The sequence below is a fragment of the Ammospiza caudacuta genome, chromosome 9 (assembly GCF_027887145.1).
Source record: "Ammospiza caudacuta isolate bAmmCau1 chromosome 9, bAmmCau1.pri, whole genome shotgun sequence".
Classification (NCBI taxonomy): Eukaryota; Metazoa; Chordata; class Aves; order Passeriformes; family Passerellidae; genus Ammospiza; species Ammospiza caudacuta.
In genome coordinates this window covers 35,356,503-35,500,681 of record NC_080601.1, presented here as the reverse complement: position 1 = coordinate 35,500,681, position 144,179 = coordinate 35,356,503, and the positions used below count along the sequence as shown (strand labels likewise).

Here is a 144,179-nt window from a genome sequence, read left to right as displayed (position 1 = left end):
GTCCCCTTGTTGGGCAGCCGGGTATTTGCATGCATATCCAAAATAAAAATAAAATTAAAATTAAAATTAAAATTAAAATTAAAATTAAAATTAAAATTAAAATTAAAATTAAAAATAAAAATAAAAATAAAAATAAAAATCCCCTTTGTGTGGCTCCTCAGAAGGAGTTAACGTGTTTAGGATGGAGCCATCCATTCTGTGAGACCAGGGACAGTTGCATTAAGTGACAGGGATGCTGGAACATCCACAATGGACTTTCACTGCCACGCTGACACAGGGAAAGAGTCACAGAGCAGGGACAATAAGGTGACACTATCAGTATAAAGCCAGCTTTACCATCATCATCCCCAGTGATTTAATTCAAGGCTATGAGATCATTCACTTTGAGTTAATGCAGAAATACAGCCTGTGCTGGAAGGTCTGAGCATTTCCATAGAGATAAAAATACCACTCACTCACAAATTGTTCAAATTTGTTTGAACGAATTTGCGTTTTGGAGCTGGATTGGCATGAAGCAATCTTTCAATGCTCTCCTGAACTCTGCAGGAATTTACCTGCCCTGCACTGTGAAATGGAGCTGGGACAGCATCAAATGGGATGGAAGGAGTGGGAAAGGGCCACCCCAATATCCCTCAGCCTCCAAAAAATGTTCACCTGTGCCCTGAATGGTGGAGCCCAGCTTCAGAGTGGTCCACAGGCAGTGGATCCCTGACATGGCCCAGCAGCTGATGCCTCCCCAGCCTCTTCCATCCTCCTGCATCTCCTTGCTACCCTTCTTAAGAACAGTTTTAAAAGGACAGAAATAAAGCAAACACATTTAGGGTTTGTCATTTCACAGGCAAGACAAAAATCTATAAAAAGAAAACCAAACAAGGAATCATAGGAAAATCTTACCAACAAATGAGAGGCCCCAGAGTGTTTTGATCGCTAAAGCCGTCCAGAGGTGCTGCCAGATTTTTGTCCCAGCATGCTGGAAAAACTCTTCCCTGGGATAGATCTGCTTTGTCAAGTGCTGGGAGAATTGGTCTGGCCTTGCTGAAGCTGAGGGTGGGGTTGGGAATGCAGCCTGGCTCTTGGTTGAACCCTGGCTTTGAAGTGGACTGCAGGGACAGGAGCACCTCTCACCATAGTTTAGGTACCGTCACAAACATTTAAGCTTCAGACATTTCTTCTCCTCTGCCTTTTTCCAAGCTTTAGGTTTCTTCCTTCCCCTCTTGGACTCTAATAATTGTGGGAGCTTGACCTGTGAGCAATGCTGGCAGCTGTGCCTGCCAGTGGTGACATCCCAGCCCTGCACAGCTGCGCAGCCCGCAAACCTCCGTGGGCAGGAGGTCACAGCACCCCTGGAAACAAAATTAAACTGAGAACCAATGATTGGCCTATCCCCACACCTTCAGCCTGAAAATCTGAGTGCATTTAGGAACACAACTGGCACCTTTCTGAATGCATTTATTTCTGAAAATCTGAATGCATTTATGAACACAACTGGCACTGCTACCTCTCCCTCAGAGTGGGCAGACTAGGAGGGACAAAGTCTTGGCTTAACCCCCCAGAATCCCAACCAGCTTCCTAAAACATACCAAGGCAAGGGAGCTGGCTCAGCCTGATTCCTGTTTGGACCAAGAAGTCATGCAAATCCGAGTCAGATCCTCGTTCTTGCCTTGTGTAGGATGTTGTACAGCTGTGTGCTTGGTGAGGGGACAGCCAGGCCTTGGTGAACTTCAAAGCACAGTCAAATGTGCTCCTACTGAATCGCCTCCAGGGCTGTAAGGAAAATATTCAGCATCTACAGGAAATAATTTTAGTATTAAACACAGGAAAGGACTTTCTACCCTCTTTTTTTCCCCCCCACTTGGAAATTAATATATTGTCCCTAGTTTTTAGTTAAGTGATATTGATGAAAGAGAGGCGATTTTTATCAGATCCCAAATATCTTTATTTCTTTTAGGCTGTCCCACAAGAATATGAGGGTACAGGACAGGACAGCAGAGCAATCTGCAGCATGATATTAAAAAACTGGATAATTTCACCAGCACTCAGTACTAATAATTACAGTTTTCACTACATTCCTATTCCAGCAGCACATTTCAGTGCCTCCTTTTCAACTCAGCCAGAGACTTGTGCAGGAATTCCTGTGCCTACTCCTTCAGCCTCAGTGCACTTTGAGCATGAGAAGCTGCCCCAAGGAGAAGCCATGTGAATTGTGTCCTCAGCACAGCTGATGTGCAGCTCCACGTGTGACAAGGAGCAGATGCGCCGGGCTGGGCTCTGTGGCACTGCTGTGAGGTGACCTCCCCTGAACTTTATGCTGGTGGGAACCAAGCAGCTCCAAATGTTTTTGCAAATTGACCCTCCTGCCCAGAAAAAACCAAAGGCAAATTTAATTTAGGGTTAAGCGGAGAGGTCAGATGTTCTCATTGTAATGTGAAGGACTGAAAAGAAACCTGGGCTTTTCAAGGTTCAAACTTGGGCTGCTGCAATGTAGGACAGGCCTCTGCTTCTTGGATCCATCCCAGGGAAAACTCTTGTTTATGTTGGTGTCAAGGATAGAGCATCTGGCCCAAGACAAGGGGCTCATCCACTCAAGCCCTCTAATAACATCAGACATGGTGCTTATCACTTCTCATTAAAACATTAAAGGGAGCCAAAAAGGAAGAGCACAGTTTGTTCCATTTCTACTCCAATTAGATGCACTTTGTTACTTTCTAGATCATTTACCCCTGGCTCAGTTTAATTTTGTTTTATGGAAAATCAGCTTTTTAACCAGAGAATCCTTGGCCTCCCACTGCTCTCCTGAGTGGAGCCTAATCAGGTGGAAGGAACATTTCTGCTTTGTGTAAAGGCTGACGCTGACCTGAAGAAGTGGCCAGTCAGTAAATCACCACTGAGGGCTGCCACGATGCTCTCAGTGTGGCATAAATAAATGAGACATTGTATGTCCAAGAAAGAGGCAAAGAACCTGGAAATGTGTGAGTAAAAGAGTAGGCTACATCCACATCCTTCTTACATTTCTCACATTTCATTCTTTTCAAGCAAGGACCAAAGGAAACTTCTCCTATGACCAAATGTAGGCTGAAAATAGGCCTTGAACAATTTCATTTTTCCTCAGTTTTTCAACAAAGTAGAATACATGTGGTACATGTGGAAGAGGGAAGGCTAAGCACACATGGATGTTCCCATGCAGGCAATACAAATTTTAAACACAATATTAATATTAAACACCATAGTGCTTAATACTGTTTAATAGTGTTAATAATCCCATCAAGTGAGTCACCTGTGTCTTATTCCACATGAACTTGGTGGAAAAATGATGAGCACAGATAAATATTATTTAGCTTGATGTGATGAAACCCACTCTTGGATTAAATTAAATAACCCCTCATTTCTGTCCTGGTGCTCCATTTGCTTCTCATCTGGGCATGTAGAGCATAGAGGAAAGCAGGGTAAAAAAAAAAGAAGAAGAAATGGGATCATGAATAGCAAAATCAATAACTTGTCCAATTTGCAAACATCAAAGAAATCTCCTAAGAAGTCCACTTAGAGAGGACAAGATAACAGACTCTCTTTTACTGTCTATTATCACAATCCATTTGCATCATGAGCACAAGGGCTCTCCAGGTAACCAAAGCCTTTGCTCTTGATCTTTACTTCCCAGTTTTTATGAAGTGGTGATGGAAATGGAGATGAGGCAGAGATGGTGGTGGCTGGGACTCTGCACTGGAGCAGGAGGAGAGAGGGAAATTCTTTGCATGTTTAACTCTGCTGACTTCACCAGGGATGGTGTTGGGCTATTGTCTTGGTACAAGATGTTTTTATATTTTTATGAATGGGCTATTTAAGCAGCCTCTATGGAAGATCTTAATCTGGTGGGAAACAATGGGGAGTGATGAGGATCTGCCTTGCAGGGTTGCAGATCTGACATTCGAGGGCCCCAGTGAGCCCAGTGAAGATAAAGTCCATTGTGTTCACATTTGAATAGAAGGAATGTTCAAACTTGAAGCATTGTTTGATACCCTGAAGAAGCTTTCCCAGTGCCTTGGTTCTGGGTGAGAGGAAGACAGGTAGCTCCAGTTTCTCCTTTCTGTGAGAAATGGAATTTGAGGCAAACATCTTCCTCAAACTCTTCTTGCAGGGCTGTGCCTGAGCTTGGCTCACTGCTCATAGTGGGACTGTCTCTACTGCAGCAGGACCTTAATTCCCACCTTTTCCACCTCTCTGCTGACAAATTTCTAAGTACTGCAATGGTAATTTGCTTCTGAGTGGAAACATTAACAGCATGAATATGTTTATACACTCACCAGGAGATCTGGCATGGAATAAACTATGCATAGTATTCTTACATAATTACTCTCAAACAAATTTCACACTTGGAAAGCTGACAGGTTTTTTCTCCTATTATTGCCATTTTTTCTCTGTGTAACTTTTTTATTTTTTCCTACCATCTTTGTGACTTCTTGGGTGGCAGACACTGGTTATTTATGTTGGACTTGTGACACTGGTGTTGGTCAGGTTCCTAGAATACAATTGCAAACACCTTCTTTGATCTCCTGCACAACTCAGGCTAGAGGAACCAAGTCAATAATTCTGTCTTCAGCTCATAAAGCACACTTGAAGTATAGCCTATCTCTCAGGGAGTTATTGTCTTGATGCATTGGAACACAGACCTCAAAAAAATGGAGGCTCCACCACATTTTCCTTTCTCATAGACTTCAAATAAAAAACTGGTGAGCCACCATCCCCTAGGCCTAATTTGCTCTGCACACAGCACTGACATAGACAACAAGTGGGAAAATAACTTCAATGTGCTACAAAAAGAATTGCTTTTAAATTGAGACATCTCTGTCTGATGTAGCATGGTAAACTCACCCTGTACACTTACCCAGCCTCTCTGCCTGAGCCCAGCAGCCAGAGCTCTGTCCTCACACCACCTTTGGGACTTGGTGACATCTCTGGTTTCCCCTGGGCTGGGCTGGGAGACCTCACAGCAGGAGGAGCCGTGGTGGCCTGGTCCCTTTCTGTGTGGTGACAGCGTGTGACAGCGCAGCCCTGCGCCGGGACACGGGGCAGCAGAGAGAATGGAAATACAGCAATTAAAGCTTGGGGGAAAGCAACATTTTCCATGGCTGGGAAGTGCCATTCGTGAGCAGCTTCCCCTGCTGGCTGCAGGCTTTTGGCACTCCCTGTCCTCTGGCAGGAGCTGCGGCCTCTCCTCGAGCTCCCCAACCCTCTCAGGAGGGCAAAACAATGGGGTAACAACAAACCATGGTGAAAACATGAACTGGAACCAGGCCTCTCCTCTAACAAACGTGCTGGGCTCCATCCAGCACAGAATCTTGCAATGGTTTGGGTTGGAAGTGGTCTCAAAGACCACCTGGTTCCACCCCAGCCATGGCAGGGACACCTCCCACTGTCCCAGGGGCTGCAAGCCCTGTCCAGCCTGGCCTTGGACACTGCCAGGGATCCAGGGGCAGCCACAGCTGCTCTGGGCACCTTGTGCCAGGGCCTCCTACCCTCCCAAGGAACAATTCCATCCCAATATCCCATCTAAACCAAGTCTCTGTCAATGTGAAGCCATTCCCTTGTCCTTTCACTCCAGGCCCTTGTCCAAAGTCTCTCCATCTTTGCTGTCAACTCCTTCAGCTACTGAAAGGCCTCAATTAGGTCACCCTGAAGCTTCTCCTTTCCGGGCTGAGCAAACCCAATTTTCCCAGCTTTCCCCATGGCAGAGCAGTTCCATCCCTCTGATCTCCTGGTGGTTTCCACACTCTGGGCCCTCTCCAGCAGGTCCCTGTCCTTCCTGTGCTGGGGACCCCAGAGCTGGAGGCACAACCTCAGCTGGGATGGCAGGGGAGAGGGTCAGGCATGAGCCTCCCTGCATGGTTTGCTGGGAAAAGCCTCCCTGAGATTATCTATTCATGAATGCTGAGAACAAGAGCAGGCAAAACTGTGATTCCTGGGGTATAAAACAGCAGCACATCTCCATGTGATGCAGCAGGAATCCTCTTGTTCCTGACAGATTCACATTTCTTTTACAGCTCAGAGTACAGCATTGCTTCCTGACTCTTTTATTTTTAATAACCATAGATGTTTAGCTGTCTGTTAAGCTTAATGAGAATAATTAGAATGGATCTGGGGGAACAAAATAGACGCAGTGTTGGTTTAGCACCATGCTATTCCCTGGGGATGCTGTTCGGGTGGCTGAGAGACTGGAAGAAATCATCTTTAACAATGAAAAAAGACTTGGTGAGTCATTCCAGCTATGAAAGGGATTAAAATATTTTTAAACAGAAGAGCAGTTATTAATAAAGTGCAGGAAATGATAGGGAGTTACTGCACTTTGAGCAAAACGACAAACACGACTCCCTCCCACGTAGTACCCACTTTGATGAAACTCTCCCTCCCTCTTAAATCTTATTTTTATTCCTCTCAACTTTCTTTCAAAACTTGTTTACTGAAGTGGCCATGATGTTATCCTTTCTCTGGGCGGATACTCCTCTGCAGTAAATGGTTTCTACTTCTCAGTCTCTGAAACAGGGAAAAATATCTCCATTATTTGTTCAAAATGGCAAAACATCGGTAGCCAGTGCAAGTGTCCCAGACCTCCTGAGGCTCCTTTCTTCACAGATTTCTTACTAATGCAGGAAGTTTCACCTGTGCCATGCATCTACACAAACTGCCAGTAATTTTGGTCATACTACATAGGAATGGCTGCAGACCATGGTCCCAGTGCTGTTCTGACTGCAAAATTACAACAGGATGAAAAAAACCAGTGATAAATATATTTTCAATGTCTCCCACCAGCCAAAACTTACTCTCACATCCATGAAACACGCAGTATTCAGAGATGTCACCTGGCACCTAGGACACAACATTTTCTCCATTCTCTATTTAACCTTTGATTTCTTTTTCAAAGATAAATTTAAACCATTTGATAATTGCACGAGTCCTTTCACGTGCTGACATTTTCCTTCCCTGCAAATATCACAATGCACCTTATTTTTCTCTTGAGAAGTTGATGAATTTACTGTAACTTCTTGAAGTGTTTTGGCTGCTTCCCAGGGAGATTCAAAACAATCCACTCAACTTCAGCTGAAGTGCAAAGTCCTGTTAGTTTGAGTGGTTTCTGACAGGAAAATGTTTTCCCCAGAACCTTTGCATCAGCTCCCTTCTTAACCCAAAATGTTCAGGCTGTGTCCCACCTCATGCAGAAGGTTTTGCCCAGCTCTGGTTTCTGGCTGCAGGAATAACTTTGTTCTGATTTACTCTGCTGCCTTCCTTTCATCACCAGTAATTGGATCCCACCGCTGGAAACCAGCCCAAACCCCAAGTTTAATTTTAGTGCATGATGCTTTACTTTTGTGATAGCCACTTTGCAAAGCACAATTCCCCTCAGCTACCAGCTCATATTTATTGTTATAAATCCTGTGAAGCACGGGAACACAAGGGAAAAATGTCCTTCTTCATCTTGAAAACATAATACTCAGTGGCTGGAATGTGCCAGAATGGAAAAAACCAATTATTTTATGATGTATTTGATCCACATCTAGGGCTGTAGAGGGAAGACACGATCCAGAAAGTTACGAGCCACAAAATGGATGTTTCAAAGGAAATAAACAAAACCAAATTATTATTTCCCACCCCCTTTTTTTTTCCTTTTTAAATGGATGCTTCTATTGTCGTAACACCTCAAGCCCTTTATAAGAAAACCACAAGTTAAGGCTCATTCCCTCTCATTCTCTCCGAGTTGAAAGATGAGGCTCTGGGGCATTGAGTTTAATATCCCTATTTAATATCCCTTTAGTCTATCCTTGCTTCCCTGTTTTAACATTTGTGACCCAGGCTCATATTTCCTTTCTGGATGTCTTCTGAACAGTGAGATGAATCTTTGTTTAATTTTGGCTTTCTTCCCCACTGCTGAGATTGTTTTATTTCTCGATCAGCTGTTATAGCAATGATTTTCTGCAATGTTTCTCTTTTTTTTTCTTTTGGAAACTGTACATCTGCTCTTGGCATCTGTTCCATATCCTTTATGAACACTGAAGCAGGGAATTTATTTAATTTTTTTTTCTTGCATAGGCTGAGTCTATTGTCTAGAAATTATTCTCTTTGCCTTGAAAAGCTCACAGTCTCCTTCATCAACAATTTCATGTTGGAAACACTTCCTATTGCTCATCATCTGGTGGAATTACATTTTATTCCATGTCATTACTTTCCATGTTATTTCTTTAGAGTCTTCAGTTGCTTTCAGTAACCATTCCAGCCCTTCCCCCTTACCTAATTCTGCATTGTTCCTTGTTACTTCTCGCACACCCATATGTTCTCCTTTTTTTTAATGCTACCAGTGTATATTTAATGACTTCCACTCTCTCTGAACCTACTAAAAGCTGCCTTCAAAGTGTGGTTTTTCTACCTTGTGTCATTTTGACCTCTTTATTCCACAGAATTTCCTTGCATTTCCTCTGTTTGAATGCAAACATCTCTTTTTTAATAATTTTTCCTCCCTCTCAGTGTGAAGCAAACCACTTATGCTGAAGAGTTTTAGTCTCATTGAAATATTTTGCTTTTGATAGGTTCAGCTCAAGTGGAGGATCCCTCTCTGTGTAGTTTTTTCCATTGGATTTAGCATGAAAAAAAACCCTTCTGCACCTCAGCAAAGTGCTTGACTAATGCATTTATTGCTCCAACTTGTTTGTGTCCGTGAAGTTATCATCTTTCATCTTGAAGTATTGTTACGCACTGCTGGCCAGTAAAGTGAAAATGGACAAACACAGCTTGGTTTATAACAGATCTTTAAACAGATCTTTTAATGCTTCACTGAAAAATTACCAACAGAGGCTTTGCTCTCTGGAGAGTGCCAAGAACTCACAGGGCTCAACAATTACAAGGCAGGGGCACAGGGAATGTGAACCCAGCTCAGAGAAAGTGTTTCCAAGCTCCAGGGGCTGTTGGAGCTGCAAACTCCCTGCAGCTGAACCAGTGACCCTGCAAAGTTTAGGGTGAGGAAGGGGCTCAGAGGTCCTGGTGAGCAATTCCACCACCCCCAGACTGAAATATCAGGGCTCCAGCACAGCTTGTGCCTCTTCTTCTGGCTTTTCTGCAGGGAAGGGGGTGTCTGCCTCTCCCAGCACCCTCTCAAGACAAAACTCAGGCAGGGTAAAGTTTGTTTTCCCTCCTAGGTATAAGCAAGAAAATCCCTGGAGCAGGAGATCTGTACAATCTAAATGTGATACAAACACTCATCATCGTCAAACACATGAGGAATTCAAAGCCAGCCTAAAAAAGACACCCAAGATGCAAAACCAAAAAATAAATTAGAAATTCAGGAAAAGAAGCCAAGCCCAAAATGGATTTTCAAATCCTTACTAGCTAACTGAAAGCAGGACTCTTGTTTTTATTTTTTTTCCAATTTTCACACTAAGAATTCTGTTGCCATTAGGAAATATTTTCTCCTTAGATCACTCTGGAACTTGAGACCCCAGCCTACTCTTGAAATTAACTTCATAAGTTATATTTTGAGATGATTATTTAAAACCAAATAGTAGGATGTAACCATCTGCAAATACTTGCAGAGCCCAGTGGATCAAAGTTTTCCTGATTTGTGCCATAAGAGATTCACTTATTGTTCATGTTTTGGTAGATCATATAATCTCCCTTTGGAATATATTTAAAAATTGGAATGGCATCAGAGAACTCATGTTACAGAGAAAACTTTGCAAAATTGTCTAATGTTATTTCCCCTGAATTCCACATTTCCCATTATCCTTGGGGATAATGGAACAGATTCATCACACTGATGCTAAAAAGGTTTATTGCAGTGAATGGAAAGAGCTGGAACTCCTCATCCCACTGGCGTTTATGGCTGCTGGTGGAAAAGAAACACCTCCTTTGGGGGAAAGGCTGGAGGAGAGCTGTGCTGGGAAATCAGCCACGTGCAGACAAAGGGATTTCCATTGATATTTTAATGCAAAAAACGGCAAGAACGGCATCCGAACGTTCATTTGGACAACACAAACAATCCCAGGAAACCAAAGCAGAAAAGCAAAGACAGTTTGTTGGCAGATGGAAAAGGATTGGGAAGTTAATGGCTTTGGGGAGGGCTGCCCTGTGCTGGAGTACAGCACATCTGGTTGGACCCCTGTCCTAAAAGGAACAATGTAATAATTGTGAACTGAGCTGGCTTTGGATTCTCTCTCTGAAAAATCTTCAAATAAAAGCTATAGTCTAGATGAGATTAAACTGCACCATTTCTGTGGAGTAAGGAAATCCATGTCAAAACCAACTGCAGCCAAGTCTGACAACATGAGGTTGTATTTTATGAGCAGGAAAAAAAATCCCTGTAGTATTTTTGGGGTCCCCTGTCAGAGGAGGAAAGATGAATCTGACTCCATGTTCTCAGAAGGCTAATTTATTTTATGATATTATATTATATTATAATAAAGAATGCTATAATAAACTATACTAAAGAATAAAGAAAGGGTACAGACAGAAGGCTACAGAATGATAATGAAAACTCGTGACCCTCTCCAGAGCCTTAACACAGTTGGACTGTGATTGGTCATTAGGTTAAAACAGTTCACATGAAACCAATCAAACAATCACCTGTTGGATAAACAATCTCCCAACCACATTCCAAAGCAGCAAAACACAGGAGAAGCCAATCAGATAATTATTGTTTTCATTTTTCTTTGAGGCTTCTTAGCTTCCCAGGAGAGAAATCCTGGTGAAGGGATTTTTCCAGAAAATATGACCGTGACAAATCCCCATTCACATGTTCCAGAAATTAGTAGGAAAAGGGTTTTCTGTTCTAGAAAAACCTGCTGCAATGGCCACAACTCAGATCAGATCCGTTGCAGATTTGGACACTATAGTTCACCTCATTTTTAGCTTTTTATTTGTTCCAAATATAGATGTTCCATGCATCTATCATTTTAAACCTTTCACACTAGAATGCAAATTACTGAAACAGTACACTACACTCATATGTAATTTTTGGAGATATGCTGACAATGCATTAGGGTTTTGTCAATTATACCAATGAAAAGTTGGTTTTCAAAGCCTGGCTATTGAAATGAAATTTGCTGTTTATAATAAGTGTGATGTCACAAACTTGTTGAGGCAGCTGCAAATGAAAATTAATGATTAATCTGAGCACTTGATACAGAAGGCAATTCCCAAATTGTGCATGGGAATTATTGGTGACCCACCCAAAGTAACTCATTGCCATGTGGGAAAGTCTCTCAACTACACTGAGGAGGAATAAGGAGATTAAAGATGTCGCTGGTGGCGCACAAGTGAAAGACCCCTCTCCCTCTGCCTCACTCATCAGGTGACACCTGTGGGCAGCAAAAGCCACCTGTGATGGGGAGAGGTGGTGCAGGAAATCATCCAGGCTGCCCAAAGGCCTCAGTGGTGTCATTATTCTCATCTTCTTAAAGCTTCATTAGTGCTGAATTAAATTAAATTATCACACCTGGGCCAGGTTGCTCCTTATAAGTCAGCCACTGATTCAGTGCAAACAGAACCAGCAGAAAAACACTAAATACATTCATTTCTTGAGCTGCTGTCTGAATAAGTGTCCTAAAGCTTTCATCAAACAAGAGATTAATTTTCTCAAACGAGCAGCATCACACAACACAACCCATTTTTTTTCTAAAAGCAATGCATGCCACATATAAGTGCATTTGCTTTCTAAATTTGAAAAGCACTGGCTTTCTAAATTAAAAGTTTCCAGATTTCTCTGGTGCTGCAATGGAAGAAGAAGGGGGGATTTACACACAGCCTTTCTGTGTGTAATTTCCTTCTGACCTGCATTGAAGCTGAGGCTGTGGATCACACTGAAAAAACTGGTTTTATTTATAACATTCCAGTCTGCAGACTGCAGCACTCTTCAGCCACCAGGAAGATGAAGACAGCTCTGCTGATATTTAACTTTATCCCTCTGAGTTGTTAATTAACATAAGTAAACACTTTGCCTGCAGAGAACGGGATAATGTGGTGAAGAAGTTTGTAAAATGACTCACAAGAGCCATGAGGACGGAGCCATGAGTGCTGTGGGAAGCTTCTAGGAGCATCTCTACCTCCTTTGATTACATGTTTCTGGAGCAGGTGCTTTCTGTGATTCTGATTTCTAAAGAGATCATGTATTTTTTCATCTTGCTTACTGAAGTTCTGAGCATAAACAACCCTGAAATCATCAGCTATTTATTTGGCGTTTGGGGACTGTCAAGAGGAGTAAAATGATCTGCATACACAGTTCAAATCAGCATTATTCGCCATTTTGATGCACTCAGGGCACTTAGCCATGAAAAATCTTGCAGTGTTGAATAGACAATTTTACAGCTGGGAGACTTTTTAGACTTCTGTTTATAATTGAAGCTACAAGCCACAACCTATCCTAGCAAAAGGCTGGACTAGAGCCAAGGTTTTGAAGTTTCCTGAAGTGGGCCATAGCATTAAAAAAGGTGGCATGTTTTTATTATAGCCTTAGTTTTCATGAGGCAAAAAGAAGTGAGTGCTAAGTCTTCTCTCAGTCCCTACACTAGACTTAAAACACTTCTTTTCTGAAGCTTTACGATTAAGGGCCTTATACTTGTTACAGACTGCCCTGGTAGCAACTATTTCCTGAAACATCTAATGCTTGTCATTGTTTAAAGTTGTTTTAAATTGTAGGAATTAACAGAGACTTGATGGAAAAACCACCTGAGCCTGTAATTAGTGGCTGCCTACAACAAGCAGCCTCAAATCCTGACATTTTTTAGCTGTGCTATATGAAATGCACCCACTTCAGTCAGGGTTTCAGCTGCATCACAATTCCTGGGCTTCTCCAGGTTTTTAGGGTTAGGGCTTTGATCAGCAGAGAGGCCCTGGCTGATGGGACAGTGAAATGACTGGGCAGACAACAGCTGAGAGATGTGAAATTCCTTCAGCTGCCTGCCTGCAGGAGAAAAGCCAGGGTGTTTTTGTGTGGAAGTGGAGCTGACAGGAGTTATCTCACTCTGCCAGGCACCAGCTGGCTCTTGCTGCAGCTGGGATGGTGCCAGCAGCAGCTCTGGGCAGGCTGTGAGACACTGGGGGCATCCCTCACCCACCCCAGCACTGATGGGCAGGGAACAGGAGGAACTGATGGATCAGGGATGGGTGTGCAGGGAACAGGAGGAAATGATGGATCAGGGATGGGTGTGCAGGGAGCAGAAGGAACTGATGGATCAGGGATGGGTGTGCAGGGAACAGAAGGAACTGATGGATCAGGGATGGGTGTGCAGGGAAGAGGAGGAACTGATGGATCAGGGATGGCCTGGGCAGGGAACAACAGGAACTGATGGATCAGGGATGGTCTGGGCAGGGAACAACAGGAACTGATGGATCAGGGATGGGTGTGCAGGGAACAACAGGAACTGATGGATCAGGGATGGTCTGGGCAGGGAACAACAGGAACTGATGGATCAGGGATGGTCTGGGCAGGGAACAACAGGAACTGATGGATCAGGGATGGCCTGGGCAGGGAACAGGAGGAACTGATGGATCAGGGATGGTCTGGGCAGGGAACAACAGGAACTGATGGATCAGGGATGGTCTGGGCAGGGAACAACAGGAACTGATGGATCAGGGATGGCCTGGGCAGGGAACAGGAGGAACTGATGGATCAGGGATGGGTGTGCAGGGAACAGGAGGAACTGATGGATCAGGGATGGGTATGCAGGGAACAGGAGGAACTGATGGATCAGGGATGGCCTGGGCAGGGAACAAAGGGAACTGATGGATCAGGGATGGGTGTGCAGGGAACCAGAGGAACTGATGGATCAGGGATGGTCTGGGCAGGGAACAGGAGGAACTGATGGATCAGGGATGGGTGTGCAGGGAAGAGGAGGAACTGATGGATCAGGGATGGGCTGTGCAGGGAACAAAGGGAACTGATGGATCGGGGATGGGTGTGCAGGGAAGAGGAGGAACTGATGGATCAGGGATGGGTGTGCAGGGAAAGGAACTGGAGAACTCTGAGCTCACCCTCTGCAGGGAGACTCCGTGGAGAGGTAGCTTAAATACAATATGAAGGTGGCAGAGCATCTCAAAAATGGAATTCCCAGGCAAGATGGCCATTTGACCATACCTGTCCTTGCTGTGGTTGCATTAGCCAGCAGACATTGTCCCTGCTTACTGCAGGGGGATTGGAATTGTGATTTTTGGGGGTCCCTTCCCACCCAAGTTGTTCCATGAGCCTGGGTCAGCCCTGTGCATCACCAGGAGCAGCCTCACATCTCAGCTGGTGCTCCCTCATCTGATCTTCAGGGATTAACTCCTTCCCAGTGATTAACTATTCTTTTTATTGGACTTTTCTTGATGCTTAACTTGGCTCTTCTGTTGTATCCTTTATGTTTACTGCATCCTTTATGTTTATTGCTCTTTCTCCTCTAGGCATAAACATTTATTCCCTTCCTCTTTACTATTGCTTTTACCTATTTGCCAGCATCTGTCCCAACAGGCTTTTCTTGGCTGAGCAGACTCCTCAAATGCTCCCACTTTTTTTAGTGGTGTGATCATTCCCACTCCCTTCCCCTGCAGAGCAGGGCCAGGTGGGGCCATTCTCAGCACCCAAAACTTTGCTAGACCCACAGAAATAGAGAAGGACTCAATACCTGATGTGAACAGCCAGATAAAAATCTCAGCTCACTTTGATTCACCGTGCCCAAGGATCCTCTCCCCCAGGACTGGGAAATAATGGAGATCCCCTCTCTTGAAAGGTTTGACTCACCCTCCCCAGCACCTGGCACCGCTGCCCAGATTCCCTCTTCTCCACTTTTCATGACAACAATCATTTATCAACTTTCTCAAGCAAAACAGCTTAAGCTGGGCTTCTGCTGCTCATCCTAATGAGCCAAAGCCTCTTCATATCTTTAAAAGGATTTTGGCTGTGGGAAGGTCAGAGGTAAACAATCCACTGTGTCAGGCTAGATTAGATTTAATTCTAAAGTATGACACCTTTTTCTGTTATTAATGCAGCCAGGCACTGAGGAGTTTCATTAAGTGCCTACAGCAAAGCCAACATGAGGTTTTTTTTCTTTTTGTACAACAGAACAGCCAGTAACATGCAACAAATATTTGTGTTATAAAGGGAGGTTACCTTGAACTCTACAATAAATTTCAGGTTTTTTAGTTGTTGACTTGCTCCCACTGATTTTCTCTAGAGGTAGCCTACCTTACTTAGTGTCTTTCACAAATATTGATGCCTTTTTCCTATTAGGGCAGCTCTCAGTGTCCACTGTCATCTCAGGGGACTGAAGCAGCTCCACCAGACTCCAGGAGAAGATTTATTTCTTATTCTGTTCCTTGGTTATTCTTTAGGCCATCACAGTCCATTAATTTGCACCTTGTGCCTCCTTTCATTTGCAAAACCTTTTCTTGAGTGGATTTATCTGTGGCTTTTCTAAGACCCCCATAAAGCACCACCTGGTCCCATCTTGAATCTGGCCAGGGTTAAGGGGGTGTGACAAGCACTTCCTGGAGTTATGGATTATAATACTTAATTAAAATGTACTTCCACGTTCCTTCACTTGCTCTGAACAATAACTCACCTTTTTCAACAACCTGACCTCTGAAGATGAACAGCTTCCTTTAAGCATTGCCTCTGAATAAAGGCATTCTTGTGAAAACAGCAGAAGCACCCATTATGTAATTAAAACTTCCCTGTTTACATGGAAAATCACTGAGACTAATGCTGCAGGAAGATGAAGACTTTAAAGGGGAGAACCTTGACTTTCAAGTTCCGCTGAAGAACATGAGTCATCCTTGGGAATGGGATTAAAGTGAATTTCTGCTTCAGCAGCAGGCTGTACTTTGGGACACTCCTTTTCCCCTGCTTTTCTGGCTGCTTGATGTCTGTGCTCAGAGGAGTCAAGCTAGGGAGGGGAGAAAATTAATGCCACCAAGGTATTCCTGCAGCAGTCTCTGTGTTGAAATTGGGGATGAGAGATCTGCATCACCTCCAACAAGATTCCCTTGGCTTCTCCAGATCTCCAGACAACTTGTTTGAAGGATAGAGTTTCACACCTTAGCTAAAAGAGCTTTACAAAATAGGTTTATATGTATTGATTGTTATAGTGACAATGTTAGTGATAGTACCTTGTGTACTCCACTGTGCACAGCAAATGGTGAACAAGGCCATCAAAGAAGATTTTTCCATTCAAGAGAGAGAGGGAAATGTGGGAAATGGATTTGTAGAGAATTCTCAAAGCCTGACAGAAGGCTTGAATTGTGTGCATTTGTATGCAAACCTTGAGATAAGAAATGCTGACTTAGAAATGTCATGGAATAGGACAGAGATTGTTGAGAGAGAAATAGAACTAGAAATAAATTTCAAAGAATGGCCTTGCAAATAAGACTAGAGATTTTGAAGAAATAGAACTATGAAAGCTGCATTGTAGTAGGACCCATGAGGAGTAATTTTAGGTGATTGGCTTTAAGGTATCTACAGCATGGTGTAAGAAAAGCTGATAGAACAAGAAACACTTACAATGTATTGTAATTAAGAAATAATTAGCTTCTGATTGTGATGGCATGAATATAACATCTGTACTGTCTCACCCTTCACATGAGACAGAAAATGGAATAAAAGTTTTTAAAGCACCTCTCAGTTACCCCATCTCTGGTTCAGAAAAAGGCTTAACCCACTGTGCACTGAGCTGGTGTCACCAAAATCCTGTGGTGGTGATCCCAAACCCAGTCATGGTTTGGGACAGGATGTTCTCTGTTCTTGCTGGTGTGGATAGAGAAAAAGAAAGTTCATGAAGAGTCTTGACAGAGGAGGCTCTGCTGGAAGTTTTACTCTGTGCTGTTTTTCTGGTGTCACTTGTTTTCAAGGTGGTGTTTGAATTATCTATTCTTTTAAAGGTTATAGCCAATAAAAAAGGTAGTGCCAGCAGTTCACTGCCTAGGAGAAGATACTCTCAACAACACAGTTAAAATAGAAAGGAAATATGAGTTACTTTATTGATCCCTTAGGAGGAAGCAAAGCCAAACAGTGGAAAAAAAATTCTGCAGGCTTTGACCTTTATAATATAGGCAGCTATAGAGTAGGGACTTGATTGTTCATCTGTAGATGAACTTGTACATTTCATACCTCATTTAAGGCATTAAAAATGACATTTTTAAAAGCAGGCTGACCTTTGCTGTTTGACAGTGTGTTTAGAGTTTCCATCATCCCTAAAGGTGGAAGAGGCAACTTTTATTTGAGGGCTTGTTGAGGTGGCACTCCCTCCCTAGAAATCTCTGCAAGACCAGGGAGAAATTCCTTGGTAAAAGATGAAGTTATTCCAGAGAAAATGGAGGAGTAGGAGGGAAAAGGGATGGGAAAAGAAGTTGCAGACAACTTCTTAGAGAGTCCCTTTTGTGAAGTCTATGAGGGATCACAATTATCCCACTGCACCTGGGAGAACACTCAGGGCCAGGATTCCTCCTGAAACAGAAAGAACTTCTGCTCATCACATAAGTGATACAAAATAAAATGCAGCATTTTTAAGAAGCTGTTAGAACTGAGTTCATCTAGGAATTCCCACAGCTCCGTGTGAGCAGTTCTGTCACAGTGTGGGGACCCACTTGGCACATGGCAGTAAAATATCCTAGAAAAGGAATGTGGGGAGGACACAGGGCAGTAAAACATCCTGGAAATGATGTGTGGGGAGGACTTTCACAGCCTGCAGCAAATCCATATTGCCAGATGTGGTAGCCTACACTGGAGTGGGGGATTTGTGGGGATTTGGAAGACGTTAGCTGAGAAAATGAGACAAGAATCAGAAGAAACCAATTCCAGGAGCTGTGTGGACACAGAATGAGCCTTAAGGAATATGGTGAATATAAGAGACCTGAACCTAAAAGATTTTGATGAGCATCACTTTGAAAACAACATATTAATGTCTAGAGTTACTGAAGTCTGGTTTAATGTGAAATAGGGACACTTGGTGGAGAAGTATCAACACTTATCCAAGAAAGCTTCCAGCAGGATGCGTCCTTCAGGACACACCTGAGCTCTGAGAAACTCTTGCATGTATATTCCCCAAAGAGGTGGCACTGCTTTTGGAAAGGCTAAATTCCAATATCAATGAAATGCTGACAAATGTGGAAGACCAGGGAGTTGCAGTAAACCCCCTGTGTGGAGGTGCTGTTGTGGAATGTTATTGGAGTCCATGGATGGGATTTGAAAGCTGTTAAAGGAATAAATTCCCTGGCAATGTTGTGTCATCCCACTGACATCTTGGTGGTGTTTATGGGACTTGCCTGCTTTGTGCTGTAAATAGTGATTATTATTATTTTTTTAAGGCTGACCAGTTGGTAAACAATAAGTTTCTAGTTTCAGATTTCAACTGTACAACCAGTTATTTAAAAATATCAAAGGATTTACCTGTTCTTTCAGAGACTGATATCAGATGACCTTTGTTTTAGATGATCAAAAATGGTATTCTTGAGTTAGGGTTAGAATTGCTGGTGAAAATAAAACTGAAAAGAAGAAGGGTGTGGAATTGGTAAAATCTACGTTTTTGGGATGGAAGAAGTCTGAGGGCAAATCCCAAGAAGGGTTGTGGTGGTGCTAACAGTAAAAAGATGTGTTGTTATTTTCTTGGAGGCTTCATCCCTGGGTGAAGGGATGCTTGGTGTGTTATTCACAGAGAAAATGCCAGCTGGAGATGAGTTATGTTCCACTCAGCCCCGAAACTGTGCTGGAGAATGAATCAATTCTGAGCTACAAAGTGTAAGAAAAGCACATCATATTTATGTGGTGTCAAGTTTATGCCCTTGAAAGTGCAGCTCCCAGGACTGGGGGCTGAGGGGCGCCACAGATTTCAGGGAAGATCAATGGATGCAGCCCAGCTGAGCCACAGAAAATGCTCGTTCCCGGATGAAGTAAGTGCCATTTATCTTTCCAAAGTTACAATCAAATCTAGAGGAAACAGCCAAGAGAAAATAGGCAGGCTTAATTTTTTTTTTTAATCTTTTAACCCATTTTAGATTTTGTTAATAAAATATTTTTTGAGTCTGGCCTTGCATGGGTGTTGGGAAATCTATTTTTCTGTGCAGTGATTTAATACTTTTTGATGAGCCCTTATTGCACATGGGTGCTATAAATTTAAACTCCCCTTTTCAGCACAATTGACCTCCATCCTGATTATACAGAATGGACGATTTTAGGGCAACATTGCTGGAAAATGGCCTTCAGGGATAATTTTGGATTTTTTTTTCTCAAAATAGCCTGACAACACAACCTCTATGTTTGTATAGAACAGCTTTCCCATAATTTTCAAAGGTTGGGTAGGTTTCTGGAGCTGGATTTCAATGGAAATCAAAATAAATAAATATTTTACTTTAAGTGCAACACATTTACAAGTTTGTGCATGCCTGGGGAACTTAGATTTTCTTTTTGAGGTGTCACTGACACCTGAGGTTGGATGCCCACAAAGACATGACTGTGGGTTCTGCCATCCTTAATTCCTGTCCCACCCACCTGTGCTTGCCTTACTTCCTATGATGAAATTCTGCTTTATATCTAACTTTCTGTTGCTGAGCTTTATCACTATTGAACAGATTAGTGTGAGCCTGAAATCCAGGTGGGATTCAGGAGCTGGTGTGCTCCCACTTGTTCCTTCTGAAATATTTATCCAGATTCCTGGGTTTGTATAAGCCCTGAGGTTTATTTGTTTAGGGACCTGTGGGAGGTGGGGAATGAGGGATTCATGCCATGTTTCAGGTAGAAAAGGATTTGAAACCCACATGACCCCTGTGCTGATTAAAAGCTCAAGAAGACAAATCTGCTGCCTCTTCCTCCCAAAGCCCAACCACACCCTGCCCTGATGCCCTGTGAAGGATGCCCTAGAACAGAGGCAGAATAAAGCAGGGATTGATTCCAAGGATCTCCTCCATGGATCCACCTTGGGCAGCACCAGAGCCCAGCCAGGGCTGCACCCAGGATGAACCAAAATGGCCCCAAAATGCACGGCCGGGCACGGGCTCTGTCCCTGGGATCAGCACTGCTCCATTTGCACCTTGCAGTTCATTGTCCCATTCCAGCTTTAGCCCCTGCAGTCCCACCCTGCTTGTTTTTCTCTCTCCAGCCCACGGGGTTTGTGCTCCTGGGCTGAGATTTGGGTCATTTGTCCTTGGTGCCCAGCTGGAGCAGGAATTGTTTTGTGTCCCTGCTCTGTGCACAGAGCTCAGCATCCCTGATGTGAACCCAGACCCACACACTAAAGCAGCACAGAATGTGAAAAATAGAAAAGCTAAACCTGAGGCATCCCACCTACAGCTGGGAGCTGGCTCAGGGCCATGGATGCTGGGGCAGGCACAAGTCCAGCTGTTTGAAGGGAGTTTAATTCCTGCTCCCCAGCCTGCTGTTCAGCCAGCAATGTCAAACCTGTGTCAGCACTCCTGTTTGCATTGTGTTTTCCAGGCATTTAATTATTTCCATCTATTTTAGGAGTTGCCAGTGCACTCTTGCATGTCAGGCCCCTGAAGCTGATGTGTAACTGCCTCTTCTTTGGTAAATTTAAACAGATGCATTATCTGATGAAGTGCTTTTTGTGATTTAGAAGCAGCAGCGGCACTGAGCGTGGCGATCAATCAATATTGATTATCACAGTTTTTCCTGGGCTTGAGAAAAGTGTGCTGTAAGGAGGGACTGCAGGGTCTCAGTGCTGCTGAGGCCTTATCCCTGAGAGAAATCAAAGGGAGGGTAATTAATGCTGCTGGCATGAGCATTAATTCTGGGCTGGTGATGATATGGCCATTAAAAGGAGTGTGCAGCCTCTCCCATAATGTATTGCACTAAGAGGGTGAATGTATATTTGCCTGGATTGAGTTTGATGAATTATCTACCTCGGTCCTGCCACTGATATTTTTACTAAAGCTCGTTAAACACAAAGTGGTGGCAAAGCCCTGGGTTCTGCCTGCTGCTCCTGGGCCACTCAGAACACGTATTCCTAAACCAATGTGTGTTTTCTCTCCAGCTGTGCAGAAGGAGCAATTGAGGCTCCTAAGTACTGCATGCAATAAAGAGCTGTGTTAAAAAGAAATACTGTGTTAAAAAGAAATACCTCAGTCTTCCCAGGGAAAGCAGCTCTGGATGGGAGGGGGCTGCAGAGAGTGTGATTTTCTGAAATAGCCCTTTGCTTCTGTGTGTCCTTGAAGCCTTTCCCACCCCAGGGCTGGGGAATTGCTGGGTGTTCTGTGGCCCCTGGCCTGGGATGAACTCGCCTTTTCTGCTCTGTTTTGTGCAGGGTGCAGCCACAGAGGCAGGTACAGATCTCTGGTAAATCATCCTCTGAGCTCTGGTGGCTTTTGTGTGTAAAAGTCTCATGGCGCATCGTGGTGACAGTCTCCCTCTTCTCCATATCTCCCTTTTGAAACAGTAAAAGCTCGTTTGTGCCTTTAAAAATAATAACTTCCATAGAGTACAGCCCCAACTGCATGCCAGCCTGTGTGGCTGCAGTATCTGAACCCTCTTTTATTCCAGAGACTTAATATAACCTCTTCTGATTTGTTGTAAATGCCCTGGAAAAAATCCTGCTTTGAGTGGGTTTAAGGTGCCCCTATTGCTCTTTAATCCACTAATCCTTGTACCTGCAGCTTGCTGGGCAGAGCTCCTGGGATGCTGAATAAATGCAAGGAGAGCCTGGCACATCCCTGGGCTGGAACAAGCCTGGGGGAAGGTTCAGCTTTGCCTCTGGAATCAGGAGATCCTAAATCCAGAGAGCTGCCAGCTGTTCTGGGAACTGCTCTGCCTGGAGGGGTTGCAAGCTCCAGAGTGGAAGAAGGTTTAAAACTCTGGGGGTTCCCACTTTTGGGGCGCAAACTCTGCTCGTGGGTGGTGATGGGGATGCTTGGGGACAGCTCTGTGGGTCCCTGTGCCCGGCTCCAGCTGTGCCCTGCTGGTGCTCTGGATGGAGGTGTGCAGGATGAGGCATCCCTGGCACCAGCAGGCTGCAATTAGTTATTTGGAAGAGTACTCCAGCAATCTTGCTTTCATCCACGGCCAATGGTAATATTCCAAAGTGGAAATGCAGAAATAACTTGGAGCTCAAAGCAGCTTTTGTTCACTTACTGATAGAGAAACTTCCTTTTACTCCTGACATACTGCAGCCACTGAGCAGGAGTTAGATTTTAATTTTCCCTACAATAAATCCTCTTTGCTAAGTATCTACATCAGCTGGGCTCATGGTATTCTGTAGGTATCCTCCAGAAGGCCAAGAGGTTACAAAAAGGAAAGCTGTGCACGCTTGTCTCAAAACTTTCCCCCTGTTTAAGATGAAGCCCATGGAGTTGAGCTCTGTCCACTTACAAATAATGATAGTTCTACAACAACAAAGTTTGTTGCTGATATGAAAATAATCTCATCAGCTTCACCCTAACCCCCACATTTTCCTAAAGTAACATGTCTGGAGACAAAATACTGACTCACACAACTGCCGAGGCTTTCTGATCTGTGTTTGAATGAATTCCAAAGTTCTAAGTTGGAATTTATTTGTATTTTTAGTGATGCTTTATCAAAATGCTTGTCTCCAGCTAGCTAGTGGCTGCTCAATCTGCATTTGAAGCTGATTATTAGATTGATACTATCAAATTTATTTAAGGATTCTTTGTTTGCATATCAAAGACAAAGACTTCATGGCTTGCTTGCAGAGCTAATCTGATCTTGAATCTTGTGTTAATTCTTTGATCTGGGTGCTCACAGCTGGTGTAAAACAACAAACCACAGCACTCTCCTTAAGATACAACAGCGATACCATTTCCTGAGAAAATAAGATTTTATTGCCCCATCTTCTGCAGGGGCTGGAGAACACGAGGGCTGTTCCTGCAGTGCAGTGAAAGGTCAGAGACACCACAAGGCTGGGGTGAAAAGGAGCTTCATTATTAGCATTATTAGCATTATTCACCACATGAGAAAACAGCCAGGGAGCAGAGCAGCAGCCCCAGCCTCTGCCATGGGGACACAGGGGACAGAGGGGACACAGTGACCACACGGGGCAGTGACCTGGGGGGGCCACAGGTGAAAGGGAGGGGGAGGGAAGCATTTCCAACCCCATGAAATCCCATTTAAAAATCAGTTCAACCTGCTAAACTGCCCCCAGATCTTGTTTGTTGCACTACAGTGTTGATTAAGAATTAGGGTTTATAAATCCTCTTGGTTTGGTTCTCCCAATGAGGGGATCTGCACAAGGGGGGAATGGAAAGAGTGGAAGCAAAGCATGGGTGAAATCCAAGTTGTGCCTTGTGGTAATTTATTTGTGGGGAATTTTGGAAGGAATTTGAGATGGGACTTTTGAGCTTTTAGACGATGTGATTTATTTTTTTTATTTTTTGTGTAGGTAGGAGGGGTGAGTTTGGTTTAAATTGTTATAGTATGGTTTAGAAGGTTATAAGAATTTTAGTTATAAGATTATTTTAAGGAGGTCTTGATTAAGAAAATATTGCTAATAAGGATATTTATGGTTTCTAATTTAATTTTAAAATATTTTGTTTTATGGACTTGTAGTGTTTTTTTGTTAATTATGTTATGATATAATTTATACTAATTATATATGATATAATTTATGTCAATTATGGTACTCTATTTTAATTTTTTAATTTTTATAGTTACTTTAATTTTTTAATATTTTAAACTTTAAAACTCTAATTCTTAAATTTAGTTTAACATGTTTATGTTTTAAATTATAAATTTATATTTTTGCTTTTAGCACTTAAGTTTGGAAGCTTTTTCTAAGGCTTCAGATTAAATCTTGTGTTTAATTCTAAGCTTTGGTTTACAGGCTTAACCTTCTTTGCATTTTAGATTCCAACAGTGCCTCACAGCACAGAGCTTGTAGACAAGACTGTTCGCCTCTCCCTAAGAGAGGACTTGAGCAGGTATTGGATTTTCCCCAGCCATCAGCTTAACCATGCACAGCCATCCATGACCCTGCTCTGAGGGAGAAGTCTGCAAATGCTTTCAGCATCTGAAGAAAGGCCCATGATTACCCCAGAGCTGCTGTAATCCTTCTGCAATATCAAAAACATAAATATCCTTATTTGTACTGCTGGCAGAAGCCACAAATCCTCCACCTGTGCTGTTGTGCTTGTTCAGAGCCTCGTGGTACCCAATGTGGTGATTGGAATTCACAGAATTTACAGAATCACAGAATCACCAGGTTGGAAGAGACCTTCAAGATCATTGAGTCAACCCAGGCCCAACACCTCAACTCAACCCTGGCCCCCAGTGCCACATCCAGGCTCTGTTAAACACACCCAGGGATGGGGACTGCACCACCTCCCCGGGCAGCCATTCCACAACTTTATCACTCTATTTTCCCTGCTATCCAACCTGTATTTCCCTCGAGGCTATGTGCTCTGGTTGTGTCAGTGCTGCTGCAGACAGAGCCCAGCCCCAGCTGAGCACAGGCACCTTTCAGGAGCTGCAGAGTGATGGGGGCAGCCCTGAGTCTCCTTTTCTCCAGGCTGAAATTGATGGTGCCAGGTGACCAACACAGCACAGAGGAAGGAAACTCCAATTGCTGCTATCCTGTGCCCCCCCTGGAAGAGCAGCGAGGCAGGAGGAGCTGTTCAGAAGGATTTCTTTGAAGTTTTCAGTGAATGGCTGCAGACAAAGGGCAGGATGTGCCAGTGAGCTGCAGGGAGGGATGGCAGACCAGGAGGAAGCGGTGAAGACTGAAGGGTTCCTCACTGAGGGCTGAAAATCCCTCAGTGTAAATGTGATTACTTTTTATTTTGCTGCAGTAATGGCTGTGGATGGAGCCTGGAGGAGCAATAAAGGCCCTGTCCCTTGGGAGCCAGGGGGGATGGAGCTGCTGTGATGCATTTGCCTAATGGCACAAATGGGGTGGTGGAATTCCCTTCACTTCCCTCGGCCTTTGGGGCTGTTTCTGGTGCCTTTGGGGGTGATGGATCCTCCACAGGAACAGGGCACAGACTGCATTCACAGCCCAGGCTCCTTGCCCAGACCTTGGAGAGCCATTAAGGAGCTTTTCTCCTTCAAGGATGGGAAATGCCAGCAGTGGATGTGGATGTTGTTGCCCTGACTTTTGAGAGCCAGATTAATAATTGTTTCTTTCTTTTTCTTTCTCCCCTTAGTCTGAAGTTCACAATCAGTTCTGCCGTGCCTCAGCAAAAACTCTCATTCCAGAACCTTCAAAAAGGAAAATTAGATTGAAATTTTGGGACTAAGCTGAAATGTCTCTAGATATGCTGCAATTCTCTTCCATTTTTGTCAGACTATTGAGTCCTGCTTTTCCAAAAAGCCTATTTGTGACATAAAGCTGGTATTTCATGGGCTTAAAGTGCATTTGGCAAGGTTAGGGATGCTGCATTCATTGTAATTTCAGAGCCAGCAGAGGAAGGAGATGCCTGCATTACCAAGGGAGTGGGACAGTTTGACATTTGGGGCTTGCTCAAACTAATCAATGACATGGGATTATGAGCAAGATTTGCCCAAGGCTGAGGAGTTCATTGGAACACTTGCAAATGATATTAAAGTGAGACCTCCAACAATGCTCTTGATGAAATTTAACCTTTCTTAACTAAGGAGCTGTGATGCATTTCATCCCAGAAATCTCCTGCATACCAAGGAGCTGATTTCTGCAGCCTGGAGAGGAGATCCAGTCCCTGACATGCACCAGCATGGCTCTGATCACACAAACTGGGAGTTCTCATCTCTACTGCTCTGCTGATGTGATTTTTCTTGCAAGCATCTCTGAGTACTGAAAATCAGCCCTTCCTTTCCTTTAACACCAGTGAGCTTGGACAGGCATAAAGCATTCCTGTGCTCCACTGAGCACACTGCAGCAAAGATGTGCCTGCAACAACTGCTTGTGCTCTGGTTTTACTGTCAGGCTGCTGGTGGGAAGATGTCGAGGTGCTGATGAGAAAGGGAGGGACAAAAGGGAGCCATGGAAAAGCAGGAGAAAGTTACTTGCATCTCCATCACCCTGTGTGATGTCCTGTGTCACCTGGCAGTGACAGTGTCACCGCGGCCCTGTGTCACCCAGGGGTGGCTGAGCATTGGTGCTGTACAGCCACAGAGCTGGGAGCAGCTTCTAAGATCAATTCTTGTCCCAGAAATTTGTGTGGCATTTTTCCCCCCTATTATAAAATGTAATTCCTTTGGGAACAATTCCATACCCACAGAAAGGAGGCTGGCTCCCAGTTTAAAGCTGAGGTTGCCCGTAATAATAATTTCTCCAGTGAGATTTGAAGAGTTTTGAGAATACTAAAAACATAAACATGTCTTTTATTCCTGCCATTTTGCACTGAAATCCTTCTAAAATGATTAAAACACCTCTCTCAGAGTGCTATTTCATCTTTGCTTCTCTTTTGTGTCTCTTTCTTATTTATGGAAGCAGCTTTGCTTCCTCAATAAACAAGAGCTGCATTTTTTCTTGATTTCATCAGGCTTCCAGCATGAGCTGCTCAGGACTCAGCTCTGATTTGCTGCAGACTCCAGAAAAAGCAGTGATCAAGCAGAAAAGATCAAGTCTAAGGGATGAGGTGTAGATCCAATGGTAATGTGGGCGCAGGCATCTGGGATGAGATTTGCTATCAAATATTAAAAAAATGTTGAAATATGATAAACTATCTGGGATTAAAGTGAAATGACAGGAAGGATTTTTGACAAATATAGATATTTTTTAGCTCAGTCTCCCCAAATCCAGCTCTGATTTTCAGACAGCAATGTGCCTTCAAGCTCAGAGGTAAGGGCAGCCTGAAAGCCACTGGAATAGCTCCTGGCTTTGTAACAATAACCCCTGGAAGTATCCAAGGCCAAGGTGAAGGGGTTTGGAGCAATCTGGGATAGTGGAAGGTGTGGCAGGGGTTGGAATGGGATGAGATTTAAGGTCCATTCCAAACCAGATAATTTTAGGACCCATGCACTGAGCCCTGATGCCCAGGTGCAGATGGACTGCAGTCCCTTTACCTGGAATTTACCTGTGCTTCATCCCCATTTGAAACCTAAATCCAGCAGAAGACACTGGAGGAATGTGGGAAAATTTTAGTTCACCACAATGTAAGGGTTTTGGGTTTTTTTTTCCTGCATTTCTCTGTGCTCTGAGGAGGCAGCACAATCCACACACTGTGTCACTCTCCAGTCTGCCTTGTTGCCAAAGTGGGAATTTTTAGCAGCATAGAGCAAAAATTGTCCTCCAGAGAAACCAGGGAGCACCTAAGAGCTCTTTCCACATGAGATGTCCTGGCTGAGCACTTTGGCCAGGAAAGGATCTGTTGGGTCACCCATAAACACTGTGATTCTCTTTGAATTACCTCATGAATTTTACAAGGTTGAGAAACACCAAACCCACGATTTTTTATAGTATCTAACAGATTTTTTCCCCCTCTCCTTTCTAACACTGCTATGTCACATCAGCTTGTCTGTTGGCAGTCCTGCCCAGGTGCAGAGCCAGATCAGCAGAACTCCATTTACTCCAGTGGAAGGATGCCAGGTGATGCAGAGAGCCCTGGCTCTCTTATCTCAGCTCTAGCCATCATGCTTAGCTAAGCTCATTGGCAATTTTTGCCTGAAGATCCTGTGAGGATCAGTTTTCTCACACGATTCTGGTGTTGCTTGTTCCAGGATGATCTGGAAATACCCCACAACCCCACAGCAGATGTCCTGGTGGCTCAAATTACACTTGCATTCCAAGGCCTGACCTTGAAAGGGCCAAACATAAAATGATCAAATCACAGCATGGTTTGGGATGGAAGGGAACTTAAAGACCATCTCATTCCATCCTCTGCCATGGGCAGGGACACCTTCCACTGGACCAGGTTGCTCAGAGCTCCATCCAGCCTTGTTTTGGACACTTCCAGGGATGAGGCATTTACCATGTCTGCAGATAACATCAGTGCAGCTGACCATCAGCTTTAACAGCAGCAAAATCTACTTAAATGTTTCTCTGCTCTCATTTCCAATTTCTTTCATGTGGTATTAACTCCTATTAATGTATATATTTGGTGGTTTATATCCCCCTCCCACCATGGATGGTGGTCCTGAGTGAGCAGGGCTCCCCTGCCCTTTTTTCCCCTCCCATTCATGTCATGCTTTCTTGTGCTCAGTGATATCCCACGTGGATATCCTTGTTAGCCTTGCTAATTACTGATGCACTATTTAAAATCAGTTTATCCTTTTTTGTGGCCAGCCAGGACAGGCGTTTATCCTTGGGGCTGCCTAATTCCCATTGTGTGGGTTTGTGGGATTGCAGTGCAAGGCTCTGCCTGGCTGGGCTTGCCCAGAGTTCTGTAATCACCAGTGAAAAACCAGCACTGCTTGATCCTGGATTGTTAATGCCTGTTCCATAAAACACAGGGGGAGTGTTCCAAGCAAGGGCTCCTTAGCACAGCCATCATTTGGGGTTTGGAGAGGGGTGCTGGCTGTGGGAAGGGTTCCCTTTCCAGCTGTGATGTAAAGCATGTGTACATTGGGGTCTGCTCGTGTTTAACAATGTGTTTGCAATAAATGAAAAACACACGTGGCCAACTCACAGTCATGGTTAACTGCTGAAGCTGCAAGGCCTCATTTGTTCTCTATGCACAATTACCATTTTATAAGATTGAAAGCTTTGTTTTCCTTCCTCTTCTTTTTTGGTTTTTTTAACCTGTACTAGCAGAAAGTTCAGCTATTCCAAAAAAATCTGTTATTTTAATACTCAGGTATCTCACAGTACTTTTCATGGTTTTATTGGAGTTGTTATCACTCCCCTGTATAACATTTGTAGCATGTAAATGAGACAGACGATCTGGAATGACAATATGGTGATAAAATATTTACTTTTAATGTAGCGTATTTACTGTTAGATATCAAAACATTTTATTTAAGAAAAAACTTTTACTTTCAATATAGACAAACAAGCCAGAAAGTTTAAATTATTTATGCCAAGTCCATTACCAGCTTAGTGGCAGAATGAGAAACTGATGCTAGTTTTATTATGTTTGCCAGCCCTGTGCAATGCACAGAATATTTCAGTTAATGAAATATAAACCAATAAATAATAAACCATTAGTGAGTCCTGGGCCTGCCCTGGGATTTCAGTGGGAAGAGGCTCAGGCTGTTATTGTGAATTGTAGCAGCTGCTTCACAAACATGTGCTGTCCTTGAATACCTGGTTGGAGTTTGATGCCCCTTCCTTGTCACTGAGCACAATTTATTTAATCCATGAAATGCCATTTGCAAATAGTCCCTCAAACAGTTTTGCTCCTAAATTGTTGCATTTTCCTACATTTTTGATTGATTTGCTCTCCAGTTCTTCAGGTGATCTTGTGGGTGATCAAATAAACAATTGAAATCCCCTTTATCTTTAAACTCAGTTATGTTGTTCTGCTGAATCTAATCCAGATCATTCCAGTGCTTTTGTATTTGGGCTTTCTTGGATTGTACAATCGGGGAATGGTTTGGTTAGAAGGGAATTTAAAGATCATGCAGTTCCAACTCCCTGCCATTGCCAGGGACAAGCCCCAGTGTCCAGCCTGGCCTTGGGCACTGCCAGGGATCCAGCTGCTCTGGGCACCCGTGCCAGGGCCTTACAGGGAACAATTCCATTCCAATATCCCATCCCTCCCTGCCCTTTGTCAGTTTGAATCCATTCCCCCTTGTCCTGTCACTCCATCCCTTGTCCAAAGTCTCTCTCCATCTTTCTTGCCAGCTCCTCCAGGTATGGAAGCCCCTGATTTTATCACTCTCTAGCCAGGGTGACAAATCCTTCTCCAGGCTGAACAACCCCAATTCTCCCAGCCTTTCCTCAATGGAGAGGTTCTCCATCCCTCTGCTCAACATGGTGGCCTCCTCTGGACTTGTTCCCTTTCCCTTCCATCCCAGATTTGGGTGGGTGATGGAGCAGTGCCCAGCTGGGTGATCCTTCCCTGGGAACTGGGGGTGCCCTGCATATATATATATATACACATATATATAGACATATATATATAAAATATATATATAAAATATATATATAAAATATATATATAAAATATATATATAATATATATTTTATATATTTACACACACACATATATATGCATATATATAGTTTTAAAAAATAATTATATATATAACTGCATATATATAGTTTTAAAATGTATAACATATATTATATAAATGCATATCTACGTATAAATGCATATCTATATAATTTTTCTAAGATTTTTTAATATATAAAATAAATATCTAATATATACTATATAAATGCATATATATAATTTTAAAAAATAAATATAAAATAAATGTCTAATATATATTATATATATGCATATCGATATATAAATGCATATCTATATAATTTTTAAAGAAAATTATATATATATATATAAAAAAATATGATATATGACATATATATATATATATATGCATATCGATATATAAATGCATATATATAAAAATGCATATCTATATATAAATACTCTGGGGTTGTGCCAGCACGAAGGGCAGCAAAACCAAACCTGCTCCCACTCACATCTGCCAGCATCATCCCTCTCCTCCAGCTTTTATGGACCAAGAAATGCTGTGATCAGTCTGCCCTTGCAGCCTGGCAGTGAGTGAGCAGCAGATTTAATCCTTACATCTGCTCAGAAAAGCGCTTTATATGCTCCAGCAGCAGAGCAAATGCACCCATGGCATGCAGGGGCTGTGCCTGAGAGGATGTGTGCTCCAAGAAATGTGTCTTTTTAAGGCATGTTTGAAGGCATGTTTTCCATTTCTGCCATCCTGAGCTTTCCTTTACATTGTATGCAGCAGCTCTTAGCTCATAATTGCAGGTCAGCAGTTATTTAAGGCAGCCCAGTCTGTTTCTTCTTACCTAAAATAACTTCAAAACGTGCATTTATCCCCTCCAAATGGGTGGGATTGGATTACAAGTGTAGCTCTGAATAACTCCACTGAAACACACATGAGAGCCCTGCAGAGCCACTGCAATCGAAGAATAAACTCTCTGTAACCTTCCCAGAGCCACCTTCCTTGCAAAATGCTGGGAAAGGTCAAACCTGCTCTTTGCACAGAACCTCCCTAAAAAACAGGAAAAGATGTTTTGTGGCAGCCCCATGTAAGTGCAGTTGTGAAAGGGCAGCAAATTCCAAATCTTGGTCACTGTTCTTGCAACAAAACAATTTCCACCCCACCCTGGACTTTATTTTCTCAGTAGAAATTGGATTTGGATTTTATTTGCTTAGTAGAAAACCATTCCCTGGGTAATTCCAACCACATGTGAGATTTTTTTCCATGACAATTTCTGCAAACATCTCTTGAAACACCCACAGTAATTTTCAGTCCCGCTTCTGAATTGGGGCTTTACATCTTACAAAATGCCACTTGCGTTTGCTTTAATGCTTGGAATTCAATTTATGGCTGGAGCATGGATCTCACATTTTCCTGCCCAGCCTGAAAATTCTGCCAGGCTTTTATTCCTTGGGCTGCCCTTCAGAGACCACCATGGGAGGGGAGAAAGGAGAGGCAGCTTTTCCATGCTGCTCTCCTGCTCTTCCTTGTGACCGTGCTCACAGGGGTCCCAGGATGAGGGAAGAGATGAGGATCTGACTCCATGTTTCAGAAGGCTGATTTATTATTTTATGATATATATTACATTAAAACTATACTAAAAGAATAGAAGAAAGGATTTCATCAGAAGGCTAGCTAAGAATAAAAAGAGAAGGAATGAATAACAAAGGCTTGTGACTGACCAGACAGTCTGAGCCAGCTGACTGTGATTGGCCATTAATTAGAAACAACCACATGAGACCAATCCCAGATGCACCTGTTGCACTTCACAGCAGCAGATAATCAATGTTTACATTTTGTTCCTGAGGCCTCCCAGCTTCTCAGGAGGAAAAATCTTAAAGAAAAGATTTTTCATAAAAGATATCTGTGACACTTCCTAATTTCCCACCACAACTCTGTGGTGTCCTTATCTCCCACAAACCCACAAAAATGTTGATTTATGGCCTTTCATGTCTTCCCACAGAGAATGAAGTGCAAAGGATAAGAAAATGAGCTTAGATAGAAGGGAGAAGTCCATGAGGGCAGGATCAGTGCGGGGCTGGAGGATGTCTTGTGAAGTTGAAGCAATTCTGTGCCTTCGATGGACCTTGCTGAGTTCCACGGACAATTGTCACTGCCTTTCATTGCCTGGGTCAGGGATTTCTGGACAAGGGATGGAGTGACAGGACAAGGGGCAATGCATTCAAACTCCCTGAGGCCAGGGTTTGATGGGATTTTGGGCAGGAATTGTTCTCTGTAAGGGTGGCTGCCCCTGGATCCCTGGAAGTGTTCAGGCTGAACGAGGCTTGGAGCAGCCTGGGGCAGTGGAAGGCATCCCTGCCCATGGCAGGGGATGGAAGAAGATTCTTGAGTCCCTTCCAACCCAAACCATGCTGTGATTCTGTGATTCAGGCTTCCCAAGCAGAGATTTTCCAGCAGTGCTGCTCTCCTGGCTCAGCAGCAAATCCCAAAGGCAAACGTGAGGGCTGCCTTTCCCCCTCAGGATTTCACACCTTGCTGCAGCGTGGGCAGGAAGCACAAATTGGCCATTTCACGCTGTGCTGCTCTCCAAAGGCTGCTGAGCTGAGCCCCCTGTGTGCTGGCACAGCCTGGAATGCTGCTCTGCTCTGTACCAGCCCTGCTGGGCATGTCCTGCCTGTGCTCAGCCCTGGCTGCCCCGGGATGGAGGAGCCAGAGGGATGAAAAGTCCCTGAGAAGTCCTGGGAGAGCTGCAGGGCACAAATTAAATTAAAAAAAAAACACCAACAAATTACTTCTACCTTTGTGCTGTGCAGGCACTTGAAGTTGGTTTTAAAATCTTTCTAATAGAAGGTTGTTTTTTCCCCTCTAATTAACATTTTACACTTCTCTTAAGATTTGGTCATAGCCAGAAAGGAAACTTTATATTTTTGTTTCTTGGGTTGCAAAGGAGGGCATTAAATAAAAGAATTGCTTTCTCTTCTAAAAGCATTTACAGCACACAACACAGGGAAAAAGGCAAAAATCAATTGTAAAACCTTTTGAAATTATATTCATAATTCTGGAGGGATAAATAGCCTGGGACTCAGCGGATGTTTCTTTTCTTAGGAAGCAGAAAAGCACCGGAAAGGAAAACCAAACTCTTCAAAACTTTATTTTCATAACAAGGTAGTCTGACTACCATAAGAACCATCTGCTAAAACCAGGCTTTTCTGGTCTTTTTTTTGACAGAAACTAATATGAGACTGGATCTGGTTTTAACAATGCACAGCTTTAAAAATATCTTTGTCCTCAATAAAAGGAGAGTTATGACTCAAGACAACATGTTCCCACAAAACCCAAAGGCTGGGCCTTGCTAAATCCCAACTCTTTTGGTTTTAAATCACCTCCTTTGGTTTTAAATCACCTTGATGAGGATATAGCAATCTATCAATCTATTGGGCAACATTTCATGAGAGCTGACCTTGCAGGTGATGTGGTCAGAAGGAAAAGATGAGGGGACGGGAGCTGGCAGGGTGTTGTTAACCCTGAGAGTTCTCATGTGAATAGTCCCAGCGAACAATTAAAAACTGGGATTTGTAAGAGTGAGGATAAACCAGCCCCTCCTGTGCCCACATTTTGCTCCTATGAACTGTGAAGTGCTGTTCTTGCTGGAGTGGCCTCTTTGCCCCCTTCCTTCCTGCACTGCAGCTCTCACAGGGCTGCTCTGGGCTAAGAACACCCCAGATTGGGAGCATTTTATACCTTTAAGTAATTGAAGCAGTCTGCACAGCCAGGTACTCAATGAAATATGTAAATGCCAGTACTAAAATGAAATGGTTAATTGAATTTAATTTCCCTGTGCTGCTGCTTCTGCATTCTCCCCGTGTGCTGCCCTAGGACAGACAACCCTTTCAGGAAAAAAGAGGGGCTTTGCATCCAGTGGAATAGCATGAAGCCCGTTAAAATCCCTGGGAGTCTTTCCATGCTGTTTAACAGGTCTGGCTCATCCCATTTATGAGCTCTAGGGAAGAGTGTTGCTCTTGGCCCTTTCTGCAGAGGCCCCTCTCAGGGGTCAGCTCCTCATCCTATGCCTCTGACTTGGGGGGATGGACCCTTGGAAGGAATTACAGCTCAGGCAAGAGGCCAGAACACTTTTTCTCAGGTGATTTTATACCTCCTGAGAGGCATGTGCTGGGCAACTCTGATTTATTGCAGGAGGAGCTGGCACCTCACATAAAACCCCCAATGTTGTGCTAAAACAATTCTCACAACTGCTCTCCCTGAGGCAGCGCTCCTGTTTGCTGGCAGCTCGGGGTAATTCTGATGACAAATGAGTGTGAATTTGTGCATGCTGAAACCTCCCCAGGCCCCAGCACAGCCTGGGAGCAGCTCTGCAGAGTTCCAGTGGCCTGAGAGCAGAACCAGCTCTGTCAGAAGGGATTTGGAGATCCAGAGGTGGAGGAGACCTGCAGCTTTGAGACTTGAGGATCCTCAGCTTCTGATGCTTGTACCAACGCTTCCCAAGGGACACTCAGCATTATCCAGAGCTGCCCTGGGGACAGAGGTGGCCCTGATGCTGGTGGGGTCACAGCTGCGGGGGCTCTGGCATTAGGGCCTCCATTTGAGGCTTGTTGTGCACAGCCTTAAAAACTTTTTGTTCCTCTTGGACTTCAGATTTTTGGTAGTGGAGTTCTCCATCTGCCCAAAAGTAACACAAGTGTGATCTTTCCCTCCCCTTGCCTCCTCTGGAGCATCTTTGATGTGTTTGGGCAGGAACACATTGAATTGGAAGAGCAGCAAGGCCTGTCTTGGTTGTTGTTGATCTTTCCTGTCCTCAGCTGCTTTTTGTGGGGTCTGTGGCACTCCCACACAGTCCCTGCTCTGTTCCCAGTCCCTTTGATAATCCTCCCCTCCTGCTCACTCTCATTTTTGCTCCTTTTCCCATTCTCACTGGATATCCATGGCCCAAATCCTTCTCTCCCAGCAGTCAGGCTTTTAGGGGTTTACTGCTTTGCTCATCACTTCCCTTCTCTTCAAATGTGACATTTTAAAGTGGCCCATTGCATCAGACTTTTGGCCAAAAAATCTCTGATGACCTGGAGCTTTAGGGTCCATATGGCCACATTCAGCCCTAGATTTTGGTGATTCCCCAATCTGGGAGTGCTGAAGCTTTTCTTTACTCAGAGGATGTGAGGCCCAGAGCAGCTGTGGCTGCCCCTGGATCCCTGGCAGTGCCCAAGGCCAGGCTGGACAGGGCTTGGAGCAGCCTGGGACAGTGGAAAGTGTCCTTTCCCATGGCACGGGTGGCACTTTGAGTCCTTTCCAACACAAACCATTCCAGGATTCTTTAATCTTAAGGCTTTGCTGGGGTTCACTATAAAGATAGGCGCACCCTGCCAACCTCAGCCCGAGGGACAGAGCGTGCTGGGGACAATTAGGAGGTGGATTTTGGGGATCAGCCAGCTGGAATGCTTGGCTGTGGCTTGCTCAGGCTGCAAGGTGAGTGTGACTGAGCCCATCTGCAGGATTTTCACTGCCCCAGGCTGTCTTAGCTGTGCACAGAACCTCCCAGCAGCACAGAGCCATTCACAGCATGTCTCCAGCTCTGCATATTCCAAAATTCCCTGAGAAGCCACCTCCATCCCCACAGCTGCTCTTGGCAGCTCCTTCCAATTTATTTCAGGTTGTACCTGCTGGCTTCCCCTTCCAGAAAGGATGAGCTCTAATTGTTCCATCTCCTTCTGAGTCTCTCAAAAGGCTGAGCCACAACTTCTGCAGCTGCTGCAGCCCTGAGCTCCCCACGGCCATCAGGTATGCAAAATGCATTTCCTCCTGCCAGAGGCTTGGAGATTCCTGTGCACCTGTGAGGAGCTGGCTCTGGTGCACCTTTCATAGTGTTTCATGTCAGATCAGAGCTTTTCCACCCTGTGATATAATTCTGCCTGAATTATAGGAAGCTCAGTTCTCAGCTTTTTGTTAAACAAAATTGAAGTTGGTGACATTTCATGCTTTGAAAAGCTGCTCTGAAGAAGCTATTATTAGGAGTTATTTCAAAAGCATTTAAACTGTCTCAGCTCCATTTTTTTCCCTCAGACTGTTGGGATGAGAAGTTCTGGCATGGTGTTTAACCTGGAAAAGCCAAGGTCCTGCCTGCAGGACAGATGACCAGGGGTGGGCAGGGTCCTCTCCAGGCTTTCTTCTCTGGGAAATCCAACTGTGCTTGGTCTGCTTTGAGGTGGGATTATCAAAAAAGCACATTTGCAGGGAGCATTAGTAAAGGAAGCATTAAATTGTAGCCTCTGCCTGCAGCATGGAGGAACTTGCACTGCAGCTCCTTTATGTCTGGATCCATCAATATGGATCTTCCCCAGCCTGAATGCTTTGGCAAATTTGACACATTTCATCACTGATTTTTTATTTGCACAGTCATCTGATGATGGATACATTGTACCCTGGTGTTTCATTTATGCTTTTCTATTCCTGTGTAAAAATCCCACGGTTCTTGAGAATTAACCATATTTTTAAACCTACCTCTATCTCAATTTTTTTCCCCCAAACTCAACAATCTTCAAAGGTGCAATTTCAACTTTAACTTAATGTCTTAGGCTATAGAACCCTTTGGTAGTATTTTTTCCAATATAATATTTCTGCTTTACTGGCTTTTCTGGTTGATTTTTAACACTATTTTCTGCTATGACACTTGCCTGTGTACCAGTTTATGGCACACCTAAGTTGAATTGCTCTTTAATGAAGGATTTCATTCCTCTCTACAGGATTTTGTGAACAAGCTCTCAGTGTACAATTCCCCTCTCCACCAGTCTGAATGGCCTTTGCTGGATTCTCATTCACTTCTGCTCATTTGGCTGCTAATACTGGGGAAAATTGTTGCATTTCTTCCAGTACTTGAAGTCCTTTCCCTCAAAATTTGCCATCATGAGGCCTCTGCAGTCCATGTTTGCTGTTCAGCAAAGAAGGGAGGGAAGTTTCCATGTTATTGGCAGAACAGGCATCCATCACCTGCTTCCCATTGTGGAAATGTTTCCACCCATTTTTCACAGTGAAACGTGGATGGGAAACCCCTCCTGGGACTATTTTAAATGCCTTGTGCCTGGGTTAATGACTGACTTGCTCACTTCTTGGCTCTCCAGGTTTCTTGCGTCAGATGAAGAGCACGGGTGACACGAGAGCACAGCTCCTGTTTGCTGCAGAGTTTTATTTTTGTCTGCATTTTATACATTGTGGCCTCAGCCAGCCCGATCCTCAACACTGACTCTGGTTTTCAGCAGGATAAATCCTCCTTCCTGTGGCCTCTGGGGTGAATTAGAAGCCCTGACATCTCCTGGGCGTTTGGTTGGGCCTGGCTGAATTCTGCTGCTGTGGAACCAGAAATGGCAATGTGTTTTAAGGAAGAGCAATAAAATGTCAGGGTGAATAAAGTGTCAATAAAGTGCTGACAAAAGCTGGCCCCTGTGTGCTCAAAAAGCTTCAAGTCTCACATCCTGATGGCTCTCAAACCAGGCAGTCCAAGTTTTCTGCCTAAATTGCTGCTTGTGGCTGAAAAACCAGGCCAAGCTGCCTGGGCATCTCTGTTATCTCCCCCAGTGTCTGGGTCCTGCAAGCAATTTTCTGTGTTTTCACTTGTATTTCATGTTGCATCTTGCACAGAAATGTCTCTGTACTTTTATTTAAGCTGGGATTTACCATTCATTTCCCTGCTGAAATTAATTGAACTGTTTGCCTGGAAAGCTGCAGCATGCAGGAGCTCTTGCTCTGTAACACATCACAGATTTCCATGTGCTTTGGTTGAAAAATTGTCACTAAAAAAACATGCAAATAATTGAAGGTAGCTGGGGCTAAAACCCCAGGTTGTGATGAGTTTAAGACTGAAATTCTCATCTCCACTTGTGGCCCCTGTTTGCAATTCGTATTTTTTTTCTTATTTGTAATATGAAAGCAACATTTTTCTGCCCAGAGGTGGATGCAAGTGGAGTTGGTGGCTTTACTGGAGTGAAGGCAATATTCTCACCTTTTCTTGTTGATTCAAGCTGCAAGTCTTTTCCACTCTGAAGGATTACCACGAGTCTGGTTTTCCAGCCTTGCTAGGAAACGTTTTGTATCCTTTGAAAATAGGAACATTCGAGTTGCAATTGGCATGGACTGAGAAAGGCCTTATTAATGAACCATCCTGTTTTTTCTGCTGTAACTCCCATGCCCTTGGAGTAGGAGCAGGAGGTGACACTTGTGGACATCAGGCAGGGTGGGAGATCAGCTCAGCTCCTCTAATTAATCAGCTCTAATTCAAAATGTGGCCACAAATGAGGTGACCATCATGCCTGGTTGGGACCAAACTGGGAGTCAGGAGCTTCTACTGCTCTCTTTATTGATAGGAAGAATTGCTGTAAAGGTGCTTTGGAGTTGGTTTTTTTTTTTCTTAAATAAAAAATAAAGAGACATTTGTTCCAATAAGAAACACTTCATGCAGCTGAGCCATGAATAAAAGTAGAAAGGAATAGTGGAATTCAATGCATGATGTTATTTATAAAAATGGCCTTCACATTTCTGTGGTTTCTTCAACCTGGAAAAGCAAATTTGCCCAAGTTTTCTTTTCCTAAGAGGAGATAAGAGCCCCACTCCCTGGAAAAAGCTCAGTGAAAGGCTCAGCCTTGATGTGTGCTGGCTCATAAAGCTCTGCTATATGTAAACCACAGAAATGGAATGTAATTGCAAACTGCTGCTCCATCCTATATATACAGTGCCCAGACAGTCTGGTCAGCTCTGCCCAAAGCTGGGGTTTGTTCTGAGGGATCCAAAGCTGTCTGGGTGTCTGCTCACCTCCCGGTGCCCCTTCCCTGCCTCCTCCCTGTGCCTCCTTCCTCATCCTCCCCCATGACTGGGGAAGAGCTGGTGTCTTCAAAATAAACAAGAGCTGAGTGCAGGGAGGGTGATTTACTCACTTAGCAATGCTCAGCAGGGCTTTTTCTCAATCTAGCAGAAATCCTGCTGTAAACTGTGAATTGTGGCAGCCCTGGGTCTGCAGAGGGGTGTCAGAGAACCCACCCTACATCTTCCTTCCTTCCCCCACTAACACACCAGTTTTTCACATTTCTCCACTCTGAATCTGAGCCCTCCTCACCCCATTCAATATTTGATGTCTGAGTTGGAGATACAATTCTTTTTTTGGTTTGGAGTTTGGAGATCAATAGTCCCAAACGGGATCAATTGCCCCAAATGGGACAAATTGCTCCAAATGGGATCAATAGCCCCAAATGGGATTTAATAGCCCCAAATGAGACAAATTGCCTGCTGTTGCTCCAGCCCTCAGAGCTGGTGTTAGGAAGGGAGTTGCTGCCTGCTCAGCCCTCCTGTGTCCCCTCCAGCCACCTCCTCTGACCCCAGATCCCAATCCTTGCATCTCTCTCACTGGAAGGCAAATTCTGGTGCAATGCCACCAACCCAGGCCTTGGTGCCTAAACCCCTCACACAACCAGGTTGGAAAAACTCTCTAAGAGTTTTTCATCAAGTCCAGCTGTTCCCCCAGCACTGCCAGGGCCACCAGTGAACCATGTCCCAAGTGCCACATGGACATGGCTTTGGAGCATGTCCCGGGGTGGTAGTGGGCAGTCAATGTTTAATATTCATGCAGTGGGCAGTCAGTGTTTAATATTCATGCAATGGGCAGTCAGTGTTTAATATTCATGCATCACTTCACATTGCTCCTCCCATCCAGGGCCATTGCTTGGGTCTGTCTGTATTGCTTTCATTTGCAATTATTTGTGTCCTGGTTATCATCAGATAACTCTTTTTTTTTCTTTCTTTCTCTCTTTCTCTCTTTCTTTCTCTCTTTCCCAAGTGCAGATATAACTTTGCCCTTTTGTTGTCTTTGCTCCCAGCTGTCTGAAGCAGTGATTTGGACGAGCCATGACCTCTGCAGGACTGTGGCCTTCACCAGAGCTCAGCTGCAGCCTGTGGCAGTGCCAGACAGGCCAGAGGACGGGGCCACCACTGCCCCATTCCTGCGTTAAACCACATCCTCAGGGCTGTGTTTACTGAACTGTGCAAACAGCACCTCGAGCTAAATGTTGGGTACTCTAGGAATGGCTCATTCCCTGCAGGGCAGAGCACCTGGGGTGAATGGACAGGGCTCTAAACCATCCCTTCTCCCAGGAAAATGGTTTCTGGAGGAGGCTGTGCCCCAATCCCACTGGGTTTGCCTCTTGTGGGATTTCTGCAGCAAACCCCTGTGCTCTGTCCCCCCCAGCTCCTGATCCTGGTGCATCTCCAGGGCTGGGAGCTCCTACAGGGCACAGGAAAGCACCCAGCTTTTACCTGCTGATGGCTTGAATTGCATTGAAACTGGAGCAGATCTATAAATCAAAGACCCTCCCTATAAATCTATAAATAAAAGCCCTTCCAGTCCATTACCAGCCCTCTGCAGTTCAGGCCTGCCAGACTCACTGCATTTCCAGTGTAGCTGTAGAAATGAACCCTGTATTTTGTGGACATGGACACTTACATTTTCACCTCAGCCATTTAGGATCACATGAGCCTTTAAAAGCTTTCCCAGGCTTCAGTTGCCTGAGCTGATTATGCACAAATCTGATTTGGGTGCTGGCTCCTGTTCCTGTTATCATCCTATCCTATTTCAGCCACCCCTTCCATCTCTCCCAGAGTTATGGAATCCAGATTTAAGGGGATTTGCCAGAAGGTCCATGAAAACCTGTCTTGCTGAATCTGAAACTGATTCCAATAATAATTAATCTTTCCAGCAAATCTTTTGCAAAAGTTCTTCTCTCACTTTGCCCAGCTACCAACATCCATCCCAGTCACTTTATTCCTTCTTTGTTTTATGAGTGTTTTTCTAAGGAATAATTGTATTTTATAACACAAGAGTAAGCAGGGCTAGCTGTATTTCAATAAAAGAGACAAACAAAAGTTAATTTACACTTGGCAAGCACAGAGATAATCTGGGACTACAAAAATCAGGTACTGAATTTTAGGTTGCCAAGTAACAAATGTTTAATGGCAGAGGATTTTTTGATGGAAGGAAAATTGCATGTGATTCTCATATTCTCTGCTGGGGCTGTCAAAGTTTGGGGAAAAGTGCTACACAAGCACTTTTCCTTCTGAAGAACAAAAGAACTGCCTAATCTTTCATTTCATTCTAACTTTTGTTTAAATCTGTCTCATCCTCACCCTTGCCAGCTCCCTCTAGGATTATTTCTGAGTGGCATTTCTCTCTTCCTTTATTTTGCAGCACTAGCTGGAGCATCACCTGTGCTCCTGTTTTTGGGGGGTTTCACACAAGATGCATCAGCTTCTCCCAGACACGAGGGTGGGAGAGCTGCAGCCGTTCCCTACAGCACCACTGCTCAAGGTTGTCTTCTAAAACCTCCACATAAAGGATGTAAACTTCATTTTTTTCCTTTCTCTATAAGCCTGGGGAGATTTAAAAGTCATTGGGAAAATGTCCAAAAAAGAGATGGAAGTGTTTAATAATGCTATTTTTGTCCTGGACTCTGTGAATTCCTCACACCTTCCCCTCCTCCCCTCTGCTCTGATTTGCAGGCTGGGATTAATGAACTGATTCAAGTGCAGATTTTGAACCTCAGAGGTTGTTTCTTTCTTCTGCTGAGGTGTTTCCCCCTGGCAGCCCAGCCTGACCTTGGATTGCAGCTCTGCAGCACCCAGGGAGCTGCAGGGGGGATGCTGGGGTGCCAAAACCAGGCTGGATTCAAAGGGAACCCCGACCCACAGCACCCTGAATTTCTCCTCTGCTAATTCAGGATTGAATTAAACTCTTCAGGAGAGGGGACAGTCCCATTCACTGTGTCCTGACACAGACCAGGCCTCTCTGGTTCCCTTTCTCTCATCTTGCTTTTCCCTGTAAGCCTCCTCACAGCTTTGCCATGGCTGATGGAGAAAATTTTTTTCCTTCATTCATTTCTTCTCATCTGGAACATTTTTTTAGCTTTCCTGCTTCGCTGGTTCATACATTTCCAAATTCCGCCTGTTTTCTCCCTTGTGCCCATTAAATTCCCTCCCTTCCTCGGAGTATTAATTAAAAATATTAAAATTTTAAACCTGATTTGTGATAATCTTTCAGAATCAGTGAGGGCTTTGGGGATTCTCTGGGTGATCACGTGTTGGAGACAGAAAAATCTGCAGTTTGATGCTGAGAGTTGCCCTGGTTGCTGTGCACCTGAGTGACTCCAGCCTGAGGCTCTCCTTGGGCATTTGCTCTTTTTAGGCCAGGTGAGAAGGAAATGCAATAATTCTTTCAGTCCAGTCTTCGGCAGGATTAAGGGTGTATAAAATATTATAAATTAGCAGTACTTGTACTTCATATTCTGCTTAAAACTAATTTGAGCTAGAAAAAGACTTAAGTCTCCTGATTAAAGCTTAATGAAAAATTAGAAATTACAGAGTTAGGAGGAAGGAAATGAGCCTCTTGTCTTTGTGAATTAAGATGATGTAGAGTATACTTTATACAATTTTTACATTACTCTAACTGATGGATCTTCCAGCTTATTTAGAGGTAATTTTCCAGTCTCTGGCATTGTCACCACCTGGATAATTAGTAATTTGAGAGAGAAATAAATCTATTTTGTTTTCAAGGTAAAAACATCACTCTTAAATAAAGCAGATACTTTTTGCCAAACTTATTCCAAATTGCCTTAAGGAGCTGAATCTTCCTCTTTGAATATTGTTAGGAAAATAATTAATTCTCAGAGATGCAAGCAGTGGTATAAAACATGGAAACCATGTTGTGAGGTGCAGTTTTAACAGGAGTTGCACAGTGTATCACCATTCCAGCCCATCTTTGCCCCAGAAAGCATTTGCTCTTGATTTATCTTTGTTTGGCTTCAGTTTTGCGCTAGAAAACCCAAACAAAATGATTTCATGTTTGTGTAATATTTTAAAACTTACCTATCCAAAAACCACAAAACCCAAATAACTCTTCCCCCTCGTTTTTTGTTTTTATGATGTGGTGAAGCACAGACTTACCAGAGGAAACACAAACAGCACATCCTACAGAGAAGGCATTTGCCACGTTGTTTGCCCTAAACTAAAATGGATTTTGGGGGTTGAATGGGTTGAAACCATGGGAGAGGTGAGAGCAGCTGCACCCAGAGCTCCAAGAGGGATGGGAGAGGGATTTTTATCACCCCATTTAGGAATATAGGTGAATTAGAGGTCCCAGAGGGAGGGGAGAGGGGTTTTTTTTGCCCCAATTAGGAGTGTAGGGGGACTAGAGCTGCCAGAGGGATGGGAGAGGTTTTATTTCACCCCATTTAGGAGTATAGGTGAATTAGAGCTCCAGACAGATGGGAGAGGTTTGATTTCACCCCATTTAGGGGTATAGGGGGGCTCCAGTGTCTCTCCTTGGCTGTCACAGCCTCAGAGCCCCATCCTTTGACCCCTGCTAGCCAGGCCTGATGCTTTCCCAGATTGCCTGAGCTTTGCTCCCCTGTTTTTTGGGATCTGGAGCTCAGGGATGCAGGGACAGATCCTGCCAAGCCTTTGGGGCTGCCAGGACAGCCAGGGGAGCTGCTCCTTGTATTTGCTGTGCAATTATGATTGTTGAGCTTTGATTCCTTTCAATTCCATTCTGTGCTGGAGGAGGAAGGGCAGGGCCTGCTGGAGAGGAGCTTTCTGCTGTGTTTGAAGCAAGATCTGATCATTGGGATCAGCTCAAGGATTTCTTCTATGGTTTGGGATCAGGAATTCCTCTGTGGTTTGGGATCAGGAATTCCTCTCTAGTTTGGGATCAGGAATTCCTCTATGGTTTGGGATCAGGAATTCCTCTCTAGTTTGGGATCAGGAATTCCTCTGTGGTTTGGGATCAGGAATTCCTCTATGGTTTGGGATCAGGAATTCCTCTATGGTTTGGGATCAGGAATTCCTCTCTAGTTTGGGATCAGGAATTCCTCTCTAGTTTGGGATCAGGATTTCCTCTATAGTTTGGGATCAGGAATTCCTCTATGGTTTGGGATCAGGAATTCCTCTATGGTTTGGGATCAGGAATTCCTCTGTGGTTTGGGATCAGGATTTCCACTCTAGTTTGGGATCAAAGCTGCTTTGTGCAGTGCTGGCAGAGCAGAGCAGCCTAAGCCTGGCTTGGGCAGAGCTCTCAGCTCTGTGGGTGCTGCTCAGCACCCCAGGCCAGGGCCCAGCAGGGATCCCAGCACTGGGAGCACTGGGAGGGCTCCTGTAATCCCAAAACCAGGGAAATTTTGGTGTTTCCCTGAGCAAAACTTAGCACTGCTCCAGCAGAGCAGCCTGAGCATCCTTGTGAGGTGGCTTGGGATGGTTGGTGCCTTCTGAGCCTCCTGAAACACCCCAGGGGATGGAAAAATGGGTAAAAACCCATTTAAAATTTATTGTTGAGTGTTTAACTTCGAATGTGACTCCAGCACACAGCAGTAAAATGCCTCACATCAGCTCTGGGGTTTGTGTGTGAGCTCCCTGTTAATTCCAGAGGCAACAGCAGCATTTAGGTGGTCATCATCTACTTAAAAAAAAATCAATCCTAAGGATACTTGATACATTTTTCCTAGATTAAATCATAAATTTAAATCCATTTATTTCCCTTCCCCCAAACAAACAAATAAATAAATAAATATGACGTTTTTACTTTTAATGCTTTTAAGAAAAAAGCATTTCTCAAGAAGTTGCAAGTGGAGATTTGTTACGTTTCATTTCAGAAGATTTATGGCCTGAACTCGCTCCTGGTGAAAAATGAATCAGGTTTTTTCAGATCTCTGCTGAGGGTTTGGAGGAGTTTTTAATTATATAAATGAGATACAGAAAGAGAAAAGTACATGTGTGTTTTCAATGCTTGAGAAATATTTTCTGTGAGTTGCACACACACTGCTGGACTAGTCTGCTGAGCTTTTGCAGCAGCACAGGTTTGTAAAAGCCTCAGGAAAACAGTTGCATAATTGTATTTACTGAATTTTCCCATAAAGAGCAGTTTTCCTGCCTGAGAAAAACGTTTTCATTACAAAAGGTCTAAGTAAATACAGTCATGTTTCCAGAATTTATTACTTCTTGGGGAAAACATTTTATTGGGAGTTTAATTCCATTACAAATGTTGAATAGGAATTCTGGAGGGGTTGTGTTTGTTTTCTGAAGCGTGCTTAATTTCAGCTTCACCATTGGCCACGACTGCTTCATTACCATACTCAGTAATGGACTTGCATACATTAACATCCATTTCTATGTCCCTAAGAAGATTTTCAGGGGGAAAAAAATGAGCATTACATTAAATACCCCATTTTCTAGAAGAAGAAAAGTTATGGCCAATTAGGGATGCAAGATCCCAGCTCCCAGTGATGTCAGAGAGCTGAGAAAAGAGGAAGTTGTTTCCTATTTGACAAATTCCCTCAAGGAACTTGTCATTTCTCATCTTTGTTTCTCTCTGTGAGCAACCTGAAAGTGACTTAAGGTTTTGTTTTATTCGATTTGCAGTCAGCTAATTCCCTCTGATGAACAGAGAGGGGAAAGTTTGGAAGTCCCAAAAGTGGGAAAGTTCAGGGGTGGCTGATGGGCTCAGAAATAGGTGAGCAGAACTCCCAGCCCTCCTGTCTCCAGAAAGATGGGAGAACAAATGAGGCTCAGTGCCAAGCCAGCAGACACAGATTTGAGCTGTGGGAGGGAAAAGTGGGGTTTTTGTTTGAGGCTGGGTGGAGGAGCAGTCCCACACTCGAGTGGGGAGATGCACGTCCTGTGTCAGCTCATCCCTGTGCACACGAAGCCAAGGGACAGGGCTCAGGGGGTGGATTTGCTTCAGAATTATGTTATTCACTTGCAGCCTTCCCAGGCTCTTTAATTCTTATTGGCTGATTTGGTTTTTTTGTTTTTTTTTTTTTGTTTTTTTTTTTTAATTTTTATTTTTATTTTGTTTTTTACCTGGGATTACTGCAGCACAAGTGGACTGAGTCGAAGAATCTCATTAGCAAGGGAGGAAATTCTATCAGATATCAACAAAATAAACCAGAAGAGTCATCAGCCTTTAGAAAAAAAGCTTCAGGTGGTGGAGCCACCCTGAAGAAGCAGCTGGGAAATGTTTCAGATGAGGGAATCTGGTATTGGGAGGCAAATAAAAAAGGCACAACACTAAACACCAGGATGGAGCATTTCTATGAGCAGTTACAAGTGTATAATGGCCATACCTAAAAATAAGGCCTTTTGAATGAGCTGGGGGCTTCAGAAAGCTTGGAAAAGAGAGAAATAAAGCAAAAGTTTTGTGTGATGCAACACCTGGGCTTGGTGCTGAGTGAGGAGAATCAAGGTGAGGGCTGGCATGGGCTGATGCTGCCCAAGGTGGGGTGCAGGAGATGTGATAAGCTGTGCAAAGAATTGTTCAGGAGCAGGAGCAAGCACTTTTTGGCATAAAAACCACTGAAGGGTGCATGAGCAAGGGAGCTGCTTCCCACAGACATTCTCAACATCATTCAGTGTGGTGGGAGTTCTGAAAAATCTGCACAACCATAGAATTGTTTAGGTTGGGAAAGACCTCTGGGGTCACTGTGTCAATTCACCCAGCACTGCTACCACATCCTCACATCATTTAAATCCCTCCAGAGGCTCTGAAATCCCTGGCACTGCCTCATCTCAGGGGAGGGCAGGACTGCTCACACCCAGGTGCTGCCATCCTTGCCCTGTGCCAGTGCCACCCCCGTGGCACCACCAGGACCCACCTGCACCACTGCTTCTGGCAGCCACTGGCACTGATGACATCAAGGTGCTGAATTATTTCAGCAAAACCAGCCTCAAAAATCAACCTGGGCTCGAGTTTCTTGTGCAAAAAAGCAGATGATGAAGCCTGAAGTGCTAATGGAAGTTAATCTGTGGGTGTTGGTGCTGGAGCTGCTGGACACATCTGTGTGTGACAAGCAGGTCTAGAACAGACCACCAGACGAGGAAAATAACTTGCCAGCTCCTTTTTCCTCTGGGACAATCTATTTTAAAAAAACCACAATTTTCCCCCTGTAATTAAAGCTTTGCAGAGAGTTTTGGAAGTTCAGGACTAGCAGGGAGCACAGTCCTTTGCAGGATCACACAGGGGTTCCAGGAGGGATCCTGCAGCCAGCCATGGAGGTGCTGTGGAAGGAGCACACAAGGCTCTGCAGGCTGTGCCAGAGCATTTATGCACCTGGAGACCCCAAAATGCCATCAAGGAAGAAAGGCCCTGGGGCTCTGGGGGACCTGTTGCAAAGGAAGGTTGGTACTTGGTGGGATTTTGTGTCCCTTCCAACCCAAATTACTCCATGATTCTGTGATTCTATGAAAAAGTATGGACATGGGTGGGATGACCATGAACAAGATGGGATAGCTGGCTTGGCAACCTTGGATTGCACAGCATTTCTGGTTTGACAACAGCTCCTTCTCCCCAGAAACTGGGATGGATTAATCATGCCCTGCCACAGAGACAGCATCTTCAAACAAACATCTGGACCAAGGCTGCTATAAACAGCAGCAAAACCAAGAGGCTTCCAGCTTGCAATTACATTTTCTTTGCTAACCACTTCTGGATGGGGAATCCCAGCCCTTGCTCTGAGCCCTCAGGACCTTCTCCCTCTTCCCTGTGCTCGATTTCAGCAGGTCCCAATCCCAAACCTGACACACAGAGCCCTGGCCATGCTTGTCTGCTTGGAGCCCAGCCTTCCCCTGCCTTTCTGGGATGTGGGAAGGGAGAGACAAGGAGGCTGGAATGACTCACCGAGGAGACAAAAGGATTGTGCGTGTTTTTCACACTCACTTTGCATGGCAGCTGCTCACATCCCCCTGGCTGTCCCAAAGCAACAACCCAGAAAGAGGTGGGAGTCTCCACAAGCCAGACGTGTTGTCTTCAGAATAACACAGAATCGTGATTTATCTCGTTTTTTTAAACACCCAAATCTTCTAAACTAAAGTCTGTTCTTTTGAAAGACGTTTTCAACATTTAAATTTTGTCTGGACTGTAGCTACAGTGGGATTTAGATACAAATCTGCAACTGATAAATTAGAGGTATAAAAATCAGGCAGAAGAGAAAGGCTCCCAGCTTTACTTAACTGAAGTGGATTTATCTGGAAAGGAAGCCTTTTCTTCTCGGCTGAAAAATGAGATTATATAAAAATCCACCACCGGAATGTGGCAGGTATCACAAAATTGGCCTTCCATCTTTGAATCCGTGTATGCAGGGAAAGAATCTCCTCAGTCCCTGACTCCTCACCCACGCAGGTGCTGGGACCCATCCAGATTTTATAGTTTGAGGCAGCTACAGTGACACAAATCAGCAGCAGCTCCTGGCCTGGCCCCTGACGCTGTGACATGGAGCACTCGAGGCACTGATGGTGAAGCTGCATCTGCCCCTCTGACAAATTAAGTGTTAATTCTGCACTCATGCTCTTCTCCAGGTCATAAAATGCACCCACAAAGAGTTCTGCAGAGTTTAAACCAAAACACTGGGAGCTTTTGGGGATTTGATCTGTGAGCAGCTTTCACCTTTGTGGGTCGGTTCCCGCCCCTGTGTACCTGGCACTAATTCCATCCCAAAAACACTGACAGAAAGGAAGGTTGGTAGAAAATCTGTAGCTCTGCAGTACAAAATTTGGGGGAAAAAATGAATCTCTGATTTACATCTCAGCCAAAAGCTTTCCTCCTCTCTTTGCTGGTTTTTGTGGGCACAAAGTGTCTTGGTCAGGGATGTGCCTCATATTTAGTGTGTACCCACAGTCAAATCCAGGTGTGTAGGGCTCCCCCAGCATTGCCCTGTGTGTTTCTCTGTCCCTGGACACAGAAACAAAACTTCCCAGGCTTCTTGAACCACCAAATGATGGGAAAAAGTTGCATTTCACAAACCTTCAGCTGATTTGGCTCACCTCTGTGAATAGGATGGGTGTTTTCTGCCCCAGCAAGAACAGACCTGAGGACAAATCACTTCTTGTCTGCGTGGCAGGATCACCCACGCAAAAATAGTTCTAATCAAAAAAAAAAAAAAAAACAAAACAGGTTTGTTGCTTGCTAATTTTAAATCAAATTACCTACAGATTTGCTTGTTTGGAAACAAAGCTCGGCTGATTTCAAACCAAACATTTCAACAAAAATGTGTGTTGGTTTTTGCTCTGAAAGAATTTCCTGTATGAAAACCAGGCTGCATTGTTACTGGAAGTAAACAAGGCAAATGTTTACAAATGCCCATATGCAGTTTTGGTTTGGGCAGGACATTTTCATTCCACTCACCAAACAACTGCAAAATCCATTCTTCTTGCACTGCTCTCTTTTAAAGGCAGTGGAGTCAGGACAGCAGAACCCAGCCTGATAAATATAAAATAATACACAGCATAAAATTAGGTCCTGAAATACACACACACCACAGTGCTTGACTCCATCAGCATCTTGGAGTTTACATATAAATGAGAATATGATGAGTTAATATCCACTGATGTACGAGGGCAAGCTCTGACACACTGTAGAAGCAGAGAAATCTCTTAAATGCAGTTCACATACTTCATTTCAATCCCAAGAACAATGTGTTTAGGGAAGAAAGATCAATAGCTCCGTTGCTGCCAGCCCTCTCAAATGCAAACTGGGCTGCTTTCTCAAAAGAAAAATCTTGCTTCTTGAAAAATCAGTCATGGACAGGCTTGGGTTGGAAGGGACCCTAAAGATCATCCAATTCCAACCCCCCAGAATGACACCACGGTGATGGAATGCTGTGATCACCTCATTGCAGGATTCCTCTGGGCATTGCTGGAGTTAGTCCAAGCTGAACAACAGAGCAGCACTTCTCTAAAGGGGCCAGCAGATCCAAGGTGGGAATTAATGTCAGGTTTCCCAACGAGCCCACAGGTCCAGGGCTCCAGCTCCAGCCTGAATTTCACTCTGCCCCCAATGTGTGGGTTCATGCTGGGTTCAGAGGGAGCACAGCTCATCCCCAGGGGGGTTGATGTGCTGCCACTGGGTGATGCACATCCACTGATGCTGGACCCCTGTCACTCCTTAAAACAGCCTCTGCAGCAGGGCAGCATTCCCTGGGGAGGAATGGAATGAGAAGGGGACAGGAGGGAAGGAGGAGAGTGGAGATGAGAGAGAAAACCCTCCCACCTCTCCCCTCCAGCTGCACAGCCCATGGGAGGCTCTGACGCCTTCTCCACGTTTCCAATATTCCACTGCAGGCTGGGAGGCATGGAGGAGTTTTATGTCTGAGGCAAACACAGTGGAAGAAAAAGAAGTCTTGCCAATGTTTGTGTAGCCTTGCTGCCTGATGTCCTGCAACTCTAGTACTGGGATTTGCATCATGTGCCAGAACTTGATGAGAATGATATTTCAAGATCAGCTCAGAGCGTGGGTGGATTCTGCTCCAAGACATCATTTTTTCTGACTTGAACTAGCATTTACTTATTGGAGAGTCTATTTGCACTGCTGGTAGGCTTTTGTGTGCTAAGGACCAGGTTAAAATAAATGTTATAAGGAGTAGAGGCAAGCCAGGGCAATCAATTGAATAACTGTGACATTTCTGGGGCACCTCTGGAGTCGATCACATCAGAGCAGTAATTAACTCCCTGTTATTTATGATAGAGTCAAGCATTTGATGTGAGTGAAAGATGTAAAAGAGTTTTGACTGACAGCCTTCCATTAGCACAGGCTGCAAAGGAATTTGTAGAGCTGTCAAGCAGGAGATACCCGGCGTGTTGGATTTGTCAAGCAGATGTCATCATATCTTTCTGATTGCTGGGATTGTGGGGTTTACAACTCAGGAGCATTCCTCCACCACCAGGAGCACTGGAAGATGCCCTGAGGAGCCCCTCAGCCTGGGAGATGAGTTGGCACAAGGGCTGGTGGTTGGGGCCATGCCTGGATGCACCACAGCATCCCATGGGTCTGCTGAGCTCCCATCCCAAACAGGGAAGGATTGGAACCCACCAAACTGCTGCTCCCTTAAAAAAACCAGAGTGATTCACACTATTAATACCTTACTGACATTTTAATTAACTTCAGGATGTCCAGAGTGCAGAGAGCTTCCTGCTGCATCCCCATCATGCTGCTGTCCCCTGTGTGGTGAGTTAATGCCACGTGGTGCATCCCCAGCGCGCTCACTCAGAGTTTATTTCTGACTCTGACCAGGTCAGCCCACGATGCACAGGCTCGTTTGGGAAGCTGATTTGAGTCATCCCAAATATTTGCTGGGGAGCTGCTGCCTCCCCACCTGCGTGGGTGAGCCCTGCAGCTGCTCAGCAATCCTGGGAAGCACCCATGGCATGGGATCCCAATGGGATCGGGAAATCCCAGCTCTCAGTCATCCTACACTGGCTGCTGTCTCCTCAAGGCTCAGGGAAAAAAAAAACAAAAACTCACTCGGGCTTCTTTTTGTGTGCAAAATTAACAAATATGGCAGTGAGAACATTTTTTTTGAACTTGAGGTCTATGGAGAAGAGCTCTGGGAAAATGGGAACACACCCTGATAAACAACAGTTCTGGTATGAGTGTGATTGCTTTAAAAGCTGTGCACAACTGGTTTGTGCTTCCCAGGTAGTTCCTTTGGGATTAATTAGTGCAAAATTGTTTGTTAATCTTGTGTCAGGGAGGAAGTTTGGAAGAAACAGTTGCTACTGACCTCAAAGTTCTGGATTCTTGGAAAACCTGAAGCAAATATATTTAAAAGAAAGTGAACTTCTCTCTTTAATTCTCTTTAGACCAGTGCTGTTTCCCTGAGTTGGAAAGTGATATTTGAAAACTGCTGATGGAGATGAGAAATCTTGGAAAGAGTTTGTCATAGATATCACATGGAAACGGAGAGAAACTTCAGTATATTTATGCTAAAGCATTTCCATGGAGGGAGGACACAAACTGAATGGAGTGATATTTTCTGTGATTCCAGGCCTGATAAATAAGGAAAGCACAGGGATCACAGTGCAGCATCTCCCCACTAGAATCTGAGAAAAGCAGGCTAAAAATAAATGGTTTTGAGATAAATACTCTGTATTTATGTGCTGAGTGCTGGAGGCTGTTGCTGGCCCTTTGTAGCTGTTGGTTGCAGCAGTGAAAATCACACACTGAGGGAGTGTCTGAACACCACGAGGCTTCAGGACCAGCCCTGAAATTACCAAGTACTTTTTAGAAGGTATTTTGCACCACAGAGCACCCACTGGATGTCCATTGGGTTGCTCAGAGAGGCTGTGGGTGCCTCAAACCATGTCCAAGGCCAGGTTGGATGATCTGGGAGCAGCCTGGGACAGTGGAAGGTGTCCCTGCCATGGGTGAGGTGGCACTGGGTGGGATTTAAGGTCCCTTCGAGCCCAAACTATTCTGGGATCCTATGAAAATCAATCATTTCAATCAATCAATCATTAGGATCTTCCTATGATCCTACCACAGACAGCAGGGCTGGTCACATGAGATGTCATGGATTAAAATCAGCAATTCTCTAGAAAACATTCCATAAACCCCAGAATGCTGGACACCACAAAGGCAAGAAAACCCCACTGCTCCCACCATTCACAAGGACTTTCTGGTTGTTGCCTAAACTGGGAGGGTTTCTAACCAGGTTGCCATGGTTTGTGTTCACCACTCCAAATGATGAAGGCACATTATTAACCTGAAGATTTCAGCTGAAATCTCCTCCAGCGTCCAGAAATTCATGGAGAGAGCACCCAAGTGCTTTAGGAGGACCACAGGGGACAAAGACCACTGAGAAAACAACAAGGGAATATTAAAAATATTTGTTTTCCTCCATCAGTAATCACTTCTCTAAAAGTTACCACTAAAGAAAGCAATCCCAGAGCAGAGGATTTTGAACAGCAGCGGAACCATAACATCAGGAAATGTTATTTAATTACAGAGCCACAACAATGCCCAGCATTTCAGCAGCCTTGCAACATAAGTCTTACCTCAGTAACTTTTAGGGTTTGTTATTCTTTGCCTTACCATCCAGTTGTAACATCATCCAGGTGGTTATCTCCACAAGGTTTAAATTTCCAATCTATTAAAGCAATCTTAGCAATCTATTATTTCTAGGCCATTGAGGGAAGGTTAAAATGAAAATTACACTGGAGGGAGTAAGTTCTGTTCCAAGTACAGGTTGAAAACATCTCAGAAGTGGAAAGCAGTAAGGTTTCAGTGGAAGAAGGGAAATGAAATGACTGATAACAGTCATTTAAAGTGATTTAAAGTGATTAAAGCAGCTTGAGAGAGGTAATGTGAAAAGATTTTTCCCCCCACTAATGTAATGGGGAATTTCAAATGCATGATTTAGACAGCTCCTACCTCTGAGCTGTTTTTGTACAACTGAGTTAGGATTTAAGCACTGCATTACAGGAATGGAAAATCTCATTTTCAGGAGCACACAAGAGGAGCAGCATCCGTCTCCACACAGCCATCCACCCAATTTAAATAGAGCTGTGTGGCACAGGAGAAGCAGAAAATAATAGAAATATTTGGGAACAAGAGTGAACCCAGCTGAAGAAAGATTCTTTGACATTAAGACCTCATGGATCCCAGCTGGATAAATCACCTTTAGCTGTGATGGGCAGAATCACAGACTGGTTTAAGTTGGAAAAGGACCTCAAAACTCACCTCATTCCAACCCCTGCCACAATCAGGGACACCTTGCACACAAGCAGTTGTGCCACAGACATAGCAAAGCTCTGTTTTGGCCAGGCTGAGTGTCATTTATCAATTTCCCCCTGTTCCTGCCAGTGAGATAAATCCCAGGGAACAACACCCATGTGTACCTGTTGGTACAGCAACAGCAGCACAACACAACCTTGAATAAAAAACCCCTTAATACCAGCTCTGTTTATACCAGGTCTGTTTGTTTTTTGCTAGAATAGCAGCAGTTGATTTTATTAATTTTTATGGTGCTATTGGGAAATTTAATAGTCCTATAAAAGCCAGTTTAAAACTTTCTGATTGTCTTATCTCTTCAAACAAATGCATACTCTGGGAATTTAAAAATAAAAAAAAAGGAGAGCATCAACTGGATAGGGCCATTACTATGAATAATTTCCCTCTTGCTCAACTCCAGAGCCCTGACACAACAGACAAGAGCCTCCATGGGTATTTTTGGGGGGGGAATATGCCAAAGCTCACAAAAAGGGTGTTTTGTTCCCTGTCCCCTGCCTGCTGAGGGCTCCCTGGGAGCTGCCACGTGTGCAGAGCAAATGGCAAGGCAGCCAGGGCTCCTGGCAAACCAGGGATTGCACAGCCAGCTGTTTGAAAACAAACAATTCAGTCATTTAATGGATTTTCACACAGTGAAACTGGTGAGTTTTACTGCTGGGCATGAATGGCTCAGTGAGGGGAACAACCAGGCTGGGGCCCCTGCAGGTGAGGCTGCAGGAGGTGGAGGTGAGGGAAGGCCTTGGGGGTCCCAATTTAGGCAGAGGGAAGAGGTAAATGGACATTTCATGAGTGTGGGGTGTGAGGTGACTGCACCTCTGTGTGCCCTCAGAAATGTCACTGTGCTCATACAAAGCTTGATGCACTGTGATTTGTAAAAAATGAAGTCAGAAGTGAGCAGTAGAGATGTGTCTGTATCTACAATTTCCCTGTAAAACATGCCACAGACACACAAGAGGGTGTAAAAATTCCATTTTCTCCTTTTTACTTTTTATAACCACAAAGCTATATATTAGAGGTATCCCCTAAGTGAAAATTACTGCCAGGCCTGTTTTGCTGCAATTTTTGTGGCTTTCTGATCACTTCAAAAGAAAGCCAAGCCTTTCTAGCTCACCCCTTCTTACAACACACAGCGGGCAGAGTGGTCCACCTCCATCTCAGCACATCCCAGTCAATCCCAGCATGTCCCAGCTCCTTCCCAGGATGTCCCAGTCAATCCCAGGATGTCCCAGCTCCTTCCCAGGATGTCCCAGCTCCATCCAGCATATGCCATCTCCATCCCAGTATGTCCCAGCTCCATCCCAGCATGTCCCAACTCATCCCAGTATGTCCCAGCTCCATCCCAGCATGTCCTAGTGAATCCCACCATGTCCCAACTCATCCCAGCATGTCCCAACTCATCCCAGCATGTCCCACCTCCATCCCAGTATGTCCCAGCTCCATCCCAGCATGTCCTAGTGAATCCCAGCATGTCCCAACTCATCCCAGCATGTCCCACCTCCATCCCAGCATGTCCTAGTGAATCCCAGCATGTCCCAACTCATCCCAGCATGTCCCAACTCATCCCAGTATGTCCCAGCTCCTTCCCAGTATGTCCCAGCTCATCCCAGCTCCTTCTCAGCTCATCCCAGCTCCTTCCCAGTATATCCCAACTCGTCCCAGCATGTCCCAGCTCCCTCCCAGTATATCCCAGTAGCCACTCCAGCATTCTCAGGGCTCACCACCACCCTGAATGCCCAGTCTGCTGCAAACAGGGTTCATTCCCCAGCTTTTCAAGGCAGGGATTCTCACAGATCACGTTTCCATTGAGTTATTCTTGGTGCTGACAATGCCCTTCACGGCTGCAATTTTATCTGAGGTAAATGAGACTTTTGAAGCAGAGACTGTAATGAGGAGGTTTTGCCTCCTGGGATCACCTCTGCTGCTGACAGAAGCTCTAAGATGGATGTTTAATGCTCTCCTGTGCAAGAGAGAAAATGAGAATGAGAGCAGCAGATCCTGAATGAGGTTTCTGTCTTCCTCCACGAGCTCAAGCAGCTCCTCACAATTCCCTCAGGCTGGTGCCAGGGTGGCTCTGCTGTGGGCTGGAGATGGAGGGATGGGGAAGGCATGGGGCAAGGAGGTGACCAAGATTTGGAAGAGAGCATCCCAGGCTTGCTCTGCGTCCTCCAGATGTCCTGAAGTGCTCACAGATCACCTTCTCCCCATATACCTTTATTTTACTTTTTTTTTACTTTTTATTCTACTTTTAAGTTACTATGCTTCCACTTTTTAACCCAAAAGAGGATTGATTTAGGTTAGATAGAAGGAGGGGATTTTTCACAGTGAGATGAGGTGGCCCAGGGTGCCCAGAGCAGCTGTGGCTGCCCTGGATCCCTGGCAGTGCCCAAGGCCAGGCTGGACAGGGCTTGAAGCAATCTGGGACAGTGGGAGGTGTCCCTGCCATGTCAGGGGTGGCACTGGGTGAACTTTAAGGTCCCTTCCCACCCAAACCATTCTGGGATTCTCTGCTCTACCCAAAACCTCCACAGGACAGGAATAAATTGGTTTTGGCCCATTTGTGTAAATACTTAAGATGCTGTTCTCCCTTCTTCAGCCTGCTCTGCATGCTGAGCATGCAACAGGCAGATACAAGCTACATTTTTTTTAAATTTTTTTATTTTTTTCAGAATGAAAGACACCATCTGTGCCACATCCTCCTGTTTATGTCTGCTGCATCTCTGCAGGCTGGAGCCACTTGTGGCTGCCAAAACAGAGCCTCTCCAGCTGATGAACTTCTGGGTTTGGGTTTTGTATTTTCTTTCTTTCTCACATAATAGTGCAGAGAGAAAGAATTTCCAGTTGCAGGGCTATTCCTGAAAGTGTGCTTGGCACCTGAAATCTTGCTTGAAAGAGAAGGTGTAGAGTCCACAATACCCAAAGGCAGAGTCCTGATGGATTCCTGATGGATTCCTGACAGGGAGCGTTGAGTGGCAATTCATCCATCAACGTGGGGAAGACTCTGCACCTCTCTTCCAGATAATTGAACTTTAATTTATTTAAATTTAATGGAAAACCATATGGAGAGGAACAGAAAGCTAATTTAAAGCGCTGCTCAAAGCAATCAATATGTTAACAGATTCCTTCAACATTTCACACTCGGTTGCTGAAAAATGTTTAAAATGTATGTTTTTTTTAAATTAGTATTATGAAAACACAGGATTTCTGGCATGTTGTATTCAAAACTCAAGAGCCAAAATAAGCCTCTGTTGTGAAAATTGAAATATACACTGGAAGCACAAATAATTTTATTGGAAGTGGAAGCGACAACTGTTTAATATTTTACCAAAAAATGTACATCTCTGAAGACTTCTAGGAAGACACCTATAAATCCTGAGGGCTCACATCACTGGGTTTCATATGGCCCTGAAATAAAAGCAGTAAATTAGTTGTAGGAGTTGCATTGAGAGATTGAAGTTGGCAGGAAGAACACACGAAGGAGCAGTTCAGTGTAAATGGATTAAACACAGATTAAAGCAGATGAATGCAAAATTCCCAATTATGCACATCAAAATTTTAATTATTTTCATATTTTCCTGATTCCTTTGATGCTTCTCAAGGTCAGTTCTTTCCATTCTGGCTTTTGAAAACAAGATTTTTTCCAATGGCAGCATAATTAACACTCTCCTTCTACTCTTAAATGCTGATCTCCTACCATTGACCATACTCTGCCCTACCGCCAAATGCTTTTTTATTCAAGATACAACTTAATTTACTTTTATATTAAAAAACCCCAAATGTGTAGGCAATTTAAGGTCCTCGAAAAGAATAAATGTCCCAATTCTATTTTATCTTATAAAAATACAAGGGTTTAATGATGACAGTGATTCTTGTACCTGCAGTTTGTAATTTTCATTACGGTTTCATCTTTGTCAAGCTCGAAGAGTGCAAGCAGTAAAAATAAGTGAAAGGTTCTTTCAGAAGGTTTAATAACTTGGGGTTGTTAAGAAGGCTGGAATCTGAAAGGAGCAGCAACTCCCTGCCATGAAATTTCAGCAACCCGAACAAAGTCTTATGGAAATTCCATAAATAGATTTTAGTCAAACCTCACTGAGGGCAGGTCTGACTTTCCTGTGGCTTTTTTAAAGAGCAAATTATTTTAAGGACCCTTTTTAAAAAGTTTTTTTTTTCCTTTTTGGTAGGCAAATGATCCTGCAGCATTTTTCATGTCAGATTTGCCAAGTCCTCTTCCAGAAACTTATTAGCATGATGGCTCAGCTTTGCAGAGACTAATAGCTCCAATGGAAAAAGAGCAAATAATGGCTAAAATATCTTCTGGTATTTATTTTATTTTATTTTATTTTATTTTATTTTATTTTATTTTATTTTATTTTATTTTATTTTATTTTATTTTATTTTATTTTAATGTTATTTTACTTTATTTAATGTTATTTTATTTTATTATTTTATTGTTATTTTACTTTATTTTAATGTTATTTTATTTTATTTTATTTTATTTTATTTTTTACAATGCAATATTCATTCATTTTCTTTGTATCTTTTGCCCCTGGATTTTCAATCTCTTGGCATAGTCCTGACTACAGAAAAACAGACAATTAAAATGCTGAGGTCATGCAAACTCTGCTTATTTCTTGCAAGATCAGTGTAACAGTAAATGGGGGATGCCAAATAAAAACGAGGGGCTCTTTAAAATAAAATGCATCATAAAACTGGTCTAATTAAACAGAATTTGTCTTTCATTGGCCAGTCTCCTGGAAGGAAATTCCCTTACAGTGGAATGTAGAGGAGCTGGAAACTTTCTATGAGCATTTTAGGGCCATGTGAAATAAATCTGAATGATCAGCAGGAAAAAAACCGTATAGCCATTAAAATTGCAGCAACACCATAGGGAAGGGGACACAGCCAGGTTCCAGAATAGGTGGGAAGGGAGGTGTGAGCTGCCCCTTTGATGTTCAGGGTGGGAATCCCTCCCTCACTCCAGGTACAGCTGCAGGGATGCTCCTTCCTGGGCTTTCACACCTTTGGCCATCCTGGAAATGTTTATGAACCCACTTAAATAATATTTCTGGGGATGGCATCACGCTCCTCCAAGTACCCCAGCTCAGAGCGGGACCAGCCCCTGCTGATTTGGAGGAACACAACAAAACCTCTTCCCATCAAAAGCTTCTTGTGGTTCTTCAAGCAACCAGAGCTCAGAACAGAAATATTTGATAGCCTGAAAATGATTAAATCAAAATTCATTGACAACTACTCAGCAAATATCCTTTCATCTCCCTGTGGGCAAAACCATCTTTCAAAACCTTTAATTTCTGATTTAAGAACCTTTCTGTTCTGTTACCAAATCCCACCCAGAAAGCTGCCAAGATGCTTAAGTTCCTTCTCCCAGCATTATATTTGATGGAGGGTTTCTAAAATTCAGTGTAGTGATTAGAGACCTTCTAACCTTCTAATTTCACACTTAAATGTATTCAGGGCACATATATATATATTACATATATATATATATATATATATACATACCCATTTGATCTTATCCTACCCTTCCACTCAGATAATTCTTCTGGTTATCCTCAGATGATTTTTAGAGAAAATTATCATTTCCTTCTTGCTCTTTAATCTCCTGATTTCTCTGGGATATCTGAGGAGCTGAGCTGGGTAAGCCACAGGACTCAGCTGCAGCACGTGAGCCCCTGTGCTGATTTTCCTTTGCACCCATCCTGCAGTGCTGGTGGAGCAGTGCCCAATTTCACTGCCCTCCTCGAATTTTTGTGGAAAATCTGGGGCAGTGGCAGGGGGCAAACAGTGACAGAGCATTGCTCTGTTTGCTGAGCAGATCCTCTGTGGCAACAATGGTGATGGTTTTATGAAATTAGCAGTGTTGAGGGGCTTAAACGATGAAAGGAGCAGGCAATGAGATCTTGAGCAAGTATTTCACCTGGGATTTCAAGGGCTTGCTCGTGGGCTAGATTGGTGTTTGTATTTTTATGCAGTGAGCAGTGATTTATTTTATTGGCTTGAGTCCTCTCAGAGGCCTACACCCAAACTTTGAGTCCTCTAAGTTGGACACCTGGCTTTGGAAATTATTTAATGGCTGAAGGCTCAGTGACCATCAATTAGGGTGGACACTGAAGTGGTTTCAAACCCCACAGGTCTCCTGTTTGTTCTTCTTCAGCCCCCTCTGAGCTTGGCTGTCCAGACACGGAGCACAGAGCATCTGTGAGGTTTGGAATGGGGAAAGGACCATAGAAAAACAAAATTCCTGATGGTCAAAGGCCCCTGGAGGCTCTCCCTGCCTGTGGAGCAGCAGCAGTGTGCTGTTGCAGACTCCAGTGCAGGGCCAGGGAAGCAGATTCCAGCTGGGAATGGTGAGCTGGGCCCACAGGAGGAGCCTGGGGGAGGGATGGAGGAGCTGGGACCCCTGCTCCCAGGTGGGAACTGTGCCCCTGGAGATGTGGCACAGCCATCAAAGCTCACCTCAGCAGCTCCTGAGGAGTCCCCAGAATGCTCTGAGTTCATAAAAAACACTAAAAAATCTCTCCAGAGTCACTCAGAAAGTTTGGATGGCATCACACAACACTGCCAGGGACTTGCTGGGGTTACAAACTTGATGTGTGTGTGAGTGCACCCCAGGGCCATCCATCATGAGGAGAGCACATTCAGGGACAAGCTGAGGGCATCATGAGGCCTTGATGTGCTGGATGCCACCAGGAGCGTGTCCTCTCCCTCAGCCTGATGTGCTGGATGTCAACAGGAGCGTGTCCTCTCCCTCAGCCTGATGTACTGGATGTCACCAGGAGCGTGTCCTCTCCTCAGCCTGAGCCTGCTTTGCTCCTGTGAAGTGCTCCTGACTCAGGTCTTTCCATGTTTGCAAGAGCAATGGTGAGCATAAAGGGAACAGTACAGATCTAATAATTTCTGCTGTGGATCACATCTCTGCTGTGATGTCTGAGGGCATTTGCATAATTAAAACATGCAATTCAGCAAGAGAAGTTGCCTTAATGGATGACTCCCCTCACCCTCTTCAACCCAGCATTATCTGTCATTTACAAAGAAAACTGTACAACCAAGTTCTTTCTTCACTGGAATTCAGTATTTTTTATTTCCATGGCAGGAAGCCTTTTCTGGTTCCCAGGACACAATTTGGGATCTGTAAATCAAGAAGTGAAGGAAAATGATTGCTGCCTAGAGTGTGTCTGGCATGTGCCTGCGCCCAAGACATGGACTTATTTCTGGAAAACCTTGCTGAAATTGGGAAACTCCTGCTCTGACTGACCCTCACATTGTTTGGATGGCACACAGGGAACAAATCCTTTCCTCCTTCAGGACTTCCTTCCCATCATCTGTGCACTCCCTCCCACTGCTCCTCACCTTCACATCTGCACTCCTGTCTGAAAGCAGAAATAACATCAGCCTCTTCCATCAGGCTTTTCCAAGCTGGATGGAAAGATTGGTTGTTTTGCTGTGATTCATTGATGTTATTTCCCTTTCTTTCCTCCCTCAGAGTGGGAATTTGTGTTGGACACTACCTGGCAGAGAAAGCTGAAGGGAGAAGGAGAGGCTGGGTGTGGGTTTGATCCTGGGGCAGGGTGGGACTCTGTGGGTGCAAAGGAAGAATCTCAGATCCTTCAGCACTTCTGCTCCTTTTACGGGAGGAAAAAGTCTGGTCTCTCCCAAGCTGACATATTTTCAATTCATTCCCTTTGAATTTTCTGGGAGCAATCCTCAAAAAAAGGAAAAAAAGCCAGAAAGAAGCAACATTCCCCTAACAAATATCACAGCAGGCAAAAATGGAGATCCCAGAATTGTCCCCCAGTTGTGGTGGTGTTTGCAGGGGTCTCAGGATGAGGGAAGAGATGAGACTCTTGACTCCGTGTTTCTGAAAGCTGTTTTATTATTTTATAATATATATTAAAAATATATACAATATATATTATATATTACATATTAGTTATAATACATACATTATATATAAGTATAAGATATAATAATATATAATAGTACATCAATATAATATTATAGAAATTTATAATATATAACAATATATTATAATATAATATTTAATATATAATAGAATATATAACATGTAATATATAATTTTAATAACATAACATAACATAACATAACATAATATAATATAATATAATATAATATAATATAGTAAATTAATATCATATTATATAATATATATTATATTATATATAATATAATATGATTATAATATGTAATATAATATAATTATGTTATATTATATTATATTATATTATATTATATTATATTATATTATATTATATCATATCATATCATATCATATCATATCATATCATATCATATTATATTATATATTGAAATATAGTTATAATAATTATATTAAATATATTAAATATATTATATTAAAATATTATAATTATACTAAAAAATAAAAAGAAAAATCTCATCAGAAAACCAACAAAAAATAGAAAAGAAAAAGAATTAAATCTTACAATGAACTAGAGTCTAAAGCAACTAAACTGTAATTAACTGTCAATTAAAAACAACTACATGAAACTAATCAAAGATGCACTTGTCGCATTCCACAGCAGCAGGTAATTATGATTTACATTTTGTTTCTGAAGCCTGGGTTATCACCTCTCCCTGGGCTCTGTGCCCTGGCTCAGTGGAGTCTCCCCATGGCAGCAGCTTTCCCATTGCTGTTCCCAATTCCCAAGCCCCCCACAGTCCCTGATTTCTGCAGATTCTCTGCTCTTGTAGCACACACAAGAAATTCCTGTGGTGCTGTGTCCCAGTGCCAGCTGCTCCCTGGGTGCATATTTGTGCTCCTTCCATTTCAGCGTGATTTTAAGGCTGTGGGGAAAACACTTACAAAGGAGGGGAAAAACAAAACCAAACCCCAACCTCTCCCAAACTCACACTCACCAACCCAAGCTTCTCTGAGATAATTAGCCTCAAAAGTCAAAAGAAACAAGCCAGATGTTCCCAAACCTGTTCAGCAGAGATTCTGCCTTTGATTGTGACAGTTTAGCATATGAAATAAAAGTGTCTAGAGTTGGAACTGGAGTTTAATTTCTAAGATGGTTAAAAAAAAATCTGCTTCATAGGACAAAACTATCTCAGGAAGGAGCAAAGAGCTTCTGAAAACCAGCAGGATAAAAGGCACAGTTAAGTAAAATTTAATGAATTTTACCCTCTGTAGCGTATAAGTCCCAGCTAGAACAGGAATTGGAGTGTCTGAAAAGTGATTATGCACACAAAGATACAAGTAAAAATCCTGGTCCTTACGATCAGCATCTATAATAATAATAATTATGGGAAACAAGTGTACAGGCCATCCCTGCCCATCAAAGAATTTGAAAGGAAGCACATGGAAAAGCCATGATACTTACAACATTTCAGCTGAATTTTCAGTATTTTTCATTTACCTTCAGTATTAGACTGGATTAAGTCAGCAATGGCACCATGAGTTATCCCATCTGAAGAACTCACCCCATTTTATTTGTTGGGTTTTTTTGTGGATCTCAATTCTGGAAGCAACTGAAGGGACTGTAGGACAATTGAGAAGGGAAAAAAGAGAAATATGAGAGAAAGAGCTAATTAAGATTCTAGACTATTGGAAAATCCCAATGCCACAGAATGTGAAAGGTCAGGTAACTAAGAAACAGTCAAATTAAATTTACTTTCCCCTTTGGCTTTCCAAGAAAACCTCTGCAGCCACAGAATATTTCGCCCAAAGGAAAACTGCATGGAAATATTAGGTGAATTTCAGAGAAAGGGCTTATTGAAATGCTTTCTCAAGAGCCCTGGAACAGTGCAGTGGGCTCTGAGATAGCTGGGCAGTGCTGGGGCAGAAATCAGTGGCAAAGCAGTGCTCAGGGTGATTATCTGATTATCCCTCCTGATGAGGACACTCAGCCAAGCCTGAGCTGCTCAGAGCCCACTCTGTGTGTGACCTTTCCTGCTGCACTGCTCTAATCCAATCATTCCCAGTGCTTAATGTGAAACATGTGGTCACGGATAAAATCTCTCCGGAGCAGTCGGGAAGAGGAATGACTGCAGCTCTGCCAGAAGGAGAGAGGCTCCCAAGTTCAAGTTCTTTATTGTGTTTGACTGCTGGGGGAATCAGCTCCATCCTGCCCAGTGGCAGCCGGTGTCAGAGCTCACCCTCTGACCAGCCAGCGCTGATGGGGCTGATCTGTAAATCTGGGAGCTCTATTAATCACTTTCCAGCTGGAATCATTTACTGGGCTGACAGGATCTAATGGTTCACTGCAGTATCACAGACTGTGATATGATTTCCTTTCTGATAACGTTTTTAATTCACAGTCCATGCTGATTTTTTTTTTTTTTTAGATAAAATATCCTACTGAGTTTGCACATCTGCTCAAGGTTATCTACAGTAAGTTTGTCATAATTTTGGGTAGGATAGTTTTGTAACAGGAAGAGTGATTTTGTAATACACTGTTGTACAATAACAAACAAATCTCTTGCAGCTACAGCTACCCAGGATTGAGAGGAGACCTCAAGCAATTGTTCCAAATTTGTTCTCATTCTTCTGCTTCCCTTTTTAAAGACAACCTTATCTAGATTTCTGCAAACATGCTAGCAAAGCCCATATGAGAGCCATTCCTAAGAAAAACTGACTCAAATCTGAGTTTAGCTGAGCTTGGTATCATAGAATCAGAATGGTTTGTGTTGGGAGGACCTAAAGCTCATCTCATTCCAACCCCTGCCAAGGCCATCACACCCATCCCATTCCTTAAAAAAAAAAGTCAGTGTTTTATCAGGTGACACCAATGAGGATAGACCAAAGGACAAAAGCCTTAGACATAAATATATCTAATTTTCTAATATTGTCTTGTCTAATGACGAAGCCCCCAGATTCCCAGTAAAACTGGGCATTTCTCCTGCTGTATGAGAATGCAGGCAGCAACCCCCTGGATGGCTGCAGCTCCCACATCAAAGGTAGCTGGGGAAGATTGATGGCTGCTAAATATTTCTTCACATAAAGCTGAACAAAACCCTGCAAGTCGAACCAAGCTGATTTTCAATAGCAGTGAGAAGACCTTTAAAAATGTGACTTGTAGAGGAAAAAGCATCTGCAGAGGATGTTCTCTTTAGATCCCTGGAAAAAAGCCACTGCTGTTTCTTTGCTGCTTTTCAGGCTGATATCTACTCACTCTGCTTGGTTAAAGCTCATCTCTTCCCTGTGAAGGAGGAGAGAGTTACCTTCATTTCTCACAGAGCATGGCTGAGTTTCAGACACTGCCTTATCAGAGGCCACAGGATGACAAAAGTAGGCACAGAAGGACATCCAGACCACTTGAAGCTGAGCATGTTGAAGCTGCTGAACTTCTTCCCTGTGAGCAGGAACTGGACCCATAGCTGCATAATATCCTGTTTATTAGGGCCACTTGACAGAGAGAAATGTTTTCAGGGAAAATCCATGTTTAATGAATTAGTAAAAAGAAAAGCAGCTTTTGAAATAGCTTTTGCCTCTAATTATAGTAGGAGAGGAAGAAACGCTTCAGCTTCTTCTGCAAAATTCTATTTGCTTTAGTTTGAACCACAACAGAACTCAGATCCTGCAGGCATACAGTGGAAGATTACGTGTGTCTTATTTGTACAGTATTTATTGTCTTTTAAAAAAATATTTGGCCAAGAGTTTTCTTCACAACCACCTTCCTCCAAACAGAATGCAACTACAGTTATTTGGAGGAATATTTGTGCTTTTTAGCACTCACTGGTCTGACAGGTAAATATTAATTGGCTGAAAATGCCTCCCAATTTAATTAGGACAAAAAATAGTCTGTTACTGTTCTATTGATCAGAAGAACACACTGAAATATAGCTGAGCATCAGACACAAACAAGTGTCATTTCCAACAGCCCAAATCTTCCAGCAAATTAAAATACACTTTTATTTACTGCTTGGAATGCTGTGTAGAAATATGATCAATGGGGCTATGAGGGGGCAATTCTGGAGTTCAGAACTTAAGGGAAGAGATGAATTTTTAAAATACATTTTGAGGCTTTGGTGGGTGAGGAAAAAGCAAACGCAACAGGTCACAGTCCGAGCATGGGCTGTGAGAGCAGAGATCCCTTGGTGTCCCTTGGTCTCTGCCTCATTTCCTTGGGTCTGCCTCCAGGGAATTATTCCAGTCTGAGCTGCAGGGAGGCCTTTGGGAGGTTTCTCATGGCTCATCCCAAGCGTGTCCTCCCTGGTGGAGATGGATCTGGCACATGCCTTGCTCCAAACAGAGCTGGCAGCTTGGTTGGCTCATGGCAGACGGGGAAACAGGTCTGTGAGTCAGGGGGAAGTGGGAGCTACGTCATCTGTGAGCTCCCCAGGTCACATTTGTGACAGGATGGAGCCAGCTGGACATGGGCTGCTTCTCCATGGGCTGGAAAATAGGGTCTGGATTGTGCAATTGGTGAGGGGAATCCAGCTGTGACACAGGAAGGGTCACGCAAGAGAGGACTCATCCTGGGAAGTGTGTGCAATCAGCCGGGATCATCTCCTGTGGAATGTTGTTATCAAGAGAGACAAAACCCACACAAAGCCAACCCAAAGCTCCTGTGCTGCTGGGGATGTGCTCCTGGGTTTGGGAGGCAGCAGCAGCAGCAGCAGTGTTTCATTGCCCAGCACTCACCACCTTGCAGGTAAACAGGAGGGAAGGAGCCCCTCGAGCTGTGAGCACTTTCCTCCTCTGTGTCTTCCTCTTCTGACCTCTCTGGGTATTCCTATTTGGCTTTTACAACACTGATATCTTGATTTCTCCTCCTCCACTCCCAAGCACTCCTGCACAGAACCAAGACTTGGTGATCCTTGTGTGTCCCTTCCAACTCAGGATATTCTATGGTTCTGTGATCTCTGAGTTTTAAGCCCCTTTGTGTGTTCTTCCTCGACCCAAATTTGACCTCTTGCTGCAAGACAACAACTTGTTCATAAAATGTTTTCTGTCTAAGCCAGTTCTTTATTTAGGCAGCTGCTTTTCTCTTTCTGTCTGCATACCATGCTAAAAAAAAAAAAACCAAAAAAGAAAAGTTGAAGGTTTTGTGTATGGTGTAAACCTCCACAGTTCTGCTTTTTACTTTCAAGCCTTGCAGGGCCTTCCACAACAAAGATGCTCCCACCCTTGTGGGGTCTCCCCGTTTATCCAACAGATCTTTCCTGTGTTTTCATTTGGGGTGAAACCTGGAGATGGGTGACTCTTCAGGCAAGCAGGAAAGAGAACATGAAAACAGCCAACAGTAAATTCCCTGGAAAACAGCTCAGATTTTTAGATATTCCTAATTTGGTTCCTTAATTCCTTTTTCCAGGCTGAAAAATCCCCCAAGTGAGGACTGCTTTTCACACATCAAATAGCTCCCCACACCTCTGCTTTGCTGGGAGTCTTGGAGAAAGCTGGGCACTGTGGACACAGGAGCTATGACATGGCCAGGAATTACCTTCAGTCTCCTTCTAAACACCCTGTGCCACACTACTGATATCACAGATGGCCAAATTCCTGCAAAATCTACCCCTCATTTCACTAAAGAGTGCTATCAGCACAGGCCAAAGTGGAAAGGGAAGACATAAGGAAATGGGGCTGAGCTCTACAGCATCTTCCAAGGGTAATTGGATAACCAGAGCTCAGGCTTGGAGCTGGATCTTTAATTTTTAAAGTGGTGCAGGGAGAATTGAGCATTAACAGGAGAGGAAGTCCTCACGAAGCAAACCAAAAAGCCTGAAAATGTGAGTTTAAGCACAAGTGCCAGCAGAGAGATAATTGGGTGCACTCCTGGCCTTATCTGCAAACCCTGCTGTACACGGAGTCATTAAAAGCAATCTCCCGGTGAAGAAGAACGCCCGCCTCATATTGAGCTGTTTAAGTGGTTGCTGTAACAGTGCTTACAGATGTTTTAGGAATTCATCTGTAGGAAACTCCAGGTCTTTAATTATAGGTAGGCTGGCACAGGGTGCAGCCTGCTCCACTGCAAACAAGCCCGGGCTGACCCAGGAGTCACCTCCCAGTGTCTGTTTGGGAAGGCAGAGGCTGATTCCTTCTGCATCCCAAACCAGCTGCAGGGACAAGGAGCTGCTCTGAAAGGACTTCCCTGCTCCAGATCTCTGTGCTGATCCCTCCTGGGAATGTCACCATGGATGGATGGATGGATGGATGGATGGATGGATGATGGATGGATGGATGGACGATGGATGGATGGATGATGGATGGATGGATGGATGGATGGATGGATGGATGATGGATGGATGGATGATGGATGGATGGATGGATGGATGGATGGATGGATGGATGGATGATGGACGGATGGATGGATGATGGATGGATGGATGATGGATGGATGGATGGATGGATGGATGGATGATGGATGGATGGATGGATGGATGATGGATGGATGATGGATGGATGGATGGATGGATGATGGATGGATGGATGGATGGATGGATGGATGGATGATGGATGGATGGATGATGGATGGATGGATGGATGGATGGATGGATGATGGATGGATGGATGGATGGATGATGGATGGATGGATGGATGGATGGATGGATGATGGATGGATGGATGGATGGATGGATGATGGATGGATGGATGGATGGATGGATGATGGATGGATGGATGGATGGTTGGATGATGGATGGATGATGGATGAATGGATGGATGATGGATGGATGGTAGGATGGATGATGGATGGATGATGGATGGATGGATGGATGGATGGATGGATGGATGATGGATGGATGGATGGATGGATGGATGGATGGATGATGGATGGATGGATGGACGATGGATGGATGGATGATGGATGGATGGATGGATGGATGGATGGATGGATGGATGATGGATGGATGGATGGATGGATGGATGGATGGATGATGGATGGATGGATGATGGATGATGGATGGATGGATGGATGGATGGATGGATGGATGATGGACGGATGGATGGATGATGGATGGATGGATGATGGATGGATGGATGGATGGATGGATGATGGATGGATGGATGGATGATGGATGGATGGATGGATGGATGATGGATGGTTGGATGATGGATGGATGGATGGATGGATGGACGATGGATGGATGGATGATGGATGGATGGTAGGATGGATGATGGATGGATGATGGATGGATGGATGGATGGATGGATGATGGATGGATGGATGATGGATGGATGGATGGATGGATGGATGGATGGTTGGATGATGGATGGATGGATGATGGATGGATGATGGATGGATGATGGATGGATGGATGGATGGATGGATGGATGGATGGATGATGGATGGATGATGGATGAATGGCTGGATGATGGATGGATGGTAGGATGGATGATGGATGGATGATGGATGGATGGATGATGGATGGATGGATGGATGGATGGATGGATGGATGGTTGGATGATGGATGGATGGATGATGGATGGATGATGGATGGATGATGGATGAATGGCTGGATGATGGATGGATGGTAGGATGGATGATGGATGGATGATGGATGGATGGTAGGATGGATGGATGGATGGATGGATGGATAGATGGATGGATGGATGGATGGATGGATGATGGATGGATGGATGATGGATGGATGGATGGATGGATGGATGGATGGATGGATGATGGATGGATGATGGATGAATGGATGGATGATGGATGGATGGTAGGATGGATGATGGATGGATGGATGGATGGATGGATGGATGGATGGATGGATGGATGATGGATGGATGGATGGATGGATGGATGGATGATGGATGTATGGATGGATGGATGGATGGATGATGGATGGATGGATGGATGGATGGATGGATGGTGGATGGATGGATGGATGGATGGATGGACGGATGGATGGATGGATGGATGGATGGATGGAAGATGAAAGACAAACTTTTACTATTCACTTTCTTCTGATTTTCTAATTGTAAACCAATATACTCGGGGTGTAAAAAATTCCTGAAGAGGATTAAGCCCTTTTTAAAAATGAAAATTAATTATTTGAAGACAGTGAATACCACACAATTGTCAAGAACATATTGCTCATATTCTTTTTTTTAATTTGGAAAGCACTCTGAAAGAATATCTTTCCCCTCTCCCAGGCTATCTGTGATCCACAGGTGTGGTAGATCCACCTTTATTTTGCAGAGAAAGATTTTTACATCCAGGTACCTATTTTTGATTGCTGATTTCCCTTTGAACTGAGCAGCCCTGCAGGGAGAGAATGCTAAAGAGGACCCTAAAGAGGCTGAGCCTGGGGGAAATCCTCAAAGAGGTCTCCTCTTATTTTATTAATGGAAAAATACCCAATAAACAGGAAGGAAGTGCATGTGGAGAGACCACAGTAGATGGAAAGAAAAGGGAGAAAAGGTTAAAGGGTTGTTGACAAATTTAGATGTGAATGTTTCCAGACTCTCTTGGAACTTGATGAAAGGTGCTGATCTCCTCCAGGCTATTCTCAGTGCTTTGGTTCAGGACTGAGATTCTGCATTATGTAAAATATGCTTTCCTGCTACAGCTTCACCATTTCCCGACCTTAAAACCCAAAGTAATTTAACTGTTTCAATTGGTTTGCCACAGTGATGTCTACTGATAACTTGGAGTAAGGCCTTTCCCACATGTAAAACCTGCCATCTTTTTTTACTAAAATTGTACTAGTTTTTTAGCAAATGCCTTCAATGGCTAAGAACTGTGTAGAGCACACATAGAACCATCTGGGTGAAGAGAACTGCTGTCCTCATGTTGGGAGTTTGGTAGAGGAAGGTACACACATAAATGAAATTTTGAAAACAGCCCTAACATTAGTGAATAATCATACAGTAAAATTCCAGGAGGGTCTGGGCAGGAAAATACCTTAAATCCCATCCAGTGCCACCCCTGCCATGGGCAGGGACACCTCCCACTGTCCCAGGTGCTCCAAGCCCTGTCCAACCTGGCCTTGGGCACTGCCAGGGATCCAGGGGCAGCCACAGCTGCTCTGGGCACCCTGTGCCAGGGCCTTACACCCTCACAGGGAGGAATTCCTTCCTAATATCCCACCTAACCCTGCCCTATGGCAGTTTACACCCATTCTCTCTTATCCTGGCATCAGAGGAGCTGATTCTCCTATTCGGGAAAACAGTGGGTGGTTCTTTAGCCCTTCACCCTACATGTGGATTCATGAAATTTTGGCTGGAATGTAAGTGAGCACCATCTTGGACTGAAAGGTTTAGCCTGGACACTTCACCAAAATCAAGAAGCTCATCCTGTGGGGTTTTATAATTGAATTCCATTTCAGTGTACTTGAAATTGTAATTGTAATTTTTGTCTCCAAATCTGGTAGCTCATGGTGCTGGCATCAGCACCATAAAACGCCTGCAGGTTTGCAAGCTCCAGCCTGTGCTCCTGGAAACTTGGCTTTATTCTCTCATCACTGTCCATGAGAGTCAGTGGAACCCTCCAGTTTCCGGAGGCTCTGGGGGAAACCTTGTGCCTGAGGGGCAGCTTTTCCTATCAAATGAGGTATGGGAGACAGATATTCAATGGGGAGCTGAGGCACATCCTACAAACACCACTTCTGACTGGAGCTGCCCTCCCTTCCCCACTGAACTGCAGCGAGGAGCACAGCCAGATGATGCAAGAGGGCTGTGCCATTTCTGTGCATTCTGTACAAATCTCTTTAGATAAACAGATTCCCTTCTCCTTATCTCCATCAGCATCTCTGGAGCTGGCCATGGAATTTCAGCCACGATGGTCTAGGGTTTTAGTGGAGTAAAGGCTTTTAGGAGGAGAAAGTTTATCTTTTATTGGATTGCTCTGAAAGGACAGATAAGCGTCCAGGCATGCAAGTCTAAATGTTTGGAAAGGAATTCCTTGTTGGAGACCTTGGCCTTTCCCTCCAGCTTTTTCAGTTTGTCTAATAGAAGTGTTTTTCCTTGCAAAGCTTGCCATGGCTATTCCTGAAATGCTGCACAGAAGTCAGGGAACAGCAGCCTGGGCTCCCAGTCAGGAGAGGCTCAGAGGCAATTTTTGAAGGGCTGGAACACCAGGCACAAACATGGGTTACACACAGGTCTCATGGGCTCAGATAGGAGCAGGTCTGAATTTTTTTTTTTTGGTTGCAGACACTCAAGGCCATTCCTTGGCAGTGTTACAGGAGAAATATTTACACAAGGATGAAGGACAACTTTGTCAAGGCATTTGCACAAATTAAAAACGTTATTTTTCCTTGCTATTATTTATAATAGCAGACTGAAAAAAAAAAAAACTAACAAAAACCAAAACAAACCCAACCCAAAGCTGGTTTCCCTATGAAAGAATTTTAATTGGTTTTAATGATAGGATTGAGTGACACTGTGTTTTCAAAGCACAGGCAGCATCTTGAGTGAACTGTGAGGATGAAGAGGAAAAGGAAAGTATTTTTCATTCTTATTGGGATTTCTGTATTGATAATGAGGAGCAGAGGCTTTAACACAAGGGATCAATGCTGAGTGATCTGTGCTGAGCTGGAGAACAAACCATTTTTTCACTCATACTATGAAGAAAATTTAGTTTGGCTTCAGGCTGATTCCTGAATAGATGATAATGTAGATAAAAATTTATTGAATTTAGCTTCAACTTTAAAAGAATAAAATAAAAAGGAAAAGTCAGTATTTAAAATCTGTGACCACATATGGACCTTGGTAAGGTCTGTTGATGTTGAACACCCTGCTGGAGCTGCTCAATACACAGGAGATACACTCTGTGCACCAAAGAGCAGAAAAATAACAATGAACTACTGAGCTAACTCCCCTGATTGCTCTAGAATTGAACATAAGACATTACATAAGTTTCTGGAATGAATGATCCCATAGACCTTTCATACAAGAAATAAATCTGTATTATTATATAAATCTGAAATAACACCTGCATGGTTCATGGTGGCAGAAAATGGGACAGTGTCCTTGGTGGCTGATTAGAGCTATTTAGAAAACAGCAGTTCCATTCTGTAGGTGAATGCTGGAATTCCTTAATCCCTTCTCATTCGAAACTGGAATAAAAAGTTAACATTTACTGGTGCAATAATCACTGAGTTAGCAGTGTTTTAGTTTTATAGTTGGAAAAACCCAAACAAACCCAAAGAAAAACTGAAGGTAACATCTTACTGAAATGAAACATTGACAGATTCATCAGGAAACCAGAAAGTGGAGTCCAAATTCATTCGTCACCTCAAACCTGCTGCTGTAAAACCAGCCTGGTCCAAGTGCTGGCCCATGTCTGTCTTAGCAAGGATTTTTGGATACAGCCCCAGACATTCTCTGTTTCTGTCCAAGCAGCACCCAGAGGGTGTGAGACACAGAGAGCTTCATCCTGAAATGTTTTGGGGTGAAAAACCCAAATATTTGGGAATCTACAATATCTGTATTTCTACTCCCAGCCTCACTTCTTCTCTGAAGTGCAGATTTGATCTCACACTTCAGTTCTACCTCAGCCCTGCAATGAAGCAGTGCTGGAAATGGTGGGAAACTGGGAAACTTTATGGCTGGTGGGCACAAAGGGGGAAGCCAGTCCCAGAAAGTCCATTTTGCTCTGGAGCTCTTTAAAGTGAAAAGCCTCAAACATTTATTCTTGCTGACAGAGTCAGAAATGTATGAGGCTGTCAAAGCCCAACTCAGATGCAGTGTTGTGTCTGTCACGGTGTTGGTGGAGTTTAGATAGGAATGAGAAAAAGAATTTGTCTCCTCAGTAGCAGAAAATTGCTTATTTTACAAGGTGCCACGGAGAGTGTTATCTACTTCGGATTTATGGGGTGGAGGCTTTAATAATGCATTTCAGCAGGAAAGGAATATTTTGTTTTATGACATCCTTCCCAGGGTGGTGCTTGGCTTTTAGATGCACTGTGGCTTGGAAATTACCAATGCACCTATCAGGGAGGTGGGACACCACTTAACCCCGGGCAAGGCAGGATGTGCACAGGGGTGGGAGCTCCAGATTTTATTCCAAGAGTTGGGGGCAGCTGGGCTGCAGAGGCACCCTGGTGGGACAGAGTCAGGGACAGAGCATCGAGGCATTGAATGCAGCTCATTATTTTGGACAGCACCTCTTTGTGTGGAAGCAGCATTAGCTAGAGCGGTGGGGCTGGAGCTGTAAAAACCAATTCCTGCAGGGCAGCACCGGTGTGAAACACTGCCCGCTGGTATCTGATAACAGCAGCGAGATAGCACGAGCATTTTGAGCCAAATAAGGATAAAAATGATGCTGTTGCTTCTATATTGAAGCCAGGGGCTCTGCAAACAGGCTGTAATGTGAGTTTTTTTGGCCAGCAGCAGCTCTGTCGGCTGAATGGAACGGCCACAGCCGGCTGAGCAGGGGGGAAGCGCCGTGTGACAAACAGCCAACAGGAGGGCAATATCAAGGAGGTGCAGAGAGTTATTTGTTGCTTAATGAAGAGCCTCTCGAGGCTGAAAATTTACAGTGCTTTCACAGTTCAATTTGGTCGGAGGAGGGAATGAAAATAAGCCTTGAGTGGAGCGCGGTGAGGTCGCGGCGCGCAGAGGAAGCGGCACAGACCCCGCAGACCCCGGCCCAAAATTGAATTGACAAGGGAAAGGCAGGCTGAGAACACGAGCCAGCCAAGGGCAGCCAGGGCATTGTATGGGGCTCGTAATTAGGCCACTAATTAGATTCTCTAGGGCAGGCTGGGGAAGGAAGAATGCTTTACAGTAGGAAAAGGAAGAAACAAATTCCCGGCGCGCTGTCAGACGTGTCCCTTCAGACCAATCTGCCTCATGATGGCCATGGTGAGCCAAGTCCTGGGGGAAGTGAGGAGCATCCTGAGCAGCTGGGGGTGGGCTACAAGGACCTTGTGACAGGAATAAGTAGGTTTTCTTCAGCAAAGAAAGAGTGAAGTTCAGAGAAGGACCTGCTGTGAGGCCTCCACCATCACCAGAGGAAGTCCTTGGTCAAACAAGTGGGGTCAAAGCTGGGTTTGGTGAAGGAAGGGGAGGATTGGAGGAGGTCAAGACAGGAATCTTGAGATTTCTGGAGAATTGAGAGAGAATTGAGATTGGAGAGATCTCACTGTCTCTCCATAATGTGTAGGTAATGAGAGTGACGTGAATTAAAAAGGCTGAAAATATTCCCTGGAGAAAACCAGGTCCCCAATGGGTACAAGAAACTGAATTAGTGTCATACAAACACTGCAAGTTGATTTTCTGAGGTGAATTCTTTGCCGAATCACACTCCCCACTGACTTGTGCTCGGCTTCATCCTGATCCCCTCCTCCTGGTCAGATTTAAAAATCACATTTCATCTTATTTTTCATTTCCCGGGCTGTGAGATCAATAGTCTAGTCACATATAAACATAATCCAAATCTTCTTTTTGTACTGTTTTGTTGTTATCACAGAAAGGACTTGGACTGAAAAGAACATTTTACAAAAGATTGTTGACTCTGCTGGGATGGATCAAAGCTAGAGCTGTAACATTGAGGGAAGAGAATTCAAACAGAAAGGAAAAAAGTGAAGGCATCTGGGACATACAAGAAATGCATCACTTTAGCTATGATTTTTCACCTCTGTTTCACTTCCTGTTCATAGGAAGAAATTCTGTGAGGGTGGGCAGGCCCTGGCACAGGGTGCCCAGAGCAGCTGTGGCTGCCCCTGGATCCCTGGAATTGTCCAAGGCCAGGCTGGACAGGGCTTGGAGCAGCCTGGGACACTGGAAAGTGTCCCTGCCCATGGCAGGAGAGTTATAAATATGTGAACATATCTCCAATGTATCCACAAATAAAATCAGTGAACTGTGCTGGGCCTACCAGACAGGAGGGAAATTGAATCTAATTAACATTACACTCTACTCTTTGGGTGTTTCTTATCTCTGTACAACTTGAAAGTAAAATTTGGAGTCCAGGTACAGATTATGTTGAATGTACAGCATAGAAAATCCTCCCCACAGTCAATTATCCCCAACAATTACATCTGAGGGGGACCAATCTTTTTTGTGGATGGCCATTGGAAAGAACACAAAGCCTTCAACTCCACTGAAAAGAATTCCTACAGAAAAGTTGCACTCCAAAAGAAACTCCCAAACTTGGTTGTGGAACTTTTCTGGTTGTATCTTGTTGGAATTTGGATACTTTGGTCAGAATTACATCCAATTCAATTAAGACCATACATGTCAGCAACACTTGTGCTGTCACTTTTTTGGCCCGGCGCTGGGATGAAAAGAGGGAGACTTTGGATAAGGGAGAGGACTTTTGGAGCAGTTCAAAACCGAGCTGTGCTCCTTGGCTACAGTGAATATAAGAAGTCATTGGCCCAGAAAGTTAATCAGAGGTCACCTTTTCAGCTGCCCAGAGCAGAAAGCACCAGCAGCCTTCGCTCAGCTGGCGACCAGTTGAAAAGGAAAAAATAGATTGTCATTTTTTCGGGCAGCAGCCCTTGCCAGCCTCAGCTGCAGCCAGCGGTGAGATCCCTTGTTGCCTGAGGAAGTGTCCAGCAGAGCTGCAGGGAACACAGAGTACGGAGGAAGGGCTGGCTCTGTGTCCCTGGGGTTTGGGAATGCTCTCCCTCCACGGAGCTGCCAACGGCAGCGGCGGAGCATCAATCCAACCACAGCTTCTCCTGGCAGAGAGAGAGAAGAGACAAGGAGCGAGAATAAAGCTTGATTGTGGAATTGGAACTAGAGGGATGCGGCAGGAGGGAGAGGAGTGCCTGATTTGGCAGGGCAGAGGCGCAGGGGGTGAGTGGAATCAGAGTGGAGCATCCCACTGCACGCCCTGGCCAGGACAACAGGAAAGGCTCAGCTAACATGGAGCCTTGGGGACTAAAGCAAATATTACAGCTTGGGATGGAAGCATTGATTTTATTGTATGACACAAATTCAGTTTCTTGTACTCACTGGGGACCTGGTTTTCTCCAGGGAATATTTTCAGCCTTTTTAATTCACATTACTCCCATTATCTACACATTATGGAGTGACAGTGAGTGCACTCTGGCTTGCAAGGGAAGATTCCTGTCTTGAACACCTCCAATCCTCCCCTTCCTTCACCAAACCCAGCTTTGACCCCCCTTGTTTGACCAAGGACTTTTCTCTGGTGATGGTGGAGGACTCACAGTAGGTTTCAACCAGAGCAATGATGGGTTATTTTTATTTCCTTGAAGGAATGAACAGAAATGGGGAATTTTATCACCTCCCACCCTCAAAAGATGTGCAGGGAGTGCAGAGGGAGCTCACAACACCCCGGTGGCTGCTGAGAGCTTTCCCAAGTTCACTGGGCAATACTTTGTGTTATTTGCAGGCAGTAATTGACAGCAGCAGTTTAATTAAACAAAACCAGCAAGACAGTTTCTTGCTAAAAGGGCAGGCTACAATAATTTTCCAGAAATGGATCCTTCCAGCTTTCACTGAGGATAAACACTCAGAGCCCTTGCAAATCCTGATAAGTGACTTCAAGCTTGCCTTGTTATCTTGCTTTTTTTTTTTTCTTTAATACTCTGAAGTTGTTGGGAGGAATAAAAACAGCCAGAAATCTTTATTATTCTTCCTAAGGGATTCATTGCATTTTACTTTGCATTGCTTCATCTTATTACCAATTTTCACTGTACATGCTTTTAATAAATACTTATTGCTATAAAGATAATAACGTTGTTATCACATTAATGGCTTTGCAGTGGTGTAAATGAAAATTAATATTAATAACATTAACAGTAACCTTGATACAGTAGAGCACCAGTAAGTGGGAAATATTTGAGTGTTTTACAGTACAAGAAACCTTTCTTTTCTGGTTTTTCTATGCCAGCGCTGGAAGGGAAAGTAGGAGAGACAGAAATTTAGATATTTGTGGAAAAGGCTCGGTGATTATTTCCCATTATAGATCACTGCAGTCTGGTTTATTAAAAATATCTTCTCATCCCCAATTCTTCCCTGAGGTATTTCTGCTGCCTACCAGCTCTGCAATGAATGAATGCAGGCACCATATGGGCACTTGTCTTCCAGCCTGTGTGTGGATCTTCTGGGGCTCTGCTCAGATTCAGCAGATGGGTCAGACTGACATTTCTTTTCTGAACCAAAAGACAAAAAAAAAAAAAAAAGGCAATGGGGCTACACTGCCATTCTAGGCAGTTCTGCATCTTCTCAACCAAAAAGCTGAATGAATCAACCACGGGGAATTTTAAATTGCATCCCTTTGCATGAAAGAAAAAGTCACCTGTGAGTAAATCATCAAATATGGTGATTATTGCATGCTTGTACATTTCCCAAACATCCCCCTTTGTTCATATCTAGGCTGAATTTGAGATTGGAAGCACATGCAGCTGAGCACCAAAGCTTTTTTGAAGAATTTTTTTTCACCTGTGTTGGCCTAAAAACTCAAACAGGAGCTGCTGATAGCAGTGGTTGTGTGTTCTGCAGCAGAGAAAAGAATCAATTCTGAGCAAAGAGCTCTCTGTTAGTACAACACAGAGGAAATTCCACTGTGCTGGGAGCGAACTCAGAGGGAATAAGTATTGCAAGATTTCCAGTACTAAGCAGAGATTGCAAACTGTAAAACCAAGGGTTTACGTGAGATTAAGACTTGCGATTTTCAAGTCTGAAAAATCTGATAATGTCAAGGTTATTGTCTTCACTGGGCTGAGCCCTGTCACACTGCTCTTTTGCTTTCATAGTTTGGGGACATTTTTACACACTAAGACATAAATTGAACAGAATAAACAGCAATGTAAAAACCTGCAGATGGTAACTGCATAGCAAGCAAGCATTGGCTCCAATGGTGAATTTAACTTTAGGGCTCCCTGCTTTAGCTGATGGCAGATTTCAGGCCTGGCTTTGCATTGATGTAACTTTCTTAAGTGCAATCTTTTTGTGAGGGGGGGCCAAATTCACTAAGATTTTGCTTTAGCTGAAGTTGCCTCGAACATCAAATGTATGTTTGGGTTTTTAACTCATCTCATCTCAGGTGTTTGCGTTTGGGTTTTCAGTTTGGGGAAGGCAGCTGGATTTTACAGCAGGATGGAGAATGTCAGCCAACACCTGGTGACAGAAGACACAGGACATGAAATGAAGAATTCCTTCAATATGATCATGTAGAACAACATATTGCTCTGCTTCTAACTGGAGATGGAAATAAGAAAATGTGGCTGTAGCACTGTAGGAACCTTCATTTACTCTACCAATGACTCCTGCAGAGCCTGAGGAAGTGTGCAAGAGCCTGACCTTGCTGTCAACATATCCTACATATCCTTCTTTGCCACAACATTATGACAGTGTTCCTATCACTAGCTATAAATGAAAAGTAGATGCATTTTACAGGAATATGTAGATCCCAGCAGGCACATTCACCTCTCTAGGCTGGCACCACTAATCTGTCTCTCTCCATCACTCTGATTTACAGCAGTCCTCAAAATGCAGACTAAGGCCTCTCAGTAGTGTTTATCTCACTGTCACTTTGTCACTTTGTCTTGCTCCTGTGCCTTCGAGCAGGCAGGAGCTGGCAGCCACTGTCTCCAGCATAAAAGTGGATTGAATAGATTAAAAGTGGCCAAAGGGTGTTGTGGAAAGCAGAGGTGTGAAGGAAGGTGGCCAGCTCTCCAAAGTGAATGATTAAAGATGGCAAAGCAGCCTTGGCGGGTTAATGCAGCATCCACTGCCCACAAATAACACCATAATTTCACCATCCAGAAATACTCCAGGGAGAGAAACATTTCTCATCATTGCCAGGAAAGAGGAATCATTAAGGAACAGAATGATGATGAAATGCAGAAAGTCTTGCTTCTTGAGCACAACGCATTAGTTTCTGGGACACGAGGCTCATTTGTAATAGGAATCTAATTCATATAATCAACACCAAGGCTAAACGCTGAAGAGAAGATTTTCTGAAATAAAGATTGATTTCTGTGCCAGCCTTTCCATGCTAAACACAGTCCCAAATTGCATTTCTGTGTCCAGGAGCGGGGTGTTTAGAAGCCTAAATATCCATTTGTGCATACCAGCGGGCAGCTTGCCTGTGCAACATGAAGAAAAGCAAGAGAGGGATGGGTTTTCCAAATCTCAACTCCCTGGTGGTGCTTCTTGGCTCTGGCTGAGGGCAGAACTGGCTTGGTGTGCCTGTCTGTCCCCAGTGCTCCTGGGCAGGATCCACAAGGCATTGAAGAGCTCCATGGCACCGCTCCGAGTCCTTTGGACCGGGATCAGCCTCTCGCTCCCTCTCATCTGCTGCTACAGCAATGCTTGACATTAATATTTCCCTCTTCAGCACAAGTTCTCAAAGCCCTTTTCAAGCCTTATTAAGGTCCACATCACACTCAGGGATGATGCAGAGGTCCTAATGACAAGGAAAAACGAGGACAAGAGAAGCGGCTTGCTCAATGTCAACGTTTGCAACCCAGAGACCGCAAAGGGAGGATTTGAGTCTCAGTAGTTTGCTCTGAGCCCTAATGAATATTAATAACTGGCCATATTGATAATTCATAGTGCTTCCACTGGGTTTAACACACACAAAGTGCTGTTGAAATGCTCATTTTGTCAGTGATCCCTGGGGCTCTGCATGGTGTTCATCCCACAGCCCACTCCACTTTGCAGATGTGGAAATCCACTGTGTTATTCAGAAATTGCTCCACCAGTGGGAAGCTGAGTGTGGAAGTGGTTGCAGGATGAGCCATGAACGAGGATGTTCACAGTGTCTGGCTCCTGGCATGTCACCCAAAGCCTGATGGAGGGGAGATGAGAACTTGGTCTCCCTGGCTGCCACAAGAGGAGCAAGCTCCATTAGAAGCCTATCCAAAGCATCTGAATTAGAAGCTGTTTCTCTCTGCTGAGCCTCTGGAGAGATGAACATTAAAGGTCTCAAGCTAGACATGTGAATATTCTCCCTTAAGTGCTTATTATTATTCCCATTTTGCAGGTGGGTGAACTGGAAAGGACAGGACTGTGCTAAATTAAGCGAGCTGCTTAGGCTCCCTCTCTGCTCCCTCATAAAACTCCTGCAAATGTCTATGAGAGAAAAGAATGTAAAGCTGCATAAATCTCCAGGGGAATATGTTTAGGTTGTAAAAATACAGAGACGGCATGGAAATACCTCCAAGTGCTCTGGGAATATATGGTGAGTCATGAGCAGTGTATATTAAATGGTCAAGGCTTCTCCAACAGAAGCAATTCCTCATGCGAGACCACAGGAGTCACAGGAGTTGGCTTTGCCCCAAACTGCCTGATTCAGCGAGATAGCAGCAGTGTGCAGGAACCCTGCTCTTGTGCTTCAGCTTTCAGGCACTGGGATAAAGGAGAAACTGAGAGATTTTTGATGGATTCGAGCACGGCAGCGTTTTAACTGTGTGAGTAGGAAGTTACCAGAAAAAATAAAATGCAGTAAGAATAGATAATCACAGAAGCACAGAATGTTTTGAGTTGGAAGGGATCTTAAAGCTCATCTCATCCAACCCCCAACACCTTCCACTAGACCAAATTGCTCAATATAATTATTGCATGAAGTGCATCCCTCCCATGCTATTTCTTCTGTCTCTCAGTTTTCTGCCATCTCTGGCATTCTTCCTGAAGCCAGAACTCAGTTTGCAATTCTGGTAGTCATTAAAAATTATCATCTAAGAAAGTGTTTATCAGCTTTATCATTGCAGGTGCACTAGAAGAATGATTGCAAATTAAAATGGCTTTGTAACAAGGCCTGAGCTAGCAAAAAAGGGAAAAAAAAAAAGAGGCAGAAAAAAGGTATATTAATTTTTCTGAAATTAGAAGGTAGAATAACACTTGCAGGAAACATTTATCATTATGTCAGCAAGGAGGTTACTTGATAGATCTTTTTAATAATGGTTTTCATAACTTTGAAGGTAAAGACAGTTGGTCTATCTTGGTACCTTTCATAGAACATCTAACAAGTTAAATTACTTTATTTGTGTATGTAAAATGAAGGCTAATACAGCAAAAGCAGGCTTGGAAATTAATCTCTTTGCAGTTGTACATGGGCAGGGCCCATCCTCTGCTCCTGAAGGAAAAATCAGGATGGCACAGACCACGTCTATACAAGTAGACCCCACAAACTCAACATTAACAAAGTAGCCTTGGTACTTGAAATATTTATAAATTATGGCTAAAAGAAACATTTTTTTCCCCCTCAGCACTATGAGATGTTTGTCCAGAATGTAAATAATTTTTAAGGAAAGATTCATATGTGCACTCACACGACTTGTATGTAAATGTGCTTCATGCCACAAGCTGTTTTATTAATTCTTGAGGCACTGTTGAAGGCTGGGGTTTGCAAGGAACTTCATGAATGAAGAGCAACAGATGGGAAAGGGGAAAAGACTGGGGTGTTTAGGGAAAAGAGCCTATATAATGCAGTTAATTTGTTTTTTTCTGGGTAGGGTAAAAATCACTTAAGGAAACAAGGCACACATATAATCCAAGCACTCATTAGAACACATCCCTGATCAAATTTTAAATGTTTCATTTTGAATTCAGAGGCTGGAGGAGGAGTAATAAATGACATGAAAGTGAAAACTCAGGGCGTTGGAGTGTGAATGTAAAAGCCCAGTGACCCTAAATTCCCTACCAGAGGCTCAGGGACCAAATGTGAGAACACAAAATACGCCTGGAGAGCCACAGCTTGTGAATGGGACAGAAAAGGAAAAATGTTCTGTAAGAGGAACTAAACAGCTCCAGGAGTGACAGCCTTCCCTCCTTTTCCAGCAGAGCAATGTGAAACCAGGGGGTTGCTCAGATGGGAGAAGAGAACCAGGAGCAGAGATCCTCTTGACTCCAGCACGTGCCTTGAATCAAAGCCAGACGTGATAGTGGGGACACAGAAGCCACCTGATCATTTTAGCAGATCTGAGAAGGCTTAGAGCATCTTTCTTCACTTAATCTGCAGCTCAGCTATGTCAAGCTCTTCATTAATCAAAGCTCAAAGGCAGTGAGGATTTCTAAAGACTTTTTAAAAAAAATATTTTATTGAAGAAAACCATTTAAACAGAGCTTGAAGCAACCTAATGTCACGCTCTGGGCTGCTGCCTGCCTCAGTTCTGCCCGTGCTGTGATGAGCCCTTGGGTGCTGTCACCTCTCTGGGAGGAGCAGTGTGGAGCTGTCACACATGAGCTGGTTTAGGTCCCAATCTGGATTGTATTTTGGGGGGGTGTTTTGTGGAGAAAAGAAGAAACTTTACAACTTTATAAAAGTTGTAAAGCTTGGTATGTTTATTTACGACGCGCGCTGGACGCAAGTTTTTTAATAAGGCATGCATGCTTCTGAAGACTTCGGGGTTTTTTTTATTTTTTTTCTAAATGCATATGCATACAGTTTTACAATAAGTTCATATATATTCATTCTGTGTGACATTTAGCACTAGTTCTTTTTTATTAAAGGAATTTTTAAGTCGGGGGTAAATTGACTTTGTGGTCTTTTCTGTTTTTCTTTTTCTGTCTCTTTACTGTCTCAGCATGCAAGTTTTTCTTTCAGCTTTAGTTTCACAGACTTTTCACTTCTCTTAGACATTTCACTTAATTTAGAATGAATCTTTACTCTGTCTCAGGGGAAGGAATGATAAATCTGACTCCATGTTCTCAGAAGGCTAATTTATTATTTTATGATGCTATATTATATTAAAGTATGCTATACTAAACTATGCTAAAGAATACAGAAAGGACACTTACAGAAGGCTAAAAAGATAATAAAAACTCGTGACTCTTTCCAGAGCCCTGACACAGCTTGGCACTAACTGGCCAAAGAGTCAAAACAATTCACATGAAGCCAGTGCAACAATCACCTGTGGGTGAACAATCTCCAAACACATTCCAGATGAGCAAAACACAGGAGAAACAAATCAGATAATATTGTATTCCTTTTTCTTTAAGGCTTCTTAGCTTCCCAGGAGAAAAATCCTCGGCGAAGGGATTTTTCAGAGAATGTGAATGCCAAAATCTGAACCCATCTCCAGCTGTCTTCTGGATCATAACTCCTCCTTCAGATCCCATCAGAAGCTCACAGGGCTGTGCATGCAGCCGGTTTCAAAGCTTTTCCTGCCCTGGGAATCACAAGCACGTGCTTCCAGAAGCAGCAGGTATTCCCAGGCTCCAAGGCTCCACAAAAGAATTATAGTAACTCTGAGCACTGAGCCATTTAAATTCTATTTTAATTGATTCCCAGCTACCTCACAACTCCAGCATATTGTTAAATCAGTGGTGGATGAAAGTAGCAGGAGGTAGCATCTTCTGCATTGCTGCAGGGAGAGCATATCTAAAACAAGGCAGTAAATCCTGGGTGCCTCATTGCCAGAGAGATGCAGACAAATTGGAAGAAATTCATAAGAAGAGTAATAAAAATGATTAAAGGTCGGAAGACACTGAGTTATGAGTGAAGATTAAAGGAACTTAATATGCATCACTTGGCTAAATGATGACTAAGAGGGGAATGATACCCTTCAACAAGTACTTGGAGGGCATAAAGATCACCAATAAAAGGGAGCTCTTGAGGGTGCTGAAGGACACAAAGCTCAGGATGAAAGGATGGCATCAGGCAAAAGGTAACTGAAACCTAAAAATCATTAAAATCTAACAGACCATTCATGGGAAACCAGATTCTGCCACATTTACCTAATCAAGTTTCAGTTTTAATTTTTGCCTGTTCCAGGGACAAAGGCATTGTCTTCAATTAAAGGCTGAGCATGAATTCCCAGAGGCATTCCAAGGATGTGCATGCCAAGAGGAATAATTCCCAGCCCAAGTTGGGAAAACAGCAAAAAAAAAAAAAAAAAAAGGCATTCAGAGTATCTGAAGGTTGATTTACCCTTTACTCAGAGCTGAAGGATGTACAAGATATGAAATTAGTGATGTGAATGTGCCTGTTGCCAGGATACCAGGGGCAAAATGAGAGTAATAATGCATTTCTATAAAATACACACATTCCATTAATTCCAGTGAGAATTACACCAATATTTTAATGGCAGAGCAGACGACTAAGAATAGCAAATCTCCCTGCAATTTGCCCACAGCACCAACTCCCAGCCTTGGAGGTGGGAGAAGAGCTGAAACCATCTCTGGGGGTGCTGGAGGGCTGGGGCTGCACATCCTAAACCCAGCCTGCATCCATCGGGATGGAATTGGGCTGGAATTGGGCTGGAATTGGGCTGGAATTAGGCTGAGCTGTGGCTCTGCTCAGCGCTGAGCTGTTAAATACAGCATCCATAGCACCTGGTGGTTTTCCAGGCTCACTGCACGGAAACTCCCAGCTGGATTTACAGGATTTTTGTAGTTTTTTTTCCCCAAGAAGTTGTTTGCTTCCAGCTCCACCACACCTCTGCTTTTCCTGAGAAAGGGGAGCCCTGAGGTGTCTCTCAGGGAATGCTGAAGGTCCCTTTGCTCCCGGCACCTCGTGGCACAAAGGGGACTGAGATGTCTTGGGGAAGTTTTGGTCTTTTCCTGTCACTGCCCGCGTCTGTTTCTGATGGAATTAGGATTTGATGTAGGGATATCCCTTTGTGCTGGCACCCTGCAGCAGCATCCCTTGAGAAGGGCTTTGGGAAGCACTGCCTGGGGATGGAGGTCATGGGAAAAGGGCTCCCCAAAAGCAGCTGGAGTGGGAAGCAGAATCCTCCTCAGCCCTGGCGGGCAATGAACTCCTTCCTCTGCTTTATGAGTTTGGGAGAAAGGAAGCACAAAGCAGAAACATCTGCATTTCTGAGCCCTCTCTGTGAGAATAACCCAGAGATGCTGGGAGAGGCACGTGGAGGGAAAGCAGCCCTTTTCCTGGGATTAGCATCCCATTACAGCGGCGCTCTGAGGACACAATCTGATTTATTTATCCCACAGTTTAATCTGGCTATAAATGCACAGCTCTGCTACTGGCAAACACAGCCACTGGACCTGTCCACCAGATTTCTGCCCCGAGCCACAGCCAGCAGCAAGGAGAAAGGACTCACATGGTTAAGAAAATCACCTTTTAAATTCACAGGTTTGCACCACTAATTGCAGGCCTGCTTTTCAACACTGCTAAAGGACTCGCCCATCTTTTTCACCACATAAACCTGCTCAGAGCTAAGAAATATGTACAAACTTGTTTTAAAAGTGGGATGATTCTTCATATGTTGCAGAGTAAGCATGGCAACCAGCAGAAATCAGATTTACAGAGGTGGAGGTCAGGACCTTTCTTTATATGAAAACCAATCTAGTCAGAGATAGCTCTACTATAATTTCTATATTGAAACTTCTTCCTTTCCTCCCTCTTTGAACTCTGAATCATGAGAATTAAAGGTCAGTGTTAGCTTTTAGATTTTCAGGCTGTTTATTCTGATTTTCCTTCCTCTGGCAATCATTACAAGAGCGTGTAGTGACAGGACAAGGGGTAATGGATCCAAACTGACAAAGGGCAGGGTGAGATGGGATATTAGAAATAAAATTCTTCCCTGTGTGGGGGGTGAGGCCCTGGCACAGGGTGCCCAGAGAAGCTGCGGCTGCCTCATCCCTGGAAGACTTTAAGGATGGGTTGGGGAAGGTTTGGAAAAACCTGGGGCAGTGGAAAGTGTCCCTGCCCATGGCTTAAAGTCCCTCTAACCCAAACCATTCTATGATTCTGTGATTTTTCCTGGTAACACTGTTCCCGGAGAGGGATTTATTATGCATTAAAGTTTGTGTTTTCCTCCCCTTCTCTCCAGTGTCTGTGAGATGGGCAGACCCAGCCTTCATGGAGTGCCTTTATGGAAGTTTGAGGCACCACGTGTGGAAAACACCACCAAGATTTCTACTCCAGCTGCTGCCTGGTGAGGAATAATGCAAACAGAGACTTCCCCAGGGAATGAAGATCTTGTTTTCATGACAGCTTCTTTGATTTTTTTTGTTATTTAAAAATACAGAAAAAGGAAGAGAGTGTAATTACACAGAAATCTGGCTAAGGATAATTGCTATTCAGAGCATCCCACGAGGCCAAAAAAGGCCTTGGAGGGCAGCATATTTAACTCAGAACAGAAATGCTGAATATGCGTGAGTATTTTATAAATCACAGGTGTCACCTTATCAGGGTCTTTATTCTGAGTGGTTTTTTCCCCTAAAAACCAGGTGAGATGCAGATGTGACCTGAACAGAGATGCATACATGGTGCTGTAGGAAATGTGTGCATGTGTGGTTTTTAAAAGATTTTAAAAGTTCTTATATGGTCTTACAGGTGCACAATCACCTGCTGTGTAATTTATAAACTTCTGCTTTGCATTTTACTATTAAGGTGCATATGGTTTCACTGCAAAACAGATTCCCACAGAGCTGAGTTTTAGATGCTTCTGAAAGTTAAAACCAAAGATGGGCTTGATCACAAAAGGAAGTACTAAAATAGAGAATTCACTGTTCTTTCATATTCAGCTCGTGCTTCATCACTTCAAGCTCTTAGAAATAATATTGCTGAACATTAAACACGTGGATTTAAGCTTAACAGTGTCAGGAGGGAAATATGAAGAGTTTTCCTTTGGATAACATTGGCTTTGTAAGTGTTGCATTAAACCTTTGAGGGAAATGGTGTGTGCTGCATCTCAGAAAGGATGTGTGTGCGTCACAGGTTTAATCACCAGACTATACATTTAACCATAAATTTATCATCACAGAACCACAGAACAGTCTGGGGTGGGAGGGACCTTAAAGACCCAAAGTTGTTGCAACCCTTCTACTAGGGGAAGGGACATCTTCCACTATCCCAGGTTGCTCCAAGCCAAACTTGGCCCTGGGCACTGCCAGGGATCCAGGGGCAGCCACAGCTGCCCTGGGCACTCTCAGGGCCTGCCCACCCTGAACAATTCCTTCTTAAAATTTAATCTCAGCTTGCTCTCTGACAGTTTAACAGTTTTTAGGTAAATTCACTTAACACATATATGAATAAACTTTTTTTTTTTTTTTTTTTTTTTTTTTTTTTTTTTTTTTTTTGGTAGGATCTCTTGTTTGAGAACAAACTTTGCATTTAACTGAGTAGAAGTTTTTGGCTCTTTAGCCACGTTGGTGGTGCTGCTGCCGTTCTGAGCCCGGAGCAGGGCAGATGATGCTCTCTACAGCCTGCCGGGTGTGCAGCAGGACCGGTCTGTAGGTCTGTCCCCAGCCTCAGCAGCACCCGAGCCGTGCCCTGAGTCTCCTCGGGCTGACCTTTACCTGCACACGGGACAGCCCGAATTCCCTTCGGAGGCTCAGGAGGGGCCCATCTCCTCCTGGGTTCTCTCCATCCATGGTGGGGGATGCCCGGAGGATGCCCTGCATCCCATCCCGGGGGGTTCCGCGGCGCATCTCCCGCTCTGCTCGCAGCCCATCCCCGCTCCCCCATCCCGGGGGGTTCCGAGGTGCATCCCCCGCTCTGCTCGCAGCCCCATCCCCGCTCCCCCATACCGGGGACACCTCCTGCACCCCCGGGAGCCGCGGGGCAGAGCCGAGCGCTGCACTCCGCCTCCCGGGCTGCGCAGCGAGGCCGGGGAGCGGCGGGGCTGCTCCCTCCTCCCCCTTCCTCCTCCTCCTCCTCCTCCTCTCCTCCTCCTCGTCCTCCGCCCCCCTCCCCCAGGGCAGAGCCGGCGGAGGCGGCGGGCGCGGGGCAGAGCCGAGCCGAGCCGAGCTGAGGCGGCGGAGGTAGGAGCGCGGGGATGGGATGGAATGGGATGAATGGGATGGAATGGAATGAATGGGATGAGATGGGATGGTGGGAAGGCAGGGGGGTCCCCAGGCCGCGGCTCCCCAAGTTTGCAAGCAGCGGGACTTTGCGGGAAGTTGGGCAGCGCCGGGCACGGCTCGGCTCGGCTCGGCTCGGCTCGGCTCGGCTCGGGGGACGCGGGGCTGTCCCCGCTCCCCGCGGGCTGCGGCACCCGGGGCGCTGCCAGGGCAGCCCGGAGCCGCGGCTGGAGCGGGGGAAGGCGGCAGGAGCGGGGCCGTGCTCCCGGGACCCGCGGGGACAGCGGACAGACCGGGCACAGGGCGATGCTGTCACTGCCCGCAGCCGTGCGGGGCTCGGGGACAGCGGACACTTGTCCGGGGGCTCTCTGAAAGAGCCTTTCCATCCCGGAGCGCATCCCACCCAGGAACCAGCGGGGCGTGCACGCTGCCCATCGCTGCGAGTGTTTTTGGGTGAAAAGGGGGGTTTCTGAAATGCAAGCTGCTGGCTGTTAAAAATAGCTTCATAGCTGCTGAGAATGCAGGCAAGGTTCAGTGACGGGTTATTATGGTCAGAGTCTGTTAAGCAACAATTCACCAGCTGAACTTTGGCGTTCTCATATAAGGGCTTCTCTTTTTCTTCTTCTTCTTTTTTTTTAAATTTTCCTCTGCTGCTTCATTGTAATACTACAGCCGTACTCTGCAGGGATCTCAGTGTCTTAGGCACAGACAGATTTGTAGGTTAATAGTATATGTGAGAGTATTGCTTGGATGGTGCATCCAAACACCTACCAAACTCTCAGATTGGGAATTTTAAACAATTTTTAAATTTGTTTCTAACATCATTCTATGGCCCAAAGTCCCCTTCTCACTGACTTCCTTGCATATGACATCAGAATGGTTTCACTTCTTGAATTGTTAGCCAGACCAAAACCCCATCATCATCATCATCTCCTGTAGAACAACCATGTTCCTTTGTGTTTTGAGACTTAAAAGAAAGAGCGGAGTGGCCAGCTGGGCACATCACAGATTAAAACTCCAAGTTTGCTGGAACTGTTAGTGAAAAATAAATATTTTTAAGGTTTAACTGCAAATGGTATGTGCTCGTTTGGATAAACAAACACCTGATTGAGCAGCACTGCACTTGATACTGACTGGGGACTGCTTGATCTTTGGCAGAGAGGGAAATTTCCACCAATAAAACATCCCCAAGTGGACGTGAACCATACATATATATATTTATATCTGTGCTATTTATAGACATAGATATGTGTTTTATATACAGTCACTCACAAACAGTGAATCTCACTTAAAACCAGCAAACACTAACAGAGCAGCTGCCTTGAAGCCTCTTTTTGTCAGTGATTAAAATGTTGTCACGCGTCTCGTGCCCTGAGAGCTTCTCTGCTGCTGTTGGTGCCATTTCACTCTTGGGCATTGAGTCAAAGGATTCATCTGGCTCTTCACGTGCCAAAAGAAAGAAAATCAATTTGAATGCAGAAAGACTACTTGTATGAAGATTTAGTAGTGAAACCACCTTCTTTCTTTCCTTTTTTTTTTTTTTTTAATAGCACTTAGATCCCGTGTCTGTGAGTTGCAGCCACTGTGCAGTTCTGAAATCAATAGGAAAATAGTTTTATGGTTCAGATTTTGTCATAGGAGGACTAATCTCAAATTCGGAGTGTTTTATTTGGTGGTTTGTAACAGGAACATGATCAAACAGTGGAGATTTACATTGCAAAACACTTAATTCCACTAATGCAATGGAAGGCATTAATGGATTTTTATCTTCATTGCTAAACTAGAAGCAGGTATCTGGAAATCATATAAATGAGAAGGGTGAAGCAAACTCTCATATTTGAATTATTTCATGTGTTTGGAGGGGAAGGATGAAGGTGTGTAATCCACCAGCAGCATGAACAAGGATTTTATGTAGGCATAATCACAGAGATGCAAATAAGGTACTGCTTATGTTCTATTTTAACATTATTTCAAGCAGCCTGTGGCAGGAGCTCTGTGAGAAGGGGGAGTTTCAGTGCTCAAAGCTTTTGTTGGCAGCCCAGGTGATCTCAGTTTTGAGGATGGGCTGGTACTAAAGCACCTCTCAAAGCACTGGTTTGTGTTGAAGATCAAGTGGGGTGGCAGCAAACTCTGCCAAGGATTCCTTGTGGAATTCCTCTGCTGACTAGGAAGGGAATCCTTCCTTTTATAAACTACTTTTCCTGCACTGATTTCTTCCTTATATGTGCACAGAGCAAAATCTCAGTGTTGTAGCTCAGGGCTGTGTCACCACCGGGTGCTGATGGAATTTGTCCCGAGGTGAGCTGGCAGCAGAGGGCTGATCTCACCTAAATTACACATGGATTTAGGAACTTGGAACACCCAGCTGTGCCTCTCTTCCAGCACAGATCATCACTTAGGTGAAGAAAAGCCATGACATAAACAGATACTGATATCCCCCTCTCCCTCCTAATTACCCCTACAGTTAATGTATATCCCACAGTCAGAAATTCCAAAGGGATGTGCTCTTAAATCACTCAGTGCTGCCCTGGGTACTTACCTGATGGGGAACACTGCTTCAGACATCCCAGAGGGTTTGCAGAAGATGCACCCTGATTTGATCTGGGCTTGTTAATTGCTGGGTTTAGATTCCCATTTTCCCCTTTAACCCACCTGGTTTCCTCCATACCCACAGGGAGGGGTAATTCTAAATTCCCAATGTACTCCTTGGCTGGAGTTTTGTTGCTCAGCTAGAAGAATCCAAAGTGCTGTGGAAAGCCATGGTAGATTTCCAATAGGAGAGCAGTTTTTTTCACCGCTTTCCCCCACAAATTAGCATTTCTTATTTATTTATGTTTTTAGTGAAGTGCCCTGTTTTTCTTGTTGACCAAGTGAGGTGTCAGATCTGGAGTCTGTGCAGGGGAAGGGATCTGTAACCTGCAAGTTCTTGTTTTGAAGCCCCCTGAACTGCACCCATCTCTCCCCTTACACTGCAATTTCACTAAAATTTCAGATGATTTAGAGCTTTGCTGACCTGTTCTCTTTAAAGTTTGTGTGGCTGCCTGTGTATCTGACAGAAAACATGTTGTGTTTGTCCCCACAGCCTGCTGGGTTGTGTTTCCCAGGCTCAAAGACATGATTACAATTCTGTCCTGGTGCCTGGGCTGGGTTTTTACAGGAGAGGGAGCCAGGGAAGCTCCCGAGGAGGTGGAGAGCCTTGCAATGGGAGCTCTGTAATCCTTTGATTACACAGCTGTGCCTGACATGCCACTAAACAGCACTTCAGGGGCAAGCAGTTAATGTAGCTTTTCCATGGAATATTTATTAATTTATGTTACACCTGGTTTCCAGCAGCTGTTGAACGTGGATTGTAAGCTTTAGCTTAAAGGAGCATCCTCTGAGGGGAGAGAGGCAGGTGATGCCTTGCAAGAAGAAACAGAAGGAAAAACGTTGTCCTGGTGGCAGTGCCAAGGCAGCTGTGGGGAGGATGAGAGGCCTGGTGAGGTGGTGGATGTGGACAGGAGCGAGGCACACTCTGTCCCCTCTGGTGGCAGCACACAGAGGTCACAATCTCAGACTGGTTCGTGTGGGAAGGGAACGTGAAGCTCATCCAGTTCCAGCCCTGACACCTCCCACTGTCCCAGGTGCTCCCAGCCCTGTCCAGCCTGGCCTTGGGCACTGCCAGGGATCCAGGGGCAGCCACAGCTGCTCTGGGCACCCTGTGCCAGGGCCTGCCCACCCTCACAGGGAACAATTCCCAGTTCCCAATATCCCATCCAACCTTCTGTCACTTTGAAGCCATTCCTCTTCTCCTGTCATTCCATCCCTTGTCTCTCTCCAGCTCTCCTGGAACCCCTTCAAGTGCTCTAAAGTCTCCCTGGAAGCTTCTCTTCCCCAGGCTGAACACCTCACTGTGACAGTGTTCACAGGGCTCTTAGGATGAGGGAAGAGACAAGGACCTGACTCCATGTTTCCGAAGGCTGATTTATTATTTTATGATATATATTACATTAAAACTATACTAAAAGAATAGAAGAAAGGATTTCATCAGAAGGCTAGCTAAGAATAGAATAGGAAAGAATGAATAACAAAGGCTTGTGGCTCGGACAGAGAGTCTGAGCCAGCTGGCTGTGATTGGCCATTAATTAGAAACAACCACATGAGACCAATCACAGATGCACCTGTTGCATTCCACAGCAGCAGATAATCATTGTTTGCATTTTGTTCCTGAGGCCTCCCAGCTTCTCAGTAGGAAAAATCCTAAGGAAAGGATTTTTCAGAAAATATCATGGCTGCACCCCGCTCCTAGCCTTTCCTCACAGGCCTGATGCTCCATCCCTCTGATTGCTCTGACCTCTCCTGCACCAACCCTCCAGCCCCAACCTGCTGCCTCTTCTCATTCCCAAATCCACCTTGCCTCAACTCCCACAACAGCCTGAAACACTCATTTCTCAAACCTCAGCACCTGGCTGCTGCTTTCCTTCTGTCCTTCACCAAAAATGAGGTGCCCACCTCAACTCCAGGCACGGTGTGACCCTTCCTCTGTTGGTGTGCAGCCACAGCCCCTGCAGCCTTGGGAATGGTGGGGAGCATGTGGCTGCCTCCTGTGCCATGGGTTTCCTTGGAAATGAACACAATTCTGTGGAGAACTGATCCCAGAACCCAATTCTGTGGAGAACTGATGGGATGGAGTAAGGGAGGAAGCCAGGCTTGTTTATATACGAAGCAGCACCAGATACACACTTAATGTTCTAAAACTTACTATGCCAGCATTTACTCATAAAATAAGCTCAGTGCTTTATAAATAAATGGGGTTTTGTGCCAAATCTGTATCTAAGGTGGGTTGTTCCTCACTGCAAAAGGTGCAGATCTGTACCTAAATAGCGAAATACTCAAACTGACATTTTCCATTTGCTTCACGCCTTCCAGTAGGAAAAAATAAGTTTCATGAGGAGATATTTTTTTCCCGTAGAAAAACCTTGATTTTCAGTGTGGGTGAATGTACCCTGCTATCTAACCATAAAATTAGAAAAACTGATGAGAGTGAAAAAGCCTTTTGTATTGTTATATTTTACTTTGGTTTTTGCATTTATTGGTGTTTGGCTTAGATGTAAGTTGAAGTTAGACTTGTAACTTCTCAGGATTGCTGCATGGAATAGAGGGAAGGTCATTGCTTTCAAATCATTCATTGAGTTACAGGTGAGCTTGACCTGGGAAGAACTCTGAGGTCAGACAAGAGTGAAGATAAAATGCAAAGTTCAAAGTCATACAGAGGAAACAAGATAAGACTGCTTTGAAAAATGAAAAACTCTACAAGATACAAAGGCAAAGAAATATAAAGATTTATGTGCAGCATGTGTACTCAGGAGATGGAAGAAGCCTCACAGTGTTGAAAGAGTGCTCTGAGGATGGGCAGCACGTGGATGTGAGTTTGAAATATTGGATGGTTTGCCCAGTTTCAGGTCTTGGAACAGTGTGGATAAAAACCATTTAATTCAAGTGCTTTAGAACTTGCACCAAATGAGTAGTGAGATACCAAAAAATAGGAGAGACCTCAGGAAAAAAAAAAAATAGCAGAAATCAGGATTCTGCAGGGTTTTACCCATAATTTGGAGGAAATATGAGCCCAGTGTCAACCTTGCTATGCCTAAATTGGGATATAATGGTTTGAGTGCCAGAACTTATTAATCCAAAGAAAAAGGACTCTCTGACTAGGGCAGCCAGGAGGTTTGTCTGTGTAAAGCTGGAAATAGGAGGAAGTGGAGAAAGATGGTTTAATAGTTTATTAGGAGAATGTATCACATAATGAGATGGGTTTGCCTGCAGGCCCAGCTCCTCACAGGGGAGCTTCCTCTCCTGAAATTCCTTTAGCAGCTCTTAAAACCAACACTTCCTTGCAAGCCCATCAAACACCTTATCTAATATTCCTTCCCTGCCTCTTTGATTTTGGCTGCTTTTTAGTTGTAATTTGTCTTTTTTGCTCAGCTCTGTAGATATTAGATAATGTTAAACAGATATTGGTAATGTTAAGTAAATTAAATGGATAATGAATCTCAAATTTTTAAGTTCATCATTTTGTAGATGTATTTCACTGTGTTGGGCTGGTGATTGGGTTCCTGCTCTTGTCTTGCACCCCTTCGTAGTGCATTTTTCAGGCTGCTGCTTTACAGCTTATCCTTGGGATTGCTGAAGCCTGAGGACATTTCTTGGGGCTGCTTCTGGAAAGGATTTTGGGTGCTGCTGTTGCAATGGAAGAGGAGCAGGTTTTGAATGTGTCCATCAGGTGTGGAGCCCGTGCCCAGGTAATTCCAGGGAAGGAACACTGGTTTACACTGTAAGATTGACACTTTCAGGATCAGGGATCCTCTGCCTGCTTTGTGTCTCCCTGGAGCTCCGGGCTGGGATAACACCGAGACATCTGGGTTGTAACTGCACCCATTGCAGGCAATAAAAATTCAGATAAAAACCCTGCTGTGCGTTAAAGGCTGCCAATAGAAACTGCAGCACGAGATGCAGTGATGGGCTGTTAATTTAAGAAGACAAAAACATGTTCTTGAGCACTCCAGCATGGAGTACTACAGCTTCATGCCCTGAGCGACTCATTGGAGCTGTTCGCAAAGTAAATAATTTAGATGAAAAGTTTCATCAATTATAAAGCTCTGAAAACACTTTCTCAGCTTCAGGATTAACTTGCCTGAGGATCAGATAAGGATAAATCAGAATGAAACCACTATTGCACTTGACACTTAGTATTAGAATTGCTTTGCAAGGCTATTTCTACCATCTTTTAAAACAAGAACTGAGATGTGAGAGGTGAGCAGAAGGGAGGGGTGGAATCTGAGCTGATCCTCTCGCTGAGGAAAAAGGAAATAATAATTTGTCTGATGTCACAGACACATTTTATGAAAAATCCTTTTCTTAAGATTTTTTCTCCTGAGAAGCCTCAGGAACAAAATTTAAACAATGGTTATCTGCTGCTGTGGAATGCAACAGGTGCATCTGGGATTGGTCTCATGTGGTTGTTTCTAATTAATGGCCAATCACAGCCCAGCTGGCTCAGACTCTATCCGAGCCACAAACCTTTTTTATCATTATTTCTTTTTCTATTCTTAGCCAGCCTTCTGATGAAATCCTTTCTTCTATTCTTTCAGTATCGTTTTAATATAATATATATCATAAAATAATAAATCAGCCTTCTGAAATATGGAGTCAGATCCTCGTCTCTTCCCTCATCCTGGGACCCCTGCCAACACTATCACAGTCTGACATCAGGTGATTTTAAATAGGGAAGTTTTTAACCCTTCAGAGTAGGTTTTTGAGTGTTTCTGAGGAGATCAGCAAAATGAAAATAAACAGAGTAAATGCAATTTAAATTGGTATCCATGGAAATCCCACGTGGATTTATCTGGCATTAGGCTGGATCAGGAGTAATTCACCTTTTGGGCCTCACTGGTGTGAGGGGACCAGGACGTGGGAGTGGGAAGAGTTTTCCATTTGTTTTGGAGGGATTCAGAGCCCAGTGCTCAGCAAGGAGTGTGGCAGGGCTGGGCAATCTGGGTAACAAACCAGCGCTTGTCAGGGAGAGCTTCTGCCTGGAGTCAGTACCTCTCTCAGATGGCTCCACTCACCTGCTGCTCATCCCCGTTTCAGCTGCACAGATTGAGCATTCTCCTGGTTTAGCAGCAGAGCTGGAATATTGCAGTTACTCATTCTGCTGTAATACAGGGGAATGCATAAAAAGCCTCTGCTGAGTTTTGATAGTGTTTTCCTGTAATGATACCCATTAAGTGAGTGTAGTAATCTCTCCAGTTTTCCTTTTTTTTTTTTTTTTTTTTGTCTTGCTGTGCTGGTACATTGGATAATGAATGAAAAAAAAAAAAAAGAGAAAAGCCCTAAAAATGTGCCATGAAAATGCTGATAAATATGTAAATGCCAACAGTATCTTTTTTGGACTATTACAATTCCTACAAGCTAAAGCTTTCCAAAACTGCAAAATGAACAGGCACTTGATGACAATTAATATTTATGCATTAAAAAACGTGCCTGTTAGTGAAACAAGAGTATCCCATCCATCATCACTAAACATTTTACAGTGCACAACTTTAATACCCTCCTTTCTGTATTGTGACAGCAAATAATTCCAAGATAGCAAATATCATTAAGTTGCATTTAGCAGAAAACTTGGAAGGTTTCAAATGAGATAACATAAACCCTGTGTTCATTCCAAACAGCAATTCTCTGGATGAACCTCTGCCTTCATTAAAGTCACTGAAATGTCTTCCTGCTGACTTCAGCATGCCAGCATTTCAAAAACATAAATTGAAATGGGATCTTTAAAAGTTTTCCTCTTGATGAGTGGCTGGAGCTAAAGCCATTCAGCTGTGCTTTTCTGTGCATATGTTATTTAGCTCAGCCAGGAGAGCTCGAGGTGAAGATAATGTCTGGTGGGGATGAGGGAATGTGAGCAGGAAATAATATTTCCCTTTGAAATAATCCATCAGTAGCTGTGCTGTCCCAGAGGCCCCTTTTTATGGAGATGCTGCAGATGTGGAGCCCCCTTTCAGTGCTGAGGGAAGCCAAACATGCAGATGGACATTCCTCTTAAGGATATTTAGGCCTTAAAAGTGATGGAAAAGCCCCAAAGTCCAACTCTTTATTTATTGCACTGCTGCAGGGTAGAAGTGCAGACTTCAGGCATGGCTTTGGGGACATTTTTAGCTTTGTCCTTTTGGCATCTAGGGGTTTCTGTGCAGCAATTGAATAGGAGGAAGGAATTAATTAGATTTAGCCATGTCAAGCTGAAAATGAAGTTCCTCCTTGCACATCCTTCGAGGAACCCTCCATGCTCTGGATTTAGCTGCCATCCGCTCCATTTTTGCTGCTATATTTTTGGACTTCCTCTGCTGATAAATATTTAGAGTCTGTTTATCTTTCCTCTCATTTCTGTTACATAGTGCTTGCAGTTATTTTTTTCCCCCCATAAATACTTATTACTGCAGAAATTAGTGTTGCAAGCCTTGATATTGCAGTGCCAGCAGTTTTGTAATTTTAATTGAGGCTGGCTGACAGTACTTCTATTAATTATCTAGGAGAGGCTTGTGGCTTTCTGAAAGAGAAGTGTATTTCTGGCTGGAGGAGTTTGAAGGGGAGTAGTAATTGCTTTATGTCTGGAGTGCAGGTTTAGGTGCAGGAGGCTTGGCTGGATTAGATGTGGCCATTGCTGAGGATCAATAAAGCATGAAAAGGGGAAAAGCTGTTTCAAATTTGTAAAAGTTGTAGCTATCAGGATGCTGCTGAACTCAGAATGAAAAATGCAGCTGTTTCTTTTGGGTTTAATTAAAATCCAATGAAAGACAATTCAGAGAGACCTGAGTTGATATTAATTACTTTGAGCATGTGAATAATTGGACCAGGTGAAGGATTTCCTTCACAAAATTCTGCACAGCCTTTTCTTACAGCCTGGCTCTGTGTGATTCTTACTGATCCTGCCCAGCTAAATCTTAGTGCTCTTTTCCTGTGCCTTCCAAATTCCTTTGTGGAGTTGTGTTTTGCCTGATGTGAATATGACAGTCCCACTTTAATTGGATAACAGCAGTTGTCACCCTGCAAGAGGGATTGTGATGCCCAGGGGCCTCAGAAGTATCTGCATGAAAATAAATAAATAAAACATCTGAAAAGCTTTGCTAAGAAGCAGTAAATTTAAAAACTGATTTGGTTAACAGCATTGAAATGAGGTGCCTTATTCTATTACAGCATAAAGCCACCAGATGTCACTTACTTTGTGCACCACTCTTCTGGGGAGAAGCATGTCCTTGGCATGGAAAAGATTAAAACAAAAAAGGACAATTTACTTTAAGTGGCTTTGTTTCTGTTTGTGTTCCTAACTGGCAACTGTTTTCCTTGACAAATATTTTCATCTTAAAATAGATCATATAAACTCATTTCTCACAGATCAGACAGACTTGCATTTTTTATGAGCCTTAAATGTCAGCAGTGCCATTTTGAGAGTCAGTCTTTAAGAAAATAATTAATAGGCTTATTCTGTTTTTCAGAAGGGGGAATGCACATTTTACGGAATGGATGGTTTTATTTTTATGAACTGTTCTGTCATTAAAGGCACCTCAGCCAATGGCTCACACAGATATTTATCTTCAGCCAAGTTAAAAGCAATGGGGGGAGTTTTAAAGTCATACAGAAGGTGGTAGTCCTTGTGGATGGAGGGAAAGGAATAATTCTGAAATCAGAGACCAACTTCTGCTTGTGGAGTGGAGCAGCTCATCCCCAGGGTTTAAAGGCTTCAAGGAGAAGAGGAGCAAAGTGGGGTAGGGATGTGTCCCTAAAGAGGAAAAACACTTGGTACCCAAGGCAAAGCTGGATTTCCTGGCTTGGCTGGGCATGGCCAGTGTGAGGAGCTGGAGCAGGGCACAATTCCTCACCAGTCCTGGGTGTGTCTGTTCCACTGTGGGTTTTCCCTCCCCTTACCAGAGATGCCAAATTGAGAGGTGCACACCCTCTCTCTGCTCCCTGGTAACATAACCCTCCTGCTCTTTCATTCTTTGGCCTGTACTCAAAGGCAGCACCATTAAAAAGAGGAAATTTGATTTGCTGGATTTGAAGCAGAAAGGCTGAAAATTGAGTGTTTTCCTGAAGGATAATGTTGAGTGATTTTTTTTCCCACCTAGTGGTAGTACTGTAGTTTGTTTTTACATTTTAAATTTGTAATTTTTTTACATTTGAAATTTTAAATATACCTCCTCCCTCAGATTTCAGCTTGGGATAGAGTCCTACTCACTCTGTGGATCTCATGCAGGTATGAGGATGTAAATCCACAGCTCTGAGTGAATGATGTGCGAGTTCCTCTCCAAATAATTTTCCATTTCAGTCCTCAGGAGCAGCTGTGCTGAAAGGCTACCTGCCTTCATTTTTCATCTGAGGTGAAAAATGTACTCTAGCATTGAATTCTCTAGCTGGAGGCAGAGTACATGACACATTTCCCCCTCCCTTTTCCCTCTGTGTTGAGCAAAAATAGAGGTCCGCAAAACACTCCTTAACTAATAGAAACAGTGTTGGCTTCTAAATGCAGCAAATTTGTATTTTAGCACCTCATATGAAACCAATTACATTAATGAGGGCTCCAGTTCTTAACTGGGGGTTGTTTATGACAGGGAGGGTTTCATTTCCTGCTGCAGGTCTCGCACCATTGCTCCTGAAAGTGCCATCTGCCAGCTTTGGACCCAAAAATGCTCCCTGCCACTGCTGTGCAGGGAGATTCTGGCACAGCTCTGGGATGGGGAGCATGATTGCAGCTTGGGAAGCTGGGAAAATTCACTTTCTCTGTCTGTTGAGCTTATGAAAGGCTGAAATTCATTCTGTTTAATGTGGTTACTGGGGGAAAGTCAGAGTCCATGCTGTCTGCCTTAGGTGGTTTATTTAGAAATTGGATTGCTGCTGGCTTTCTGTCTTGTGAAACACATATCTGAATTTCATTCAAAATCCCTCAATTCCCAGGTAATGGGATTCTGGATGGTGAGTTAGGAGATCTAGGTTTTTCTTGTACTTCTATCGTGTTATTCCAAATGAGATTACAGGTGACACGTGTCAGAACTCTGTCATTTTGTCCCCCAGAGGTGGAGCAGCACCTTTGAAAAGCTCTCTGAGGTCTGATGCTGAGAGTTCCACACCCTTTCTGGACCATAACCTAACCCCAAGGTACATCTGGGTGCACTCTGTGGTTCCTGTGTATGGCGTGAATGGTTACAGCTGCATTTTCCCATTTAATTTATTTTCACCTTGGGCAAAAGCATCTCTGTAAAAACACTGATAAAATAATACATGTTGTATTTAATTGTCCATGTGTGGATAAAACATTTTGTCTGTTCCAGATCAGTTTTCTTGGCCCCACATAAGTAACCTAAAGGAGGAATAGTAAGAATAACATCAAATGCAAGTTTTCATATGCAAAGAAAGGTTTCATTGTAAGGTTTCATTCTGATTTACTATTCTTTTCAAAGTGTAATTTAAACCAATGAGCCATGCAATAAATAAACTGAGGTGTGTTATCAGCATGTGATTTATTTTTTCACCTAATGAGGAGAACTGTGGAATTTTTTGAGTTTATAGATTATTCTGAACTTCTGCAGTCACTTACTTTGATTATAAATGGTTTGGATGCTGAAGGCATTTTCCGGGATTTAAATATGCAGGAAAACATCAAATTAAATCAAATTATCAGTGGTGAGACTTATTTCTCTCCTGCACCTAGGATGGTGCTCTAGAATGCCTCATTTTCCACATACTGGTGAAATAACTGCTATAAAAGGAGCAGGACTTGGTTATTCACATGGAAAAATTGTAAAGTCACAGTGTGGTTTGGGTTGGAAGGGACTTTAAAGCTTGTCTCATTCCAGCCCTTCCACCACCCCAGGCTGCTCCAAGGCTTGTCCAACCTTTCATTTTTGTCCAGGAGGGTCAGAGAGCCCATCCCTGTCTTCCTTCCCTTGCGGACTCTGGTCTGGAGAGTCCACCATGCTCTCCTCAGGCACGGTGGGGATGCACCAGGGGATCACCACGCTCCAGCTGCCGCCTCCCCCTTGACAGCAGCACAGAGATGAGCTCCTGGAGCAATTCTTTGGCCAGAGCCTGGAGGTTTTCATGGCAGGGCCACCACAGCAGTTCATGAGGCAAAAAAACCCAACCAAAACAACCAGTGTGTCTCCAGGCTCAGGAGGGCTCTCCCAGCTGGGTGGCAGTGCTGGTGTGGAGATGGTGGCTCAGTGGTGAAGGTGATGCCTTGTAAAGGCCCAGGATGAGTTATTAATGAACAGATTTTGCCATCCTTGGTGCTGTGTGCCTACTGCTGATGCCTTGTGAAGGCTGGCCTAGAACAGAGACTGGACAGAGCTAAAGAATAAAGCAGGGATTTATTAAAGGTCTCTGTGGATCCACCTTGGGCAGCACAAGAGCCCAGCCAGGGCTACACCAAATATGAACCAAAATGGTCACAAAATGAACAAAATACACCCAATATGAGCAAAAATGGTCCCAAAATGCACCCAAGATGAACCAAAATGGCCCCAAAATGCACGAGTGGGCACAGTGTCTGTCCCTGGGATCATTTCTGCTCCATTTGCACCTTACAGTTCATTGTCCCATTCCAGCTTTAGCCCCTGCAGTCCCACCCTGCTTGTTTTTCTCTCTCCAGCCCACGGTGTTTGTGCTCCTGGGCTGAGATTTGGGTCATTTGTCCTTGGTGCCCAGCTGGAGCAGGAATTGTTTTGTGTCCCTGCTCTGTGCACAGAGCTCACTATCCCTGATGTGAGCCCAGACCCACACACTAAAGCAGCACAGAATCTGAGAAATAGAAAAGCTAAACCTGAAGTATCAGAGGTCACAGCTTGAGGTTGATGGTTGGACTGAGTGATCTTAAGGGTCTTTTCCAGCCTTAACAATTCTCTGATCAGGCTGCTGAGCTCACCTGGAGCTGTTGCTGTTGGAGCCAGGGCAGGCCAGAGCTGCTGGAGTGTGGGCAGCCTTGCTCTTCGGACATCTCCTGTAGAAAACAAAGCAGGATGGAGAGGCTGCAGTGCCCAGAACTGCTCCAGCCCAGCTGCTGAGTCACATTCCCAAAGATCTGATGGAATACGTGGCATTTCTTGGCATTTTGTTGCAGGTTGCTGCCTTTAGCTATGGGCGTGGAGTGATCTGTGCAGGAGACAAGGATTGATACAGCTCGTGGTGTATCAATCAGCACCTGCTGTGCTTTTTAAACACCATTTTTGAGGGTGGACAGCGTTAAGGAAGCTGAGCACGGGGCAGCTTCTATAATGCCTTATTCCCAAAACCATGTAGCTCCTTTTGGTGCCCACTAGAAAGTAACTCAGCAGCATTAGTGATAGGACAGCTGAGGATAGAGCTGTTTTTCACATTTCTCTGGATCTGAGGTACCAACAGAAGTGTTTCCTCTTGTAGCTTGATGCATCAGTTGGGCTGAGCTCTTCTGCTGACCAATACAGCCTTTTTCTCTACAGGTATCTGCATATAATATGAATATTTTATTTATCATTTTGCATTGTGGTCTGGTGTCACTTTCGAGACATGAGCATTGCATTCATCAAAGCTTGAGTCCTCACTTACCTGATGAGGCTTGATGGGTTTTCCTTAGTGTTATTATTTAGGTTATACAGCAGTGCTTAGAAGGAATAAATGGGCTTAAAAGCCATCTCTGCCAGCCTAAGACACCCCAGGAAGCTTTTATGTAAGTGTAGTCCTTGCTGCAGAAATAGATTAAGGAATTTCTAATTTATTTCACATTAAAAACATCCCCTCCAAATGGATCTGTATGCTCTTGATGCCATCTTAGTCTCCTGCATATTTGAGAGCTTTGAATGCATTAACAGCCTAAACCAAATTATTACATTAATCTCATGAAGTCAAAGATTCATATCTTTGACTGAAGGTAAACAACATCAGCAACAGAGAAATTGAACAGATGGAAATGTGTTTCAGAACTTGGGAGGCATTTTTGCTGGAGATTTTTTTGTTAGATATGTTAATTCTGCTTAAGTTGGAGTTTGTAAGTTCCTGCAAAGTATTTTGTGGGGTGTACTCTGGAGATACTTCAGCTCTTTGCAGTTTTATAATGTTAACAGTTTCAGTCTTTCTGCACTAGAAACTGCTTTTTGGGTTATCATTAACAGTCATGCATCTGTTCTTCAAAATCTGGCTGCCAACTGCAGTTGATGGAATTTGTGTCACTTCAGATTCCTTGTGTGATTTGCCTCAGCAAAGGGTTTATTTCAAGCACTGATGCCATTTCAGCTGCAATGTCCTGTAGCGACTCCACGTCCTCCTCTATTTGTCTGGAACCAAATACATCAACAAGCACTGCAGTTTAGAAATAAAACCTCATTTTACCTCCCACTGGTCACTTTTGTGCTCTGCTGCCTCCGGGGACGTGGGGTTTTCCATAGCAGTGAGAGATTTCTGGCTGGAGCAGGGCATTTGGGAGCAGTTGTGCTCCCTTTCCCTTAGAACTCTGGGCTGTCTCAGGGGGTGCTCTGCCCCACAGAGCAGATCTTGGAGCATCCTGGTCCCAGGCATCCCTGTGCAGCTCCCCAAAGGTGCTCAGGTAGGGTCAGGAAGGATCTGAATAAGGCACTTGTGCTGTCTCCATCTAGGGTGGGCTTTGTTTTCTCAGTTTCCCACTTAAAAACCTTTAAAAGTGAATTTTGACCCATGTGCAGCTGAAGCAGAAGGAGAGTAGAAGGTTAGTTTGGGACAGTTTCCCAATAACAGAATTTAAGTAATTAACATATCCATTGGAAAAAAAAGTCTCTTGGAGCATTTGCTTGGGTTTCCTCTGCCCGCAAATAAAGACCATCTAGTTTGCTAAGCTAAATGTTGTCTTTATATTGCAGAAAATGTTGCAGAAGAGGCATGGTGTGAGGGAGTGCATGCCAGATTTCCCTTGGTACATTCATCATTATGCAGAGTTGGGGTTTGGGTTTGCTTTTCTAATTTCTTTTTCCCCTCGGTTTCTTTTCATGGAGATTGAGTAAAGAACATTCTCAGATTTTTATCTTGTTTGTTTACAGTCTGGAGGCCAGCTAAGTGCAGTGTAAGGCATGAAAAGGTATTTGTGGTTGTGTTCTTTCCAAGTGGAAAACAAGCACACTGAAGCCAAGCACGAGAGAAACCTGCAGGAAGAGAGAGGGAGTCAATGGTTCAGTGGCTGAGGAACAGATTTTCTTATTATTGTCCTGGATTTTACAATATTTACTCACTGAGTTCCATATGTAGCATGGAATTTTTCCCTTTTGTTATGACTGTTATCAACTGGGGGCTTTGTGCAGCTGCAAGATTCCTGGGCTGGATTTTATCCTTTTATGAGAACAGCACCAAGAGCTGTGATATTTCTGAGATGCTGGTGGTAGAGTGCAGCACATCCTCTCTCCTCCACTCATGGAAATCAGTGAGTTAAGATATTTGAACTTTGAATATTTGATATTTGATCCTTTGAAGCTTGTGGTAGAAGTGTTGTTCATTAGATGTGGTGGTGTGAAGACAGGAGAGGACAATCAGGAGAGTTTAATCCATTTTCAAATGGCTTTAGCTTCCACATCGAGTGTGTTCTCCCAGCCACACACACCTCAAAGCCTGGGGTGCAGAGCTGCAGAAATCTCTTCAGAATGATAGAATCTTATAAATTGTTTAATAAAAATGTGTTGCACTTTTGTATAGTTAAAAGCACAGACTACAGAGGGGTGAGTGATGGAGCCCAAGCCTTTGCTGAAACACTTAGGAACAGTGGTAGGAGACTTTGGAAGTAAATGTTGCCTGACTTTGGCAGAATAAACACTTTTCTAAGAAACTGGAAGCAGTATAATGAAATTATATCAAAAAGGTTTTGCTTAATTAGGTGTAGCCAGCAGTTAACTGTAAAAATTTTATCTGGTGATATTTTAGAGATAACTGATTAGAAATTTCTTGAGACCACTTAGAGCTTTCTTGGGTTTTCCACTTTGGGCTCTGAGTCTGCTTCACTTTGTAATGGACAAAGTGGTTTCTTGGGTAATGGACTGAGGTTTATCTGATGTGTCATTGCTTAAAGAATTAAAGTTGTTGAACATTTAGAAAAGTTACTACTAAGCTTGGAACAGAGTTGCGTTTTTTTAAAGTGCTGAAACAAAGCCCCAGTTGTGATCTGGCATCAGTGAATAGTTTGAGTTGAGTAATTTTTGTTTGAATTTACAAGAAACTTTAATGACAGACTCTAATGCTGAGTTTGTCTTTTCAGGATGCAGCTGTGTATGTTTCCTTTCACCCACTCAGCACTAGATGAAAGATGAAATGCCCTATTCATGCAAAAGCACTTACATGGTACTTATGTACAGATGAGATACGTTTTTCCATCCATTTCAATGCATGTCTCACAGAGAAGGCACCGTATATGAGTCACAACAAAAAGAATTCAGATGACTCTGTTAAGATAGTAAAGTTTATGGAGAAAATTCAGCTTGGGGGTGGAGGAAAATCCCTTCTCAGCCACTAAAAAATCAAATGAGCAGCTGCGAGCATTTACGTTGCTCTAGAATTGCCGTAACTCTATTGTGTTTAAAGCAAAGTTGAGCCTCACACAGAACGGGTCCCCTTTCAGAAAAACTGCTTATATATGAAGTGTGAAGGTGTATCAGATGAATTCTAGTTGATACCACTTGGTTGCATTATTGCATCCAAAACCATTTTACCACAGGATGAGATAAACAGGAACCGAAGACATTAAGTGATGCAAATTCTATTTATTCCATACAATGTTATTCATCCCTCAAAAGCAGCCTTAAATTAGCAGCTGATCTCTCACAACCCACAGGATTTAGCAATTTGTGCTGCATACCCCTTGCAAAGTGGCAGAAAAGTATTAGAGATCAGATGGTGGATGGAATATGTTCCTCACTTTAAATCAACCTGAGGGAGCAGCTGCTAAAATCAAGGAAAATCAAATGTGTAAAAGGAACAAGATAGTAATCAGAGTAGCTCATAACTGTGAGTTATGCCCACTATTTTGCAGCATGTCAAGGCTGAAAACGCTTGGCAGGACGTTGGAAATGCTCTCAGAACAATTTTTCCCCACGTGCTGGTTCTGGACCAGTAATCAATGCAAAGAGACAAAGAGCTGGGCTTAAAATATCCCTTCAGCACTGACAGATCCCCTCCTGCAAACCCAACTGCGCTGCACCAGCTCTCCTCCTCTCCCTTGGGTGACAGTCAGCTGGCACACTGACTCTGAAGGTTTATTTTCTTTTGCACAGTGAAGCGATTCCATTATCCCAGGTTGCTCCAAGCCCTGTCCAACCTGGCCCTGAGCACTTGCAGGGATGGGGAATCCACAGCTTTTTTCTGGTGTTCTGGTAGAGTGATGGAATCACTGTGCTGTGCTCACCCTAATGAGCTCTGCATGGAGGGAAACCCTCGTGTCTCTGTGGAGTAAGAGCTGTTTGAATAAATTGCAGCACAATCTTTCCAGAGAGTCAATGAAGCAGCCTTGGGAGCCTGAAATTAAACAGGATTCACAGTGGATGGGAAGAGACAGGTAACTACAGAGCAGCTGGGTCTGAGACATCAGCTCTGTCAATCCCAGACCAATTCTTTGCCTTGGGCGTTTTCTGAAGATAAACACTTATTTATTTCTGATTACAGCCTGACTGCAGGGCGGCTGAGAGCTGTATTTAGAGATGATATTTTTTTCCCTCTCGCCAACCCCCAAACCTCTTCAGTTTGTTTGATAAAAATAACTGCAGTGAAAGAGCTTCATAACAGATTCAGCCTTCGTGCTCTGTGCTTCCCTCTTGCACTCACACTCAGAGCAGGAATGTGGCTGATTTGTGGGATGAGAGTGGGATGTATTCCTTGAAAGAGCAGGCAGGTAAGAATTTCTATTATTGTAAATTATTGTGATGTCCTGTGTTGGAAATGAAACTTGAGCTGCTGCTTGGTCTTATTAAAAATGCAATACAAACATTTATGGCAAGACCAGCCTTGCCACATTCCCTTTCTGCACCTGAAGTTGGATTTCAGGTGTTCTCTGTGCCTTCCCAGGCAGCTCTTATCTTATTTTTTTTCCATAAAACAAAAGAAAGTACATAGGGCAAATTGAGACTGAACAGTTCTCACGGATATGAAATCATTGCATGAATTGTTAGACCTTCTACATCTGTCTTTATCTAATTGTGGTGTTGCTGTCTCCCTGGACATTTAAATAGATGCACTTTTTCTTAGGAAGTGGTAAAAATTAACTCCCAGTGGCATCATTCCTTTATCCTGGCTCTTGATGAATTGATCATTTTAATGAGGGACTGGCTGGGTTTTGTTAAATAGATGCAATTTGTGGTTGTGTTCTGAATGTCAGAACTTTGTAATGTGGCTCCAGATTTTTGGGAAAGGAATCTGTGAGCTCCACGGGATGGGTGCATTGGTTTATCCTTGTTTCCATGGAAGGACCCCCAGGACGATGTGGGGTGTGTTGGGAGGATGCTCACAGTTACTTGGAGGATTGAAAATAAAGATACTAAACTTTGACCATGCAGAATGATTTCTGAAAGTGGATTAAAGGGGCTTTTTTGGTGAGAAGAAATGCACTGGAGTAATTTATGTAAAGACTCAGTTTTTTTCTTCAGTGTGCAACTCTTTCATATTCAATATAAACCTGTCACTGATTCTGTAGCAAGGCACTATGTGAGATGAATAGGAACTAAGGGAAGGGAAAAGATGAATTGCTGGAGCTGTTGCACATCGTAGGCAGCAAGTTTTGATCAGGAGTTGAGAAGCCAGTGTGCACTGCAGGCAGAATTCTGCTCCAAACATCCTCAGAAATGTATGAAAACAGCACTCTGCTCCCTGTTTGTACAGAGGGAGGATTTAAACACATTGATGGGAGCTCTGCCCTGACACAGGAGCTCCAGGCGTGTGCTGCCACAGGTTGGGTGGCTGCTGGTGCTGCCTTTTTTTCCTTCCATGGTTTTTGGACCTGTATTTCTGGAGAAATTGCTGATTTTTGGTTCTGTTTTATTTTCCTGCCTGCAATTTTTATCCTGCAAGCAGCCCAAAAAGTAAGATTTTTGATTTAGACTGATGTAAATCAGATAGAATAGAAAGAAGGAACACTGAAGCCATTAAATATAATTGGTGGGTTGGTTTTTTTCCCTGCTGAAAAGGGCTTTAATTTAAAAATGGGTAACACTGAGTTTTGTGATTTTCACATTCTCGAGGCAGACCAAACAACAGCACATCAGAACATGTGGCTGTGGCATTTTAGGAGTGCAAGGAGCTGGACCGTGGCAATTTCCAGGAACTTGCACAAGAGTTTAGGTGCAATAATGCATTTCTGGGGGAGGGCACGACCCTGCTGTCACAGAGCCAGGTCAGGGAGCTCCCTTTCCCAATCCCCACTCTTTTTTCCCTGCTTCCAACAATCTGTTTATTCAGGCAGTGTTTATGCCCTAGCTGAGTGGTGATTCAAGCTCAATAACTATTTCCTGAGCATTGCAGCCCAAATAATAGAAGTCATCCTTATGTGATTGAAATGACTGCTGTTATGCTGATTTTAGGGGAGTTTGCCGATATTTTCTTTTTTGCATGAGGAGCAAGGAATTTGTTCCATTCTCACTTTTTATTTGGAAGTGTATGGATGAGGAAGGAGCAGATTGTGTTTGGATTAGATTCTGAGTAAGGAACCAGCTGGGTTGTGGAAGAAACCACTGTTGTTTTTTAGGCGAGATTGCTGATTCAGTGGTGATTCAGGAGGTTTTCTTTGGCTTTAAAAGCCATGAAATGCTTTCTTTAAATAAAAATTTTTAGACTTGAACAAGTGTTCAGCAGTTGTTCAACAGGTTGAGTGTGTAACCATGGGCTGTGGCCACCTTTTCTTGCTTTTAGGATGTACCTGTTTTCCAATGGAGTGCCTTGAAATTGGTTCCATGGGTGTATTCAGCATCTTGGGAGTTGCCTTTATTGATGATTCTTTAAAAATCGGGGGATTTAAGTAAATAAAGGAGCTTTACATAACTTCAGTCTGCAGGAGGTTGCTGAGCTTTGTAATGAGTCCTGTGGCTTTTCTAAATCACTGCAATTGCTTTTTGCTTGTTTTTGTTGTTTTATTTAGAGATTTTTTCCCTTTTTTGTTTGCCAGAAGTTCGCAGAGCTCAGTGATTCATGATCCTCTTTTTATTGACATATCATCTTTCTGGCATCTTTCTGATTTCTCTGAGGTAAATAGATGTGAGTTCAGGCAAAGTTTATTTCCAAAAATGAAAACTTGAGGAGCCAAATGTGTCCAAGAAGCATCAGAGAGAAAATCTACGATTATTTCTCTCTTTTCCTTACATAATGTTCTTTCTTTTTTAATTTAGCTTGGATTTTATTCCTTCTACTGGGCTATTTTTTATTGAAATGGTGGAACCTGCCCACTCACAGGATGAACTTCCTCCTGCTGTACAAATACTCCCCTACCCTTGTACAAATACTTCAGATTGTGTGCTGCCTGTAGTCTGCTTCAATTCTAACCATTTCCAGTAAGCTTGATAGCTAAAAAATACCTGTCATTGTAAGGTTTTGCAGGTTTTTTGTGTCCAGAGGTCATAAATTTATCCTGCTTGGGCTGAAGAATTGCTGTTGTACATGGAGAGTGCTGCACTGAGTGATGGAGGGATGGAAAAGGAATTACATGGTTGTGCTGCATTGCTACTGAACATTCTTGGGCTTTTTCTTTCCATTTGAAAATGTTACGAGGATTTCACTCCAGCAGCCTCACTTTGCCCTTTCATGTTTCCATTCCTCTTGACGTGAGTCACGGAAAGTTTGTGGTGGTAGGACTGTGGGCAGCCTTTCACTTCCGGAGCTGCATCTCTGACTAATGACAGCCTTGTCTTCACAGGAGCTCCTCAGGGGAGACATTTCCACAGGGAAGTTCATTTCTGGAGTGTTCTGTGGGGCGTGGGATCAACTTTGCTCCGAGATTGCAAAAAACATCCGCGGTGCAAACTGAGAACTTGATTTAAACAAACCTTCCTGATCTGGCTGGGAAGGCACTTGGGCAGAAGGAATATTTATCCAGATTAGTGGAAACAATTAGGAGACTATGGATAGAATAACATAGCTGTTACTCTAAGATATATTAAATTAGGAGCAGTGTGATGTTCCTGGCCAGTGATTCAGCGGTATTATGTTTTGACTAATCTTTTGTTTGGGTTTTTTTGGATAAAAGTGTTTAATCCTTAACTTTATAGCATCTGTAGCTTTCTAAGTAGGCTTCATCCCATCTAATCAGAGAGCTGGTGGATTATTTTCTCACTTGCCTTAGACATTCATATTTTAGGCTGTGAGCTGCACATCAGGGCTGATTTACCTGAAATCTTCAATTCTGTTGTGTGAAGGGAGGAAACAAAGTGCTGTAGCTCCACTGACATAAATTCAGGGGAGTATTTATACCTCAAGATGAGAAATGTCCTCCTGGTGTACCTGAAATGTGTTTATAAAAGCTTAACAGCCACCTTTTCATGTGGTGGAAGGAGAAGCTGACTCTGATTAGAAGTAACGAGGCTACAGAAAAATGTGACCTGAAGAGCGCCAGCAGAAGTTTGATTTATCTTTATTTTAAAGAGTTTTTAAAGAAAGGAAATCATATTAAATATTAAGGAACTGGTGACCTGGAAAACAGGTCATTCACATAGGTATATATATATGTGTAAAATTTGTTTTATCTTATTCACAGAGGAGGAGAATTTTAGCTACGTGACTGAGCATATGAAAGTAATTGTTTTTTAAAGCCTGTTGGTCCCTTCTCCCCACGGACAAGCATTAGGACAAGAGGAAATGGCCTCAAGTTGCAGCAGTGGAGGGCTAGGGTGGATATTAGGGAAAATTTCTTCATCAAAAGCCCAAGGCAGTGGTGAAGTCACCATCACTGGAGGGGTTTGAGAGCTGTGTGGATGTGGCACTTGGGGACATGGTGGCCTTGGCAGTGCTCAGTTAGTGCTTGGCCTTGATGGTCTTGGAGAGCTTTTCCAACCTCAGCAATTCCATGATTCTGAGATTCTGGAGCCATTTTGGTTGCAGGCTTCCCTTACGATCCTAGAGAGAAAGGGGAGGAATTTCATGAAATGTTTATTTAATAAGAATAATACAGAATTTCAGATACTTTCTATGCAGTCAACAAAACCCGTGTGGATGATGAAAAATTTTGCATTTTTTTCTTTTGAGGGGAATGTCTCATAGGGTTATGGATGAGATGAGTAGGACCTGGTGGGTGCTGTGTTTTCAGTGCTTTGGGGTGAAGTTTTGTGGTTTGCTTTTGTGGTTCCTGCCAGTGTTAGCTGCCAACCTTCTCTCCTGCATCCTGAGCCCCCAACAGCCCCTCCTGTCATGGAATTGTTCAGGAAAACTGCCATTGAAAGGTCTCACCTGTTTGCTATTAAGTTCTGTTGCATATAAATACCTTTGTTAGCTTGAGCCTGCTCCAGTTTGGAGCAAAGTCCCCCCTGGCTTCAGTGGGAATTATTGAAATCTAGGAGAGCTTTTCCTTTTTCCCCCGCCATTCCGCTGTGTGTCATCTTGTATATCCATGTTTCCTCCTCAGGCTATTCCCAGAGATCCTGATTTTTATGAGGGGGGCTGCTTTTGGCCAAGGAGCCTGCAAAGGTTGCTGTTGATTTCTGCTCTGTGGTTAGGGCTGGCACGCATTAATGTACAGCAGACAAATGCAGTATAGACGTGATCATAAATAATTCACCCTTCCCTTCAACAAGGGGAAATTACATGCTACATTATTCAATATACAAAGACACTGCTTGTTGTGTAAAGAGAGTAATTTTCTGCCAGTGAACAGCCAGCAGCTTTGCAGCTAAAATATATAAGGAGACACACATGGTTTATTACCAGCTCAAGCCTCATAACCTTCCCTCTGCCTGCAATCCACATCCTTCTGCTCTCAGCAGTGGAATACAAAGAGCTGACGTGTGCTGGTGGCTGTGGCTGCTGGGAATGTTGGATGGAAGGAACAAAAACAGGGCACTGTAGATGTCTGGATTTCATGGGGTCAATGAGGAAAGTGAGGGCTGGGGGAAGACCATGCCCTTCTGGTGAGTGTCCTTCATGCCATGGTGAAATCTTAGGGAATGAACTTCCATCAAAAACTGCTTAGGAAAGAGAAGGGAGTGGCGCTGGGGAATTAGATCCTTTAATGTGTTTATTACAATTCAATTTTTAAATTTCATGAATGTTGACAGTGCAAAATCACGTAAAATGGTGTGTTGGCAAGTAGCAGTTATTAAAAAAAAATGAGATCAATGTGTTTATTCTATTAGCTGAGTGATCTGTCATTGTCCTGTGATAGGTCATCAAACTGATCAGCTAATTAAGAGCCTGATGCAGTGCTTGTGCATGAGCTGGCAGAGTTATGGTTGCTGGTGGAACTTTAAATTTCCCCTCATGACTGGTGTGATTAATATCTCAGCTTTACTGTAGCCTAAACATATTTCTGTTTTTCCCCCTTGTATCAGCTTCCTGATAAACAGTTTTCTTCTCCTGCCAAAGATGTAGCTAACATGGTTTTTCCTTGGCTTTGTAATATTTGTGGCAGAATTTCATGAGAAGTGTCTGCAGCTGGGAAGGGTTCAATAAATTCCAGTCCATTTTTTAACACACAAATGGACATAGGACAGAGAAGGTTATGTGGTTTTTCTAAGGTCTTGTGGTCGGCATTCATTAATGTATTTCTGATTGCTCTTTTTAAAAATTTGAGAATTGGTGTCAAACACACAAACCTGGAATTGATCCCATCAGGCTATCTCAGATAAATCTGTCCAGTCAGTGTCACTGAGCAGGTTGCAGATCCCTGTTAGAAGAGGACTGGAAGATAAATTGGATTTTTACTTTATTTTAAATAGCCAGTGCATAGGAATTGGTATATGAAAATAAACAGTAAGGAGCTGGAGAGCAGAGGTCTGAGAGGATACTGACCCATATGAATCTGATTTAATATCTCTCAGTGTTCAAACTTCTGTCAAGGTCATCACAGCTTTGCTCCTTTGGAGAAGTTTTTAAGACTGGTCTCTTCGAGAAGTCTTGCACTGATTTCTTTCCCTTTCATTTAAATATAGTCAGTTATGATTATGCTGTGATTTCTGTCTGCCCCATCTGGCTAAGAGAATAAACTCATTAAGGAAATGAACTTTTTTGGGGTGGAAGGAAAGCATTTTGCAAATACTTTTGTTCAATATTTATCTAATTATTCTTGGGTCCCTGAGACACAGCCTACTTGCTCTGATTGCAGAAATCCTCCAATATCTGACAGTGTTCAGTGGGAGAAACATCAGAATACAAATAACTTTTACAAAAGCACTTTGTCTCATGCAAAAATGCAGGCAGAAGGATGATGATAAATGTGGGATCTGAAGTGACTGCCCCATTTGATCAGGATACTTTTGTAGGAATGAACCACGAGTTATTATCTGGAATTATAGCAATGTTGCTTAAGCATTAAAAGTAGGTGTTGATAGAGCTAAAGGCAAAACAGTCAAATTGTAGGACTCATAATAGTAGTGATTATACTTCTCTGATTCGGTGAGTAATAAGAGAACCCATCATTTGGTCCAGAAACCTGAGATGCTGTCATTAGCCTTTTCCTTGTGTCTGTTTTTTAATCTCTTCACTTTGCTGAGTGTTTTACTATGGCTTTGGATTTTTTTTTTTTTTTGTTTGGCTTTTTATCTCCCATGTTTGAAAGGAGATTGTTACTTTATCCCTGCCTCAGACAGGGTCCTACCCCACTTCAAGACTGTTCATTTAAGGTGCTCAGGAGCAGATAGAGTGTAATTATTTAAACCTGTGTCACTGGATACTGTCCAGAAATGCTCCCATATTTCAAGAGGAGATTAAGATCTGTTGGGTGGGTTAGTGAGTCGTGTAGTGTTACCTGTAGTAGCAACCAGTCACTGATGTGAGCAGATGGGTGGTGGAAAATCAGGGGCAGCTCTCTGTGAACCTGGAGCCAAATGTTCCCTGGGTTTAATGTCCTCAGTGCTGTAATTAACAGGCTTGGCAAGTGGCAGGCATCTCTCAAATAGAAATCTGAAATGCCTGGTGGTGGATTGGGCTTTGCTATGGCTGTGGATGGTGTGGATATGATGCCTGGCTGTGTATAAACATCTGGGTTTGTTTCTCTAGGTTGGACCATGCATCTCTTTGGAGCCACCTCTGGGAAGATGAAGCTTCCAGCAGCAGCAGCAGTGTGGTTTGGAACCGGCTTGTTTTAAGGGAACCTGGAAATTTCTACCCATATTTGCCCATTCCAGCATAAAGCAGAGGAAAATGAGTTATTTTTATTTTTTGCATATTTTCACACTACGCAACAATTTTTTTCCCTTCTCATTTTGTTCAATGGGAAAAACTTGAGCCAGTTTTGTAGCTGATCCTTACTTCGCCACATTCCTTTTACTGAGCCAAATTCCTGGGAGCCACATCCAGAGAACATCTATTTTTGTGTGGTGGTGGTGGTTGGGGCTTCTTTTTCTTTCTGCGACACATGTCACTTTTTATTCTGTTTTGAACCTGTCCTTTTGCATTGCTGAGTAGTTGTAGAACCACTCCAGGAATGAAATAATTTCAGACTTGCAGAAGATGACTCATATGCTTCAGAAACATTTTTATGGCTGCACTTGGCTCATTAACGTAGGAGTTTAACAGTAGTAATATGAGGCATTGCATTAATTGCTGCATACATTTATTACCAAATGACTTGCACAGACAGTGTTTCAGATGCCGTGGACCTGACCACAATAACCAGAAGTGTCCTGTGTGCAGAGGAGAGAATAAAATCCCTTTGTACACCGACAGCAAGCAGATGAAGTGGCTCGCGGTTCTGGAAGTGAGGACTGATCACTGTGAGAGCTGGAATGGGTTTTTCTGCCTGAGGAAGGGCAAGCTCTGCAGTTTGATGTTTGGGTTGATCATAATGACTCTGGTGATGGTGTCCTACATACTGACTGGAGCCAAGCACAGCCTGCTGCTGATCCCATCTCCCTTCCACTACGGAGCTTTTGCTAGCAATCCCAGCCTAATGGACAATGAAAGCCTTAGTGACATGAAAGACTATTACCAGCCTTCAAAAATGAATATTTCATATGTAAGGGATTATCCAAGCATTAAATTAATTATTGACACCATTACTTCAAAGATAGAGTTTATAACGAGGCAGCGCCCTGATTTAGAAGAGCTGAGGAAGCAAGAGCCACATGTAAGTATGAATTGAGGCGTGTCTTAAACTGCTTTTTACATCCTTATTTCAAGGCTTGTGGATCAATCTTTTGCCTAGATATAAAAAAGTGCAACTGCTTGGATGTTCATGCAGTGATTTACACCACGTAGAGTCTCCTGATTCACAGCAGCTGAGAAGTTGATATTGTAGATCACATCCCTCTGAGTCACGGGCAGGATGGATGGGTTCTATAAATGCTCTTGACACCTGAGGCAAAAAATCAGGCAGTCTTCTGGTAGCTGTGCAACATCACTGAACTTTTACCTTCTCTCATGCAAAATCATTGTGACTTACATTTACCTGTCACCAAAATGATAAATAAGAAAGGAGCCTTTCTAATAACTGCTTGCCAGGGCACCTTCCTGAAAATCATTGCAAACCTTGTATTTCAGAGATAAAAACTGGAAGGTAATTTGATTTGAGTATTGGGTGTTTGACTTTAAAAATCAGTTCCTGGTGTTGCAGAGGAGTTGGGGCGAATATTCAGGCCCTTTGTGGCCTTAAAATAAAAGGATTTATTTCTAAATACTTGTCTCGCAGCCCAGTGGGTTGCACAGGGTTTGGTTCATCAGAAGCAGTGAATGGGGTCAGCTTTGTAGGTTGAAATAGTGTTCTGTCCAGGTAGTGTTTCTGTTGTGTCGCGGTGCTAAGTAAGAAAAGTAAGTGCTGAGTAAGAAAAGTTGATTGCTTGCTGCCTTGACTGAAACTGTTGTTCTTTATGTTGCAGATGTTTTCGGTAATTCCTAACAAATTCCTTCCAAACAGCAAGAACCCTTGTTGGTACGAGGAGTACCGCGGCAACACGACCGCCGATCCCTACGCCACCAACTCCTACGCGCTGTACTCCAAGCGCTTCCGGATCATTTTCGATTACCTCAGGAAGGTGTTCTGGAACCACCTGTACCACTACAAGGACAAGCACTACCGCCTGCGCTGCCTGCCGCACTTCTACATCATCGGGCAGCCCAAGTGCGGCACCACGGACCTGTACGACCGCCTGCGCCTGCACCCCGACGTTCGCTTCTCCGCCATCAAGGAGCCCCACTGGTGGACCAGGAAACGCTTTGGTGAGTCAGAACGCCCTCTGCTAGCCAGGGTAGTTGTCCCCCTTAAAGTTTTGTAAGTATTTGGGATGAGGTTTATAGATTTGACGCGTGTTGGCTTGCCTAGAAACAGCTGGATTGGTGGTTTTGAGAAATCCAGTTGCTCCACCTGCTTTAGTTCAGTGGTGTTTTGGGTTAAGCCTCTTGAGAAAATGCGCATTTCATTGGGTTTATTTGGAAAATCTAAGGGAAAACAAAACCAGTGCATAAGACCAACCTCATGAATTTATAAAGGCAAGAAGAGAAACTGTTAGATTGTCATGGGGGAGTTGAAGAGAAGCAGTGATAGTTTTGTACTGCAAAATTCTGCAAAGCCTTTCTTACATCAATAAATGATGGGTCACACTATTTAAAATTCGAGTCCTTATGGTTCAATAAATGCAACTGTGGCAGGAGCTTCATTAGTGCCACAGCTCTGGGCAACACTGATCAGTAGAGAAGAAACTGCACGAAGAAACTCTCTCACACTGAGGGCCCTGCACTTATTTTTGATCTTTTTTCTGGATGATATCATTATTTCCATCTCTGAAGGCAGACTTGACTAGCTGGGGTTGTGGCCAGCTGGAGCAAAAGGCATCCATCCCTCCTGATTGCACCTCCAAAGGGTGTCTCAGGGGTTGAGCACAGAATTTCATCCATCTGAAGTGTTTTTCTCCTCCTTCTCTCTCTCTGGATGCTGAGGAAGGTCAGTCTTGTGGTTAGAGATTAGATGAGCTGCAGAAGACCCGTTTGAGTTTCCTAACTGCTTCCCTGCAGATGTGTATGAGTGTTGTGCCCTCTGTATTCCAACCAGGCCCTGGATTTCCCTCTTCTTGAGTCTGGCTGGTAAGTGCTGGTGTGCCCTCACTTTGTATGACTTTGGTATGAAAAATCAAAGACTTTCCAGTGATTTTACTGTTTCCAAGAGGAAGATTCTGCTTATTTTGGTGACGTCTTCATTTCTGTTTCTCATTTGCTGTTGCTTTATTGCAGACAGAGGCTTTGGAACAGGAAAAACTGGCACTGGAGTGTAGATGAGGACTTTGATCACTACTTTCTTTTGGTGCTTTTCTAAGCTTCCTTGGAATGGGAAAATTATGAATTTCTGTGGCTAAAGGCAAGAAAGGACACTTTTTGAGTCATTGGGACACTGGCAGTGCTACTTCAAATTCTTTATTTCTCCTACATGTGGTCTTATCATTTCCATCTACTTTCCCTGTGCCCTGGATCCCAGAAGCTCCTGCAGACAGGGTTTTGTTCCTTGCTTCTTGCTGAGGTGCTCACAGCCACAGAGATGGGATTTCATGATTTTGCTGTTAAATTTTTAGTTTTCTCCCTTTGCAAGGGAAAGTTGAAAAAAGAAAGTTGCCAAACGAAATATTTTGGCCATTTTCTAAATACTTTTTTGTAAACTTAAGATGTAAAGCCATGTGATGAAAATGCAGCTTTGCTTTTGAGATAACTTAGTCCTGTTTGAGAAACGCTGGAGGCACCAGTGTGAATTGAGGAGTGAAACCGAGTCAAGCAAAGGAGCACCGAGTGATGCTCCTTGAAGATCCATGAGAAGGAACTTGTTCATCCCAGTCAGCAGCTGACTGAAGACAAAACATAGGAGTTATGGAATAGTTTGGGTTGGAAGGGACCTTTAAGCCCATCTTGTTCCACCCCTGCCATGGGCAGGGACACCTTCCACTGTCCCAGGTGCTCCAAGCCCTGTCCAGCCTGGCCTTGGGCACTGCCAGGGATCCAGGGGCAGCCACAACTTTTTCTCATGTTTAGATAAAGTGATGGAAAGAAGGGATTGTCAGCAAAATCTGTGGAGGATTTTGTGTTCCATGGTAGTGCTGGCAGGAAAGGCTGAACCCAAATGATAGCTTAAACTAAAATGTTTTACACCTCCACTTACATGAACCTCAACATAAGTGTTTGGAATGAATTTTGGAGGAGGTAATTCACCCAGCCTCACTTCAGCAAGACTGGGCTCACTAAAGCTCTGAACCTGACCTACCAAACAGCAGAAGAATGTAAAAAATCAGGCTGGAGTGCATCTAACTTGAGAAGAAGGGTGAATTTGAATTCCTGTCTCTGTGCTGGCATCCACAAGCCTTCCACTTGCAGAGTCTTGTGGTCAGCCACTGGGGACCAAGTGCTGATCCTTGAAGAGAACATTCTTTGCATAATTCAGTTTTTTTTTTGAAGTTGTTTTGTAAAGCTGGAGAATGAAGAAACATTGCAGAGCTCGTGGTCTCATGGGAGAGGGATCTGTAGGAATGACCTTCTGATCATCTCAGCTGTCTGCCACTGAGAATGAAAGATCAAGTTTATTCCTGGTGGCTCAATCCTTTAATTCTGCCTTTAAAGTACATTACCTAATGGTTACTGTTTAAAAATAAAGAAAAGAAAAACAGAGGATATGACAAACACTCTCACAAGTGAAACTGAGACAGCCAGCAAGTGGCTATGACTCCTATGCTCCTGGCTATTAACTTGGTTTGGTTTCTTACACTTAAGCTGGATAAGAAAGTCTCTTTGTTCAATGGCATCCTCTGATTCAGTGGATTTTTATGAGACTGACTAATTTCAGCTGAGGTTAAACAGCCCTCTGGGGAGGCCCCATTTCACAAATCACTCCTTTCCCTTTCTGCTGGGATGGTTGATGCTCCACAGGACTTTGTCTCAGCTTGACTGTCTCTCTCTCTCTGCTGGCTCCTTGCCACTGTTTCTGTTCCCAGGAGTGGAGTGGCAACAAACCAAGGCTGTCTGTAGCACCACTCTTGCACTTTTTTCCCCCCCTCAAAACAAGTCAAAATATGCTGTTGAACTTTCTCCTACCCTCATTAAATCCCACTTTTCCTAAAGAGGAAAATCAGAGGCAATGGACAAAAGAATTCCCTTGCTGAGCTTTCCTCTCACATAATTGATAATTATTGGCCTTGTGGGGACAAGAAAGGGAGAGCTGAGAAGTCCTGTGTGGGGAGCATGTGCAGCAAATGGAGAAGTGAGACTAGATTTGGAAACAAGAGTGGGAAAAGGAGTATAAAAATCACAGGATGCAGCTGAAGATGCTGAGAAACGCAGGGGGAAGGTGATACTGAACTCACCCTGGAGTGTAGGGAAGGAGAGGAGAAAAACAAGATACTACCGTGGAGCTTTATTTGCATACCTGTGAAAGGAAAAAACCCATGAATGATTTCCCAGTGTGTGTTCATTTGCATATTTGGCATCAGAGCCTGTGCTCAATCTCAAAACAGTAAATCTAGTGGGAGTCCAATATTACTGCAATTTACATGGGTGCAAATGGAAGTAGAATCTTATCTTCTATATTCCTTCCAAAAGCTAAATTTAGAAGAAGATAAATCCAAGCTCATGGATTCATGCCGGGACTACAAAACAGAGCACTCAAAATATTTCCTATCACTGCGAATTTATGATGTAATCATTCAGTATCTCAGATCTCAGCCACTTCATTACCGGCACTTTTATCTGAGGGTTGCGCTTGGTCGGTCTGATCTCGTGCTGATGTTGGCTGGCTCGGGGCCAACCACCTTGGTTTGCACCAGTGGTTGGCCTTGCCCTGTTGCTGTCACAATTGCTGATTTTAATTCTCCCTTTCTGGCTGTTTTTCCTCAGGAATCATCCGGCTGAGGGATGGGTTTCACGACCGCTACCCGGTGGAGGATTACCTGGACCTGTTTGACCTGGCAGCACATCAGATCCAGAGCGTGCTGCAGAGTGATGCAGTGAAGGAGCACGGCAAGAGGAACAACATCATCATTGGTAGGGCAAAAACAGCCCCAAATTCTGTGTAGCTCCATCCGCACTGGCACTGCTCAGAGCTGAGGCACCAGAGCGGGATTTTGTGGCTGGTTCTCAGCACAGAGCCCCTGGTGTTCTCTTCTCTGGAAGCTCTTGGCTTTTTTTCCCTTCTTTCTTTGTTAAGAAGCTGTGATTGTCTTCAGAAAATTCCTGAGCAAATGCTGTATATCTGATGAGCATCAGCATTTAATTTATCTATTTGTTTGGTTTTTTTCCCCCAAGAATGAGAAAGACCTTGGTGATTTGTTCAAACACAGTTTCCATTTTGTTTTCACAGAACCATTTATGTTGGAAAAGCCCTCTAAGATCATCACTCCCATCCATTCCCCCAGCACTTCCAAGGTCACCACTAACTCATGTCCCCAAATGCCACATTAACTTTAAGCACCCTTATGAGGGGATTGCCTGTAGTGCTGGGATTGTGGCTTCACTTCCAAATGCTGGAGCAATGTCTGGGATAAATCAGTAACTGTGGTGCTATGACACACACTGGGTGCTGCAGAAATCCTGGAGCTGCTGGGAAATGTGGTAGCAAAAGCTCCCAGTGGCTCTTAAGCTCCAACGGAAGAAATTGATATAATTAGTTGGTGTTAAATTACCTAATTACCACTAAGAATGGTCTAGAAGTGCTGTTTTATTGTACTTTGTGGAAGTCCATGGTGACCCCTGGGCTCTAGGGAGGGATCCCTGGATTGCTTTCCTTGACACACAGTGGTCAATCCTCTGGGCTCATCCACTCTAGCCCATGGTGTACTGGTTTACAGGGCCCATGAGGAACATCACAAACTTCTAAATTCTGCTTTTGCTGTCTGCTAAAACCAGAAAAGTGAGGGGATGGGAATTTTACCAGTCTTATTTCACAGGGAAATCAGACATATTCCTTGCAAAAAGTAGTTGTGCAAGTGACAGTTCCCTGTCAAAAAGAGACTTTTCAAGTAGGCTTGAAGCCACAATTCTACAGAAAATAGAGACAAGATTTTACTGCCTGCCCTCAGAATTACTGGGGGTTTGGTGTCATTATAACCTAAAATTTTAACCTGTTGCTGGCTGGATGAGATGGTGATGATGCCTTAAGGTTGGTTAAACCAGAGCCTTGTCTGAGTCACATTTCTTCAATACTTCCCCAGCCTCCATGTAAGTCCATCATTCACTTTATTAAACATTGCAACACTCAGCAATACTTACAAGATGGGGTTCTTAAGAAATGCTGCCATCAAGGACATCTGCAGATTTTCCTGCTACTTAAAATAATATCTCCTGTCCTTTGATGGGTGAAGTGCTTATACTAATTAAATTCACTAATCTAATTGGCAAGGTGCATCTTTGATTACCCACCTCCTGTTGCAGCTTTTTGTAGGGTTCACTTTGTGTTTCTTTTTCCTGTGGTCTCATTTCTTGTTTCATTAAGGTTCTGCTGGGTTTTCTTATTAAGTTTGCAGGAAAAGTCTTGAATGATTATACTCATTAAGGCAGTCTTTTATGACCTTGGCAAACAACAAAACAAAGCCACCTAGCCTAAAATGAATCTGTATGAACATCAGGTTTTCTCATAATCTTCCTTTTCTTATTTGAGATGACTGCAAAGAAAAATCAAATTAAAACTGTAAATATTTCAGTAGTTCATCATGTTATATTATTTTGAAAAGTTAGGCTTCTTTGGATATTAAACCTAGTGGGTAATAACTGCATTTTCCTAAAAAAAGCCCCATTATCTGTTTAGAGATGAACCCCAGAGGACAGGGCTGATCCAGCCTGAGGCATTCTGAACAGGATTTGTTTATGTGGAATCATTAATAAGATAAATTCAGAGGAATGACTTGTGAAAACACAATATGATGCTAATCCATTAATGACTGAATGAAGAGGTTATGCACCATTCTTTAGACAATTTATTAATTCATGTGATCTTTAAGTCCATGAGAAAAAAGCCAAATCAGTTGCACCGGCGTAATTAAGCGCAATTAATTGTTGGTGAATAATTTATCTCATGTTTAGTATGGCTTGTTCTCTTTGCAGGTATTAAACCCCTATTATATTATAATTATATATAATTATAATTATCTATATAGTATACATATTACATATATACATATATATACAGTATATTATTATATATTACATATATGATATACAATATAATATATATTACATATAATATCTAATAATAATAAAGATATTATATATATCTATAGCTATATATTATATATAATTATATTATATTAAACCAAACACTGTCAAATTGTCAGAAAAACTTTTGTTTGCCTGCCACAGGAAATTAAAATTATGAAAGTCAGCAGGGACCAGAATGGTAATTATATTTTTATATATATTTTTTTCCCCTCATTAAATTCATTGCAGTCATCTTGTGGGAAGATTTAGCCTCTTGAGCCCAAGTTTTGCTGGGCTGGAGCAGCACCTTGATCTCTGTTAATGCTTTAGCGTGGTTTGGTTTTGTGCCTGTGATCTTGGGTTGGACTTAACAATCTTGGAGGTCTTCTCCAACCTTTATGATTATGGGATTTGTGTCCTGCCTGCAGATTTGAGGTGGTGGAATTCACATTTTCTGTGGAACGTGGGCTCTGATGTTAGGAGAATCTGCCATTTATGTGTAAATGCACTGGGGTTTTTTGTAGTTCCCACTGCAGCAGTGTGGGGAGGTGTCTGCAGGTTTGGCCATGCTGATTGGGATAAATCCAGCAGAACACCTGAGGTGATCGGGGAACAGAGCAGAGAGCTGTGCGGGAGGAGCAGATCCAGTCCAGGCAGGAATAGGTGGCTGGATGGGGTCACGGATTTTAATTACCTTGCCACGATCGATGCAAACACTTTTGAGGGAGCTGTTGGAGGCTGTGCCTGCCAGGGGCTGGAGCAGGGACTTGCCAAGGTCCCCCCATGCCTGCAGTGCCCTCCCCAGCAAACCCCTGCCTGCAGGGGCTCCTTCCCCCTGCTTTCCCCACGTCCTGGTGGTCAGCAGAGCTTTCTGTGGCAGGGCTGTCCCAGCTCCTGGCCTCTGCTTAATCCTTTGTGTTTCTGCCTCACCCAGCGTGGGAGCTGGGCTAATTGAGTTTTAATTGACAAGTGGAAGCCTGCTGGTGATTAGGCAGCGCTTTGGCTAATTAATTTAGAATGGAAGAGCGGAGCTGTTGTGGACACCCAGCTACAGCCAATGGAGCTGATCTCCTCCTCCTGAAGAGAGGCAAAATGAACGTGACAGAAGATTAATGTGTTTTCTAACAACTCCCAGACTTTATTAATGAATCACATTATGTTCAGCCCAAGTTTGGAGCCAGTACCTTTCTCATGTTGTGCTTTGTCCATCTTTCTAAATCTTTATTGGGCTTTCCCAGCAGAGGAAGGAAGAAAAAAATAGGGAAATAATGTACAAGTCCATAAGCCTACAACATTATTATTTTTTTAATCTCCTTCCCTTTGATTTGGAAAACCTCATTAGCAAGAGTTAGCTTTCATTAGACTGTCAGAGTGTGTAAGTCCCCAAAAAGCTTCTGCACATGTTTTATTGAACAGTACTGTGCCACATAAATGTCAGGATTGCTTAAAAAGACAGAGAAGGTTACAAAATTCAAAACAACATATCAGATCATTTATTTAGCAGCTGAACCATCATATATCTCACTCTGGCAGAGATTTTTACTGAATATATTTCTCCCTGTAGCATTGCATTCCGAGTGAGCTTCTTCAAACACTGAAGATACCAGAATCTGATATTTTACCAAAGTGTGCTATTTATTCTATAAACCCTTTATCTATTTATAAATAGTTGACTTATTCTACATGAATAATTATATAAAAAATAATCTTTCAAACCTTAATGATGCATCTCAGCTGCTTTTTAAATATTTCTTATATGCTCAGTGATTCTCCTGATTATGTTTTCCACAGTGTTGATCAGCAGGGGCGATGGTTTCCACATTTTTCTGTGGGAAATTTTACAATTTGTTAGCAAGCTGCTTCTCTGAGATTGGGAGCAATAAGGCCAACCTGTGGATGCCACAATGAGCATTTTAAGACTTCAGCAGGGACAAACTCCTGCCTCCTCAAGAGGTTGGGTTGGATGGAGTTTGGAGCCACCTGGCCCAGTGGAAAGGATGGGAACAAGATGATCTTTGAGATCCCTTCCAGCTCAGATCATTCTGTGATTCCATGATTTCCATGACTGGAAAAGGTGCTAAACCCCTGAGCAGTCCATTCCAGCCCAAATTAAATCTATTTGCATGTGTTAGCCATCAGCAGGAAGCCGTGTGGCCATGGAGAGCAGCATTTCAGGTGGAATTGCATAAAACCTGCCTTGAGCATCCCTGCATTCCCAAAGGACAGGGCAGTGGGGTTGCTGCAGCTCTGGGAGCTTCAGCCACAGCAGTCTGCAAGAACTGGGGTGTGCTGAAATTCATTTTGAGTCAATTTTGATCTGCCTTATAGCACTTAAAAATTCAGCTAGTTTCCACTCCATCATGAAGAATGGAATGAGTTACCAGCAGAGATGCTTTTCATTTCCAGGGGAGGCCAGTGCCTCGACAATGTGGGACAACAACGCTTGGATTTTCTTCTATGACAACAGCACTGAAGGAGAACCTCCCTTCCTAATCCAGGATTTTATCCATGCCTTCCAACCAAATGCCAAACTTATCATCATGCTGAGGGACCCTGTTGAAAGGTGAGCATGAAAATTTTCTTGTATAATAATATTTTCAGCTCTCACTCTGTTGCATGCAAGTCAATATTCAGTAAATATTCACGGGGTGTTTGAGAGCTACTTGGTTGTGACAAGAGGGGTTTTATTCTGTGTATTTCGGCACAGGTAACAGTGATAATGTTTTAAAGAGAGGCATGTGAGTGTGAATACCATGAGTTCCATGCCTGGACTCCTGAGCTACTCTGAAGAAAAGAATTTTTATGTTTCCAAATGCAATCTAATGCCATTACCTGAGCTAATGTGCCCTGGATCTCAGCAGGGCTCTTTAGACTAGGAGGGCACTGTGTCTCCAGATCTCAGCAGAAATAATCCTGGGAAATGTTTCATTTCATTTAAGTAGTAAAAATCTATGTTTTCATGGGGTTTGCAGTTTAAACTGATTAAATAATAATGATTGAGAATGATTAAATAGCTCCAGAGTCAGCAAATGATACAATTTTTTAAAAACTCTTTCAAGTGCTTGGTGGGACAGTCATGTGAAGTTTCACTGGGCATTTGTAGCTTGCACAGCAACTACAGGAGTTCATCCTTGGTCTTCCTGACTTTGTTTGCAGGGAAAGGGCTTGGCTTTTCCCAAGGTATGGGCTGTTTTAAATGGCTGTGGAGAGTCAGGAATGCCCAGCTTTCCACTTGCATTTCACTTTTTCTCTCCAGTCTTCCTCCAGATTTCTGGCTCATTCCTTCCCACTGTGTCCTCTGAAGCAGGATAATGATGATAAGGGTGATGGGGGAGGGTGGAGGGGATGAAGGCAGAGTCCACAGGGATCAGATTGAGGGGGTGTGAATGAACTCCTCCTCACTGTAGCTCCATAGGGATAGTCAGAGCAAGGTCTGTGCTCAGGGGCAAAGCACCAAAAAATGGAATGGAATGGAATGGAATGGAATGGAATGGAATGGAATGGAATGGAATGGAATGGAGAGGAGAGGAGAGGAGAGGAGAGGAGAGGAGAGGAGAGGAGAGGAGAGGAGAGGAGAGGAGAGGAGAGGAGAGGAGAGGAGAGGAGAGGAGAGGAGAGGAGAGGAGAGGAAAAAGGAAAGGAAAGGAAAAAGGAAAGGAAAAAGGAAAGGAAAGGAAAGGAAAGGAAAGGAAAGGAAAGGAAAGGAAAGGAAAGGAAAGGAAAGGAAAGGAAAGGAAAGGAAAGGAAAGGAAAGGAAAGGAAAGGAAAGGAAAGGAAAGGAAAGGAAAGGAAAGGAAAGGAAAGGAGAAAGGAGAAAGGAAAGGAGAAAGGAAAGGAAAGGAAAGGAAAGGAAAGGAAAGGAAAGGAAAGGAAAGGAAAGGAAAGGAAAGGAAAGGAAAGGAAAGGAAAAGGAAAGGAAAGGAAAAGGAAAGGAAAGGAAAATGGGATGGGATGGGATGGGATGGGATGGGATGGGACGGGATGGGATGGGATGGGATGGGATGGGATGGTGGGGATGAAGATGATGATTGGAGATGCAGGTGATGGTGGGGGGATACCGGTGATGATGGGGATGAAGATGATGGTGGGTGACGCCAGCAATTTTTATACAGACACAAATTTATATACAGCCAAACTACACAGCTCTCTTGTTCTATTTCTCATGTCTTCTCTACAGCTTAGATATTTTTTCTGCTGTTTTAGCACTGTTCACAATTCCGCTGTATCTGAAGCCTGTCTTTTTACCACCTTGCTAAAACCGTCTGATTTTATAGATTCCCACGGTGGGGATGAAGGTGATGGTGAGGAGCAGGCTCTGGTGGCTCTGGCAGAAGAGCAGCCCCGTGCTGTGTGTGCAGGCAGCCTGTAGCCACTGCCCAGCAGCCTCCAGAGCTGGGGGATGCTCCCCAAGGAGCTGCCCTGCTGGCAGGACGTGCTGTGGTGGGAGCAGGGCTGGGAGATGGTTCCCAGCTCCTGTGTCAGGAAATGCAGCTCTCCACATCAACGGCATCTCCTGACCCCAGGAGTTAACAGATGGTAATTTTATGCAAGAGAGTGGCTGGAGTGGCTTCCTCATGTAAATTAGTGACAAACTCCCTGATTGCCTTAAGCACCCTCTGTAATGGAGGTGTAGCTCTTCGCCAGCTTTAGCAGGGGTCACAGAAAAAGTCAGCTCCATCTCCTTGACTGTGTTTGTGACAAATTGGCTCCTCTTTGTTTGCAATTCCCTGCATTCCTGATGGCTCATCTGAGCTGCAGGAGCAAAAAGCAGAAGGGACAGCCCATCCATTGGTGGGACAGGTTCCTTGGAGCAGCCAGGAGGGCAGGGGGCTGGGATGGGCTCTGATCTAACCTGCACAAAGTCTGGGTATCCCTAGCTGGAAATACCTGAATAACATCTTTTATTTTGAGATGGTTGTTGTCAACTGGTGTCATTATTTCATTGGAATAGACAATGAAAGAGGTGGAAGGGAAGGACTTCAAGTAGCTAGAACAGCTGAAATCCTAATCAGCAAAGGCAGATGTCGTCGGAATTAAAAACAGATGTGGAAAAAAAGGAAAAAGAAAAATGGAAAGGAAATCTCAGCTGCCCTGCAGAGGGAGAACTTGTCCTCAAGAACATAGTTTTTCATAAGATGCCAACGAGTCTGAAAAATGATGCATTTCTTTTGATGGATGGTTAGAAACACCAAGCAGTCATATTAAACTTTTGTAATGACCCTTCAGCCTGGCCCATGCTATACCTGCTGCCTGCTGGCTGATTTTTCCCAGGAAGAAGCCTTTCACCACTCAGTCCCACCATCCCTGGGACAAGCTGGGTCCTGATATCCACATTTCCTGCAAGCAGGGGATGTTCTTGTGTGTTTAATTTAGGTGAACTCATCTGGCCTGGTCCTTCAGCTTTTCCCTTTCTTCTTCCTTTTAAAATGAACAGAGAGTCTTCATTTGTTTCACATGGGAATTAAAACTCTGTTCTTGCAAAACACTGACATAAATAATGAGTGCAGTGGGGCTGTTCCTGTGCTTAAGTGCTTTGCTGGATTTAGGCCTAAACTTTCCAAATGAGGTGTTTTTAAGTACCCACGGAAATACAGGGAAGTTAAAGGATAAATAAACTGAGCGCAATACAAAAGGTGACTGCAGTAATAATTGAGACCTAAATAGATTGGTGTTTTTATTTCTTAAACACCTGTGGTTTTTTGAAAGAGGCTGAAAAATATATAGGATTTCTGGAATTTATCAAGAGAAGGATACTGTGGAGGCATAAGATCTGAGCTGCAAACACAGTTGGGGAAGTGACTCCTTAAGTGATACAAAATTGTCTTTAAAATTCTGTGGTATTATTGTGGTTCTGGTCATTCTAAGCCTAATTATGAATGGAAGTTAAAATACCATGTTCAGCAGATCTAATATTTGTGGCATGTCCAGGTATTTCCTTTGTCTCTTTAAAACATGCTTATCTTGCAAAAGCCTAATCAAGGTTTCAGGGCTTAATGCTAAAATTGATATTTTCCTTGCCTGTAGATTTTGGGTTGTTTCACCACACAACCCCAAAGGAATTTGAATTTACATTATCTTTTTAAAGTAATTTTAAGTAATTGTGCTAAAAGTGAGCAATGAGGGATAATGCTTTGTAACTTAGAGAAACATCTGCTTCATCTTTAAAAAAAAAAAAAGAAAAAAGAAAATCAACAGGTAGACTGCTGTAAATTGGAAGTTTTTTGATGGAAAGATTGGAGGTGAAGCTTCCTGTGAAAGGAATGGGAAATCTGAACTCTTTCTAATACATGACTGTAGCCAGCTTGGTAGTAATATGAGAATTACTCTTTCTAACCCACCTAAAAGTAAAGTTTCTAAAATCAGCTTTAAGTTTTAGAGACAGGTGTTCCTGACCATGGAAGACCAGGTATAGAGGGGCAGCAACATCAGCTGAGACCCGTTCTGTTCACAGAGAACATGAATTTAAAGTCTAAATTTTGCCTTCAGGAGAAAACATTGGCTCACACGATTTCTAGGGTCAGGTCTCCGGGGATGCAGACCTTGAAAGTGGGGATGCTGTTCAAAATCCCCTGGAGAGGGTTTTGCTGTGAATGAAATGAAATGAATGAAAAAAATGTCACTGGGTGACAGGCTGTGGGCGGGATGCTGTTACACACACATCCCCTTTCCCTGGATTCCTGTAGCTGATTGGAATTGGTAAATCTGTGGTGTAAATAGATGTTCCTCCATTCTCTCAGCCCCTCAGTGCCATGTTTCTCTCTCACAGGCTGTACTCTGATTATCTGTACTTCGCCAGCGCCAACAAATCCGCGGAGGATTTCCACGAGAAGGTGGCGGAGTCGCTGCAGCTGTTTGAGGGCTGTGTGCTGGACTTCTCCCTGCGAGCCTGTGTCTACAACAACACCCTCAACAACGCCATGCCCGTACGTATCCCCTGCCACCTGGGGCTCCTTGCTCTTTTCACACAATTCACAGAATGACCAGCTTGGAAGAGAGCTTCAAGATCATTGAGTCAACCCAGCCCCAACACCTCAACTCAACCCTGGCCCCCAGTGCCACATCCAGGCTCTGTTAAACACACCCAGGGATGGGGACTGCACCACCTCCCCGGGCAGCCATTCCACAACTTTATCACTCTCTTCTTCCTGATATCCAACCTGTATTTCCCTCGAGGCTGTGTGCTCTGGTTGTGTCAGTGCTGCTGCAGACAGAGCCCAGCCCCAGGTGAGCACAGGCACCTTTCAGGAGCTGCAGAGTGATGGGGGCAGCCCTGAGTCTCCTTTTCTCCAGGCTGAGCACCCCCAGCTCCCTCAGGGGCTCCTCACAGGGTTTGTGTTCCAGCCCCTCTGGATGTGCTCAGTGTCCCAAGGTCCTTCCCAAGCTGAGGGGCCAGAGCTGGGCACAGCACTCCAGGTGTGCCCTCACCAGTGCTGAGTACAGAATGACCTCCTGCTTCTCTGGCCTCACCATTCCTGACCCAGGCCAGCAGCCTTTGGCCTTCTTGGCCACCAGGGCACTCTGCTGGCTCATGTCCACCCTGCTGTCCATCAGGTCCCTTTCTGCCTGGGCACTGTCCAGCTGGACAGCCTGGTGGAAAGGTTGTTAAAACACCAAAATCCTGTGCAAGGAAGCAGCAAGAAATCAAAACTTTTTCCCTCTTCATTTGTAAAGTGGAGGGTATAAATATACATGTAGACATGCAAAAGATGGTGTGGGGGCCCAGCTGTCTCCTCAGCCTGTTCCCTGCTGAATGCCAACAGGGATAACACAGCTTTCCTATTGTGCAAGTGCATGGAGAGCACATTTAGTGAAGATTACAATTTAATGTGCAAGCTTTTTGCAGATGTCTCCAAAAAAGTAGCTCTGGCAAAGATCTTTGCAGTACCAAATTGCCTCAAAATCAGAATAAATTATGTGTTCTTTTGTAAGAAAAGGCTACCAATAACTAGGTAAAATCTTTTTTTTTTTTTTTTTTAATTGTCCATGCCAGAAAATTATACAAGGAAACACATAAACTGCTGGCAGGGGAATGGAAAAGTATTACAGGTTTACAATTCCAAAATTCACAATTTTAGCATAGAACTGACTTCAGATTTTGCTCAAGGGCAGAGAATAATATGGAAGAGATGGACTGGAAGTATCTCATCTGGCCAGTATGCCATTCAATCCTCTTTTATTTGCTCAGGATTTGGAGGGAATAGTTCCCTCCTTTGCCTCTGGGGTTAAGTTATTGCCTCTTCCCCTGGATAAAATAACAGTACAAGTGCATTCCATGGGCTGGGGCCCTGCAGCAGCAGCAGAGCAAACAGGACACTGCTCTCTCTCACCAGGTGGGTTGGAGCTGCTCAGCCCTGGCTGAGCCCCCAGGGCTCCCTCACACCCCAGTTACTGCTGGGCAGCATCACAGAATTTTCCAGCCATCTGCTTGCACAAATGTATTCCTTCCAGTGAGGCAGAGAAAGGCAGAGAGAGAACCAGAAGGAAAGATTTTCCTCTTTATGTTCATCCTCAGGGTGCAGAACCCGTTTCCATTTGTTCTCTTCAGCAGCCCTCTTGAAGAAGATGCTTTTGGAATCGAGCAGAGGAGGCCTCTTTCCTTCCATAGAGCCACAAGCAGGTGCTTGTAATAAAACCCACATGCCTACTGTGCTCCTCAGTGGCCTTTTTTAGCTTCTTCTTCAGCCAAGTTGCTAAATCTGTTGTGCTCGTGGTTTGCTGTGCACTGAAGGAGTGAGGATTGCTGTCCCTGGTGAGCTCATTAGGTTGCTAATTCTGTGCCTGTGCCAGGAAAAGAAGGGGTTTGCTGTTTGTTAATGTGTTTCTGCAACCAGAGAGGTGTCCTGGGCATCCTGGCTGCTGATGGATGCTGAGGGGGAAGAAAGGGGTGTTTGGCACTGGAATCAGTGGCAAGAACATTTCCCAGAGAAAGGCACAGTGACCAGGGTGATCCCAGCCTGCCAGCGCCTGAAGGAGTGCACAAGGAAGATGGAGAAGCTATTTACAAGAGTCTGGAGTGAGAAAAGAAACATTAAACCGCAAGTTTGCCCCAGTGCTGAGTGGAATGAGGCACTGACTGAGGGCTGGGGTGCTGCCCTGTCATGGACATATTTTATGAAAAATCCTTTTGCCAGGATTTTTTCTCCTGAGAAGCCTCAAAAGAAAAGAAAAACAATATTTATCTGCTGGTGTGGAATGCAACAGGTGCATCCGTGATTGGTCCATGTTGGTTGTTTTTAATTAATGGCCAATCACAGTCAGCTGGCTCAGACTATGGTCAGTCACAAGATTTTATTATCGTTCCATTCCTTTCTATTCCTTTCAAGCCTTCTGATGAAATCCTTTCTTCTATTCTTTTAGTATAGTTTTAATTTATAATTTTCTTTTAATATAATATATGTAATAAAATAATCAATCCGCCTTCTGAAACATGGAATCAGATCCTCATCTCTTCCCTCATCCTGGGACTCCTGCAAACACCACCACACTGCCCTGCCAGAATTATTTTGAATTAGTTTGAATTTTCCCATCTTAGCCTGGTGTCTTCATCAAATAACGAGTTCCAGGTTCTGGTGTAGCACATCTATAAAGAAATCTGCTCAATGTGGAGACTTATGTTATAAACAGCCAAAGACACGCATCAGAATCACACGGGATAATAATAATTCAGCAATAATTCAAAACAAGGCTTTTTAAGGGGAATTTAGGTATCATTGTATGTCATGGGGCAGTGTCAGGAGTGAAAGGAGTTGTTGTCTGACTTGATGGGCTCTGTGGTAATGTGAGCTGAAGATGTTAAGTCTCTTTTATGAAAGATGCTTAAGACTAGGGATTCGTGTTCCTCTCCTCTGAGCCTGAAGGGATTTAGAAAAATATTTATAAGCACAGTTGGAGGCTGAACTTTTTAAGAACACCAAGGCTACTCTTTTTATGTTTCAACTTGTTATGTAAAATTGAGGAGGGAAGAAAAACAGAGATGAGGGCAGGAGAGGCTGAAAATCTGCTTTTTTCCCCTCTCTGGTCTGGCTCTCTGGGTACTCAGACAAGGCACCATCAATGCTGCTGCAGCTGAGATCTCAACTTAATTATTGCAATCAGGGGATGCAGCAAAATGCACCCAAATCTAACACCTGACAGCGAGGCAGAATATTTGTCCTGCTCATGGCAGTGCCACCTGCAATGGAATCATTTAGGTTGGAAAAGTCCTGTAAGGTCACTGAGTCCAAGTTTTAATGCAGCGCTGCCAAACCCACCCCTAAACTATTTCCCCAAGGTGAAATCAAACTGAAATAAGCAGCCTTGGGGTCTGGAGAAGGGGCAGGACTGAGCATCTGCCCTTGAATTGCTGTTCACCAGGGGCTGAGAGCCCTCAGTGTCTCTGTGAAGGCTCCAAGCACAGAGAGCTTGGCTGTGAGGTGGCTGCGCATCCTTCTCCAGATAACTGTGTCTGTGCAGCACTTCTGCACACACCTGTGGCTGCTGCAGCTTGGTAAAATGACATCTCTCACCAGCAGAAAAGCTCTTTGCAAAGATTTCTTTAAGCTGTTCAGAAAATGAGGGGAAGATTTAAAAATATTCACATTCTTTCTTTCTGTCATTCCTTAAAAGCACGTTTTGGGGATTTTTTTTTTTTTTTTTTTTTTTTTTTTCCCAGATGACAGAGTTGAGTGTTGTTTCGTGTTGTAAGGTGAGCTAATTTGGGTTTTTTTGTTCTTACAGGTGAGGTTGCAGGTAGGGCTCTATGTTGTGTATCTCCTGGACTGGCTGACAGTTTTTAACAAAGATCAGATCCTTGTTCTTCGCCTGGAGGACCATGCCTCAAACATGAGGTACACCATGCATATGGTGTTCCAGTTCCTGGATCTGGGTAGGTGCTTGCTGGCTGGTTTAAGTGTGCAAAATCCTTATTATCCTCTTTCTTTTAGGTTAGTTTTGCTTTATTAAGGGACAAAAAGAGAAGCAGAGGAATTTGGCTTGAAGGATGCATTACTGTCATTGCCTGGAGTCAAGAAAAATTAAATTCTCAAATGCCTGGTGTTAGAAGATCTTAGTAAGAGTATATAAAGGAAAAAAAAAATCCAGACCACTCAGAATGCAGGGATTTATCTTCCCACACAGAAGCCAGCCCTGCTTCTGAAGGCACTCAGGGCTTGTTTGCCACGGGCTTACGGAGATGCAAAGTTCTCCCTCCCAATTTTAACAAACTGAAGTGCTACCAGCCCAGAACCTGAATCTGAGCATGATGAAAGGTTGTGTTTGTAGCCGAGGAGAAGGGAGAAATTGTGTTTTTGCTGTGCTGATTGAGACATCTGTTGCTAATCCTGGGAAGAAACGCCGGCAGACAAAACGTTGCCCAATGTTGATTTGACAGTAGCAAGAGAATGAAAATGTGGCTGAAAAATCGTCTGTCTGGTCCAAGGCTTGGTCTAGATGATGGGAAAGCTTGGATGGAGCAGGCTGAACAGATGAAAAGCTTGGCATCTGCTTCCTGAGTGTGGTTTGTGCTGGAAAACTCCCTAGGATTTTATCTTGCTGGTGCACATTTGTTCCCAAAGTGGGGTGTCACTGCACCTGTGTCCACTGTGATCCCACTGCCAGCCTCCAAAATAAACAAACCAGAGCTTTCCTGAGTGCTGAGTGAGGCTTGTGGGGTTTCTGTGGGTTATTAGTCAGCTCACACCATGCAATGAAATAGCAGCATAAAATACCTGCAGCTCCAGAATGGAGGGGAAGTTGCCTTCAATCACTGGGTTTTTTCTGAAAATAGCTATTTTCCTCCAAGAGTGATTTATGCTGCTTTTTATAGAGAGGATTAATTAATGGGAGACAAACATGTATTATTTCCGTATTTACCAGTAGTGATTTACTTTACTGATCTAAGCCTGTATTCAATATTCTGAAACATTCTGGCTGCCAACAAAAATTACATTTTTCTCCCCATGGCAAACCTTCTGATTCAGTCATTAGATTTCTTTAGGGTGGGCATTTTTGGGGGAAATATTTTATGATAATATTCTCTTTTTCCACAGGGCCTCTGAGTGAGAAACAAGAAGCTCTGATCACCAAGAGTCCTGCATCCAACACACGAAGACCTGAGGACAGAAGCCTGGGCCCCATGCTGCCAACCACCAAGGCAATTTTAAGAGATTTCTATAGGCCTTTTAATACAAAACTGGCACAAGTTCTTTTTGATGATGCTTTTTTATGGAAGAGGACATAACGTGTAAATTTCTTGCCACGACTACAGTGCTTAAAGGAGTTTTTATTTTTTTAAATTCTATTTTTGTGCGTGGATATTTTACATTTTTTTTTTTCCCATTCCAAAGAGCAGCCAATGGGTGAGCTGAGAGTCTCACCTTCAGCCAGCACACATCTCAACAGCTCTGCCACATTTTCCTTGGGAGAATGGAAATCATCTTGCTTTAATCAGTTTATTGCAGCTTCTCTCACCCCAGCAGAGGAGTGGACAAGCATCAGGACAATGATGTCTTACACTCTTCCACAGGGGTGTTGAAGTGGAACCTTCTCTGAGATGCTGCATCACAGAGTCAGCATCAGTTTCCTACAGTTACACTTATAATCTCTCATTTCATTTTCAATATATGTTATTCACTCATTTTTTTTTCAAGCAATCATTTAGTCATTAAAATTTTTAATTGAATTCAACCTAAAGTTGTGTTTCTTTTGTCAACCTGTTTAAAAATGGTCTGCACTAACACTGAGTGTGTTTCCTTAATTCTGAAAGAAAGATGAAGTGCATTCACATAAATTTGCAAGTCTCATTTATATCTTCAAGATAAATGGACTTTGCTAGCCATAGTTCTTGTAAGAGAAAATTTTATAATCCAGGTGAGAATGGATGGCTGAAACCTAAACAGGCCAATTTGGTGTTTAGCACAACAAATTCATTGCCTTCCATATTTTGTTCATGTAAGTATGAATATGTATAATTTACTCATATCACTCACACATTTTCCCAGGAAACCACTTTTATTTAAAAGTCCATTCCCGGCCATGAAGGGCTTTTATGGATATTCCTGCTAAATTCTGCAGGATTATTCTTCTCCGTTCTGAAGGAATACACATTTTAAAAGCCATATGAAATTTTGCTATTAAAATAAAAAATGAGCAGGATTCTCAGTACCTTGCAGAAAGGATGTGTTACCTGAGGAATTAGGTTATGTGTTTCCCTCTTCAGGAAAAATGTCCATATTTAGTTAAAGAAGTTGAGATATGCAGACTTGAGGAAAAAACCCAATATTTTGAAAGTTATGGAGAAACTTTGGACTACCTGAAAGTTTTAATTTGACAAAAAAAGCAGTTTTTTTCTATGGATGTGCAGCAATTCAATCTTTAATTTCAAACACAGCTGGTTAGGCCACTGTCAGCTACAATCTGCAGCCTTCTGCAGGTGGAAGTCCCACCTAAGCAAAAGATTTTTAAGAAACAAATATAAATGCTACCTGTTCATCATTAGCTCTCATGGGCTAACCTATTTCCTCCTCAATGTGTGTTGAGTGGGTCAAAGGAAGCTCCTACCCAGCTATGGAACCCCCAGAGAATCCTTTCTGATGGCCTTCACTTGTCCTTTCAACCACAGTGCAGTTTTATTGATGGTTTCACGAGTACATTTACAAATATTACAGGTACCTTCTCCCTATCCCCCTCCATGGGGACTTATTATTCACTTCATGTGTTTCTAAACTGAGAATTAATGCTGAAAACTTGATGGATCCTGCACATTTCACACGGGGATATGATTGCTGACATGTGAGATGTTTTGCAACAGAAGACTGTTCCTAGGTTCTTTGCCAGCTGGTAATGTGCTGTTTAAAAAAGGATTCAATCTGGGCTTTGAAAAGCCTAAAATAAGTAATTTAATGAAGTATTCTAGACAACCAGAACAGATTAGTTCTAGTTCAGAAATGCTCAGAGACCAAAAATGGTTGGAGAGCTGAGAATGGACTACTTTAGTAAGTACAAATAAAAGTATCATGGGACTGTGAAACAGAAAATCAGAATAATTTGCCACCATTTGTTGATGTAAAAATTTAATCAACAACTTATTTACACCAAAGAGTTCACCCAGCTGTGCTTTGATTTGGAATCAACACTGTGTGGTCAGGCTAACTCTGCACAGATATTTCCTAACCTGGCCTGCCACAGTCAAATATTTCCATTTGGTTGTCAACTACAGCCATGATCTAATGGTATTATTTTACCAGCCCTAGAAGCTAATTAATACATCTGCCCTTTTCATTAGCTTGAGTACTGAACAGCTCACACACTGATTTGTGCCTGTGGTCCTTCTGAAAGTCTTCAGTGAGGCTGATTTTATGTCTCCATCTCTTCCATGAGCTCCAAAATAGGCTCTCCTGATTTTAACACATTGTAGTGTGTTGGGTTGTGGCATGACTAAGAATCAGACAGCAGCAAATACTGGTCAAGAAGTCATTTTGGAGGTAAGGATATCACTCTCTAGCTCAGGCTGTAAAAATAAAATTGATTTGGTGACTCAGAGTTAAACAAACCAGCATTTCTTCAAATGATGTGGCAGTGCTGGGTGTCAGAGCTCCTCTTCCTCAGCCACAGCCAGCCAGTGGCTTCACAGTAAATCTCTACACAGGACAAGGCCCACCCAGTAATAAGTTCTTCCAGTTCCTTTTACCTTTCTGCTGACAATTCCAGCTGTGAAAAAAAATCAATTTTTTTGTTATTAGTCACTGTAGCACTGAGGTGACCCCCAACCCCAAAAGAGCAATCTGCCAAGAAGTTGGAATTAACATCAAGACAACATGTTTTCATTTTTGGTGTCTTGTGCCAGAGCACAGCAGTGGCTCCTTGCAAAGACCTCAGAAACTCCGTGTCTCACGCTGTGCTTTTGCTCTTATCTCTGCTGAACAAAACTAATCAGACAAAGATGCAGCTTTCCTGAGTGCAGAGGCACTGAGGAAAGGGTTGTTTCCAAATGTTCTCTGCTACTGCAGAGGAATGTGAAATGTGTTTTCTGTGAGACCTTGAGTGTTTGGGCCAAGCACCTTGGCTGTCTGGAAGAGGGACAATGAAAACAAAGGGAAACAGGCACTGCTTGACGTGGAAAAGGATGTGCTGTTATCTGCTGAGTCCAAGCCACAGACCTTGAGCTTCAGCTTGGAAAACTGAGGAAAAATTGTCAAGTTGTTGCAGTTCTGAATGCGTCTCTCTGCCAAGAAATTAATCTGTTTTCCAAGTAGGCCAAACGTTCTTTTGTTAAAGACAAGGCACAAAAGTGTCACAAAAAGTCATTTCTGCTTGAGCGCCCTCACACAGGTGAGGGGACATTCAATAGGACCAGAGGACAGGGCCTAAATCTGCATCAGGGAAGGTTTAGATTGGATTTTAGGAGAAATTTCTTCACAGAAAGGGCTGACAAGCATGGAACAGGGCAGTGAAGTCACCACCTCTAGAGGGATTTAGAGGACCTGTGGATGTGGGGACATGGGTTAGTGGTGGCCTTAGCAGTGCTGGGGGACAGTTTCAGATCTCAGAGGTCTTTTCCAACCTTAATTCCACGAGCAGTGTGTGTCCAGCACGAATTCTTGTCTTGCAGTACCATCTCGTGGCCAAGCCCAGCACTGCCATGAACACGGGTTTTTCCTGCTCTGGAAAAAGAAGAGGCAGATGCAAAAGGAAAAAGATAATTTCTGTTGCTTTTCAGATGCTCACAGGAATACAATTTCCAGTGCAGCTCTGGAGCTGGTGAGCGTGTGAAGTGCTGGCTTGGCACTGCCTCAGCACTGTGGGATCACAGAATCATTTAGGATGGGAAAGACCCCTGAGATCATTGAGACAGAGACCCCAGCCCTGCCAAGGCCACCACTGCCCATGTCCCCAAGTGCCACATCCACACAGCTTTTAAATCCCTCCAGGGATGGAGACTCCACTCTTTCCATGTGTAATTTCCCCCTAAAATCCAATTTAACCTCCCCTGCTGCAGGCTGAGGCCTTTCCTTGTCCTGTCCCTTGTTGGGAAAAGAGACTGACCTCACCTTATCCAGGGGAAGATGTCACCAGGAGCTGCTCCCCTCTGCTGGATTCCTCCCTGTCCTGCTGGGGACAGATGCTCTTGAGCCACAGCTCCTGTGAAAAAAAAAACCCTGCACTGCCTCAATCAATAGAGAGACCCTCAAAATGATTGCCAGCATGGCAGGGGCCTAATGGGCCACCAGGCTGCAAGCTGCCATTAAAATTAGAGGCCTGCTGTGTCTGTATTAAGGCACAATTAGCAGAAAATAAGGTCTGAAAGAGACATGAATGGTAATAACTGCATCACAGCTCAGTGAGGAAAGTCACTTTCCCTCACCTTCATCATCTCTGAACTTGCCTTTGCTGGGTGAAAAACTTCCAGCAGGAGTTGATGTGATGGTGCCTCAGCTGGGCTGGCAGGGTGGAAGATCTACTGAAAAAATGCTAAAATACAACTCAAGTGGTTGGAAATTGCAGTTTATTCTCTGAGGAGCAGTTGCTGTGTGACACTGAACAGCAGGGCAGCTGCACAGGACACCTTTCTTGAGGAAAACGGGGCAAATTTCCAGTTCTTTCCTCAGTCTGGGAATGTCCCACACACAGAAAATTATTTATTTCTCTATTAATGAACAGGAATGAGGAAAGGAAAGGCTCTGCTGCTACTCAGAACACTGCAGTAGATGGACAGCCTCAGAGCAGCTCCCAAAACTTCATTTAATTTGAGTTACAGAGGCCTAAGCAATAGATGACTTGCAAATAACTTGGAGTTTAGCTTTTAAAGAAGCTAAAACCAGCACATCCTGATTATTGAACACACTGGGTGTCTCAGAGACCAAACATTTGGGGCTGTTGTTGCACTGTCTGGGTGGTTAATGGGGTCAACACACATTATTTCCTCCTCTAGATTGTTGAAATTAGAGATAGAAAGCAAAGAAAACTTCTGTCCATCAATACAAGCTGGGCACTCCTACAGGGCAAGGAGGCAAAGGCTGTGGTAAAACAGCTACAGAAAGGAATGGAGAAATGGGAAAAAACAAGAAAGAAATCCTGCAGCTGTGTCTAGTGAGATCCTGGAATGCTGAGAACAAACTGATGACACAAAATTGCATGGAAAAAAGTAAAGCCAAGCAAGGCGGCCAAAAAAACACCCAGAAGAAATAAGACAGAGAGATAAGCAGAAAGGGATGTGTGGCTGTGAGATGAAAAGCTGATTTTTTTTTTTTTTTTTATCATCTGAAAAGGCTTAGGAAAGGAAAATAATGATATCACTTGGGAAAGTGTTTTGGCTTGACTGGAAAGGATCAGCTGAGCACACTGCAGGCTTTGCTTTTGTTGTTCATTGCACTGAGAGGTTTAAATTCAGCATCAGGGGTGGGATCCATAGAAATGTGGGTTCCTCGCTTCCTCTGCCTGGCTTGCACCAGACTTAAGTGCTCCATTTAAGCTTGGGAAGGAGCAAACACTGAAAGGGAACAGAACAATTATTGAGGGGAAGGTCTGAAAAAAGAGCAAGAGGTGCTTGGCTGGATTAAGAGTCTGAAGGAGAGGCTAAAAGCTGCATTTCTGGCTAAAAAAGAGGAAAGGATTTGCATTAGAGATGTCTCAGGTATCATCTGTCCCTGAGTGCAGCCTTTAGTGAGAGGAGCCATAAAAGAGCAGGATGTATAACAGGTGGCAAAAATACAACATGCCTTTTATTTAGGGCTCTGTCTGGGGGAAAACTCACTGGTTTCAGGTGCTGGGGTGTGCTGCTGCTGACAGAGGCAGGTGGGGTGCAGCACTTTGCCACCCCAGCCCTCACCTGCAGCTCTGAGGGGTCACCAGGCAATTTTTTAATTTTCCAGTGATGTAAAAGCAGCAAGAAGTAAGCATGACTGGGCCAGCAGCACACCACGAGAGGGCAGGGCATAGCTGGAAATCCACCTGCAGCTGGAAATCCAGTGCTACACCAGAGGCAGCTCCTTGTCCTGCATCACAGGACACCTGGAAGGTGGGAAAAGGAGGGACATGGCTGCTAGTGAGTGTCTGGTGGGCAAAAACCTCAGAGATTTCACCAGAATTGCAGCAACTGGGGGAGAGAAATTGGTTCTCATGCTATGGAACATGATCACACACATAACATAGCACAATATAACTCATAACTTATGCAAAACATAACTGGGAGAGTTAGAAGGGCTGAAATACACTCAGCAGTGCAATTTACACACAGTATAGAATAATGGAATTGTTTGTGTTGGAAAAAACCTTTAAGGTCATCAAATCCCCCCTCATGGCATTGATGCTCCTCACACAGAGCCAGTGGCATCACAATCCTGTGACAGTGTTCACAGGGGTCTTAGGATGAGAGAAGAGATGAGGCTGATTTATTATTTTATGATGTATATTACATTAAAACTATACTAAAAGAATAGAAGAAAGGATTTCATCAGAAGGCTAGCTAAGAATAGAAAAAAAAAAGAATGATAACAAAGGCTTGTGGCTCAGACTTTCTGTCTGAGCCAGCTGACTGTGATCGGCCATTAATTAGAAACAACCACATGAGACCAATCACAGATGCACCTGTTGCATTCCACAGCAGCAGATGATCATTTACATTTTGTTCTTGAAGCCTCTCAGCTTCTCAAGAAGAAAAATCTTAAAGAAAGGATTTTTCATAAAAGATATCTGTGACACAATCCCACTTCTCTCTCCTGCTTGAGCCAACCAGAACTGGGGGAACTTAAACTCACTCTGATCCACACTGCTGAATGGAAACCCCTTCTCAAACCTCAGTGCAATGTTGGAGGTGCCAAATAAAAATCCCAATTTCTTGCTGTGAGTGGCAAACATAAGCCCATCTCCTCTGAGTTTATCATTTCAGTGGGATTTTCAGTTATCCTGTACCAGGATATGTCAGGAAAGGAGCCGTGAACAATTGGTCCCCACTGAAAGTGCCTCCTGGGACAGTGGCACTCTCAGCAGCCAGCTCAGCGTTCATGGAATCATTAACAGCATTTCCTAAGTGCTCTGGTGCCTCACAGTGATATTACCAAACCAAGCTCTGCTGGAGCATTTCTTGCTTCAATAGTACTATTAATCCATGAAAAAAGGTTTCTTGGACTGAAAAAAATAAATGAAATAACACCTACCAAGCTGGCAAATGTGAGTCAGTCCTTGGCAGTGCTGTGTCATACAGCCCTGGGTGAATCCTGGAACATTTGTTCCCAGTCCAAAGCCAAATGAACAGGAAGCCTGGCCTATCCCAATGGTTAATATGTGCCTTCCTAAAACTGGATTTAAAAAGATTTCAGCAGGTGGTGCTGCAGAGCAGTCCTGTCATTCTAACCATGCCCGAGCTTTTGTGCTGCTGCATTTGAGAAGAGCTGAATTTATACATTTTCAATGGGCTGCTCTCAATAGTTTCCCTTTCTTCTGTACAGAAGTGAATATTTCCTAATGAACACCCCAGTAGGTACCTCTTGCTCTGGAATTACAGGCTGGGGGCAAAGGCAGCACAGCAGGAGCTTTGAAACAGAACAATTCAGCAAGAAATCAAAGCCCTGGGCTTCTGAAGGCAGGAGGTTCAAAGCACTCTGAGGAGCAGCAGTGAATGGTTGTGAGCACGATAAAACCTCAGGAGGCAGGAGCTGTAGGTGGCCAGCACTGCAGGAGCCTGGGTTTGCTCAGAGGCAGCAAATTGGGAATTTTAACACTTATATTGAGGAACTGATGTGCTGGAGAGCTGAAGAACTCAGGGCAGAGAGGAGTGAAAGGCTCCAGGTGCAGCCCTGGTGAGGGTGAGCTGATTCATTGTAGGGAAACTGAGGCACGTGCCAGATTTGGTCCTTCAGCTGCAGAGAGAACCAGCTAACAAGAGATGTTTGTTTCAAAAATCTGTTACTGCTCCAAGGACTCCTTCTTTTAAGATCCACACATTCTTCGTTTTCATGTCTCCTGTGTTTTCTTTACTTCCAGAAATGCTCCATCAAGGATTTTCCCACAGACAACAGACCCAGCTCATGGTTGTAGTCACCAAACCTGAAGGAAAGGATGATCTTGCAGTTATCCTCTGCTTCCTTGGGATTCCGAAGGCCTTAAGGACCTTATCCTCATATCCTCCTCAAACCTCAGGGAAACCTTTAACAAGAGCCCTGGGCTCACCTTGCCTTTCCCTCAAACCTCAGGAGGCAAACCAGCCATGCTGGCTTGGCTTTACACCTAAACTGGGACTAAAATAGCACCAAAAGTTCCTTGTCTCATGAGATAAACTGGAAAAAAAAAATTAAGAATGTAACCAAGTGTCGCAGACATCTTTTATGAAAAATCCTTTCCTTAGGATTTTTCCTCCTGAGAAGCTGGGAGGCCTCAGGAGCAAAATGTGAGCAATGGTTATCTGCTGCTGTGGAATGCAACAGGTGCATCTGGGATTGGTCTCATGTGGTTGTTTCTAATTAATGGCCAATCACAGCCAGCTGGCTCAGACAGAGTCCAAGACAGCTGCCTTTGTTATCATTTGTTCTTTTCCTATTCTATTCTTAGCCAGCCTTCTGATGAAATCCTTTCTTCTATTTTTTTAGTATAGTTTTAATGTAATATATATAGTAAAATAATAAATCAGCCTTCTGAAACATGGAGTCAGATCCTCATCTCTTCCCTCAATCCAAAAACCCCTGTGAACACTGTCACAACCAAGGTAATCCAAGCTACTCACACATGGCTCCAGGTGAGACTGAAGGACAGTGCAGAGAATTTGGTCAGGTTTGCATTCAGGCATGGGGAGAAATTCCCCTGCTGCAAGGAACCGGCACAGTGTTTGCTTTCTGGTTGCTTTAAAAGGACAAGGCAAAAGGGGATGTGTGGAATGTAACTGATTAGAATGAGGAGCTTGAACAACATTCTGAGATTGTTTTGGTACATGGAGCTGTTCACAAAGCTTTGTGAGGGTAGCCAAAAACTGGTTGTCATTAAGTCCAAGAACCACTAAAATACTGATTTTTTTTTTCTTATAAGAATATTTTATATACTTTGAAACATGCACATTGTTAAAAATGCACATTGTTATTTAGCTCCATCCAGGCCTGGGTTTCCTAACATATTTATCCTGATTTTCCCTGGAGCAACCAATCTCCACACACATGCTGCAGATTTTCTGCTTTGCCATTGAACCCATTTCCCAGAATAAGCTGGGCTGGTTCCTGGCTGTCCTTGAAGCATTTCCAGCCCAGGTTTAGTGAGCAGATACAACACAAAGGGCTCAGGTTTGCAGGCCAGGGAGATGCAAACACTTGCAGAATGCCAAAGTTTTTTCATGGAATCACAAAAAGTGGAAGGGACCTCAAAAACCACCAAGTTCCAATCCCCCACCACAATCAGGGACCCTGCTAATGTAACACATGCATTTTAAAACCCATCAGGAAGAATATTGAAGTATAAATTTATTTTCCCCCTGAACTACAATCCCTCAAAGTTACTCCACGTTAAGGATAAGGGAAATGCACACATTGACATGCAAAGCCCTGAGAATATTATTCAAGAAAAGCATCTCTAGGTGAGTCACAATAGGAAATGCATATGCCCAAAATGTGCATGCAGTGCTGTTCATTGTAGTTTAGAAATCATTTTACGTGTTTAAAGTCAATTTGAATATGACTGTAAGGGGCAGCAGCAGCGATTCCCAGCATCTACAATTTTGTTTTTGTGTTTTATTGAATGCATTTGGGAAAAGAATTGCCTTCCCTTGCTCCAGCATGAAAATGAAATGAAATGAAATGAAATGAAATGAAATGAAATGAAATGAAATGAAATGAAATGAAATGAAATGAAATGAAATGAGACTCACCCTTGCACAGCAGAGCAAAAGCCTGCGTGTTGGACAGGAGTTGATGCCACCACATTCTCATCAGCAGGGACATGCATCCCTCCTGCAGACAGCCAGGTGTGCACTGCAGGGAACGTGGGACAGCTGGAGAGGGAGGGACAGAGCCAAAGTCACCCGTGGAGAGAACAACACAAGTGCTCCAAAGCCCTGGTGTCGCAGACATCTTTTTATGAAAAATCTTTTCTTTAAGATTTTTCCTCCTGAGAAGCTGGGAGGCCTCAGGAGCAAAATGTGAACAATGATTATCTGCTGCTGTGGAATGCAACAGGTGCATCTGGGATTGGTCTCATGTGGTTGTTTCTAATCAATGGCCAATCACAGTCAGCTGGCTCGGACTCTCTGAGACAGAAGCTTTGTTATCATTCTTTCCTTACTATTCTTAGCTTAGCTAGCCTTCTGA

At 43.7% G+C, this 144,179-nt stretch overlaps 1 protein-coding gene across 2 annotated transcripts; it reads left to right on the top strand.

Moving 5' to 3' along the window:
* The first annotated feature begins 88,023 nt into the window (after positions 1–88,023).
* On the top strand, positions 88,024–134,575 carry CHST15 (carbohydrate sulfotransferase 15). Of its 2 annotated transcripts, none has more exons than XM_058810383.1 (8): positions 88,024–88,089; positions 113,824–114,892; positions 115,641–115,980; positions 119,626–119,772; positions 124,327–124,483; positions 128,687–128,843; positions 132,637–132,784; positions 133,947–134,575. In XM_058810383.1, exons 2-8 carry the CDS (start codon positions 114,350–114,352, stop codon positions 134,135–134,137), a joined length of 1,683 nt encoding a protein of 560 aa, XP_058666366.1. In that variant the 5' UTR covers positions 88,024–88,089; positions 113,824–114,349; the 3' UTR covers positions 134,138–134,575. The 2 variants fall into 2 exon arrangements, with proteins under 2 accessions (XP_058666366.1, XP_058666365.1); XM_058810382.1 differs by lacking the exon at positions 88,024–88,089 and adding an exon at positions 106,452–106,528.
* Positions 134,576–144,179: the final 9,604 nt, after the last annotated feature.

What these genes read in the sequence shown, in the direction of transcription:
- CHST15 (XM_058810383.1), top strand. Translation starts at nt 114,350, where the DNA reads ATGAGGCATTGCATTAATTGCTGCATACATTTATTACCAAATGACTTG. An exon ending in GAGGAACAACATCATCATTG is followed by an intron (nt 119,773 to 124,326) that starts GTAGGGCAAAAA and finishes TTTCATTTCCAG; the next exon opens with GGGAGGCCAGTGCCTCGACA. An exon ending in GTTCCAGTTCCTGGATCTGG is followed by an intron (nt 132,785 to 133,946) that starts GTAGGTGCTTGC and finishes CTTTTTCCACAG; the next exon opens with GGCCTCTGAGTGAGAAACAA.